Below are 121896 nucleotides of genomic sequence, written 5' to 3'. Positions count from 1 at the left end.
TTTATTGACAAAACCTTTCACCTCTATGTATGATTACTGAACATAAAGTCATGGCCGTTAATGTGCCGCTATAGTGGCCTTCACTCTTCTGGTGTAAAGCTTTTCATTACATTTTCAAACTTGCTTGCAGGTTTTTGCTCGCATTCAGCTACAAGAACATTTATTATTGTAAGTCCAAGGTTAGATGTGCTGTATTGAATCAGAGAAACCACACAACACCACAGGGCATGTCAGGCAGAGAGGGGTGCTGGGCTGTGAAAGGTCCTGAAAGACGTGTGAATATGTGCAGATGTAGATTACTTCAAAACTTTTGTGCACAGTTGTGCACAACGTACTGAATGTGGTCACTTGTGGCAGAATTGGTGGGTGAGAGGGAGCCATATTCTTTTCCCCATGGGGCCACCTGGTGGGTTGATCTGGCAATAGCTGCAAAAACACAAATAATTTCAGGCAATTATGTATATATCAAGAGTGGAATAATAAATCAATAACAGGTGTAATAATTATATTTAAAATAACTTTAAATCACTAATATAAAGATGTGCCTGGGTTAACATTGTTAAAAAAAACAAGTTTGCAAGTGGATGTGAAAAGTGGATGTTAAATGCTTCTTAATGATTTTGACAGTGTCCATTGCCCTTCTACCAACAAAGCATATGACTTAAAAAGACTACTTCTTTTCATTGAGAAGACTTAAATCTGGGCTAACTGGACTTGTAGATCCACGAAGATGTCTCATCTCTCATCCAGCTTCACTTCTGACTGACCGGTGGGGAAACCCAGGTATCCCACCAAATATCTGGGTTTCCACGGTAGTCAGTCAGAACTGAACAAGCCTCTTGAATGAGAGTCCAGTTACTTCTCAAAGAAACATTACATGTGTCTTATCCAGTATGGTACTAAATTCACAAATTCAGATAGAAAATTAAATTTTCCATTGTTGAAAAAAGTCTTTACAAGTTTTATATGAAACACCTTCAAGTCAAGTCAGTAATTTCCCTCCATCAAGTATAAGCAGTCAAGTCATACGTGTGCTGGTCTGTGTAAAACAGCTCTGATGGTGGTTCTGGAGCCTCCTGCATAGCATTTTCTGTAACCATGACTATAACTTTTATTATTTTCAGTGCTTGTTATGAATAGATCACTTGTTTTACTTCATTTCTGCCTAATTAAATGTATCCATGTTGACGCCTGTTTGCAGAGCAGCATGTTGGTGCAGTGATGGCCTCCTGCCTGACGGGGGCGCTGCTCCACGTCATTACAAGCGGCCCCGCACGCGGAAGGAAACCCGCCATTGAAGCAGAGCGAGCTCACAACGTGAGTGTTTCGTTAGCGCACTGTTCAAAAGGTGCAATTTTTTTCATCTTATACCTACCGCTGGTATTTTAGTTGGAGTCATGGCGTACAGAGGACAAGGACAGAAGGTCCAGAAGGTTATGGTGCAGCCCATTGTATCCTTTTTTATCGCGATGAGCGACAGCGCGGGTGAATGGTGTGCTACGAAAACTTAGCAGCCAGGCTAACCTTTTCTCGTCATTCATTTCCCGTGAGTGAGGACGAGGCCGGGCTTCTGACTGAGTTCTAGTGTGTTTATATGAACTGTTTATACAACCAGGGTGTTACGTGTTGGTTTGAAGTGGCTTTGCAAACACTTGTGCTTGTTTGAAATGTATCCAAAGGGCCGGCGCGTAGACTTAGCAGCTGAAGCGCGCTAAACTGCAAACAACCAATCCGGTACCGTGTGCTGGAGCGGCCCTGAACGTTACAGCGACATGAAATACGCGCTTTAAGTTCAGTATCCCAAAGAACATGTGTAAACATTTAGTTTTACGTAATTGGGATTACACATTTACGTTGTTCGTTGTAATCATTATCTGCACTGTGTGTGTGTGTCTTTTGAACATTGAATTTCCTTGACTCCATGTATCAGAACCTTATTTTCAGGTATCTACAAAATGTAAGTATTCAGTTCAGTCTTTCCCGTGTTTCCTCTCATTGGTTTTGTGAGATGGACAAACAGATCATTTATTTATCATCTATTGTCTCTGATTCACAGCGCTCACGGATCCAGGTCTGGTTGTATGAACAGGTGAACATGCGGATAGAGGGCTGCATCATTGTGAGTTATCCCTTTGCTCCTTTTTTTTTAGTTAACTCATTTTTTAAAAATGTATATTATTTGTTACATTTGCTGCTGAACAAAGTAGAACAGTGGTTCTTAACCTTGTTGGAGGTACCGAACCCCACCAGTTTCATATGCTCATTCACCGAACCCTTCTCTGGTTTAAAAAAAAAATAATAATAATAATTTTTTTTTACTGGTGCACAAAATGAACCGTGCATTAACATCACCTTGTTCAAATAACAAAACCAACACAGTGCATGAACTCACAACAACTTACCTCAGTGTGACTTCTGCTGTTGCCTTTGAGAGACCAGTTCAGATATGCGTGGCTTCACCTTGGCAAGTGCCAGCCTCATGTCATTTTCACAGCAAAGTCTGTTTCTTTTCTTAGTTTTTATGTCCAGCATCCTCAAACGATTGCTCACAAAGATATGTTGTAACAAATGGTATAAAAAATTCCAGGGCGGAGGCTCCACCGAAACTCCTGAGACCGACTCACCGAACCCCTAGGGTTCAGTCGAACCCAGGTTAAGAACCACTGATGTAGAATAATCGTTGACTAAATGTAGTCAGTAGACGAAATTAAATCTGTAAATACTGTTCATGTTTGGTAAACATGCATCCAGAGACACAGTGCATGTTGATACATACTGAGACAAAAAACACAAGAAAACTGAAGTCCTACTTTTTTATACTTATTATTATTGCACTAAGATTTAGATTAAAATCTGCACTCTATACTTTATATACTTGTGATATATATATCACCTTTAAAATTGGATGTTATAGAGAAACATCAGGAAGTTCATTGCCATAGCATCATGGCAGCAATACACTACTCACAAAAGATTTGGTATATTAGGGTGAAATTTCAGAATGCACCTAAAGTGCTCTCTAATCTTTACAGGTCAACTTAATTTGACGACATTTAAACTTTTGAATGCATATGTCCAACTGTTCATTGTTTCAGCTGCTGTTTACGGTGATTAACCACAAAAATCACAAGTGTCTGATCCATGAATCGACCACTAAATGTTCTGCTTCAATGACAGTTTGACGGTCTCGTTGTCGAGCAAGGGCACATGACAAGTTACTGAGACATTGACATTTTTTGTTGTGGTATTCCCATCACTCTTGTTGGCGTTTGTTTCAATAAATAGTTTGAGATGAAGAAATGACCATTGCATGCTTCTAGTTAAATGCCTCAGAATCAGAAATACTTTGATAATTTAATTTATTTAAAAAACAACACGAGGAAAAAAGCACAAAAACTCTAAGACTCCAGAGAGTTACAGTGAAGAAAACAAAAACGAACAAAAGAGAAAAGTCAGAAAGCGACCTCAAAGACTGAAGGAGCGCAACAGGCAGCGTGCAGCTCTCGCGCATGTGCCAAAAAACAAAAATTCAACAACAAAAATATCACTGTAGCGTGAACTTTTTACATTTTCCATCAAATTCACCCAAATATCCCAAATTTTTTGTGAGTCGTGTAGACATTTTATGAGACTTCTGTTTTTCCTGTTCATGATGAAAACACAGTCCCAACACTCAAACTATGCATCCACACACACCCCTCTGTACAGAAGTAGCAGCCATTGCTTCACAAAAAGCCATGCTTGCTGTGTGACTGACTGTCTCCTCATTGTGAGGGCGGATTTGCTGGCTTCCACTGAACATCAACGTACAAATGAAGTCATAAACACTTCAGTGGTCTCCATGTTTACTTCTGTACGACTGCGTGCTGCATGTGAAGTCGTATGACGTGTTATTGTTCTTTTGTTTACGTGGGTCAGTTCAGTACCATGACCAGTTCACACTGGACTCTGACATTCGGCATATGTTATTCAGCAACTGCACACCCGTTCTTGCATTGTGAAAGTAGTCTTAGTGAATTCATTTAAGTTAGTTCTCAACTTTTGAAGAAACCAACGTTGTAAATGCCTGCATCTCAAAGGATTCAGCTGAATCTGTAGGATGAGATGACAATAACAGTTTTGAATGGCAGCCTATTTAATGTTTCCAACCTGTAGCTAGCACAAAGACTGAATCTGTTTTATCATCAAAGACAGTTTTGTGTTAAAGATTGTGGTATACACTGTGCAATAAATGCCCCAGCAGCTGCACATTGGCTAAAAGTGGGGCCGCATACAACTATATGAGCTCAAGGGGGCCGGAGCACAAAAATTTGAAAATGTATAGATTAAAAAATGTGCTAAAAACAAGTGCAATACAAAATCTTTTTTATTTAAAGAAAAGAAGAAAAAAAAAAAAAGTAACAAGCCGAAGCTCAATGTTTGTCATATCTCACAGCAGAGCTCATAGCAGAGCAAGCAGATGACATGGAAGGCATGAGCTTTGATTATTTTAACAATATAGCTTTGAACAATAAACATATATGTAAGAAATGTTCCAGGTTACATCAGTGACAGAAATCAAAGCCAAGTTAGACCTCCACTCTCCCCAAAATAATAAAGTATATTTTTCCAAAACAGCTGTTGTAGTATGACCATGAGGAGACTGTTGATGTGTGGAGTGATTCTGGAGTCATAACACTGTATAACAGTGGAGTTATTGATTTTTGTTTGCAGCGTCTCTCTTGGAACTGAAATTTGCAGGCGTTCCCTGCGTACTCGTTGGGCCGCTGGCTGCTCGTAGAGATAAATGTTATGGGTCCAGCTCGGAGGACGGCCTGTTTTACAAAACGGGTTTCTGGTTCTTGTAGCTCGTAGTATATGCTATTACGATGTGAAAGAGGCATTATTTGTGTTTAAACAACGTTTCGCCTCTTACTTATTGATCCCGGAAGTCCGAATCTGTGAATATCTTTCCAACTTTACTGAACTTGCCGACTCTCGTAGTGGCGTTTTAGATTTTAATCCTTTAGCACAGCCACTTGCTGCATGAACACCGAACACATAGGTTTCCCATTCATCTCTGTGAAAAAATACAAATTAGTCCATTTTTCCTGTCCACCTTTCTCTTTTTCGACAGTGACATTTTTCCAACGAGGGTGTCAAGATTGAAAAAAAAGTGTCCGCTACCTGCTCTCAAAGAACCAAGCCTTCATTAGCGCCTGCTCTAAGTGAGCCGCGGCTACACATGTGGTGTTAAGCTAACCGGCGCGCACAGAAGCGCGTCACGGTATTATAAAATTATATTATTAAAAATGGGCCGCGGGCCAGATAAAAAAGCTAGGCGGGCCAGATGTGACCCGCGGGCTGCATCTTTGACACCCCTGGTATACACGGTTCCTACTATACTAGAAATTCTACACAATGGTACTACTGTTGATTACTATTCTACCGATGCAATTTTCTGCTACATAGCGGCCGCATCTACGCTTCTCCTGTCTTCTCACTGCATCCACTCCCTTGTAAACAAACCAACATGGAACCGCAACCGAACTACACAGCTGCTGAATGATTGGCGGTTTGCCTGTTACTGTTAATGTCCAGAGATATGATGGGTTGGGTCCACCCGTCTGTTAGCTGATTGGCTGTTTGTGTCTTTCTGTCGGCAAGTACAAACTCCATGAAGACAGCTCCGCTTCGATAGAAATTCACCTCAGACAAACAACAAGCTAAAGTTCTGTTTCGCCCAGACGTGCGCTCAGCTTATAGTCACAAACACGAGACAACACACTCACCATGGCAGAAGCACCGGGCCCGAGCGGCGAGTCTGCCACTCGTTGTCAGTGGCTCCACTAATTTTGCTCAAAAAACCAAACTCGTTGTTTTAAACTTGTTTCAGTCTGATTCTTACTTCACCAGTATTATGTTTATCATGCACCGAACAACATTCTGAGTAATTAATAAGTATTCATAACTTGTACAAATACATTGCAGGTCATAAAAATAATAATAAAAAAAGGCTGCAGTATCACGATAATACCCTTAACTGTGATACTTTGTCTGGTATAGTATCGTGGTTACTCACTTTGTTCACCGCTCTTTGTTAATGAGAGAGAAAATAATTGAGAACAGATTTGTTGGTGCTGAAAGTCTGTGAGTCTGTCTATTCTGCCCATCCGGTGTCATCAGAAACCAGAGTCAATCACACTGCTTCTCAAGTAATTCACACTAATTTTCACTTGTGTATGCAAGTGAAATTCTCGCACTTAGAACCATTGGGTTGTGACAAATGTAGGCTTAGTGTGAATGCTTACTGACTTCAGGGTTTGATAGAATATCACTGACATCTTTGAGCTCAGCATTTTTTCTTATCCTTGTAGGTTTCAATAAAGCTTTCTTATCTTTTTGTTTTCATGTCATGTACTGTGCATCTGAAAAATGGAGCTGTCGACAGTCGCCCAGGCTTTTCTTTTGGTAACCCACATGTCAAAGTGTTAAGGTTGTTTTATTATGTGCAGACTAAACCAAAGCCACATGGCTCAGGTTGCTAGGTGATGGGCTACGATAGCGTGCAGTGTTCCTGTGGAGAGTGAATGCACTCGCTCAGAGGCATCAAATGAATGTGGTGTAATGTCCCTAAACGCTCACGAAACATGCACAAGCATAAAAGATGGGCCCAGCTTTGTGTTACAGGCAATAAATCAACACATCAACCCAGTGACTCGTGACATGGTGTGTGTATATTGGACGCATAGAGAACGTGAACTGTGTTCCAGTTATCTGGGCAAACCAGCCTGCAGTGACTAAAAAGACGTTCTTTAGAATCTGAATCTGACTCCATAAATGGCAGCTTAATGTTTTATTCATGTGGACCATTATGAGCAGAGTTCCTCAGTGCCATCTTTTGAATTTCCTGTGACTGGAACAAGAAAAACAAGTCAAAGAATTTTAATTATAAATCGTGCCCGAGAAGCACTTGAATAAATTGAAGTTGCACATACAAGAATCTTCACTTTGATCACTTTACTTGTTTCCTGCCTTTCTTACTCACAAATAAAGACAAATCTTTAAAAGCTCTCCGTTTCACTGAACAGTGTAACATGACTAACCTCTAAGTCATGGACTGCGGACTGTGCTTTGGCACCTTTTGGCGTCCTGTGGCGCTGATAACATGCCGGCAGACACATCAACATTTTCTAATAGTTAGTTTTCAGTGCGACGCGTTTGTTATTTGGTGCTGTTTTCGGGTATGTGTGGTGTGAAGTTTTTACTCCGGGGTGACAGGTGGCCTTTGTGTAGCAATTTCTGGGCATTGGTTTAAGCTAATGATCAGATCTCACAAACACGCACGCCCCTTGTGAACAGGTGGCCTTCATCTAGTTGAAACAAGCAATTTATGACAAGTTTGCGCAGTTGGTGAATCCAATAAGAGCCAGTCCCACATTAGAGTATGAGGGCTTTAGGATCAGAATATGAAAATGTTCCTGCACGAGGCTCACTGAAGATAATTATTTGGCACACTGCTCTCTCCCTGTCTAGGGTTTCGATGAGTACATGAACCTGGTTCTAGATGATGCTGAAGAAGTCCACATGAAGACGAAGAACAGAAAGCCTCTGGGTAAGAGTGCCCTACATTTTGACACTTGTTGTTTTTCCCCACCCATGTCTGTGTTTAGCTTTTCGCACACTTACTGACCTCAGTTAACGATGCTGCAAATAGAGCTTCTTCACAGCAGACGCAACATACTCGAGCTGTGGCAAGCAGAGAGAGAACATGATCCTATATTGATCCTACATGTACTGTAGCACTAGATTCTCATCTGTAGTCGACTTGATGGGCAACCTGTTTTGTGAACTGACACTGTATCTCTTCCCATCCATCGTCTTGCTCTTCTGATCCACCTCCCCCTCTGTCTTCCTCTGTCTCTGTCTCCCAGGGAGGATCATGTTGAAAGGAGACAACATTACCTTGCTGCAGAGTGTGTCTAACTAGGACGATGGAGACTTCCTTCAAAGCCTACATTTCCTAGAAAGGAATATTTCCCCTTTTTGTTTTTTTGCAAGTGCTGTTGAGTATGTTTGTGTTTCTATAACATGAATATTGTAATTTTTCTTTCTACAACGTTTCCATTTTGAGAATAAAGTTTTTTTTCTTTCTTACAGTTGGTGTCTGTTAACTTATTGCACTAAATGTTTTTACCCTTCAGTAGTTTGCACGAGTATTTGGGTCATTGGGCTGCAGTGCCACCCAGTGGCAGACAACAATACTGCAGTGTACTTATGTAGGTCAAACTTATAACGGGACAAAGTGCTTTTACTTGAAAGAGAAGATACTTTGTTTTTGATGTGAAACATGGAAGTGGCATTGTACTTTTTGCTGTAGTGTAATTAAAGTAAAAGGCTCAAGATAATCACTGCCTGAAGCATAAAAGCAGACAAACGCAGCAAAACATGTGTGGCGCATGTCCATACAACTATTTCAATGCCTGGTCTATTTTTAGTGCGTATAGATACAGGGATGAATTCCTTTCGTGTCATTTCTCCCACATAATGCGCACATCAGCTACTGTACTTACAAACCGCTATCAAACTGGAGTTAAGATTAATTTAAAGTACAGTTTTGAATCTAGCTGCCATAAATCAGCCGCGTTGACACCACAGACTAGCTGTTACACTCTGTTTTGTTTTTGCTCTTAGTTTGGTGCTTGTAGTTAAAAGTGATTAACGTAATTACGTAGTAGTTCACTACGCACGTAACGTGTCCCTGTTCTATTGACTGGGAAGCCCCTAGCGCGGAGCTGCCAACGCCCGGCGTAAAGACACAAACAGAGGATACGGTACGGAGAAAATCTATTTTTTTCTATTCTGGGGATATAACTGTGTTTGGTTTGAGTATAAATGTTATTAACATGACATATGCTGTTCGCCCGTGGTACATGGGTTGTAATTGTCGAATTAAATATCTCATTCAGCTACAGCATCCGCTAAGGTTAGCCACTTAGCTCGCTTGCTAGACTGGCAGTCTAACATTGTACCGGCACGTAAATAAAGCTCTCGGGGCTGTGCAGCGACATATTTTACATCTAATGTGTTTGTTATTTTAGTGTTTGGATAATTCCACAACGCCTTGCCTTAAGGTAAAGCCAGTGAATAGCAAAAATATGTCATTAGTTAGTAGCTAGCGGTTAGCTTGTTGAGGATCTGAATAATAAGGCGTAACAAACGCTGGGTTTGTACTTTTTTTTTTTTTAATAATGTAAAATGGCTCTCGGATTATAACGATAGTTGTACACCCTGGTGTTTATGTGCTTGAATATAGGTCCACAATGCTAGGTTGGGTTTAAAGGGGGGCAGCTAAATGAGTATATTTATCTTTAGTTTAGACAGCCGGCAGGAAATTAGGCCAGCTTGAGGCCGGGGGATGTGGCCGAGATACCGAGGCTAAGGCTAATGCAGCCAGGCTAACAGCAGCTTGCAGTCGTAGTCGTCTCTCAGGTGTAATCCTGAAATGTTCGTGTTTTCACCTCAGGCTGGTTCATGGTAACGATTCCTCACACTGCGCGTTGTCGCATATTTAGACATGATGTAATACTAAGTCGGTATTTGGTCGTAGTCGTCATAGATTTAGCGTCGGTGTAAAAAATGCTTGCGATTTCTTGGCATTGAGGTCTTTCTGTGTCAAGTTTCAAACGACTGGGATGTTTGGCTTGCTTGAGTTTTTTTGTTGTTTGTTTCTGGATGAACTCTGAGGAAAGCTTTGACCAGTCTTTGAGGAGGATGTGTGTGTGGATGCAGTGATGTTTGATGTGTTCACTAATGCACACCGCTCAGACTCAGAGTCTTGCTAAATCTCTTGCTACATGTGGCCATGATGTGCAATTAATTTCAAAATCTTTATGTTGTGTGGGAAACTGAATTTCAGCTTCTTTCACTGCTGGTCTTTAAGCTGGCCTCCCCTCTGCACACTCGCTGGCATACAAACACAAATGCGTGTATTAATCTGGCAGCATCATTGCAGCTGCAGCCGCCCTCTGTTGTCTGTTGTCCATCAGCTCACTGCAGCATTTATCTTGGAGTTTGTCGAATACTTCAGAATCACTCTTATCAGAATAAGTTCAATCAGCCCTGCGGGGCAGTGTGAAACTGTAGCGGGTATGCTGTCGTGTGGATGTAACAGTGATCATCATGCAGTCGCTCCTTTACTGGCCAAAGTGCTGAAACCATTCCTCCAGACAATGGCAGGCTTTTCTCTTGCTTGAAAATTGGTTTAGTGTGTGCCCGAGGCACAACGTTCCTTCATCTTGTTTGTTGCAAAATCCCTCAAACAGGCTGTCTAAATGATCAAAACAACACTTCATTAATTAACATAACAGAATTATCCTGCTCTAAGTTCATTATGATCAGCCACAGAGAAAAAAATGATACGTTTTGGCACCCAAAGTTAGTATCGTTGCTGGCTTACTGGTGTTCTGTTACATCAGAAGTGTTGGGTAATTCGAATGCCCTTCTACACTTGCACAAATTCAAATAGTCACACAACATTTCCAGCTTGCACTCATGCGGTCCTTGTATTCGCTTCACCTGCCAGTGAGAAGTTTATTGGGTGGTCCTCATTATCCCCTCCTCCGTTTTAGGAACTACTAACCAGTCAGAGTCACTTCTACAGGACGTGACCCCCCTCACTGCCTCCCCCCTACAAACATTTGCCTTCATTGTGACCACAGAACCAAACTAAAGGTGCCACAACTAGGAATCCCACCCTGTGTTTTTAGAATAGGACAAACACTTTATCCTTCGCTGCTCCTGAAAACTCATTATCGAGGGTCCAAGGTTCTCAGATGACACCCACAGCAGCCTCTACCTGTCCTGTAAAGGCCTTATTCTAATCATGCAGCAGCAGTCAAATCAGTCTGTCATGTTTCAAACACAGTGACCTCTCCATGACAGCACATTCAGTCAAGATGATTTTTCTGGGCGCAGTGCAGTAAGCTTGTCTTTATATCCTCGTCTGCTGTACAGTAGCTTGTTTCAGGTTTGCTCTAAGCCTCTCACATCTATGTTTTTGTGTCTCAGCTGCACAGTTCAGTCTGCCGCCCTCTCTTGAGTCTTAAGGAAACGGGCCTTTAGTCGAGGTTGTAAGCTGCTCAGTCCGATGTATTATTTAGCCACTACTAGTATCAGCCATACTCTTAAATCACATTTTAGTGACAACAACTTCTTGGACAAGAAAACTATTTTGACCAGGTGTTTCTTGATATCATTTTATTTTTTGGCTTGTGCTTAAAATGGAAAAAAAAAGTTTTTGTAGGGAGTCGGTCAGCAACATATGGTATAGGAATCTGTACTCGCAGTATCTGAGAAATGTTTGATCACATTGAAACAGGCCTCCACCTTCCTGCAGGAGGATATTGGGGCAAATCAGTTTCTCTATAGCAGGACAGGCACACTCATGTTGACCGTAACATTTCATTCATTGACAGATTTCAGCTTTGTCATTTCCACAAACTATTGAATGGAACTCTATAAAGACGTATATCTAACATAATACACATTTTGTAATGGATCTGAAGAAATGCGTCCCAGTGTGCAGTGTGTCTCTGCAGGGCATCCACCTGTGCTCGGTTCCTTTTGTTAAACCACGTTCACACTGTGCCTGCAGCTTCGTCCCTCCTGCTTTCCTCAATGACACCCCCACCCCACCCCACCCCCACACAGTGCTGCAGAGCTCTGCAGTGGCTCAGCACTGACATACTGTAACTTGTGGAGGAGAAACAGGGGAATACTGTGGTCCACATACACCGACACAGATTCAAGGCCAATGTTTGTTAATTCAATCATCCAACAGCAGTTTTCATGTCAAAACGGCCAATAAGATGATGTCAGAGTTTAGGGCTGCAGGAAATTATCATAGGTTCAATTGCAGATTATTTTCTTGATTAATTGGTTGGTCGATAAAATGCCAGAAAATAGTTTTAAAAATTTCCCATTTAATCCCCAATAACCATCTTTCAGATTGATTGCTTTGTCCGATCGGCTCCAGTTGAATTCTTTGTAGCTGCTTCGGGCTGCTTGTGCTGGCTCACTGTCACACTGCCGTGGCTTACTGGGACACTTGAACAGAACAGAGCCGTCTTTAATGTTAGTAACACATGTGCTTCTCCTACTGTAAGACAAAATGTCTGCTGTGGAAAAATGCCTCTTCAGCTTTCTTTTCAGTATTGTTCCCCATCTTCTGTTGTTTGGGAAGGATAGTCTTTGGTTGTTGGTGTTCAGCTAAACCTTTGGTTGAGTTACTTTGGTTCATGAATTCCTTTGGTGTAGTTTCTTTGTGCTTCTGGTGTAGCCATATAACTTGCAGAGGCAGTTTTGCCCAGATTCCAGTTTGAAAAGTCACATGGGTCAAAATGGTTTGTTTATTTCAGTGTCTTGGCTGTGTTCTTTGCAAATATTTCACCTTGTTTCCGTTGTTCTTCTTGTTGGTTAGTGTTGTACTTTGTGCCTGGTAGTGTGAACACTGCTCTCTCTTACAATAAAACAGAACTATCCCACTTTAGTTTAGCACTTTTTCTTATGAAACTGACTGTACTTAACATGTTATTGTCATTGTCATTCAGGGTTCTAGTACATCCTGAAAAACCTGGAAACCTTTCATCCTGAAAGAGTTCAATTGCATTGTACCCCATCCATAAGACCTCTGTGTGTATATGTTTGAAACTCGACTGTTGATTGAATAAGTTGAGTGCTCTGACATGTCAAAGCTGACAAAACATAAAAACATTTTTAGTGTTGAGTCTATAAGTTTCAGAGCGACGAGTGAAATCGTCATGCCAATGAAAATACTGTAGACAGTCGCACAACTTCATGTATACAGCCTATTAATTAATGATCACATTTACATTTGTTGTGGCCGACGTGCACTGAGATGTCACATGGAATAATTCAATAATTGTCCTACCAGTAAATTATATGACCATATGCTGTCAAGGAAAACTCCCAGGAAAGGTCCCTGAAAATGATTTCTTAAAAAGGGTGGGGACATTTATACTGTATAGTTTGGGCGTCCAGCTGTGGATCTCTGATCCCTCAATCCCTTAACTTAGGAACCCTCATTCGGACATCTGGACACCTCCGTTGACCCTGTCGTTGATCAGGGAGGTCCAGTTATTAATCACTGTCTGGACAGTTTGTCTCCCCATAAACATCCACATGTCAAGTAGATAATGACATTTTTGGTTTGGCTTGGGTCACGTCTGTTTTCACACTGAGGTCAGGTGTGTTGAAAAGTGCTTTTACCAGCAGTTTGTCATTGACAAGTAATGGAAATTCAATCTGGTGTTGAGCTTCCCCAGAGATCTGGTGTGTCCCCACCCCACACACAAGATGTCCACACTGTACAGTACAATACAGAACTCATTTAGACTTAAACTTTGATTTTGATTCAAGTAATCCCCAATAATTCAGGGCTCTAATTGGTAGTGTCTTGTGGACTAAATAATGGAATTAAATGTGTTGTTTCATGTTTGTCAAATGTGTTTTTACATTTCTTGGTGATGATTTTACAGTTTGCTCAATCCCATCAACTGATGACATTTCCTTTTCTGCTTGTTCTTCTGTTCACAGATCTTGAATGAGTAGCAAAGACTGTAAAACACAGCTATGCAGACCATCAAGTGTGTTGTAGTTGGGGACGGTGCTGTGGGTAAAACCTGCCTGCTCATCTCGTACACCACAAACAAGTTTCCATCTGAATATGTACCCACGGTAAGTGTGTCTATGACATTAGAGTCGTAGACGGGACTTTAATTCAATGTAAATGCGGTCCATCTGTTAGTACACACATGCTCACCGCTGATGTGACCTTCTATGTCGCACCTTTTAAAAGTATGTTTGTCAGTGTGATAAAGTCACTTCAGACTTCATAGTGTTTGTTCTGGCTGCCCTCTGTGTGAGATTGCTTGTCATTGACTAATATTTAGGTTTGATATTGGAGTTTGTATAACTAAACACAGTATCACAATTTAATTTCATTCTTAAAAGTTCAGAACAAGATGTTAAGTTTGAAACTGGAAGGTTTTGGTTTGATACACCCCATGACCCAAACAATTACAGTATAATTAGCCTAATTACAGGCCACGTCAGCCTACATGTAGACTACAAAACCAAAAGTCTGAGAGCCATTCAGAAAGCCTTGTTGCATCGTTGAGTTACAGTTTTGAATGCAGCTACATAAAATAGTCTGAAGCTCTATCATCTTAACAGATCCTGTATAATAAATTATCAGCAACTTAAATGCAAAATCAAATGCCTATTTTAATATCAACGCCATGTTTGTCAAACTCTACTGGTCATAATCTTTACACAGCTTCCTGTTGAGCAAGTGGATGTGTAACCATTGTTTTCTGGTGTGCGTTCCAGGTGTTTGATAACTATGCTGTAACTGTAATGATTGGAGGCGAGCCCTACACTCTGGGCTTGTTTGATACAGCAGGTATGTTTTTCCAACCTACACTTGTTCACTTCTGATCATCCTGGATATCCAGTTTATTATCGCTTACTCATTAAACTATTATCACACAGGGTGTGTTGATGGATTTTTCTTTTAGGCTGAGGTAATCTGTGGTTTTGGTGCCATGCCTCCTTCTGCTAACAGAGATATCACACTTTGTCTCATTATAATCAGTGTTGGTAACCTGATGGCCAGACTGTGCGAGTTAAACCTGTTTGTTTGTTTGTGCGTTCTCCAGGTCAGGAAGACTACGACAGGTTACGACCTCTGAGTTACCCCCAGACAGATGTCTTCCTTGTCTGTTTCTCCGTCGTGTCCCCCTCCTCCTTTGAAAACGTCAAAGAAAAGGCAAGTCAAGCCCTCACTGCTGTAGAGCTTATTGTAGCAGCTGGTCAGTGGCCAGTCAACACCTGAGTTCTTAATTAAATAGAATGTCACAGACCTTTTCTTCCCACTTCAGTACTTGTACTTGTGACACAGTGTGTTGACCGTGATGACATGTCCCTGTGTTTGTGCATGCAGTGGGTTCCAGAGATCACCCACCACTGTCCAAAGACCCCCTTCCTGCTAGTTGGGACTCAGATCGACTTGCGGGATGATCCGTCTACTATAGAGAAGCTGGCCAAGAACAAGCAAAAGCCCATCACTCCGGAGACGGCCGAGAAGCTGGCGAGAGACCTCAAGGCTGTGAAATACGTGGAGTGCTCAGCCCTCACGCAGGTAATATATCTCTGAATATATCCAGTCAATCACACAGACACACACACACACACTGGACACACATGATTCTCACCTCAACCTCAATGGCAAGAACAAAGAAAAAGGAGGAAAGAGGAACATGTTCATATCCCCCCCCGGCATGTGCACGCTGTGGTTGATGGGTTTTGCTCTGCGTGGTTTGGTTTCGGTGACTGCTCTAACTCATGAGCTCAGGGCTGTTGCTAATTGTAAATCATGCTGATGATGTTTTTCTCAATACAGCTTAAAAAGCGTGCTCCCGACCAAAGTGTAGACTGCTTACAGTACGCAGTCAGCCTCAGATATGTTAGTGCTGGTAAAGAGAGCACTTCAGGCTGTGTAGTGAAGTCTCGTAGAGTCATCTGCAAGCCTTTCCAACACAAAAGTCCAGAGAGAGTGATGCTTAGCACCATTTTTACTGAGAGTTTCCCAGCACAACATAGCCGGGCGTTGTCCTGGGATCCGCTTCCTGCACCTGCAATAAGAGATGTGCTGATGGTGTCAGTAATATCACCTTCTGTAAGGTTGTGATGTCAGAACTATGGAGTCAGCACCCTCAGCCACGCGCCCCCAGCACGGCTCAGTTGGACCCGCTGTCCGTTAGGCTTTGTTACATGTGATTGGCCTGACTGTGCATCACTCAGAAAACAATCAGCCAATCAGCAGAGCGGTTCACCCTGTTTTTACTCGAGCCCTGGAGAGAAACAGGAGAGAGGAGATGGTTTTGGTGTTTGAAACCACAGATCTATTTTCTTCTAACATTTTTTAAATAGATGACTTGTATATGGAAGAGGAGCTGTGGTTGTGACAGGTGAAACAATAGGAATTGTAGTTACCAGTGTATGATTAGATCCAACAAATGATTGGAAATGTTTCAGTTGGATACAAAGCAGAATTATTATTATCAGTTTGTTCTTTTATGAGTTGAGCTGCTCGATGAAGTCCTGAGTACTTTTGTTGGCGCTGGTGCATCACTGTTGGGAACTCGAGGAGGGAACATGACTCAGATGAGCTCGGCTTCACTCTGGCAGAGAACAATAGTGTTGATGGAGCCGAGGTGTAGCCCCCGACCTCCCCGCTCCGCTCCACTCCTTCCTTCCTCTCCCTCCGCCTCCTCTCTCCCTGGCACAACTGTTGCATAGCTGCTGGTGTCATTTCCTGTTTCCTGTCGGAGATCTTAGCCCTCGGTCCACACCTCACTTTCAGCTCACTCTTTGCAGTAGAGTCCACGTCAGCTCTGTCACACTTCACTCTTCATCTCTGCACCTTGCATGTCCTTCACACAGTCACTCTCATACCTTCTCTCCAAATGTGTCCCTCCTCCCCGTCCTGCCATGTTCCTCTTGTCCTCCTCTTCCATCTGTCTCATCTTTTCTGTGTTTGCTGTGCTAACTGTGCTGTTGTTCTCTTCCCTCTCCCGTCACTGTAGCGAGGGCTGAAGAATGTATTTGACGAAGCTATCCTAGCTGCCCTAGAGCCGCCTGAGACGCAGAGAAAGAGGAAATGCTGTATATTTTAAACTCTTTCTGCCACTGCCCTCATCTCTTCCTCCTCCGATCGCCACCATTCTCTGCATTTCTCATTCCTTTACGACACATCTCTCTCCTTTCCTCTCTTTACATGTGCTGCTTTTGAAATCTAGACCAATCTCAGCCATCTAATTAACTGATCCATTTACCAACCTAACCAGACCAAAAACTACTAGTCTGTACTGAGAGTGCTTTGCAACTAACTTTGATTTTTAGGTCTGATTCACAAAGCTCTTGTGCACTTCACTGACTTGACTTGTTGCCTTTTCTAACTTGTAACTGCTGACATCTGGTTTGGTCGGTGTGTTAATGCACTTCTTATCTTACCTCCAGTGGTTCATGTGAGCTCTGTTTAAAATCATAAATCTTTTATGATTGACATTCTAAATTTGGCACCACAACACCGTATCATTCCTCGTCTTCCTACTTTGTCCCCAGCCAGCAGCACAGCTCTGTCTTACAGAGGATGTAGGATGTCATTTGGGATGTGGCCATTGTTTTAGTTAGTCTTTCCCCTCCTGTAGTAGTAGTTAACGTGGGGAGGGGGTGTTTGGACTGAAGCGAGGGCGGTGGCCTCACATGGCTCCACACTGAGATTGATCTCGACACTAAACAAATCTTCCATTTCTAATGCTAATGTATTTTTTGTACTAATAATGTCTGATTGAACAGAACTTTGACTGTAACTATGGTTACACGTCGAGGGTTTAAGTACGTAAGTCATATATAGGGAGTGTTTGGCCATTTTAAAAACACAACGATTACATAAACTGTTTCCTGTCTGTTACCACGACGATGATCTGGTTTACAGCTAAGCTATGCTAAGGTTTTGTAAAGTTAGGGACTTGTTTGGCCCAACCTTCCCTACATATGGCACTAATGTGCTGTTGACTGTGGTTCACATCCTGCTGTCTTGGAAGTCAGATGATTAAAAAAAAAAAAAGCTATAATTGTTTGAAATGACCTGTGAAATGAATTAATAAAGGACACATGAACTTGCTCTCCTCTCTCTGGCTCCCTTCTTTTTCCAGCACTTTGTCAGAGAAGTATTTAGTGGAGTTAAGCGAGTGAGGGGCTGTGGTTTACTGCACACCACGGCACTGTGTCAGAAGAGCTCTGGCTACTTCACATGACCGAGCTTATGGTGCGAGCAGCTCTGCTCGGGGGCAAATGCAATGAGAAAAGAAACCTTCACCTCCGAGGCCGAGAGGCATCTTAGTTTGTGGTGATCATCTCTTTTCTGTGTGTGATCTGGACGTCTTCCCGTGGTGAGAAACTGATATATTTTAATTTGAAGAGCAGAGCCGATGGAGTGAAAAACACAAACGGGCGGTGAGGAATGAAAACGCTCGCACTCCGTTTTTGTTTTGTGTCGTGTCATTGGGGTTATGCTCACCTTTTCCTCCACTTTCTTGTTCGACTTGCCTTGGATTTGGAGCTGCACTCAAACACGCATCTGATTTGTGTCGACACTCTATCCCCGACCTGTCTCACACAACTAACCGACATAACACACACTTCTCAGAAAACAAAATTCTCTTGAGTTGTTCTTTGCAGACCTGGTTTGATCTTTTTTTGTCCCCTGCAGCACGCTCACATTCCACGGTTTCTCATGACACTCTACTAAATGATGTTCAATGCTGCTTTTGTTTCCACCCAGTTATTTTTTCCTGTGTTGAAGCTGTTATTGTGTTTTCCCTCTGCCTCTTTCATTTGACCTGTGTGTGTGTGTGTGTGTGTGTGCTTGCGTGGCCCCCCTCATTGAGCCTGTGTGTTTGTGTGTTTGTGTCCACAGAAAGGCCTAAAGAATGTGTTTGATGAGGCGATATTGGCTGCATTGGAGCCCCCAGAGCCCAAGAAGAAGCGCAAATGTGTGCTGCTATGAGAGGCTCCTACCTTTTCAAGCGCGCACACACACACACACACACACGACACATACATACATCTTAAATACATACACAAACACACACACATGTCCCCCCCCCCTCTGTCTCCTTCCCCCCACACCCCTTTCCCTTGCTCTGCTAAGGCTGGTTGACAGCATTGTCCTCCACAGGGAGGACTAGAAAGAAAAACAGCCTACCAAGTTTCAGATAATTGTCTGCAATAATAAGAAGCTTCACCCCCTAAATCTGAGTCTGGGACAGAAGATCAACCTAACCTGGCCAACGGGCTCTCTGTTGGTTTTGGGTGGGGCGGGGCAGCCTGGGCCGGGGATCCATTTTCCAAGCTTCCACACAAGTAGAGTTCATTCTGTCGAGCTTTTGATAGATTGATTTTTTGATTCAGTCGGTGTCGTGGCCTGATCAACCCTTAGATGCCCAGCCATTCTTAGTCGTCCTCAGCCACTGTAAAGTTTCCATGGATATAAGCCCCGACTCAGCTCCTTCCCCCAGCTGCCTGATTGGCGGCTGCTCATGCTGCTGGTCCTGTTCCCCATGCGTCGACGAGCACACTCATCGTCCGAACTCTACGTTCTTTCTCGGCACTACCAGAAGAAATGCTAACAGAGTAGTGTTGTCTTGTTTTTTGTTTGCCAACACCCCCCTTCTTCTTTCCAAACACACAACAAGTCTGAGATATTTATTCCATGTTCCAGGAAGACGCGCTCTTAACCACTAAGGAAACTGTGTAGGTTTAAAAGAACTCGTCATTCAGAGCAATACGGCTAAAACCTTCACACAGCTCTCATCGAGGAAATTCGTATATATTGCCATCTAGTATCCAGTCCTCATAGAGTGGACTTTTCACAGTGCAGAGTCTATTTGAAGTGTGGTAATCACTTGAAGAGCTAAAGGCGTCCAGTAGAAACGGGTCCGCTAGTTGACCACAGGAATTGGCCTTTTTAGATGCAGGGAACTTAAACAGTGTTAGCAGAACAAGCGGTGTGTTCTTTATGCGTTGCCAGGGACCAAGGGAGGGTAAAGCAGAATACTGTTTTTAACGCTGTCATCACCTCACACTTAGAGCGGGCACAGCAGAGGCATCCATGTAAAACTAATGTTCCTTGGCTTGCATCGGCAGCCAAATGTGGAGATCCACTTTTAGACAACCGATCAGTGAACGTTTTATTCTCCACCAGAATTCTGTGCCAGGTCAGAATTCGGTGCCTTCCTGTAGCATGTTTTCTCCAGGCTTGTACGTCTGAGGTGTGAAGGGCTGTCCGGTCTGCTGTACCCGTTCAATCTGTGTGGTGCTGCATGTAGCTGAGCCTTGGTCTCTGTTCTAAATGATAGGTTTAACAGATGTAATTATAATGTAAGCTGGCACACAATGTTGATGTAGGCTCCAGGTGTTTTTACCAAAATCTTTTTTTTTTTTCTTCATTATTTCTGTTCGTGTTTTTTTTTATTTTATATATAAATATATAAAAAAAAAGGTTACTTTCACTCCTTTTACATTTAGGGGTCGGAACTCATCTGAACTCTAACCTGCCAGTTTATAGCAAGAAGACGGTTGGTTTAATTGAATAAAAACCTCCAATGACAGAGAGACTGTTTGGTAAAGATTATTTGTGATTGGTCGGTTCTTGTTTTTCTTAACTGGTGGCTTAGAGTTGGGTTGATATCCAGTCCAAGTCAGTATAATTCTTATAACCTGTTGTTGTTTTGGTGCAAAACCAAATGCTTTGTCTAAAGTCTTTGTTCTTTGTATATGCATTCTTTTCAAAAATATTAAACTTATACCTTAATTGCCTTTACCACTTTTCTCTTGCCATTCTTTGTTATATTGTGACAGTGAACAGTATTATACCGTACATACCACCAATAGTTTGACTGTGATGACTGTAGAAAGTTCATTCTTATATTTATATGGGACAAGAATTCCTTTCTAGTTTCTCTAAATGTAAAACCTGTGGTTTACAGTGCCAAGTGACCACATACATTTCCAGGTAATAGAAGTGTGACTAACCCCATGCCATGTCTTGGTGACAGGCTTTATGAATAAGTAATACAGGACCACTACATCCAGTTCCTGTGCTGCGGAGCTGTCCTGTCCATCACAGCTGTTCATCCAGCAGGAGGTGCTGTCAGCCCAAACATTACCACCCCTGATGATGGTGCCCCTTTGTGAGCAACAGTGAGGCTGATGTTACCCACAGTCCACTGAAGTGCACTGATTCCTGCTGTATCAACTCAATTCAGTATTCATGTTGAGATCATTTGTGCTGTTTGGATTGTGTGTGCACGTGGCTGACAGTTGTGAGATGGGAAACCATAGTTGAGAGTTTAATATGAAAAATATCTTTCTGTACAGAAAGTGCTCTACATTCATTTGAACCTGTTGTCAGAGGAACAAGTCCTGAAACCCAAACTCTCCAAAGTGCAGGTTATTGATTAGTTGGTCTTAAACAGAATGTTTTAGGGTGAACCCATACATGAAGTCATTTTCAGATACAGCTCAGATTTAAAATGAATATTTGATATTTTTTTAAATTTAGATAAGAAGATGCAGGTTATTGAGATGTTATATGTTGGTATGATTCTCACAACTTGATTTACTTACTTTATATACATGTTCAAATATCAAACAAAATAACTACTCTCAAACAAAGCCAAATCCAAATGTAGTTTGAGATCCTGTAAGCAAAAAAACTGAAGTTTTACACTAAGTTATTAAATGCTTGACTGCAAACCTCAATGTGATGAACATTGTCCATGCAATTTTCAAGCTGCTGACAAGTTTGATTTCAGAAGGCGGTTATCTTGTGAAAGATACATACACATACACACACACACACACATACACGTACACACAGTGTTCTAATGTTGGTGTTGAAAGATCAGTATCACTTTCGCACAGTACGTCCAGGAATTCCTCAAATGGCAGCAAATGAGGGTGATATCCCAGGTTTGGTGACCTGGATCATCTGCCTGTTGCACTGTATAACCCCCCCACCCCCGTCCCTCCTCCACCCTCATCCACCCCTGTGAGGCGTTCACACATTCCCTGCGTTTCTGGAGTGCTGTCTGTCAGCGCCTTCTTCCACTAAAGAGACGCTGACAGCCATTAATTATCATGCAGGCTGAACGAAGGGCATTCCTCTCTGTTGAAATATTGGTGCACACACACACACATACGTGCTCCTCAGTCCTCTGCGTCCACACACACAAATGCAGAGAGACACCACCTGGCCTCTATTGGTCTTCATCATGTTTGACAAATGAGTCTAAATGTTTTGTCCTCTGGGGTTGTCCAATCACAGTCCAGCCCGGATGAGTGTCTCCTCTGGGTGGGACGAGCAGGCAGAGGTGGGGATGTAATGACCAAGCACCCCACCAGGACATTCAGGAAACTTTAAACACGCACAGTGCTGGCGGAGAGCTGCTTGTTTGTGTGCTGCACCCACTTTTATGAGACGATTTTATGATGATCTGCACAGATACTGACGTGATGAAAAACACACTGAGAATTTTATCCATTTATCAGACTGCAGCAGTAAATCAGCATTCAGACATATCAGCCATACTGTGCGGAGGCACGACTGCTATGTGTGTGCATGAAAATAAATCTACACTACTGGCTAGAGCGAGAAACAGCCTGTTTAGCCATGCCGGGACTGAACCTTTGACAGTCTGTGCTGTTCCAGTGTCCAGAGCTCCTGCCAACACATTGAACCCAATGTGGTTTTTATGTAGATGTTGGCTGTGGTATAGACGTACGGGTTTGGCCCAGTCTGCCTGGTCCGAATCTTCTCCAGCAGGTAGGATGAGGTGGGGGGAAGAGAGGGGCCATCTTTTTTTTTTTTAAAACTCATCCATATTGTAAATCATATGGGAAAACTTAACTCTCAGCAACAGTATGAGCCGAGAGGTCTTCCTCTGAGCTCTGTCTTACTTCTTAAATCACATAACAATGTCTGTTCAGGTTATAGAAAATATCTATGTGGTTGGATATATTGCTGTAGAGTTGGCTCATCCATTTTAATAAAAAAAAAAAAAAAAAAAAGCATCACTGCACTTGGTTTAAAGCATCACTGCACAGAAAATGGTATTTGTTGTGATTTAGATCCCCAGTTTTAGACTGTGGTAAATAGCAGCTGTGCACGTCTATTTGAGGTGATTACATTACTTATGATAAAATACTAGTGAGTTGTCAACTTTGCTAACAGACAAACATTAAACAAGGTCAACAACACAAGACATAGCAGCCAGCTAATATTACTTACTAGTCCAACAGCAGTCAGCCCAGCTTGGCGTCTGTCTTTCAGCCTTTTATTTCACCAATCTCTCACCAACGACTAAAAGTCAGTCCCAGATTTACTCTTGTCTGGTGGATTCTTGCTTTCTCCTTAGCTTCCTCCATCAACATCCCTTTGGTACTTTTGCCTTTGTCATTATGTTCATGGAGTCTGCTGCAGCCCAGTTACATTGCCCACTTACCCAGCTCCGGTTCTGGCACGACACTGGCTCTGCTCTGGTGCCGTAAAGCTTTATGTACTTCTTGCATGCCATTGTATCCAGAGTACAAAGGTAAATAGTCCAAGGACAGACACACGGGGGAGAGTGGAAATGTCAGCGACATCGCTTGCCTGATTACAAATCAATGTATCATCTACATGATTTAAAATCTGTTATTTTACGGTAGAAAAGTTACTTTAAATAATGTCTCACAGATTACTGCTTCCACCTCAGTACAATAACGTAAAGTGAACGATTGTCATTTGTGGTACTTAAAGCACTGTGACCTGGAATAATGTTACTTTAAACAAGAAGGGCACTTGGAGAGCACAAGGCAGACAGTCTGGTCTTTTATTATATGCAAATCTGCAGGTGCAACTAATACATAATGCATGTCTGTATTACAAATAAGCTAGTGAAAATAATTTGTGTATCTTCCTTGGCCCATGCTAAATGCTTTCTCCAAGTTTTAAGTAAATTGGGCAGGTAGTTGTTTTATAATCCTACTGGCAGACAAACAAACAGCATTGAAAATATATCAGAAGCATCATCAGGAGCAACTGGGGCGGATTATTTCTGTAACAAAAATCTGCACTTTTGTCTGCACGTTCATATATATGGAGCACTAAAGCTCTTAATATGATTATAATAAAATATATCAATGTATTTGCAGTAACACAGTTAACACAGATAGATGAAGTGGTTGAATATTTTGTGTGAGTGGCGTACATGTCTGACTACCAGATGAACATAAAGCGATGCTACCACTGGTCACTGAGAGGATTATTTTGAAACGGCAGGTTGCTGTTGTCTAATAGATACATGTAACACACACGCTTCAACCCCTTTCCACCCGCATACACATCTGCGAACACACACCAATTCAGGTGTGCGCGTGTGTTCAGTGCCCAGGTGTTAAGGGAAAGTTCTTTGCAGTTCAGCTGAAATCTTCCTGATGACAGATACGTGCCATAAGCAGAGTGTGTGTGTGTGTGTGTGTGTGTGTGTGTGTGTGTGTATGTGTGTGAACTGCTAAGCTCACAGTGATCCTCCATACCAGCATCCAGAGATGAAGCTGTGGCAGCTAAAGCTCTCATCAGAAGGGGGGTTGTGTGTCACTTTCACTCCTTCTGGACTGTTCCTGCTCCTCTATCTGATCCGTCCTTATCTGATCTGTCCGTGCTGGGATAAAATGTAACATGACTGGCTTCGAGATGAGTGCTTGGAATTCATTACAATCCAAAGCTCCCTTGCTGAGTTTGTACGGATGTGAAAAACAGGCCTGGTTAAATTTCACTGTAAATGTCTCAGAAAGTTAAAGGTCTTATGTCACCCATTAACAGAGCCGGTCCAAGACAGGTCTCAAATCTTTTTGAGCAAGTCTGAAGTCCTCATGAGTGATTGTAATTTAGCTTTACTAACCGTGCTCATGGTGGGGGCAGATTCTGCAAATTAGGCTTCGTCCCAATCTCTCATATTACATCGAATTGAGAACAATCATGTAAATATTCAAGTGACAAAGCTCTGTAGCAGTGGTAGCAATTATGATGGGAGGAAAGGTGGAAGTCCAGTGACATTGTTATAGAGTGAGGTAGATGGATGGGTGAACAAAAACAAATCATTGGACTACTGTTGTTGTAACCTTTTTACAACTAACAGTCAATGTTCTTTTTGAAAAAAGCATGACCACAGTTGTTCCATGATCTTAACCAAGTGTTTATTATTGTAACCATGATGACGAAGGACCCTAAATAACTAAGTACTTATTTTCAGCAAAACCACAATCTTTCCCCTAACCTGCCAAAAATATTTAAAGTTTGTGCATATGGTTGTGTCAGATATGAAATAGTTTTTGAATACAAATTTCATGGTGATTTTTGTTATTGGCAGTGTAATCCACTGGATTACAAAAAATCTGCCCCATGTGCAGAGACTCAGTCCTTGCTGTGGGTTTGAATCCGACCTGTGGCTCTTTCCTGCATGTCATTCTCCATCTCTCTCTCTCCACACATTTCCTGTCACTCTTCAGCTGTCTCTATCAAAATAAAGCTTGAAAAGGTCATTAAGGACATTAATATTCCTAATCAGCACTTAAATATCTAATTTTATGCAGATGATACCATTTTGAGTCCCCAGTCCAGACTCTGTATGTATCTTCAGTCTGCCTTTGATGCTTTCTAATTATCACATCCTACTCCTGAACTTGTTTTAAAATGCACATGGTATTCTTCACATCCACCACTGTCTCTGACTTTTTTGGTAAACGGATCAAGAAAAGTAGGCTTGCTGTGTAGAATTAACGGCTGTTTGTCTTTTCTTAACCATGAAACTTGATGACAGAAATGTTCTGTACTGTCACACCTATAGTTTCTGATGTTTTGTTGTAATTGTTTTGTTCTCTTCCATATATTCATGTCATCCTGAGCCTGAAAAGAACATCAGCTTTACTCTTCTTTTCTATTACATATATTCTGTGATGCCTATGTGCAGCATTCATCAGACACCAGATGATTTTCTGTTACACACATTACACATTACGAGGACAGTTGAGGTGTTCTGTGTCACGAGTAATTGCCATCTCCTCAAAAAGACACTGAAGTGAGCGAGCGTGTCTCTTTCAGTGAAAACTATTCCTCCGTACTTGTTTGTCTCTTGCGTCTAAGATGAGCTAAGATGCAAAGAAGAGGTGGGAATGAGGGAAGCGAGGAGCTTGTGAGCACCGACAGATTACACCACGGTTGGGTTAAGTAAATTAGGTGTGTGGGCTTTGTTAAACAACTACTAGTTTAGACAACAAAATCAATGTAGATGTTCAAATGTGCTCATTTCACAAAATTTCAGGATACTGATCTCTGCCTGCCTGACTGCCTGTCTGCCTGTCTGTCTGTCTGTCTGTCTGTCTGTCTGTCTGTCTACCAGTACAGAGTGGAGGAATGTACACAGTAAGCTATGGGTCACCTACATCGCTCTTCAAATTTAACAACCAGTCCTACCATAATCCACCTCTCCTGTGGTTTGTTTTATCACAACCTCCCCAATACTGACTTCAAACTAGTCAATGATCAACCATCTTTACCTCCTTTGCTAAATGATTCCTACACAACTCTTTGTCTACTTTTGCTTCATTAATGTACACGAGGAAAGTTCTAAGTATGATAAATGGTGCTGATATGTGCCTTACGGTGTTAGAAATTTACATTTGCAGCTGCAGAACTTTCAGAATCATGTCATTCATGTTGCAAAACATAAAAGAGGAAGATTAATGGCTGAAAATTTGGCGTTCATAGAGGACACTGTTGTGTACGGAGAGATGGAAAGAAGACTGAATGAAAATAAAACACAGTCTCAGTTTACCCACCTCTTGATTGACCTACTGTGCACTTGTGGGTTGAAAGGACATCAAACTTACAAGCCCAAGTGTAAATTGTAATGGTAAAATACAGTGAGTTCTTAGAAAGTCCACTGCACCATGTTAGATGCTGTGACAGACTGGTGTCCATGTCTCGATGCCCATGAGCCCGACTGTCAAACCCAACTCATGTTGCACAACGTGGCCGTTTCATGGCAAAAAACAGCAGAGACACCAGAGGAAAGCCGAGAGGGAAGAAGAGGGGAGGAGGACTGGAGGAGAAAGAATTGCAACTGTCATCACAAACAAGAACCATCTGTCTCATTTGTGTAACTTGTTTTCTTTTAATATGAGAAGTATGCTGAAGAGATCTGGGAGTTTGAGAGAGGCCTGGGAGGGCCGGGCCCTGGGCTAAAGCCAGCCTTCTTCTGGGTTCCATGAGCAAGGGGCATTATTATCCAGCCAACCTGCACTGTTAACCCTTTGCATTCACAACACACGCTGACAGAGAAGGAGAGACAGCATCAGAAAACCTTTAACCTGAGGTATGCGGAGGCACCTGAGGTGTAATTTGAACTGTTAGCTGCCTGTCTGGGAGAAGAATTGACAGAAGATTTATGTTAAATTTGAAATCACACCATTGTTACCTCATTATCTCTATACCTTCAGGAAATATGTTTTATGCTAATTAGACAACACATCAATCAAATTGTATTCATTGTCGTCATGTTTCACCATGTGGTTTTACTTTTATAGTTTGTGTGGTTAATGTACAGTGAGCAGTACATAAGTAATCAGTGCTCACACTACTGTTTCTCCATGTCACGTTTATGTTGATATACTGAATAAAAGTTAGTTGTGTACACAGAAGAAGCCTGTAAAAAAGTCCAACCTGTGCAAGTTTACAGGGCAGATGACTTTCTTTAGGCTGACATTGTGTTGAATTATTTCTGGGCCTTCAAAATGGCCAAACCAATAACTTGTCCTGGTCCAACCTTGCATCATAACTCTAACAGTGTGTTATGAGACTTGCTTCATATGTTTAGAGAAGTTAACTTATTATTTAAAAAATCAATCTAACGTTGTTTATTCAACATTTCTGTTTTTAGCAGTCTTCGACAAAACCCATTTCCCATAAGCCTTAGACAGGTTAAATGTCTCAGAAGAGGCGAGTCCGTGAGTCAGTAAAGGGGTCGTGGTTAACTCAGAAATGTCTGAAATAATAACAGGACTGTAGTTTGAAGGCAGCTTTAGATATTTTGGCTATAAAGTTGGAAAAATGGCTTCAGAAAAGAGCATTAGCGGAAAAAAAGCTACTTACAATGACTTGAGTACCCCTGCTGGGAGCTGTAGTTTTTTGTACCCCTAAAAAGTAACTGTTGAACTTTAAAAATCCATAAACATTTAAATAATTAAGTATTCAACTCATCCATGGAATTAAACCTATGACAGCTTGCTTCTATAAACTCTAAGCACCACTGCCACTGCCTGACCAATGATTTGTCTTCGATTATGGACAGTAATTACCACCATCAAAACAATTAATAAAAGAAATGCCCCATGATTACATTGAGTTACAGATGTGACATGATGACTTCAGCTATATATTCAGATATATGTCTCTTGTTAAAGCAACACTTTATCTGTGTTGTATTAGAGGAGTAATGTTATATCTGAGATTAAACTAGTATTGACTTAGTTTTGACAGATAAATCAGGTTGGTTTTAGAGGATTATTTACCAAGAGTCAGTCAATCTCAAAGATTGTCTGCCACTGTGGATAATCTGCTGTTTGTCTTGTGGTTGCAGCTCCCCTCAAAATACACAAAAAATGTCTTGTAATGATTTATAATCTCTCTTGAATTCACATATTCATGAAGCTTCTCATTTCACCTCAACTATCAAACAGCAATAGCTATCAAATAGTTGAGGTGAAATTAGAAACGTCATGAATATGTGAATATGTTATTTATTTATTTGATTCGAAGTGCTGTAACTTCTGAGCGGTGGCCACAGTGCCCACAAGTAGTGATTACAGGATAACGGTCGATGCTAAGTAACATCATCAATGTCTACTGCACTGCAATAACTGACTGCATTTAGCCAACATGAGCCACCATGAGCTACTGGTCTTCCCAGGTCATGTATAGCTATAAAAACAAAGTCCCCTGACTGTACGAATTATGAAAAGGTGTGTTTTAGTGTTACCTCTCTGTGTACAGAAGCGTGTTGTGTTCAAATACAAAATGAGGTAAATGCTTTTTTTTTTAACTGCTTGTGATGATTTGTCAAAGAAAAGCTTCAAAATGTTAACCCTAACTCACCGTTAGACATGCTTCTAAAATGATTACAAACATAAGGAAGGTATGATGAAGATGATGAAAATGATGATGATGAAGCAGATGGTTTCAGTGGACTAAAAAATGTTTCAGATCTGTACGGAGCACAGCTTTTGTTTTTTGGCCTGAAAATGGTCTGTATGCTACATATTAAATTAAAATATCAGCTGAGTAGTTTCATTCCAGAAATACTTGTATCAGCCTTCATAAACACATATTTGTTGTGTGTGTTGTTAATTTTGACACACTCGCAGACTCACAGAAGCACACACACACACACACACACACACACACACACACACACACACACACACACACACACATACACCAAGTGGTAAAACCCAACTGTCAGCCTCTTGTCTCTTGTCTCGCCACAACTGCAGCAAACCACAAAAGGCATTACAGTTCTCTGACTGACTGACTGCCTTACTGTACATCTGGCTGTCTGACAGACTGAGACACACACACACGAGCCAACAGACATTCCCAATCAGTGTGGCCACCACCACCCACCTCATCTAGGCCATCATGGTGGCTTAATGAAGGACAGATCCCCATCGTCGCAGACCAAGAGTGGTTAGGGTTACACTTTCCGCAGAGGGGGAGCGGACTGGAACCAGCGTAAGTCGAAGATATTGCAGGAGAAAGAGCAAAAAAGCTGGAGTTAGGGGGGGGCAGTATGATATTGATAGAGACAGAAGGAGGGAAAAATCTTGTGCCATGTGGTCTGCATTTCACTGTAATCCCTGTTCTAGCCCGGTGTTCCTGCCTCTGTTCCCTCTTCAGCCCAAACCCAATCAGGCGGTTGCTGAAACCCGAGTGGCCACTCTGGTTCTTCCCAAAACCAGACAACCAGGTTCCCAGCGCCGCGGGAAACACATCCATTTATCTCTGGTCGATATACTGTACGCAGTGATATATGGCGCATAAATTATGTTTATAGGTGTCAGGGGTGCAGGGAAAGACCTCAGGGTGTAATGTACCTCACACAAACAGCACACACACACACACACACATAGACAAAATGCTGCATGGTGCACACTGTGGCCACATAATAATGCAGCTGAAAGACACGGGAAATGGACGATTTTATTGAAATATGTGTATGTCTGTCAGCAGGGCTGTGTGTGTGTGTGTGTGTGTGTGTGTGCGTGTGTCAGAGCTCGGTGGTGGAATAAGATCTGCTCTTTTTCACTTTCCATCTTTCTATCTTCTCATGTTCTTTCTTTTCCTTCTGGGCAACATTGTTTTCGTGGCATTCCTTCTCTCACACACGCACACATTTACACAAACACACACAGAGTTTCTTTTGAAAGAAGCGACAACAGTCATTTTTCACACAGCATATATTCCGTATTAACATACATTCATAGGCAGTATAGTCTTCTTCAGTGTATAAGTCTTTACAGATCTACAGTATGTCTCTATAATGATAGCACGTTATTATAGGAAAGCTTGGCTTTATGGTGGTGGTACAAGACAACAATAGAGTCCTCACAGTGGCATGGGAAATGTGAATGTGTGTGTGTATGAGAGAGAGAGGAATGGGGAATTGAATATATTGTGAGATGTCTCTTGCTGTGGGGCGAGGGCTCTATGTGCGCTCGGAGAGAAAGTGCTTCAGTCATCATGCATGGTGAACATGCTCGGTGACCCTCTGGCAGACCCCTTTGTGTTCTGTGTGTGTTTACATTGTGTGTATTTGCCGGTGCATGCAAGTCTCTGTGTGTTTACTCGTGTTTGCATTAAGCCAACCAGCATTTGGCAGATGGCATCCTAACTCAAAGATCAGCATTGATCTAAATGAGCACACAAGATGTTCTGAAATGGTGACAAATCATGTTTAAATCTGATCTGGAAACTGTTTTGACATAACGCTTCTGGTTGCTAACCCCATTAGCAGCTGTGGATATACAGATGTTTGTATGTGTGTGTTTTGTGTGTCTCATGCCCATCTCCTGCCAGTGCTACGGGCCTACAGAAAAGACAGGAAGGAGCTGACAGTGGCTTTCACCTGTCCATCATCAACCTCCCTCTGACAGAAAGAGAGAGTGTGTGTGAGTGGAGCAGCATCAGGGCATTGCAGGGGGTAAAATAAATGACTCAACAGCAACTGAACCTCAGCGCAGCACAGCCATGTACACTCAGGAAGAAAATCACAGAAAGTCCGCCTGTGACACACTCCTCTTTGTTGTTCGAGTCCGTCCTCTGACAGACTCAGCGTCTCCCTTTTTTTTTGACATCCAGCACTCAAAGTGAGTCCCCGAAGCAGCAGCAGCAGCAGCAGCAGCAAGGGCAGAGGGCAAACAACCCTCCTCTTGACCCCACCCCGACCCTTTGACCCCAACCCACCCATCTGCCCACCCATGGGTCCAGTTTGTCCCTTATTATCTCCACTCATCTGTCCCCTCCTTCTAGGTCCAAACTTCCGTCAATCTCCTCAGTCTCAACAAATAAGTTAAACATTACAAAAATAAGAAGCATCAATGACAAAGCAAATATGAGAGTGAGGGAGGGAGACAGAAAGTGAAAGATGCCCTCTACTTGAGAAGAAACAAACTGCCTCTGTAGCTTTGTAGGAAATCCCATGCATAATCTAATGATATCCATTACGTTGGCATAAAATGAATAGGATGACATTTGACCTCTCAGCCACTTAGTCTGTTTCCGTTGACCAGTAGTAAGAGGGTGGGGTGGTTTCAAGCTGGAGAAGAGGGAGCTTCACAAGTCCTCCTTGCTCCCTTTGGCCTTGGAGTTGAAATGTGGGGCGTTCATTTGTTCATCAGCAGTGCCCTCTGTAACCCCCCAACTCCCATCACCGGCAAGTGTGCATCTCCACCATTTTGCGGCACTGTTTGCATTTGACATAACAGCACCAGTGGAACTTACAGCTGCACCTGTCCACCACCTCCACCTCCTGTGTCTGGAAGCCGCGGCCACAGCACATAAGCTCGCAGCCATCGATGGCCTTTGAGGTTCTGTTGCACTGGCGGCCCACTGTACCCAGCATACCCGGCGTGCGCGGGTCATAGTCGCAGAAATCTGGACTGGGGTCCAGGTAGACCAGATCTTCATCTGTGTGAGGTTTGAACTGCGAGTTTCGAGGCACCAGGACTTTGGTGGTGCCCACCTTGCGCTGCTCCACCTCAGTGGCGCCATCAAACTTTTCCTTGATGACATTGCCCACTTTGCGGAAGGGCGGCATGGCTTTCCAGCAGGTCTTCACCTCACAGGAGCCGGACACGCCATGACATTTGCACTCCACACGCATGTGGGACAGGATAGCCTGCAGAGACGCCAAAGAACCTTAGGTTAACAGACAGAACTTCAAATAATGTGGTGAGTTCAGTTACGGATCTCAAACACTGTTTGTCTGCACAGTAACAACTAGCTTTTTACTTCTCCCAGAGCTGTAGCCAAGTTTCAGAAATGATGGACTGGGATTAGATTTTGACTCGGCTGCTGTGAGATTTAACATACTCTATTTCAGATCTTAGCACCTAAAAACTTGACTTGACCCTGTGTTTAATGTCTTAAAAACTTAAATCTTGGTTTTGAATTCTTCAAAATAACTCAACATTTGACCTGGACTTGTCTTGAATAACTTGAGATTTAACTTGAACTTTAATGTCAAATCAAATCAAATCATTTGAGACAAGATTTAGACTCTAGGAAGATTTAAGACTTGACCTTTAATGACTTGATTCTTGAGTGGATGTATCTTGAATTGCGAATTGAGACTTGCGCGTATTAAAAAAACTTGACATTTGACCTGGGCTAGACATTGACTTGGACTTATCTGAAATGACTTAAGACTTGACCTTTAATGACTTGAGACTTGAGTGCACTTATCTTGAATTGCGTGAGACTTAACTTGTATTTTATGAAACTTGTGTTAAAGAACTTGACATTTGACCCGAACCTGAATTTGTTTTAAGTCTTATGCGTTGCTGCTGTTTTCATAACTTTTAATAAACTAAACTTATTTAGAAAACTTTTCTCAACTTTAGAAAACATCTTCCTCAAACACTTACAAAGGTCAATGTGGGACATTTTTCTGAAATTCTTGTGCATTCTTTCATAACAAATTTTTCATTTCATCTCAATATTTTGCATTCCCATGCAATATGTTTTGCATTCACTCTGATCCATAGAGAAATACTGAGTGCTACAAAATAATAGAATCACAGTGGGTTCCAATCCTTGTGGCTTAACAATGATTTCTTGGTTACTGTTAATAGGAGGAGAAATGCAGCGACAGTCCGAGCAACAACCATATCCACAGCCACAGCTTCAACCCACCCAGCCTGGCAGAGCAGCTTCAGCTGTGGTTAAAAACCAGTCACTGTATACTGTCGGAGCTCAGCCTTTTGAAAGAAGTGATGAGCAATAAAAGCATAATGTAAAGTGTCACATCATCTCCTCTTTCTGTAGCATCTGCACATTTTTCTAGAATGGCGACGCAGTGATTGTCCCTATGGATCAGGGGGAACGCAATGGAAAAGATATTCCAAAAGGAATCGTTCAAGGGCAGTGAGTTACCTTCCTGCCAGCCTCGTTGTTGTGCAGGTTCATGAGAGCCCGACTGGAGGACTGGCCTTTACTCCTTTCCCTCACGTCCACAAAGGACTGTGAAAATGCCACTCCATACGCAATGTTATCACTGCAGCCCGACCACTGGAACCCTACGACAAGATATGAACAGAGAGACAGAAGGTGGTCATCTGTGTGCCACTGTCATCAGCCTTTAAAACATCGTACAAACACTACACACTAAAAAATCTGGCACACACACGCGCATAATTATGATAAGTGTCTGGCCCTTTTAAAATAAAACAATGTTTAAAATGTCAGATTATTTAGTCTTTAAATTGTTAAATGTACTGGATCAGTTGGTCATTCTGTCCTCCTTCTTGTGTGTGTGTGTTTGTGTGGAAGTGAGTGTGAGAGAGAGAGAGAGAGAGAGAGAGAGAAACTTACCCTCTGGGCTGACTCCATGTACATTGTGGTCACAGCCACATTTTTCCAGCTCTCCGCTGCTGCAGGCCCTTGTGACCGCAAACGCCACACTGGCTGCTGAGATGGCATACACAAAGGCTGCCTCACGAGTGCCTAACACACACACATACACAAAGACACAGTCATATTGTTTCATTATAACTGAAAAGACCTTCTCATTCTGAATGGCAAAAAAAAAAAAAAAAAACTGTATAAAGATAAAGAGTGCATTAAAGCCCACGGGAAGAAGGCCAGACATGTAGGAGCTAGTAAAGCCAAAACAAATGGAAACAAGCTAAAAAATGGCAGAATATTTGAAGATCGCAAAAAATAAGTCAGGCCAGATGTGATATCAAACATGTTTAGGTCATGCAGGTAAAAAAAACTGTTGAATTTTAAGGCTTATTTAGTGTCAGTCAGTTGTAATGGCGCGTGTCACATCAGTGTCTTGTCTGTGTCCAGATGCATGCAGGGAGTTTGTTGACAGAAAAGTGTATGATCTTACCCTGGGTGACCACTTTGCCAAACACAGGCATGGTCTCCAGAGTGGAGCAGTTCCATCGTCGGTTACGAAACTGGAACTGACACTCGTCAATTGCTAGCTGGGCTCCACGACGCACGGCATCCATCACCTCCACACTGCGCTTACAGATCTGAACCTGGAGCAAACACACAAACACACACAGAAGCTACATCAGCCACAAACACAGCACACACACTAACAAAATACTATTTAATCCATGTAGTAGTCTGCGTGATTTCCCAGGTTACAGAAAATTGACTCCTACTGCATTGGGAAAAGTCAGAGGATCACCAAATTAGATTTCATCCTCTAGGCAACATGAATATCTGGTACCAGATGGTGATGGTAATCCATCACAACATTTATCAGGCTATTACACTAAAAGACCACCTGCGGTTGGTTGAAGAGGAAAAGTCAAGGTATCACAAAAGTAGTTAGGATTAATTGTCTGGTGAACATGAATAAGTCTATCCAACAGTTACTGAGATGTTTCAGTCTGGACCAAACTGACTGACTGATCAATAGAGTGAATTTAGCTTTGCTGTACATGACTAAAAGTACACATTAGATTCTTTCTTTATTCAGTTTTGTATTGTATAGTATGAATTTGGCTGATTGACAAGGCAACTCTGGGGATGCCTCTAACCACTGGTAGCCACCAGTGCACTGGTTAATAAAATGTTAATTGACACTCCTTGTTGGTGAACCATGAAACTGAAGGACTGTTGTGCACTGAAGCAGGCCTAACTGAAATGCCTGAACATTTTCAATGTGTTAAATCAAGCAAGAGGGACGCTTTACTGCTTGACCAGATGTGATAGGAACAAACGCAAGAGATGTCAGTATGTCATGAACCCAAAACCTCTGCTTTTTATGGGCTCTCTTCCCTCCTCATCCAATGGCACAGCAACAGCTAATCATATTTGATCGCCTGGTTGTACACACTGCCCTGCTCCACAGATGCACCAGCTGTTTCTGTCCGGCATGCTTTGCCAAGGCCTTTTTTGAAGCAAATTGTGTCTGTAGCGATTTCTGCCTTTCTGTCTGATCGATTCCTGAACACTGGAAACTCAGTAAATTCAACAATCCTCTCAAAGGGCCAAATCTTTTGGTACTTTTCTGTAAAAAATTTAAAGAATTAACCCAAGACAATGACAAAGCTGCTGCTTTCAAAAACTACGCTGCACGTATGTCTAAACCTTTAAATCTTTCACTTTGTTTCCAAAGACCACTGCCACAGTAGGACTGAACAACTGAGTGCAATCCATTGAGGTGTATCATATGTGAATAGTTAAGGAGTTGTATACAGACAGAGTTAGTAAGTCATCATTGTCAGTAGGTAGAGGTGTGTACCTGTCTCTGGATGAGGCCTCGTAACCTCTCGCAGGTCTCCTCATCCCTGATGCTTCCCACTGATGACAGCTTGGCCAGGTACCTGACAGAGAAAACACAAAAGGACCTCTTTAGTGTCGAACGTACTGAATCTGATACCTGTGAGTCCAAGTGGTCCAAGATGAGATACAGGTAAGATAGAGGCTACGTATTATCACTTTTCTACAGCACGGTCACAGTTAATGTTCCCCTACAAACCAGGGATGATTGAATTTGACATCATTATTCAGATGAAGCAGACGTTGTGTACAAAGAGAGTTGGTTCCCATGACGTTGTGGGAATGTTTGGGATAAATATCTGGTTGTGAGGACATTGAGAGGAGGGAAAGTGGCTTATCATACAGGCCACCTCCAGGCCAGACAGGTCAGGAAGATATACTGCATAAACACACACACACAATCTAAGATGTGTGAGAGAATGGCATCAGTCTGGATGCCCTGACCCTCACACATCCACCTCACCTCACTTCAGTCTCATATCTCCAGTCTCCAGCTGCACCTTACAGAAATAGGCTTTCTCATAAGCTGGCAGAGAGTCTCCCACAGAGGGAGCAGGCGTGACTCTGTATTGTCTACACTACTCAAAATGTACTCAATTAAACAGATGCTGAGTCTAAAAATCTTCTAAACAATTGAAAGTTACACAGGTGAAATGAGATAACTCCTTATTTCTAGTGAAGTTTTTACGTATTTTGAAAGAAATGTTTGTATACTGACGTCACAAAAAGACGAGTCACTCTTGAAGACACCCAATTCGAAGAAACAGTTCCAACAACTTCATTTAGACTGTAAAAAGTAGAACTTTGTTGCATGTTTTTGTTCAACAACTTCATTAAATACCACTAGATAAAATAGACTGATTGTTGAGATATATTTTTCATCCGTCATCGAACACTTGAACATTTGGAAATTGTTGTGTCTTGTTACATTCCATGCATTGTTTTTTGGAGCATGGCAGGTGTCAAGGGAAAAAGACATTTTTGCAAACAAACAAATTATTATTTGTGCTGTCAGATGGTCAGGACACAATATTTAACAACACTATTTTGACCTGCTTCCAGTCCTTACGTTTAAGGTAGACTAACCACACTTTTTCCCCATTACCATTACATGGTTCAGCCTCAACTCAACTCGTTTGGAACCGTTCTTTTTTTATTTTCCGATGGCAAAAGCTGTGGATAGAATCTGGTACCTCTGTCAAAGGTAAACACACAATACTAAAACACTAAGAATTGTCACTGACGTTGTCACTTACAGAACAAAAGAGCAGAGTCTGTTAACCAGAATTGCCTTGTTGTTTTTGCTCTGATGGAGGATTTCCAAAAACTCTTTGGTGCATTCAGCCTTTTCTGAAACAAAGTTTGAACCTTGCTGACAAACAGTCTCAATTGTTTCACCAGTGTCATCATGACAAGCAGCCAGGAATTCTGCTCACATGGACGGCATTTTGTCTGCAGTCAGACATAAAATTAAGAAAAGGACCTAGTACCAAAACTGAGATGAGCTGAGCTGTAGCATGCAAATGTTGTCAACGTTGAACTTGAACTTTAGGGAATTGTAAAGAAAAAACTGTTTAACAAAAAGTATATTCAAGAATTCACACCCAAAACAGACTGCATTAAAACAGACTGCATTCAATCCAAACTGCACATTTACATTAGAATGTAGAAATTTTCCTCACTTTACACAGTGGTACATGCTCATCTAAAATGCAAGAACTGAAGCTGGCATCCAATGCAAACTGTATCCTGTAATCCCAAAGGGACAAATCTATGAATGTGATAACTCTTTGACTATGAAGGAATGAATTCAGTATTTTTGGGGGTTCCTGCATGCAGTGGGCAGAGTTTGAATATCAAAATGACCTTTAAAAATAAAGTAAAGGCAAATTCCAACCAAATTAACTTGGTAGACATGTTTTTTCCTTAAGGTTTCTCAAGCTTGTTTTATGAGTCTTGGGTTATGAGTTCCAAAGACCACACATACCTCTGTAAAGCCCTGTTAGCCTGTCTCAATCAAGCCGTGGCACAGATCCAGATTGCAGAGAATTCCGCTGTCAGATTATTGACGAAGCTATAATGCACAACACAGAGTCCTGCTACCAAATGTTTTACAGCAGCTGATAAAACTTGTATGTACAAAAAAGGTTTATGACATCCTGATTATTTAATCAATGTGTATAAATCACCTGTAAGCTACAGATTAGCTCTTTTAACCCTCCTGAGTTTGGGAGGTAACAGGGAGAGAAGTTTAGGATTAATGCCTTATGTGTCTACCATTTGTAAATGCTGGAGTATAATTAGTACATCATCCGTCCAGAGGTCAAACAGCTCCTCCTCTCCATTCACCCTCTCATCTCGTCCTCTCAACAGTTCAGATAATCTCTCTTTCTCTCTCTGTCTCTTTGATGGCCTTCTTTTTCTCTTCCCCTCCAGACAGTGTCAGTATTTAGCACTCATCGCTGCGATAACCCGGCTCTCTACCACTCCACCACATCTCAGCCACATCCGTTCACATCCACCCTCAAGGGTGACCTCACGCTGCCTCATAAGAGTGACTCATTTTCTTCAGGAGGCCCACCAAAGCCCCCCCATCCTTCATCAGAGTGTGTGCGATGTTTTCACGTCACAAATCCTTTGTTTAAAGCTGCACTAATGGTAATAATACATAAGATTTCAGATTTCAAAGGTTAGTTCTTGGTTCCTTTACAACCTAGTTGACTTATGAAGACTTTTGGCAAATGATAATGGCACACTGAATTTCCCGTCCTTTGACCCAAAATTCTCATAGGTGAGTCACTTTAAAGCAGCGATAGTGAATATATTTCAAATCACAAAGAATCAAATGACTGTGACTATGTGAAAGGTGTCAGTCCTAGTGATGAAGCCCAAAACTTTACTGTTTTGGTTCATTTTCACTATGCTTGAAAAAAACTGTACCCCACCTGCTCAGAAGACAGATACAGTTAGCTGGGTGAACATAGTGTAGCATTTGGCAGCTATACAGCTAGATATTTCCTTCAGGAGTTGGTAGAGACCAAAAACGGAGCTGAAAGGGGTGGCCAGGAACACAACTTCAAATGAAATCTAGTTAGTATAAGCCTGTCACTGTCAATCTATTTCAGTTGGCATTCGAATTCCCTTCTGCCGTCTGCTTGTTGCTGTTTTCAAAGTACCTATTGCTACGTTAAACAGCAATAACAGCCCTCGAGCTAGCAACCTACAAACTGAAAACTGCAAATTACACTAACCCTGATGTAGTCATGTGTAAAATGACAAGATAGCAGCTGTTACCTTTTCTTTTTATGTGATTTAGCCATTTTAATGCCATTGTGATTGCTTTCTTCAGTGTTGACACAGCGCTGTAAATGTTAGACTAAATGAAAGCTAATGTTGCTATGCAGCTGCTGGATGTGTAAATAGGCAGCTGTTGTTCCTAAAATGTTCCTCTTACTTAAAAAGGTGATTCAACATCATTGATGTTGATTTCACAACTTGTTTCTGTTGCCTCCAAGTGGCCAAAAAAGTTATGGCAGGTTTAAAGCCCTCATTGGGGGGATGAGACCATTCGTATCCTTCATCCTCCATATCTTTATTTTTGTGATTAAAATATTTCCTGTGGCATGTTAGAGTCAAAAAGTCAGAAAGAAAAGACTCAGTAACGTACACAGCAAAAGTTTGCTAACAGTTGCCATCATTAATGCTCATACCAGACTGTTTTTAACTGAGCAATTAAAAGCATCATTTGTTGTGTATGAATTCAGCTTTTCATTTGTAAGGAGAGGAATGTGTTATTTCTTCTTTGAAAAGTTACAAAAGTTACACTCTGGTCACTCGGGTCCAGTGTTTCACTGAAGATATGAAAAGAATTTGAAAGTGTTTTGTCCGTGAAGGACAGCAATATAAAAATGTGGAAAGATAACAGCAGGAAGAACGAGACCTGATAATTAAAATTCCTAGATCTCTGGAACATTTTTGGTGAATTGCACTGCAGTAAATCTAAACAGTTGGGGGAATCCTGCCACTGTCTGTCCTTGAGTTCTCTGTGAGGTTTTTTTTCTCCTCTCCTCTGCCACCTCCCCCTCCTCCCGGTGTGGATCTAGTCCAACTCTGCCCTGCTCTGATTTTCTCCATTGCAGTTGCAAGGCTTTCATCAAAGCCATGTGCGGCGTTTGATCCCTCTTTGTTGGATAGCGGAGCCTTGGGCAGGGCGCTACGTTTGGGTCGAGGCATCCAGCTGGGAGACCATCAGACGGCGATAAAAACAACCCATGGAGAAAACACAAGGCGACAGAAACCTGCCTGTCTGACGGGCAGCTCGATGCTCACAAAGACAGGATGACATCCCACTGGCCTGACATTCACCCTGGAAACATTTAATAAACACTAGATAAGCTGTTATTCAGGTGATTTTCTGGATATGCGTTTGTGTGTGTGTGTATACATGCGTGGGAAAAGTTCAGGACAGGCCTTGGATGAATGTGTGTGAGTGTCCTGTCTCACTTTATCTGTTCATTCTGCTGTGTATACCTTTCGCTTCCCAGAGACGAGGTTAACAAAACACCTCAACGAAGACAGAGGAGTCAACCCGTAGAAGGACAGAGCAACACACACACACACACACACACACACACACACACACACACCATCATCCCACATCTCATCCTCATTCCTCTCTTCTCTCGGTTTCCCTGGCCTCTGGTGGTTGCGTGCTTAAATCCCAGGGGCCTAAGCCCGGTGGAGCCAGTGGTGTTGTGAAGGCTGCGATGTGTAATGCAACACAAACACGCCGCGGCCTGCGAACGCACCACGGTCCAGGTGGAATGCCCCATACCTCCCACCCAGGCCCCCCCCACGGCCTCATGGGAGGCTGAAACTGATAATAAGAGATAATTCTAAACAGAGGAGATGCAGGTTGTTATCTCGAGACAGGAAATAAAGGCTAACAGAAAAATGGTGAATGCCACACAGAAAGCACTTTGAACCATTTCTATGCATTATTCATGAATGACTGAAGTGCAGTGTGGAAAAGATTAGTGAACATGTCTGAATAGATCAACGCAAAATGAATCAACATAGTTAATTCATGTTTAACCAAATAATATAAGCTCAAGGGTTCACTTACCATCAGAGCTTCATTCTGAATACAGACTGGGGAGTGAAGTGGTTAAAAGTTCTAAAAGTTCAGTGTTTAAACTTATTTATTTTCTTACACAAATCATTATAAAAGGTCCAGAATGAAAAGACTGATACAACTCTCTTGGGTAGGGCAAGCCAACAGACTTGAAACAGGGCGAAACAGCTGGCCCAGCTCTGAAGCTCAATAATAAACATGATATATCTAATTTGTTCAAAACTGTGTGAGTGTAAAAACAACAAGTTATATTTATACAAGCTGCCTGCGTCGGACTATTTCCTGGCTGTGAGCTGTGACTTCAGTATTGATCTTCTCAACTAACTCTCAGCAGGGAGCCAATAAGCGCATTTCTCAAAATCAGCAAGCAACTTCTAGCACACCTATAGGTTCTGGCAACTTGTGAACGCCACTATTTTCTGACATTTTATAGAGTAAACAACAAATAAATGAATCCCAGGAAAACTCTGACAGGTTCATCTTTAGTTACTGAAAAAGTCTCCAGTGATCCAACAGAGGTCTGGAGCTGCATGTTCCGTAATCATAAGCAACACAAACGTTAAAACTAAACCTAAACTGCAGTTTGCAGTGTGGATAGAATCTTTTGGTAACTGTTGTTATCTTACTTTACTTTTGACTTAGTCAAATCTAAAGTCTGCTAAAATAAGGTCTAATGGAAGAGAAATTAGGAACAGTGGAGAGGACAGAAATGCAGAGGGGACAGGGAGGGGGTGTAGGAGCGGGACACATCTGTATGACAGTCTTGTGCTTCAGTAAACTTCTCAGCGTTCCTGCACTCGCAGACGCACACTCGCACACACACACATGCAAAATGACACAGATGCTCACAAACTGTAGCACACTCTCAGTGCCTCCATCATCTCTAATGTGTATTTATATGAAAATATCCTCATGTTTGCTTTTCCAGTACTGAGCACACAGCAGAGGTACACAGTGACAGGTAAATATAGCATGGATGGGAAATGCACGGAGGAGAGAGTCTAAGAAACTTTTCTACTGAGGCACCGTGCACAGGTCTAACGGACCTGCAAGCAACGCATCAACAAGTTACAGTTAAGTTTTTAACTTGACACATTGACAAAATGTTTCTTTAGTTTCAGGTCAATAAAGTAAAGAAATCTCAGAAAGCCTTACATTTAGTGTAAGTACAGAGCGGCAGGCGGCAGAGATTTAAATTGCTCTTAGAGACAAGTGTGACTGTGGTGTGACCTGAGCTAACCCTCCCTGTCCCCTCTGCAGTGGACGCATACAGTGTGTAAAACATATAGGGACCTGTAGAGGGCACTATTCTCTCAGTTTAACTTCAGCCACCACCACTGAACCACAGCACAGCAGTAAGCTTGCTCCTCCGCCCCTCTGAACCTTTTTGTGGCTCCACTGATGGCTTCAGATGATCAGACTGCCCTGAGCAGACAATGTTGTGCCGAGTGTGCTCAAATTGTTCTTGAGAAAACAACTCTGGTCGAGTGCGTGAAATACATACGAAGCCTTTAAACTTCTACATCCAGTTTGAGAAAGAAGTTTGGATCTGTAGTATTAAAGCAGTGTTTTCCGCGATGACAAAAAGGTTAAAAATAACATCTATTAAGACTGAATTTGGAATATGGATTGGCAGCATGCAGATGAAACATCAGGTCAAACATTAAATGACAAATTTCACATCAAGCATCTGAGAAAAGATCAGTGTAGATTCAGTTAAGGCGCTCTAACCTCACACTGACCCATGAACCATGTCTGAAAGTGTCTGTGAGTCATGACCTCACCACAACGTTCGACCTCCCCACAACATTTCAGAGATCTCTCCAGATATATACACAGCAAAGTGAAGTTAAGAACACACAAGTTCACCTGCACAATCCACTGTGTTTAATCTACACTGTAAAAACAACAATTTCAACACAGTTTAAATAAGGCTAATTTGATTGGCACGGCGGGTCGCTGTTTAAATTGTATCATCAAACATGTCGATCACACAAGTTGAACCATCGTTCTGAATGAATGAGCGCTGTACATTGAAGTGTAAGTGAGCGAGTAACCTTAACAGCAGTACTCTGTTTATGTTGAAACTGTTTTAGAGCTGACGATTCAACAAAAGTTTGGGCTGCTGTTGAACTTCATAGATTTTCTGTTATTTATCTTAACCTCACTGATATAAATGCCGTGGACAAAATAATAGAAACACCTGTCAGGAACTGAAAGCAGATTTATTGCAGGGCTATTGGACTGGCAATAAACTGATAAACTGTATGTAGCAAATGTCAGGATGATGAAGTTTGGGTGCATAAAACAGCTGCAGCTGCAACTTATCATCATGTAGTCACCATGACCATCAGCAACTGCTTCAGTAACTCTGACCAAATGGTTTGATTTGTCTAACCCTAACCACAGTACACGTGATAATAACTAATAATACTACAAATGTGTGCTGCTTGTTGGAATAATCAAAAAGATTGTCATTAAATAATCTGGTGATAACAGAATCATACTGTTTCTTTGCAAGCAGCCGATCGAACCAAGCTACGGTTACCCAGTTCACGTCTCTGCAGAGTATATATCCAACATGAGGTGTGTAAGACCCCCCCCCACCGCCCCAGAAATGGACTGTTCATGTGGCTGTGATCAGGCAAGTGCCACAAATCACACTGATAGACGAAACAAACTCTTGAAGGACATTCACCTTTATATTATGTCTGCACGACTTCTTTTTATACTGCTGCAACTGCTTTACTTTAACTTTTAACCATGTCTACTATTTTCTATAATTGTGTATAATTGTATAAATATGTGTGTGTGTGTCTTATATATATGAATGTTAAAATATATCTAATACACATCTGTAGAGAAATGAAGAAAACAAATAAAAATAAACCGTGCTTTGAAATAGTAAGTGCTAATCTTTTGGGACAGTCTGTGTTTGCATTCAGGAATAAACCCTAACCCTAACCCTCGAACCCATAAATAAATTAATTAATAAATAATAAGAAGAATATAATAAATCTCCTTCAATGCTCATTAAAAACAACAAATGAAAAGAGAAAGCACTGCTGACAACAGCGGCTGGGTTCAGGAGGAGGAGCAGGACGAGGAGGAGGAGGGTGGTGGTGCCGGTAATAATGAGTGGGTGTGTGGGTTACTGTATGACGGACTATGTGGATCTAATTTTGAGTCATAATACTCAAAATAGCCCTTAGCCCTAGCTCTTTTGTATTGAGTGACAAATGAAATGAACGTAGGTGGGGGACAGCGAATGAAAGAATGAAAGATAAGATGTAGGGATGTGAGGTCTGAGGAACATTGAGCCCAAAGACAGTGAAGGGGAAGAAAGTGAGTCAGAGAGAAAGTGAAGTGATAAGAGGTGAACATGGAAACTATGTGATGAGTTCAATTAACACAGTTACTGAGCAGCTAGACTGTGTGTATGTGTGTGTCTGTGTGCCCACGCGTGTGTCTGGGTGTATTTATATGCTGCTGGCTCCACTAGAGCTCATTTCCCCCTAAAAATAACATGCTCTGCCAACACCACAGCCCTCACACACACATACACACACCTACACGCACACACACACACACACACACACGCACACACACACCTACACAAAAACACACTCTCACACACGCATTTGGGAAAAGAGGCAATAAAAGCCATGAAATTAACCTCCTGCCTGGTGTTAGTGCCGTGGCCCCAAAAGGGTAGGGATCAATTAGTGTGTGTGTGTGTGTCAGTATACTGTCCAGGCATACCAGCCATAGCTTTCAGCCGTTTTAATGCCACTGCCCTCTGATTCTTTGTTGTGTTTTTGATTGTCTTGTTTCTGTCTATAAAAGTATTTCAGGTGATGTCACAAACACTCCGGCGGCCATGTTTAGAAGTCCGTTGGAAAACAATAGCTGCGAACAGCTGATTGTTTCTAAATGCAGGACTTGGCAGCAGAAGATTCCTATGCGGTGTACCTGCAGCCATTTCTGTGTTTAGGTAAAGTTAGCTTTTAGCGCACCATGTGGCTAAAACAGGCACAAAATGTATTATACTAGCAAAGTGCCAAAATGTTTTTCCCCCCGCTCAGTTGGGGTCGATCAAACAAAGATGATGAGTTTTTTAAGTATGTATTGTATGGCATGCTAACATTCCCACAAAGCCAATGCTAACGTGCTAATGTTAAGTCGTTATCATCAGCTGATTTCTACAAAACAATAAAAGTACAGCTGAGAATGATGTCTGTCTGGCAGATGTTTTAGATTAAGACTTCATGATGGCACTGATAGACAAGTTATAGGATCAGCAAAGTGTTCAGGTTTCCTCCTCTGGGAACCATGAATCCACCCAGTAGTTGTTGAGATATTTCAGTCAGGATCAAAGCAATGGACTGAGCAGCAGTCACGCTGACATTGCTATCCATAAAGCTCTACAGCAAGCATGGATAAAAAGAGAAAAATAGTTGCATTAAAGCAGCTTCCACAAGTGTTAGCCCGACAGCTTGAAAATGGTTCAGAAGCTAACTCGAGGATTGGATAGATAAGAAGATAAGCTTGCTTGTAAAATTGAAATCATTCATGTGCAGCGGGCAGGTTTGGACATGCACCATTTACAGCCCTGCTTACTATTTACACAGTTAACACGCGTGTATCAACTGTGTGTTGTACACAAGTCTGTATTTATAAAGAGCGCTCTGTGTATGGGGTTAGACATTTCAGCATGGTTCTCACCAGTCTGGTACTTCACCTCTGAACAGAATCCCTTTTACAGTTTTTAAAATGCTTTAAATGTTTCATTTTAAGATTAAGATGAAGTACTGGGAAGTAGGCAAAAACATGGATTTATTTCTCTATAGACCAATAAATCACTGAATGTTACATTCAATATACTTTTTAAGACTTTTCAATAAACGTTTTCATTTTGCTTTGCTCCGCAGTGTGCTCTGCCATTCATAACTAAAAGGTTTTACCTCTAGACAGGGGCTTGATTTATGGGAATCCCCACAACTTGTGCCTAATTAGTTTAGCCTATATTTGTTTACTTTAACAAATTGGCACAATTAAACTACAGCTATCATTGGATCGCTTTTGATACTGAAGAAAACTTGATGATTCTCAGGCAAGTTCTAGAGTAATAATCTTTTTCCGAAGATTCCTAAACAGATTTCTGAGAGTTTATTTCATATTCATGATGGACATCTGAGATATTCTTGGAAAGTAAGTCACACTGAATCTAAAAATATGTGTATCAAGTCTGTGTGTTCAGATTTGACTAAGTTAAGACTTCAAGACTCCAAGATTTCAATGCAAATTACAGCAATTGAGCACTACGGGTTTTAAAATACTTTAATTGCCTCCATGAGTTGTGTGTCACAACCACTACTTCTGTTGGAACTGCTGACTGTTGAGCGAGCCAAGCTACAATAACTTTCAATTGTTTCAGAACACTGGCATGCACTGCACATCACATCTGTCCTTCTCATCACCTCCTTCAAGTCTCACACTACAGAACAGTTCTGTGCCGCTTTGTTTAATTTGCTCTATAACCAATGCATCTAACAGAAGCTGCAGTATACATTCAAAAATGCAGTCAGCTGTTCACAGCCATTTCTGCCCAAGAGCACTAGCCAACCAACATGGCCGCCACAGGGTATGTTATGTCTCCTAAAAGCCCCGCACACCTCGTGTGGATCTGCCAGGACTGCCTCTCGTCTTTCAGCAACCCAGGTGTTTCCTCGTCAGCCACAAGCTCTCCTGGCGGTAATCTGGTCATCCTGAGCGATTCCCCGTGGCTCCAAAGTGTGTCACGATAATTGTACACACTCTGGTGACAAGAGGGCTCGAAATAACATGCCACAGCTTTACCACATTCATGTGTGCGTGTGTGAGTGTGTTTGAAAGAAGTGTGAGGCGCCAGCGTGTACCGCAATGCCAAGGTCTCTGCTTTCTCTGGTTACCCATCAGCTGCCCTCTCTTTAGCACCTCACCATGGTTGTCCAGGACATATACATGTATATTCACACACGTACACCTACACACACACACAAAGAATCTCAAAGACAATGAAAGAGCGGTGTGAGTGCTTTTTATCCTACAGTATATAAACAGATATCCATGATGTGCTGCTTGTGAGTTTTCTAACATATGCGTACCACCATGATGCTACTGACAAGCTGTGGAGTCGTAATGTAAGTTTCTAGAAAATCATAAGTAATCTGCCTAAACCAGAACATTTAATGATCTTCCAGTCATATTCATTTCCATATTCTGGTTGCTTTGCCGTTGTATCTTTTGCCTCATGTTGATCCAAACCTGAACCCACTGTTCCTACTGAACTGAAGTGTTTAAAAAAGCAAACACTCAACTCTTACTAGGTTTTAAAGGGCATGGGCTTTACTGAGCAAATAAATGAGGATTATAATCCTTTCTCCAGAGCAGATTCATGACCGTTTAGCTAAACAAATAAATGAAACGAAGGCTACTCTCGTTTTTTGTCTTTTCTTTAGACAGATGCCAGAAGTAATCTTTCTTTAGCCACAGCGGCGGTGAGAGAGATTATTCATAACCACTAGGGTTCTTCTTTTTCTAAGGTCAGTGTCAAAGGTTTTCATTTTTACCCTGTAAGTAACCTTTGAATACATTTTGAAACAAGGGCACAGTTGAATGAATATTACAAAAATATTGCTTTTATTTAATTTTTTGGTGAAAACAGGACAGAGTGCTTTATTTTCATGTCTGCTCTGTGGATCACCAAAGTCATTAGGATTCATCTCAAACCAGCAATGTTTGTAACAGATCTAATATCCATGTTTCACAGGATATTAGAGAAGTGTGTATCGAAAAGACAAATGATGCAATACTTGTTGAGTTATTTCAGTCTGGATAAAAGTGATGGACCAACCAGGTCATGCCTCTAGTATTTGCTGAAGATAACAGATAACTGTACTAACTTGTACCCAAACCATGATCTTTCCCTAAACCTAACCAAGTGTTTTTGTGTTTAATCAAACCTTAACCACACTGTTGTTATGGTTGGCTTCTTACAACGACATCACGGTGTGGCCAAAATTTTTATAGCGGCTAACATAGCTGTAGACTGAAAAATAACTAAAATATTCTAAATATCACTTTGTGTAAGGAAATGTGCATTCACCTATTAATTATTATTGTCCAATAATATGAATTTTCAGGATTATTATTATTATTAGTAGTAGTAGTAGTATTGCTACTTTTAGCTTTAGCTTTCATTTTAGTTGATTCTGGCGACCCCTGTGGACAAAAACGGTAGTATGCCTACCACCTTGTTTCATTTATCCAACCTAATCTGACCCGGTGACAGGAGGCATTAAGAATAACAAAATAAAACAGCCAATCTTCTGACGCAGATCCTTTAGATTCATCAGTATGTACTGTTGACTGTATGACTGTTTCAGTTAAAAACGCCTTGTAGTATGTTTACATAATTATTAGTACTTCTTCCTCCACTGTGAGCTTAATGACTCCTGTTGGTAATTCATTTGATTTCTCACAAGTCAGTACATTCCTAAGTTATTTTATTTGATTTCAAAACACACACACACACACACACAGACACATACACACTACTTTCCTGCTTCCTCTTTAACACCGTCATCTGTGCATAACTGTATGTGAGCTGGTGCTACCATTCTTGTGTGGTCAGTGTGGTAATTACAGAGTGTGTGGCACCGTTGGGGAAGATGCCAGCTTACATGCTTAATCAAAAAACAAATCACACACAGAGAAACACAGAAACACACACACACGGCAGACCTGGAGCGACGTGCAGGTGCAGCAGAACCAGTCGGAGCAGGGCAAAGAGGAGGAAGAGGAGGAGGAGGAGGAGGGCGATGACGGACAAACTAATGAAAAGTAGCATTGAAATCCCCATTCGGCAGCGGGACACTCGACACATGACTCAGCAGCCACAGGGATTTTGGCAAAGTGATCACATCCTGGCTCAAGGGGCTAAAGGTGACAGGCACAGACAGAGCCACAGGTGAGGTAAACAAACAGTCCGGTTCAGGCTGCGGTTTGACATGACGTAAGAACAGCTGAGAGTAAAAACATTTTAGCTATTCTGAATCATAGTCAGCAAATGCAAATTGTAAGAAATGTTTTCATGTGTGAAACCACAAGAATCTGTCACATTTCTCCAACACAGTTTATGAACAGAACTAGAGTTGACACTGACCTTAACCGACAACCATGTCCACTATTTTCATGATGAATAAGTTCATAATTTCACCTCTAAAATGTCAGAAAATAGAAAATTCTCAGAGACCAGGGTGACATATTGAAATTACTTTTGTTATCTAACAGTCCAAAACCTCTGAATGTATTCTTATTACACACGAAGAATAAACTAAATATTCAACCAGAGCTGAGCTACTCAGACTGAAAACAGTCGTATGACAGTCGCTTTGTCAAGTCTCAGAAAAACAACTATGCAAGCAAGTGTGTAAAAGAGTCAAATGTCTGTACTGATCGATCCATCGATTGCCTGCTGTATGTTTCTCAAAGTTTAGAACACACTTCCACCTTCATGACGAGGTCGCATGGCCTGACAGCACCACATCAACCACAGATATCAGATTAAATAAGACCGTTCCAGGTAAAAAAAGTTATGTTCAGCTTACAGCTACAGAATTAGCTTGACTGGCTCACTTTGTAGTCGCAGGAGGAGCTTGATGTTTCTGTGGTGAAAAAGCTCTGACGCAAACATTTCAGTACAATGATGCAGGTTATAAAGTTTGTGGTCTGGAATCTGATTAATCAACATGAATATAATCTAATACAGGATATATTTTATTATCATAACACACTTGTTACACAATAAGCTGCATCATTAAAAAAACTGGACCGTGGCTACACTGAGAATCTGTGTTTTAGTTGAAGAAATCCTATTAATACATGCTTCGAATGACCAGACAACTTCTCTTATGGTATCACATTGTTACAAAGACATCATCAAACACAAAACCAACACAGCTGATCCCAGAGCTGTACAGGAGAGCTGATCTAATTAGTGCCGCTGTGTAAATATCATTGTCAGTCCTTCACACTGTGATTATGAAACTGCTCCGACATTTGATCACAAGCAGCAGATCCACAACGTGACACATCCTCACTTCCATAGGAAGTTAGAAAGCTATTTTTTGATGAATCTCATAGTGTCAGTTCATTATTATCGTTATGTAATACTTTTAGAAAGGGATTGCTCACAGCTGTAGCCATGCAGATGGAACATCTTCCTGACTCATTTCATTGAAATATTTGAAAGAAAGAAAGTAAGTGGCAGTGAACATCTGGCTGACATGAGGTGAAGTGATATAGAGAGACGTTAATTAACAATTGTAATGAACAGTCCTGTCCAGTCAAGTACTGTTATGGGAAGTTACACAGTCCTCCATGTTTCCAACATGTTTGATGGTTCCAGCTAACAGCAATAATCTCTCTCCTAATTGCTTCCCATCCTTTGGCCCTCAGTGTAACCCGCTGCCGTGTGCGTGGAAGTGAAACTGAAGCTTGAGGTGATTGTTGACGTGTTGAGGACTGACACACAGACCCACACAGATTTTCCTCAACAGTGCGATCCCGTCAAGCAGACTGGCAGCTCGGCAGCCTGCCTGTACATGCCTGCTCTGCGCTGCTGTCACCACGCCTTCAGCCCCAAACAGCACAATTACCCTGCACTCAGTGACAAGAGTTCAAGGTAGGCAGTGCTGTTTGGCAAGGCTGTAATTTGATTTATTCTGATGAATCTGTCAGCGATATCAGTTAGGCTGTCTGCAGCACTCTCCTCATGTAAACATATGAGGTTTCAGTGAGTCTTACAAAGGTGTTAATGCAGAGAACAACAAGTGCAAATGTGAAGGTCAACATACAGTTACTATGTGGCACAGCAGCCACAATTTAAGACCCTATATGCAGATTACAAGGTAACTATGTCATGTAATAATAACAGGTAGAATTCATACCACCGGAGGCTCTATTCTCTGGAGGGGAACAGGAAGGTCCTCACTAAATGATGAGCACCGCTTGTGAATTTGCTGAAGTTAAGAGGAATGAATGGCAGCAGAAAATGGAGCGGAGCCTGCGGAGGAATGCAGAAACCCACCTAACCACCTCCCACAGGCTGCCGGGAGAGCAGGCACACACATGCGACCCAACCGACCGGGCCCCAGGAAAGAAGTGGCACTGCACAGTTCAGCTACAGAGTCACACTGTGTGTTATCCTCAGCGGGGGTTTACAGTCCCTCTAACATCCCCCAAGATTACATAAAGACATGAGTAATAAAGTATTCTGATATATGTCTCTGAGACTGTTGTTGAACTTTTAATCTTTCCTTATCTCCTGAGATATTTGTCACTGTAATGTTCATACACACACTTGGTGTCCGCCTGCAGAATTTAATTTAATTTTTTTATTTAGTAAATTAATAATAATCCTTTTCTGCTTTATTTATTTATGTATTTAAAACATTTAAGCATCACTGTAATAGATGTTTGGTATGTGGGACTGGTGATTTGTTGGGATATTTATGCTTTTTATGACAAACACGTTTTGAGGGATGCAGACCAGATGTTTCATTTGTTGGTTTCTTGAAGACTTTTTTACAATTTTTCTTTCCATTTACAAGAAAATTATCACATTAGGTTTTACAAGCCACACTAAAATAAATTCTTAATTCTCTCTGCGAGGTCTCCACTGCATCATTTCCAAAATCTCTCAAAAATGTTGACAGTTATTAAAGCAAATAAAAGTGAGGCAGAGGGGACCCGATGAAAAAAAAAGTCATTTGACATCAACTTTATGAAGTTCTGCCCAGCTTCGACATGTGTGTTACTGCACACTTCCACCTGCTATTAAAGATATTACTTTCATGCATAAAGCTTCTTTTTCACATGCAAAATATATTCCAATAGTCATATTCAATTAAGAATATGAAATTTCACCTATATGCAAGCCTGCAGCTCTCCAAAAAGAACATGTGCTTTTTCACTTCTGGGTAACTTTTTTTGTGAGGGTCTTTGCAGGAGGATGTAGCGGTGTTGGTGAGTTATTAAGTCTGGGAGAGAAAGTGTGTGCCTGTGTGTGATGGTTAACAATTAACCTGAGCGGCCACTGAGCTGGAGGGAAAGAGGACAGAAGAAGATGATATGTGAGGATGAGGAGGATTAATAAGGAGGAGGAGGTCAGGTGAATGATAACAGTGGAGGTGGGAAAAAAAGAGTGAGGGACGTGGTCCACTTTCTAAAATCAGGATTAGAGACTTTGAGTCCAACTTACAGCCAGTTACTCGCGTTGGCCGAGAGGAGCGCACAGCAGAGCATCAGGACGCACCGCAAAACATATTCCTCGGTCATCTCGAGAGGGAGGTCGGGGAGGTCGGTGAGAGCTGAAATAATCCCGAGGTGGACAGGGGGTCGGCGGTGAAAAAGAAGCAGCGGCAGGGCAGGCTGTTAATCCATCGTCCCGCATCCAAGTGGATCATCCACCGGAGAGGCGCGCAGCTTCACGGTCCGTCCGCCCGGTTCTCCCGTCCCCTCCTTCAGACACTCCGCGCTCTGAAGGGACGGGGAGAAGGGGGGGAAAGAGGGATGCTAAAAATACGATCAAAACTCTGGAGCCGCTCGGGCTGAATCGGACCCTTCTTCTTAATCAACTTGTTTGCTTTCCTTCTCAGCTGCGCGTTAACGGCAGCCGAGAGAGCGCGTGGAGAGGCAGTCAAATAAAAAAACAAAATGAAAGAGCTCTCGGCCGGTTCTTCCTTCTCTCTGGAGGCTTTATCACCCGCCTGGCCGGGTCCCGCTCTTAAGACAAGCAGGGCTCTCCTGTCAGTGCGCCGCGGTGCTCTCCAACTCTCCCCCGACACATGCACACACACTCTGAGCGTAAATACGCACGGGCCCTCCTCGCACACCACCGTCTCTCGGTGAGTCTGGCAGAGGAGAGAGTGTGTGCTGACTTTAGTTGAGGGGCGGTGCGAGGAGGATATAGAGGTATGGCAGCGAGATGGGAGTTTTTTGGGGATGAAGGAGGCGGGTTCAGTGCGCTGCTAAGGTAGTGTGTGTGTGTGTGTGTAGACGGGACAATGTGTGTGTTTTAGAGGTCTCCTGGGAGGATGCAATAGCACAGCCATTCACTAATGCCCTCCCCAGCCGCCCTCCACTCCTCTCCAACACACACATAAACACACTCTCTTACACACACACACTCACACACTCCTTAAACCGCACACACTTCTTGGCAGCGGCTCGCTCTCCCTGTCACACACTCAACTCAACCAAATATTCTGCGGTCAACAGGCTATTTAAAGCTTGGCTGCAAAACGTCTGCATTTGAAACCAGCAAATCCCAATAATATGACAAATGTCAGCTACAGGCTATTGATTGATGAAAACGTTGTAGGAGGATAATAAGGTGAAGCAGCCATGCTGGGCTCGTGTAATACCACTGAGGACTCTATATGACTCACCTGATCCTGGCGGAGGAGAAGAGCGAGGTGGAGGACTGAGGAGTGAAAGATGATATTTTATTTACATAACAAAAAATGTACAGGAGAAAATAACACACACCCACATGCACACACACACACACACACACACACACACACAGCTTATTTATTGTGCAGGAATCAAAGCTGCCCGAGCCCATCACTACAATTGACCTGTTCAAACCCACAGCATTTTATTTTTAACTCAAAGTTTCCAAATATACCAAATATGTCTGAGTGAATTATGGGCAAAGGTGTATATAGAGATGCACAAACATGTGGAGTATTCCTATTTAACATGTCACTGCCATGAGAATCTTTGCGCTGGGTTATGTTTGAATGTCCATTCAGTGTCAGCAGCTGTGGTTTGAATGAAATGAATGAGAGGTGTGCTCGGATTAAAGTCATTTACAGTCTGAGAGTTTCATTTAAGACAAGACAGAACTTTATTCAACCTGAAGGAACGGTTTGTGTGCTCAAGAGAATACAGAGTGAGTAACATACAGCACATACATACATAAATACATATAAATATAATATATATAAGGTAATATATAAGATAAGACAATATCATTATTGATCCCAGGAGGGAAATTAAATATAGAAAGTGCGCAAAAAGACAGCAAGAGGATAAGTAAAATAAGTATATGTAAAAATACCAGACAGCTAAACCAGTGCATTTAAATGTGTATGAATAAAATACATGAATTCATATTTTACATACATAAGGTAAGAAAAGACTTTTATTGATCTCCAGATGGGAAATGAAGAAGAAAAGAGAGAAGAAGGTACAGATAAAAAGAGAAAAGGTATAAAATAAATGAGGAAAATAAACCAATAATTAAGTGAATAAGTAAGATGATTAATAATTAAGAATAAAGCATCAGAAATGGCATAAAAATGAAATAAAATAACAGCAAATGATTTACACATGTATAAAAGTAACTAACAGCATGTTACCACTGAGATATAATGCTGTGGTAGGAGCAAGGTAAGGCTTACCAGAGAGCATTTGTAGTGATAGTGGATCACATATTATGTTTAGTGAAATCAGCTAAACAATTGTTTGTATAATATAATGTAATATTGTATTTAATACATAACAAATAAATACAATGAAATATTAACAACACATTTAGAAAAGTTTGTTTTCACTGATGCGATTATGACTTCAATCCTCAAAATAACAGGTATGCATGATTGAAACAAACTATTTAATAAATAAGGTGCAAAAATAACAAAACAGAACTAAGCTGACAGTTGTTAACACCCCTCATGGTGATGGATGAGTCAGTACAAACTCCAAACTTTGTTCAAACCCGCAGGACTTTACATTCTAGTGAAGAAACTGAACTATGCCAGGCTGAAAATGTGCATAAAATGATGCTCAGCCATAAAAAAATGGGTTAGAATATTTGGTACAAAGTGATATAAAATATGAAGTATGTTACAGTGTCGGACCGAGTGAAGCACAATGAGTTTTCCACCCTTAAAGCGAGCTGAGGGGCAAATAAAAAGGCACATTTCACATGAAGCGGCCGAGGACAATGAACATGTTAACGCGTGACATCAGAGCTGCTTTCAGTCACAACCTGCAGATGTGGAAAGACTTCAGCAGGAGCCTCTCGTCTCATACAACACACACACAGACACAGGCTCAGTCTTGTGTGTGTGTTCATGTGTGGGAGGTGGTGGTGGTGGTTGAGGTTTGGGTTATGTGTGTGTGTGTGTGTGTGTGTGTGTGTGTGTGTGTGTGTGTGTGTGTGTGTGTGTGTGTGTGTGTCTCTGTATGTGTGCGTGTCTGTGTGTAGTCTAATCTCATTTCACTTATTTGGTTTTAGGGAGCTAAGAATACACCCTGCTGGGACGAGACACTGCAGCCGCGCCACCAGCTGTGTGCAGTGTGGCTCCTGGCTGCCAGACACACACACACACACACACACACACACACACACACACACACACACTGTAGCATTGAGTAACACAAGTCATCGTCTGATTTTGGATACTTAAAGATAAGATAAATGTGCATTGATCCCTGTGGAGAGATTCTGCTGCAGCAACCAAACTAAATGAATTCAGCGGTGAAAGAAAAGTTGAACATAAGCCCAAAAACAGGAGTATCAACTAAACACTGAAAACACTAACTGACAGGGGGCTCTAAAGTTTTCTCCTCATCTGAGCGGAAAGTCTGCAGGTTCCTCAGAAAAAGCCACAGAGTCGAAGCTTCTGGACAGCAGAGCAGAGCTGGTGTGGGAACCTGCTGACCTACATTCTGGGTTGACAGTTTCTTCCAAACTTCTGCTCCCACTGAACCCGTTCCTGCTTCACAATGAGACAGATGGCACCTGCACCGAGCTCAGGGGAGTGTGTAAAACTCACGGCGTATTACAGAGCGAATATGAGAGCTGCCGCCGGGCAGTCTGCCGCTGTGAAGGCTTTAGCGTCCAGCAGTGACATGAAATGAAGCGAACAACATCTCTTGAGTGCATCCAGGTAGCTTCTCAGAGGTCACCTGCATCAGCTCTGCTGCTGATTGGCCAACAGAGGGGGGAAGTGAGTAAAAGGAGCACAAATTCAACACTTCATAGAATGCTCTTACATAATTGAAATGTAGCTCATCATCATATCACTGTCTTACTGTAGACAGCTGAGAGATCTTTGTTTGCGAGAAGAGTGTTATATAAGGCAGATTCTTTCTGTTCAGAACGTGAATGAAATAAAAATGTAGCATATGCAAATATTTAACCCTTTAATGCCACTAATGATGAAACTGATATAGGACCCCAGAGCGTTAAACTGACCACACAAGTTTGAATTATGAACATCTACCAAAACACGTTCACTTTCAACGGTCTGCATGAACTTTCATCTATTAAAGTGAAATAAAAGTCACATGTCTGTTTTTACAGTGTAAAACTTAAAAAATAGAACATTTTACATTTAACAAACATTTTAAAGACATAAAATAAAAAAAAATAATCATAAAAACAAATGCTGCCAATTTTTTTTAGCACCAATATGCTTCAAGTGTCATAGAAATGGCTCACTTTGAACTACACTGCTGCAAATAAAGTTGGAATAATTTATTTTTCAGACACATTCCCCTTTTTATTCCTATTTATACACATCTGGTTAATGCACTGTAATATGTTTGGAGGAGATTGATCAATAAAGTTCTGAGAAGATACACTTTACCTATCATCACATCTCGAGTGAGATATGCTGTACCAAACGGTTGGTAAGTCTGTTGAAGGGTTAATGTTGTAAGTTGTTTCAGTGTTGTCCACATTCAAACTTTTCTAGAGCAGAAAAAATATCTTTTAAAAAACGGATCAAAGGAAATCCCTACAATAAACTGAGATGCACAGAGACACGTACAGCCTGCAAAGTCAAAACCAAACTGAATGCCTTGTTAATGGATGCAACATGCGCACAACATAAAACAGCCGCAGCCAAACCAAAGTGGAATGAGGTGCAAAAGAGAGAGTGCCCGCTGTGTAAAGTGTTTTCAAATATTTGCCCGCATGAAATTTTAACTCACAATTGATTATCGACAGTAGTGAAAGAATATTTAAATAATTAACTTTAGGAGAAGTAGCAAAACAACACAAATGCACCATTACCAGTAAAGCAAGCAATATACCCCAATAAAATATATCTCATAAAAAAACAGTCCTTCCCTCAAACAATAGAACATCAACAAATAATGTGATAAGTTGCAGCAACTTTCTGACAAACGCTAAAAGATATACCACCGTTAAGCTCTTGCTCTCCACATAAGTTCATATGTGCAGAGTCACACATAAATGAACCCTCAAGTGTCTTGCTTACAGTTCAGTAAAGTGAAGTGTGGACAGTAAAGTGTGTGAGTTTAAATCATCCATGGACATATGGGTCATATTAGCTATTTATTTGATTGTTATGGGAAAATAAAGTCCTGGTACTCGTCTCTAATGTGGTACTGCTGTTATATAACTTTTATGTCTAAAATAATATGTTGCACTGGAGGCAACAAATAATCACTGGCAGATTTTTTATGTTGCTACAGGATTCTTTGGTAAATAAACATTTTTACTGTTGCATCTTTTCAAATAAACATGTTAAATGTTTAAGTTGTCATCCTTTAAATTAAAATCAAAATTTTAATACTTTTTCCGGTTGAAATGTATTCTGCTATGGCCGTACATATTCATTCAAAAAACAGCAGTAACTACAGGTGCACCCAAATTCACATCTTCTAAACATGTTTTTTTCTCTCTCTCGCAGAATTGAAGTGAGTCTTTCTGTATTTCAGAGTGTGTAAATGTCAGAGGACATACAGAGCTTTGACTGAATGGTCCGTTTGCAGCTGTGAACTGAACTCCTGCTGTGTCCTGAAGTATCCTCTGCTGCTCACAATCAGGATCAAATCTAATTTGCACAAAACACACAAGCATGCGAGCACTCGCGCCAACACTCAGCAGTTTCAGCCCACTGCTTCCTCTCCAGGCTGTGTGTGTGTGTGTGTGTGTGTGTGTGTTGTAACTAACTCCCATTCAGTTTGTTGAAGTGAGAGCTGCGAGCATGTGCCACCGCTGAGGGAGTCACAAGCTCACACACTCATACTCATTCGGAATCTCTCTCTCTCTGTCTCTCTCTCTCTCTCTCTCACACACACACACACACACACACACACACACACACACACACCATTGCTTGTGAAAGAAACCATTATCCCCCATGGAGCCCCAGACATCTGGGCTCGCTACACACACAGTGTGCAGGCAGCCCACACACACACACACACACACACACACACACACACACACACACACTCACACACGCACACACACATCTGCGCACGACTGTGTGTGACAGATAAAGACAGTGAGAGAGACGGACAGGCATGGAGGGTGTGTGTTCTTGCTGGACACATGAAACACAGTGAAAGGGGGGTCATGAAAGAAAAGGTCTGAGTCAGGACGTGTTACCCCGACGACCCCCCAAATCACCATGGCAACAGGAGCTGGCACACACGCCCGGCACAAAGGCATTCTGGGAAAGCACAGGTTTTATATTGCCCCTGGCTTTACACTCCTGTGCCATCACCCCGGTAACACTAATGCTGCTCGGCCCTCTAACATTTACTCTCAGGCGCACAAATGAACTGTTCACACACACACACACACACACACACACACACACACACACACACACACACACACACACACACACACACACACACACCCACAGTGTGTGACCCCTGGAAAGAGTTATGACAATTCTGACAAGTCTCTTCCACTCTCTGTTTCTTAAGATGGAGCTCGTACATCACGCTGCCTGAGAGTGAGAGAGGAGATGTTTGAAGAAGAAGGTGAAGGGGAAAAGGAAAACTGGTGTGTGATGGCTTTAGAGGCAAACCAGTGTGTGTCTGTGTGTGCAGTAGTATTCCAGTTAACATCAGGTATTTCTAGGAATGTGTTTTTGTCTTTGCACATCATGTCAGGCTAGACATAAGCTCTTCAGTTTTCAAAAACCTGAAAATTGTAGTACTCTAGATTTTGTGTAAAGTTGTTGTGGAGGATAAACTATGTGATGGTCCTATTATTGATGATGTTATGGAAAAGTCAAACTCAACAGATCAGTACAGACATTTAGAAACCAAACACATCTTCAACTGTTAATGTACTTCTGCTGAAACACAAAAGATTCTCTGGATTTAGTCACTTACAGTATAGCCTGGAGCTTCACATAACCTGTAAGAACCCTTATGGTCCAGGCCTAACTTGTCATTTTGTCATGTTTTTTTATTTATTTATTTTTTGCTGAGTATCTGATTAAGATGCCTCCTGTGCGTCTGATTGGCAGGAGACCTCGAGCAGACAGACAACTTGCTTGAGGGACTACATAGCCAATCTGGTTGAGGAATGCCTTCCCACAGGACAGGAGTTGGAATGAGTTGCTGGGAAGAGGATGTATTGAACGCCCTGCTAAACCTGCTGCCACTGCGATCCAACCATGGATAAACAGAAGCAAAATTAGATGGATGGATGGATGAATGGATGGATAGATAGATAGATAGATAGATAGATAGATAGATAGATAGATCTGATAGAGCTGGGTGCAGTATAGATCAGCTGTCCTAAAGGAGGGACCAACAGCTGACAGCCCTGTTCTCATCGTTTGATTCTTTCCTGAAATCAAAGTCCATTAGCAGCCACAGTTTCTTATGATAGTAGATGGCTTCCAACAGCTGAACTACCAATAAACTTATGTGCTGATTATGGTGTGTGAAGGAAGTGATCTGTATATCAGTATATGTAAGATTGTCTGGTAACCATGGTAACTCGTATGCACGTCAGCACATTTGTGCTGGGATTTTCCCTGATCAATCAGAAGAAAAGTGTTGTACTTGTGTCCCAGTCAGTGTATTTTGGACGCTCCTTCAATAAAACTGAATGAAAAGCAGTGATCACACCCATAATGATGCTCATCATAACGCTGATAAAAATCATTTCTTTGTGACACATCAGGTGCAGCATTCAGTGCTGTCAGACCTGCTCTCAGTCCAGAAACTCACTGTCTCCATGTAGTACTGATCATGTAGGATGACATCACCAAAACTGTCCAATCAATGAGTAACTTGTCTTCATGTTAACTCCTCTTGGTAAGTTGGTGAGAACATGAAGTGGACCAGAACGGCAAAAGGCAACAGTGTTTTTTTTTGTTTGTTTTTTTACTTTGGTTCTGATAAAAAGAATCAAATTACATATAATCAGAAAACTTCAAATGTTCGAATGATGTTTACAGGGTGATGAGTGAGCAGGTCTCTGTGCTCTATGTGAAGGGTTGTCCTCAAAAGTTGTGTGCATTTCCTGTCTTCAAACACAGGTTGGATCAATGCTGTTCAATATTGACTGTAGATATCAACGATGACATCATTTGTTCTGATGAATCTCGCTCTTCAAACAAGCGAAAATGATCAATGGGAATTCATCTTCTGATCACTGTGAGTGCCGCAGCTTTATAAACAGACTAAACTGCATTTTTGTTTCACTTGTTAAATAGTTTTTGGTTGCTAAGCTGAGGCGGTGATAAAAATGACTTCTAATTTGTTGATTCTATTATCTTTGTGTGATTTATTGCTTTATTGTGGCTTCATTGTGTTTTTGAAACAATTCCTCTGCTTTAATGATGCTTTTCTTCCTGATGAGCCCAGAACATGGCCTCAGAGGGAATGTTTGCTGACAGAGGTTCATTCACAGATAAATCAGATTTGAATGCGACTGAATTTTGTTGTGCTTCTCTTCTCTCTGTTTGTGTGTCGTATCTAGCCTGAAGTTACTGATTACCCCGGCTTGTTGCGTCCTCTGACCCCCCAGTGCCCCAGCCACAACACAAAGGTCAGAGGTCAAACGGCCTTTGGCCTGCCCCTCTCCCCTCCCTCGCTTTGTTACCCTTCCTCCTCATCCTCCTTTTCGTTTCATCTTTTTTCTTTCTACTTGGAGGAAAGTGTAGAGATCTTCACAGGGTGGACATGGACACGTTTTTTGGTAAAATAAGGAGATGGATGCAGTGAAGTAAAAGAGGACGATGTTGGAGGTGTGTGTGGTGTGTGTGTGTGTGTGAGTGTGTGTGTGTGTTAGGTGTCACAGGGGCTGTCTGGGGTTAGGCCAGTAAATGAACAGCTGAGGGCGGTGATTTAGTCTGTATAAAAGCAGCCCAACTGTCATAACAAAGACACTCTGACAGCAGGCCAACCGGAGACAAAGAGGAGTCACCGGCCCCCAGGAGGCCTCCAAAGACCCCTTTGGACACACACACATACATACACACTGCACACACACACACTTACACAGACAATGGGGACTCAACAGAGGGCTCCCAGAGGCCTTGCTAGGGTCCAGGGGCCAGACTGAGCTTGGTTGAGAGGACCCCAGAGGCGTCCATTGCAAAGCCTGGCAGGCGTCACAGGACCACAGCAGTCAACGGGTCACCCATGGGCCCCATCACTGGCACCTACAGTCAGTCTCACAGGGTGATGCTTTATCAGCAAATATGTGTGTGCAAAAGTGTGTGTATGACTACTGAACAATTACTAAACAATGATGTTTTAACAATTTTAAACAAAAAGGCAGCAGAACCATCAATATCGTCTATGGACCAGAGAGAAGCCATCTTTTTTTATTCCAGGTGTTCTTATTACCTGTCAAAACCTGACATTTACCTTACCCACAATGCAACTCAACAGTTTAGTTGGAGAGTGACGTGTCATACCACTCTTTGTAGCAGTGGTGGCCTCGAGATATTAGCCTCAAGCAGACATGAGGAGCACGCTACACAGATCTGGTAAGGTCACTTCTTTACACAGCCCCTCCAGATTTTTTCCTCTTTCTCAAACTTCCATTTCATCTGTGAGGGTCTGCAAAACATTTTATCACCAGTCTACAAGAGTCCAATCTCTGTCATATGTTTCTGGGCTTCCAGTGTAGCCAGCGGGAATCCGAAAAAACCAAAACGCTTGACGGAATCTTGATTCCTCACCTACAGATTGTGCATTCATATGCAGATATCTGTTTGTAGACAAGGATCAAAATTGATTTGTTTTTATCTCTGAAGCTGCACTATGTTTACAGGCTTGCATTTAAAATTCCAGTTCCATCAAACCATGTAAGGCTCTATTATACTTCAAAAGACTGAAAAAGAAATGAGACAAATGTATAATTCTTGTTCTTTACCACCTTTTCTTTGGTTTTTAGTGATGCAGAGCTGAGTGAAATTTGAAAGGTGCGGGTAAAAATCTTGGGGCTATGGAAGATAACTGCCTCCCTCAGCCGTTTTAGCATCTTTCAGCATTTTAGTTTGGCATTTAGGTATGTGGTATGTTTCCTCTTCCCTCCTTTTAGGCAACCAAACTGTGTTTTTCTTCTACTTCATCAAATCATGGAATATCTCCAGCCAGAAACATTTTTTAACCTCATACTGTATCAGCAAAACAGTAACTGCTTCAATAATAATACTTGAAATGAATTGATAGGGATTAGACTGTCCGGCATCAATAAAAGGATGAGTGTGGCCCCTCCATCCTATTAGGCTGCGATTAATCAGCCTTTTCTTCAGAGTCGAGGAGCGTGATGAGGAGAGGCATTGAGCCCTCTCTAACCCCCTGCCTCCCCTCCCTCCTCTCCTCCACCCTCCTACCCATCCACCTGCTGTGGCTTTGTCTGTGGCTTTGGAAGAGCTTTGGCTTTCAGCAAAAAGCCAACACTGACCACACACTTCAACCGACATGCACACACTCAAGCTGGCATAAAGACTGGAAAAATCAGCTGCCATAGAGTGCTCCTCTTGTCCGAGTGGAAATGCCACCGGAACAGAGTTTTGACCATGAAGGGACACTTAAACTCTCCCCCAAAAGTCATACTGGTGAAATTTTATAAGTTATGATTGCAGACAGGGCGAGGCGACTTTCACTGCAGGTTTTATAGACGTTAGAGAAAAATTCTCCCACACCACAGTGGAATGATGTCGCTGCTCAGACATCTGATACAAAAATAATCAAAACACAGTCCTGCATAGTTGGGTGGAATCGGATCAAATTATAATTAGACCTTTAAAATGGCTTTGTCTCCACGAGATTAACAAGCATGAAGGAGGTCTGGAGACAATTGTCAGAAATTGTTATATAATGAGAACTTTAGCCTTTTTACTGGCTCTGGTACTGAAACTGGACTCTCCCACACGCCCTCTTGGCTTTCCAACATTAGCTTAGCTGCAACGCTAACTTGTATTTACAGTTTTGCTAAATCAAAGCTCCAATCTTCTCCCTAATGCTGTAACTATCTCTTTGACAGTCCACAGCCATGCTAGCAGCCCTACTAGGCTGTACTGAGGTTCTGTGCTGCCGGAGCTAATTTGCATGCAAGCATGCTCATAACTGCAATGCTAACATCTGGATATTTAGCAGGTGTGATGTTTACCATGTTCACCATCATATTTTGGCATGTAAACATTCTAATATTTGCAGCTATTTGGTCAAATCGAAAGATGGATCAAACCATGGTGGGAGATAAAAATTAGAGCATCGCCAAAGATATGACAAATCATCCCGATGAGCATATGAATGTTTGTACCAAATTTCATGGTGATCTGTCCAATAGCTGTTAAGAAGTTTCACTCCAAACCACACACGTCAACCTCTTGATGCACAGCAGACCATCCAAGTCATGAACTGTGAATATCTCAAATTATTTTGCAAATTAATCAAGTCGGTGTTTAGATATTAATACGCGAAGCCATTGATTTGCTGTTGACACTAGAGGAAAAGGCAGTGGATCATTAAAATCATGAGGATTCATCATCGCTTTCATCATCTGCTTTAAATTTCATCACTATCCCTCAAATAGTTGCTGAGGTATTTCAGCAAGGACCAGAGCGGTACACTGAACAAATGACCAGCTTACACTGTCTGACACCCTAAAAATCGGTGCTGCTTGCATGCTCATTAGAGTAAACTATCTTGCCTGGGTCACACACATTGACTATTCAGCAATGAAGAAAAAGAGAGTTGAGAAAGAGAACTGATCTGCAGTGGGGGGACCCTCAAGGCGTTGACTATAGGTGCTGGCTCTAGGGTTGGTTGGCCCTCTCTTTCCCCACATTTACTGGCTGTGACTTCCTCCATTTTTAGTGACAGAAGCCACAGCTATGTATGTGTTTATTCCTCAGCGTCACTCAGCAGTGAACAGTTTCCTCACTAGAGGGAAGAAAGTGAGAAAAACTATGTTTGTTTGTGTGGGAGGCCTCCTTGTCAGCGCTGAAAGTTCCAATTTCCCACGTGCGTGTCGACAGAAGTGCCCTATATAATAGGCTGAGGCAATAGGGAGCATATTGCATTGTAAGTGTGTGTGTCAACGTGTTGAGAGGTGCGGGGTTTTGGGGTATGTTCTCATACCTTATCGCAGCCATTTCTGCAGCGACAGGAAATCAGATAGTTGCCTTCAGCTGCAAAGGTTTGTCCAAGTATTCCAGGCATTAACCACAGCGCTGGTGTGAAAACAACAACAGCCGATAGCTCCAGCCTGCTGGGCCTTGCTCTCACCGCGGGTTTCCCTTCCCGGTCCAGCCCAGTGTCATTTTGGCCCACACATAAACACACACACACTCACAGCTGAATTTAATTTGGTTCATTCCTCTGTTTTCTGAGGGTGCTGAACCGCGTCACCTCTCGCTGTCACCACGACTCTGCCGTCAGGGATTAACCACAAGTGTGCTCCTCTTTGGCTGCCCAGGCGACAACGTGCACGCACATACATACTCACTCACACACACTCGCCTACTAAGCTATGTGTGTATATGTAACAGGCAGGATCTAAGCTATGCTCGTTGATGTTGCAAAGATGTTTAGACATATTTAAGAACTTCAAGATTTCAGACAGATTTTACAGGGACAAAGACAAAAAGAGCATACTACAGGTTATTAAACAGTATACAATATGAACACACAGCACCACAAATCTGAAGCCAGAGGCAGATGGTGTATAAGAACATGTTTGCTTCATAATGCATTTCAAGAATAAAAGATGAAAAAGAAAGTTGGAAATGAGGCTCCAACACACCAGACTGATGAATGTCTCAGTGTGATGTGTGTGTGCGGTTCTTCTGGAGCAGCCTGTTGTCATTTGTATGTGATTTAAAGGAGGAAAAGATGGTGATTGCACTGTGCTCTGATGAAACCAACATGTCCAACATGTCCTGCTGCCTTCAGACGTCTGCAGAGATTTAATGAACTCTTCATAAATCAGCTGTGAAGAACAGACACTGTCAGAATCACCGAAAGACTGAAACAAAATAAACTTTATTTTTTTGATGCCAATTTAATCACATCCACTGGCTGAGTGTTTAATTAAATCAGTTTTATTTATGTTTGAAGCATCACTCTGTTATCTTCGTTTAGTTCCGTTTCTCTTCTTAATTAAATCACCAAAGTGAGGTGGTGTTGTATCAGAAACAGATGTGCTTCTGAGATGCCTATTCTTGGCTCCCAATTTTCACCAACCTACCAACAACTACCATCGCGCTGCCCCATTTAAGAGAACGTCCCACATGTTTGTACCTCTTCTCCAACCTGCGCACCGTGCGCTCTGAGCCAGGCACCAAACTACAGCGAAAGGCAAAAACTATTTCAAGGTCAGTGAAATATCAAACTGTCTAAGTGCTGATTGTGTCAGTTGTTTTTTTTCTTTTCCTTTTTGACTTATTTTTTTCATTTACAGAACATAAACATACATTTGTTCTATAAACATTTAAAATGCACAAGATCTATTAACTTTAATACATACTTTATTGATCCCTTGAGGGGAAATGATTTTATTTTCACTGAAGTTTTTACATGCATTTTACCTGTAATACAACCACATACACACACAAAAAGGGAGATGGTGAAGCGATGGGGAGCCACACAGAATAGCACATTGAGAACAGTTAGGGGTTCAGTACCTTGCTCAAGAGCACCTTGGCAGTGCCCAGGAGGTGAACTGGCACCTCTCCAGTCCAGCTAGCAGTCCACCTTCCATACTTTGGTCCATACTGGACTTGAGCTGGCCACCCTCCAGTTCCCAAGCCAAATGCAGACTGATTTTTTTATTTTTATTTTTATTTTGCAACATGCTTCAGATTCTTGAAGATACATGCGTATAACAAAGCATTGTGTCATCTCAAAGTATGGTGAACATTTATGCAACACTGACACTAATCATCAGCCCCTCATCAGCTGTGCCCTCACATCCCCAACTGACCGCTGTTCTCTGTGGTTTTCCTCTGTACACCTCAGCGTGTCTCTGTGTTGGACTATCAGATGGCAGACAGGGATTTAGGGTCGGGGATCTTTTCTGTGTGAGGTCAAAGCTCTGGTATTTCCAGTCGGAATCACAGTTCCACGGAAAAACCGCAGCGCAAACCCTACAAGCCCCAATTACTAGCACACACACATGGTCACGCACAAAGCACTGTCACTAAGGGACAGCAAGGTTATCACTCAGCTCCAGCCCTGTGGACAGTGTGAGAGTTACACAGTTTTGACATCTATGTATGTATATCTATGTTTGAAGTATATCTCAGTATAGAAAGTCTGGGACTCTCCTGGGGGGATGAAGCTGTGCAAAATGTGATTGCCTCAGATCACATGAGTCATCATCAGTTGGGGTAGAAGACCTCAAGTTAAAAACTGAAAAAAATCTGGTGGTGTGACATCAAATAGAAAAAAGTTTTCCAGACCTCTGTGGCCCATTTCTCATCTCTGCTTGGGGCTTGGAGCTTGTAGTCACATTGTGGGTAATGTAGAAGAAGATTGCGTTGCATAATCAAGATGATACCTCTGCATCATGAAATGATGTTTCAGGAGCAGGACTACACATCAACTGTGACAATATTCCTTTTCCTAACTGTATCATCACTCGTATCCTGCACCCCTCCTGCCCACTCCATTTCTTTCTCCTATTTTTCTTCTTCTCCTTCGTACTCTCCTTAAGGAGGTCCAGGTTCTATGGCAGATTCCCTATCACGTGTGTGTCTCTGTGTAACAGGCCGGCTCTACTGTAGGTAGCATTCCCTGACTTTGCAAAGATGTTTGGACATTCAAGAAGAAGAAACCAATAAGAATAGAGCATATAGATTATTAAACAGGATGCTATCAGAAAAACTAAAATGTAGCAAATGTTATCTAAGATAAACCATGAGTCCATCAGCACAGGACGCAGCGAAGTCTGAGATGCTTCAACCAGGCCAAAAGATTCTCAAATCACTGTAGGTGATTATTTATACATTTAAATGAACCTGAAAATAAAACATTATGGACTCTATTTGCAATGCGTCTCCAAGCACATCTGATGTTCATGTATGTGCCGCAGTGCAAAGTGCAAAAGAGCTGCTCACATCACTCATGTCAGTGTGTGTGAACACACAGCACCACAAATCTGCAGCCCGGGGCAGATGGTGATTTAATTTGAAATAAAGACAGGTAGAGAGAGTTTCTATGTTTATGTAACATTGCTTTCAGTAAGCATGTTTGTCCAGCAAACATGGGGTAGACTGGAGTTGAAAACAAAGTCACCTTTGTACGCTACCGCTGGCCTGGAAGCCTGGAGCAGAGGTTGACATGTTGATTAATATGAGGAACTGATTAGCCTAAGGGGTGCAGGAAATTTGCTTATGAACTTCATGATGAACTGTACATGATAACTTCATCTGCCCCAAGTAGAATCATCACCTCATCATTCAGGTATGAGCTTTAACACACACACACACGGTGACCTGAGGTCGACCGAGTGACACAGCAGCTTCCTCCAGCCTGTGGAGCTGCGATCCTCGGTGGGTCAGGACACCTCTTAACGACACACACAAACACACACAACACACACATGCCTGCCCTCAAACCAAAAGCCGCTTCATCTTCACCCTACAATTAAGAAATAAAGGCTGGGAAATAAAGACAACAAATAACTTTTCTGGTACATGCCTTCAAATATACTCACACATAGCTTTGCGGATACACACACACACACACACACATGCACACATAACACACACACAAGAGCGTGCTCAGCCATAAAACCACTGGGCACCAGAGACAAAAGCCTTGTCATGCTCTGATGGGGTCCTGTCACTAATCCACACAGCTTTAGGGGTTGCAGACAGCAGACACACACACACGCACGCACACATACACACACACAGTGTAGATCTATGTGAAAGAGAAATTCGACACACACACACTGCCTGGATTTGTGGATACATACTTACACACACGGACACAGACAGTGGTGTTGTATAGCCGGCTGGCTGGGTGTTAAGGCCAAGCAGAGCTACTGGCGACAGGTTGGAGAGAGGAGATGGCTCACTAAGCCTAATCACACAGGGGAATGCTGTCTGGGGCACCTGACCATCAGACCCCTCACTGTGTGTGTGTGTGTGTTTGTGTATATGCTTGCTTACTTACATGTAGTTTTGTATGTGTGTGTGTGAACTCCGGACGAGTGCAGTCATAATTGGGGCTTAGCACCCTGAACGGGGCAGAAGGAGAGGTGCCAGGGCCGTATTGGGGGCGTCTGACCAGAGCTGGAGTTGAATGGGGGGGCGGTGGAGGGATGTAATGAGTCATCCAGATTCTTACGGGCAAAGCCACACACAGCCGGAGAACATATTCCATACACTGAACTTAGTCCATCCCATAAAACTCAGCATCAATTACTTTAATCCACAGATCAAAGATAGCACAAAATGTTTGATGTTCATCTGCTGATATTCTCTGGAACCTGCTCAGGGTAGAGACAGGCTCTGACTGACATGTCCAGCTTGCTCTTAGTATATCCAACTGCCAACACGTTGGAATGATTTTTCAATAAACCAAATACCAGCCGAGCCCTGAAAGTGAAAAAATGACCAAATGTCCAAAGTCAAGACAGTGAAGTGACTGATCAACCCTTATGTGAATTTGTTGTCACATAGTGATATATAGAAGTAGTCATACAAATAAGGATATAACAATATTTTTTCGATTTTGATTTTTTTTGAATACTGTAACGGCCTCCTGACGGGCCTCCCAGCCTGCACGGTGAAACTCTTTCAGATGGTCAAGAAAGTGGCAGCACGTCTGCTCTACAATCAACCCAAAAGGTCACATGTTACCCCGCTGCTCATTGAGCCCAGTTGGCTAATGGTAGCTGCCTGCATTGAATTCAAATCAATAATGCTTGCCTACATAGTAGTCTCTACACAGTTGTGCTCCTCCATTGAACACTGCTTCCCAATCCCAGAAGTCACAGAGTTTGATGATTTAAATTGTTCTACTGGATTTATTAAGCTACTACAAACAACCCTGTTTTCTGTTCATTATGTATGGATAAGTCCTCATGTCTGCCACCTTTTCTTTTTCTTGGTGTATTGTTTTGCAACAATAAACAACCCTGCTGTGCTGCACACTCTTCAGATCATCTCTCGTCTCCCCATTTTACAACAACAGCTACCATCATGCACGCCTCTTGCTAGATCGGTACTACGTCCAGTTGTTGCCACAATGAGAAAATGTCTTACTTCCTCCCACTGTTTGATTTTTTTATATCACTCTCTTACAAATGCAACTATTATCTGAGTGAAAAGCTGATCGATGCCTTATTTCCCTCTTATTCTGCAATGGTTTAATGACACCTGATTGAAGAATTAGCACCACCAAATGCTGATAGCAATAATAATCTTCATAAACAGGAGTTGGTGACACAACATTAAATATACATTAAACTTGACTGTTCTCTTGTTCCAGCTTTTCAGTTGTGATGGTTTGCAGCTTTTCTGTTTTCACATGAAGTGAAAAACTTTGTGTTATGAGCTGCTGGGCATTAAAACAAAACATTTAATCACATTCAATCACAAGACACATTACACATTAATCATTGCTTGACACAATAAAGTATAAAAAACAACAACCCCAAAAAACAAAACAAAAAAACAAGACATTTGAGGACTTACAGTTCAAGGACTGCACAAACTCCTGAAATATCTGGGTCTTCCAAGTTCTTTCACCTCTTAGTCAACGTAGTTAACTGATAAATCACCAGTTCACAACATGGCACCTAGAGACAAACAACCAATTACATTCTCACCTACAGTACGGGCAACTTAGTGTCACCAGTTAACCATGCAGACACGGGGATAACATGCAAACTCCACAGCCGACTTTGGGGTTCAAACCAGCTTTGAGGTGACAGTGTTAATCATTGCACCACAGTGCCACTCTTCCTTGATTCTTGAACTGTGAAAAACTGAAAGATTGCTTTAATTTGAAGTTCTGTTGGCAGCTGGTAACAATATACCAAGGTGTCCATATGTAGTTACATTCTTAGGTAGGTACAAGTAAGTTAAGTTAGTCCTTTTTGATTTACTGAAGGTCCCAGATGGATAGAGGGCAAGAGATTTTCGATGAACAGTTGCAACTCATTCACCCGTTCAGTGAATTCCTTTGGACATGGACTGCTATTGTTGTGAGCAAAGAAGAAGTAGATAGAGTTTTGTCTGGTGTCCAGCATCTGGACAGTCTCACTCAAATCACAAGAGACTTTTATTGATTTTCTGTTTTAAACATTTTGCCTTTCAACAGCTCTTCTCCGTCTCTGCCACGTTCAGAGAGGACTGTCACGGAGTGAACTTGAGAGGAATTTGGAGATTAAAGCCCAAAAGACATTTTGGTGAGGGTGATAAGAGTATGGTTGGAGTTGTCTCTGTAGGGAGGTGAGTTAGAGAGGTGAACCGGCTGCACTTTCAGTTCATTATGAAGGAAAAACAGGGAATAGAGGCTTACTGCATGTAAGCCTCTATTCCCAAGTCTTTCCTGATGTGATTGTGACTGTGGGTGAATTCGGATAAAAACACTATCATTATTCATCATTCTTCCCCTCCATCAGCAAATGGATTTTAGCATGTAGATGATAGAATATGGCTCCATGTTACAGTACACAGAGAATACTACTTCTTGGCTACCTTCATTTCCCCACACCAAGCCATCCCTCCTTTTAGTCTCAACTCCCTCAACAACTTCTGTCAAAAAACAGAAACTCAGCCCACTAAGAGAGACTTTACACCTCTCTCTCATTTCCTCTTGTCCTATTTAATGTCTCATATGCTTATCTTCATGTTTCCTCACATCAGCAGTCCTGTTTCCTATGTTTACTTCTTCTTTGTGTAATGTAAGAGAATTTTCTCGCTTTGCATACCTGCAGGCATGAGTTATCTAAATCTATTTTAGTTTTTAGATCTTTATGTTTTAACAGTCTATGGTTGCAATTATTTATATCGTGAATGTTATTCTACACAAACTAAAATACTAAAAGGTAGATGTTGGATACATTTCAAACCTTTTATCATACAGTAATGGTTCACAGAAATGGCTGGATGCCACATATTTTGGAAAATAGGCAGCTGTAGGCAGAGGCAGACAAGCGGCCATTACTGGCACCTCATGAACGCACTCATAAAACTTAATCTTTGTAAATGATTTCACTTTTTAAGCACCCCTGCTAAGATATCTGTCCAGAAGAACTGGATAGTGTCTTCATATGCCATAAAAATAAAGGTCATAACTGAATCCAGTCCAGTTTGAACACAACAACGACAATTAGAATGAGATGTTATCGTCTACTCCAACAATAAACTTCAACTGTGAAAAAAAAACATGGAAAGCAAAAGCCACAAGTCTCTAAGATTTAGTCAATTTTACTTTTAATAATCTCTATTCAGTTTTATGTTTCAATCTCACTCTGATGTCAGTTGGATGGACACATCAGCTCAGTTTCCCTTGTCTCCTGTACAGACTGCAGTAGTTGATTAGACTTCTCTTGATGGTTTACTGCTAATTAATTTCAATCTCACGCCTGTGGACAACAACACAATGGAAAAGGAAGAAAGAGTCTGGCATTAAGTCTAAAGAGCAAAATTCTGACACAGCCCCACATCAGGCCTGAAACCTCAGGCTCAGGTGATCTGCATTGTTCTTATAGAGCGGTAAATTGCTCATGCTAACGTAAAACAGAGCTATGCATGAATTCACCTTAACTTCTCGGTTACGGTCCAGGTCTTACTCTTTAACCTTTTATCCAGACTTTACGTCCACCTTTTGGCTCCAGGCCCTTGATCATATAGTATTATCGACACTCCAGACCACAAAGGAGCAGCCATTACCATTCTGCCCTGTGGTCCAACTCTGTCGTTGCTTCATCCTACTTCCAATATGGTTATGATTAATCACTCTACCAGTAATCGGAGTGCCCTTCTTCCCCTCCATTCCCTCCCTTTTCCTCCATGGGATCCAGATGACTGTCTGATGTCGGGACATGAGACAATGGGATCCAGATGCGTGATCGATGGAGGACGGACAATGTTCATAAGCGGCAAGGCATTGTGGTTTAGAGTTACAGACATACGGTCCCATCCGCCAGCTTGGCCTGCCTTATGGCTGCAAGGGTGATTAATGGGACTTTACTGGCAGCAAGAGGGACCTGTTTCCGCTCTGACATAGATATAGAACAACATGTTGCATACAGCACATGCACACTTTGATTTGTTATTACATGAATTCATTTGTGCACATATGCAGGCATAGACCTGGGCAGCAAAAACCCCATGTGTGTCAAAATGATGTGTTCCTAGACGTTGTGGGGTGTGAGATTGGATGTAAGGGGATATATGAGGGGAAGAAAACGCAGCCAGGGCATAAGAACGATGAGGATGCAGGGTGGGTATTTAGTTCTGGTTAGAACACCACGAAGTGTCTTGTAAGTGACGTGATCGGCAGGCAGTGAGGTATCCTCATGAAACCATCATCTGGAAGAGATCTCCAAAGCACACATTCATGCTTAAACAATGCACTTGCAAGACAAATTCACCACAAATCAATAACTGATAACCACCTCGGTGCTGTCATTTCTCGACTTCATCTCCGTATACCATGGCTTCAGCCTCATCCTACATGTCTTGTGTTTCTCCCTCAGCCTGACTCATTTTTTTCCATAAAAGCACAGAGCCCTGCTGTTTATGGCCTGGCTGCCGTACGGTACTGTATGGCATGGCTGCAGGATCATATGTTGAGCAGATGTGGTCTGTGTGGAATCTCTGGGTGGCTCCGCATGCTATCTGATGATAAGCGGTGGATCAGATCGTATCACAGCTGACTCCGGACTTTTGTTTCCATTTGCAATGAATCTGTCTGATTTGTCTTGTAACTGGTGTTTTTCATAAAAGTACACACACACAAACACAGCCCATCTGAAAAACATGTACTGTAATAAGCAGCACGTTGTGGATTACCCATCAGAGAGACTGGAGATATACATCTAGCGTGATAGCTGCTCCAAAACTGTGCAATGCTTTGATGTAAAAGTTTATTTCGTCTCTCTGCAGCAAAGCACAAAGGTTACATTTTTCTGCGCAATTTCACATTGTGTTCACACCCTTGAAGTGACACGCTTTATTTATGCCTGTCCCTGGGATTAAGACTTGCATTAGAATCCCACACTTCCAGTGAAAACATAAATGCAGTTAGAGACAGTTAGAGACTATAATTATGAAATACGATTAGTCAATTCATTGATTAACTGTTAAATATTAAATTAAAGTCACTATTTTAATAAGTGATTAATTGTTTTGAGTCATTTTCTAATGAAACTGTTCTGATTACACTTCCTCAAATATGAAAATTTTCTGGTTGGTTCTCTTGGACTTTGGAAATTAACTAAAGTTTCATCAAAAAATAATCGATTCATCAAAAATCAATAAACACATCAATCGATAATTGACAGTTGATGACTAATTGTTATTTTATCCCCTTAGTCTTCCCCTGAGGCTGCAATGATTCAGTCACCTGAATAGGATCATCGTTGTATCACATCTTTTCTCCTGTAGTAGCTCATAGCATGTTCAGCAGTTCAGATGGTGTTAACATGGATTTTGCTCCATCTCTCCTTCACTAAGTCAACTGCAGTGCCAGGAAAAACAGTTCTCATCAGCGCACACTCAGACACTGCACTGCGGCTTACCAAAGGTATCATCCTGAGTGTCTGGGATTAAAAACACAATCGCTTGAATCAACAAAGACTGATTAAAATCTGTGGTGGAGGCAGCCTGGTGCAGAGGTTCAACACTATAACCACAGACACTCCCCAACCGCACCACCAAGGTCTGTCTGTCTCTATTACGTGGCGACCAAACGGTCTTTATTATTGAGCAGGATTTTGCAAGAATACAGTGGCAGCCTCATACATTATGGTAAAAAATATGTATATCATGCTGTTTTTGATGCAGATGTTGCCAAGGGCCTGTTCCATAAAGCTGGCTTACAAACTAACTTAACCTCATCCAGGAGTAAATTCAGAGTTTCAGAAGAGCTCAAATTAAATTAATGGAGCTCAGATAATATGAATGGATGAGTTAGAAACATTAATGTGTGTTTAAAGGACTATGATGTATACTGTATCTTCATAAGCCACATCAGCAGCATCCTGGTCAATGAATTAACGCTACAATACAAGTTGGATTGAGCATAAGCCACTTTTGTTTTATTATACTTATACTTATCTCATGACACTTTGGGTGGCCATCTGCCATAGATAGACAACAAAAAATATATTCCACAAATAATCTGGCTGTGTCAGTAAGTCAAAGCCACATTTGACTAATTATAATGTGTAATGTGTTCATTCTGGTGTTTTTCCATCTGCTGAAGAACAACATGTGGCTTTCCAGCTCAAAAAATGAAACAACATTTGTGTTGAACAAATGTGAAAGTGTGGTAATTATGGAAGCAGAGGATTATATGACTGATTGATTATCCTATTTTAAAACCGAACCATGATTAAATCTTATTTTGAAATTTAAATAGACAGCACTGAATTATTTGATATATTATTTCAGAAAACAATCCAGTAACCTTTTTCAGATCAGACCTCTGTTCTATTAAGATCTGTCACATGATTCACTGATGACAGGCTCGGATGAGTGACTGGAAACTTTATGTCAGTGTTGTCAACTGATCAACATGAATTATTCAGAAGAGGTTCAGGTATTCCGCTGCTTGACAAAATGTTCAAAGTTAAATTTTAACATGAGAATTTCACTAATTGAATTAAATTGAATTAACTGAATTAATTCAATTGGATTAGTTTTGGAATACTGGAAATCATATGACATTAAAATCAGGTTTTTGAAATGCAAATGTGACAGAGGGGTTCAAACCACATGACACAGGACAGACAGATTTCAAAATAAAACTAAATTCACAGGTTTATCATTTTCAGTTTTTCCCCCCGGTATTCAGCAGAGATTCAATTTCACATTTAATTAAATAAATGAATTAAACTGTTGTCACAACATCACAACAAGTTATCTTATGACACGTTCCATATAGAGCAGGTCTAGACCATACTCTTTATAAAATTATTTACAGATCACATAAATGATGAAAACAAAAGTAATATTTCATGTTTAATCATGTCGTGTAGATGTAGTGTGGAAAATACGTCTGGCCTCTACATCATTACTTTCCTTGCTGAGATGTCAGGTGTCATCTTCACACTGAGCTAAGGGAAGCAGAAATAGGCTGATGACCCAGACAGCTCCACTGTGAGGCGTAACCTGACATGGCTCCGTTGCCAAAGAAATATTAGACACATGTACAGGTGTGTGTCTGTGTGTGTACCCATCAACACTCTGAAGTTAGTGGTAAAATGCAGCTGATCATAAATCTTCTGGGGAACTCTCAGTTTCTTTGTAAATAAACTTCATTTGCTAATGCTCACAGGCCAGATGACCCTGTGTTACTGAACCCTGCAATCAATAATTAACCTGACAAAATCCCCCCCTCTTTGAGCATTGTCGGCCTGTGTGTAGGTGTGTATGTGTGTGTGTTGAGGTGGTGAGCTGGGTCTGACTGTGTGTGGCTTGGCTGAGTGTGTGTTTTGGCTTGTGTGCGGCCTCAGGCACGGGGGGGTCAGTATGTGTTTTGGGGTCACTCTGAGGGTCTCGGGTGGAATTACCACCGGTCTACACGCACACACACACACACACACACACACACACACACACACACACACTCACGAACCTACACGTCCAACAACACACACGGACTGGGTTTTTACTGGTTCCAGTTGAGTGTGATTACCACTCCACTGCTTCTGCTATGAGTTTAATCTATCACTCCATTCTGACACTTCCATCACCAGCCCGATGGGGAGTGTGTGTGTGTGTGTGTGTGTGTGTGTGTGTGTGTGTGTGTGTGTGTGTGTGTGTGTGTGTGTGCGTGTGTGTGAATCTTACCACCCAGGACGGAGATGGTCTAAAGAATCTGCCTCAGGCATACTGTGCGTATGTGTGTGTGTGTGTGTGTTTATGTCCTGGTCACAGCACCCTATCTCTCTTTGTTAACACCCCCCACCCTCCTCTCCCTCATCTCCCACTATCCAGATGTGGAATTGCACTCCTGAAGGTGTGTGTGTAGGTCAGTGTTGTGATGTTTCTACGGTGTCTGTGTTGTGATGTTTCTACGGTGTCTCTGTGTTAAGATGTGCGATTTTATCTGTGCAGTTGTGTATGACTGGTGGTGGTGGTGTGAGTGTGTGTTTGTGTGTGTGTGTTTTGGGGCTGCAGGGCAGCTTTAGAATGACTGATGTGTTGTGAGCGGTGCTGAGGGACACCTGAGACAGCAGGCGGATCAGATGGACATCACTCCATCAGTAAAATGTCAGTTAGTCACACACACACGGACACACAAACACACGCACACAAACACCAATCAGGGAAAAGAACTGGAAGCAATGAGATGGGACAAGACAGCGAGCAAGAGAGAGAGAGAGAGAGAGAGAGAGAGAGAGAGAGAGAGAGAGAGAGAAAGGATTGGATGTGTGTGTCAAGTCGGTATGTGTGTGTTCGGCAGGTGAAAAATGAGGAAGCTGTTTTGTAGACAGAACGAGTGTAATTAGTACCACACACACACACTGACTCACTCACAGCCACACACACACACCCACACACCTTCCAAGGCGGTTGTGCATATATTTGACTGTCTGCTGTGTTCATGAGTTTGAGCGTTAAGTTTTACTGAGTCTTTCATGCAGTACTTTGCAGTCTGGGACAATGTGTTAGTACAGTTACATAGTTTGAGGAACTTGTGCTTTACCATTCTGCCTTTAATATTTTATATTTCTGTGTCTCTACACTTCAGAGGAAATATATTATTATGATATAAAATTTACTATTTTTATTTTTTACTATTTTTTAAGATTAAGATATTAAATCCAAAACTTGTGAGTAACTTATAAAATATAATATAAATAGAAACAAATATGATAATATGCAAAACATCCGCTTACCACTGCGTTGATCACCTCTTATTTTAACAACACTCTAAACTGTGGACAGTGTGCTGTGATATATTCTAGTCTCCTTTGTCATATTTGAAGTTTCATAATGTGCTTAATGTTTTCAGTCAGTGAAATGTTGAAGCTGCAGGCTAGTTTATCACGCAGCTTATTTTACCAAGGAGCCTATGGTGCTGTAGGAATATGCGCAGAATGTGGTTTGGAGGTAAGCAAGGCCCGTCCTTGAAATACATGTCATCTAATTATATCTATCAAATTATCTAAGTATATGTCCAAAACCTGTACGTATTGTTCAGCATTGATGGAGCCTTCACAAATGCAGGTTACCTATCATGTCATGTGCATCACTGCACCCCATACCTAACCCTAATCCTAACCCACCCCATACTGTATCACTGTAAACACTGAAATCCACAGATTCTTTGCAATTTTACAAAACATTATTATTAAATTGTTGTACTATTTTCCAGCACAGTCATTTACAGAGTGGTGAACCCCTCTCGTCATCTTTACTTCCCAAAGACTCATCCTCTGTGGGATGCCCAATCATGTTACTAACCTGTTGCTAGTTAACTTCTTCTTTGTGAGACGTTCCGCCAGATATTTTCTTTCAGCATATCACAACTTTTCTAGGCTTTTGTTTCCACTGTCCAACTTTTTAAAATAATGTTGCTGGCGTCATATTGAAATAGGAAACATTTTCTAAAAAGCTTAAATTCATTTTTTAATTTTTTAATTTCAACATTTGATAAGTTGTCTTTGTGCAATTTTATCATATTTTAAAATGTTTTGCACATCACATTTAGTTTGTATTTACATTTTGCACAGCATGCTTTTGGAAGATAGACCTATTATGACCATACAACTGTAAAGAGGTATGGTGAACATGTTAGCAAACATTTAATTTTCCACATATCTAGATATGGTTTCAACTCCTGAGCCCCCTGCTAGTCGCTAACTTAGCTTGTCATTTGCTCTGCAGGTGGTGTACATTGGGTTTATCAGTGCATTTATTTTTTGCCTGTTGCTGCTGTTACAAACACGACTGATGAAGACTTATAGTAAAGTTTACAGGCCAGAAAACTAAAACAATGAGCTGAAAGACACTAAAATAGTCAGTATACCTGAGGGGAACTGCAAAGTCAGGTAACAATTCTTGGTTGGTTCATCGCTACAAGTCCGAGCTTTTACAATTTGATCCATTGTTCATTCAAAATGCTGTTTATTCCTGACAGTATGAGTTTGTGTGCAGTGTGTGTGTGTGTGTGTGTGTGTGTGTGTGTGTGTGTGTTTGGTGTATGTTGGTGTGGTAGTGTGACAACAATACCCAGGCATAAAAATGTCAGACAGATGGAATCAGAGCAGCAGAAAGAGGAGGATGAAGGGTTACAAATTCTCTACATATTGGCTCCCGTTCAGGACACAGAAGCCTGCTGATGACAGACATTCAGTCTCACAGGCCAACAGGTAGAGAGGCTGACATTTAATGCCATCTTTTCCACACCTCCTTGTTCTTCTCGGTTTTCAGTGTTTCTCGCTTTTGTTTGCTTGCTGCTGCTCCGTCATACTCATAAACACATTCCTGTTGTCAGGTTGTGCTGCAGATCTCCCTCTCCCACCTCCCTGCGTCCCAGCCCGGTTGCGGTGATACCGCAGTGACACAGGCTCATTCACAGGCGGACACCTGACACTGAGCCGCTGCTCTCACACACGGATTAACACTGGCATTCCTCCATCCATCCCTCCATCCCTCACATACGATTCCTCCTTTCTTTTTCACCCCGTTTCCCTACCTTTCCTTGCTTCCTTTTCTTGCCAAATTGTCATCTTTTCTTCCTATTTCTTCCAGTCGTTTTTTTCTTCCTTGTCATGTCCTGTTCCCTTTCCTTTCTTCCTCCTTCCTTATTGTTTCTCCCTTACCTCCTCACTCTAATTCTCTTCCCAGTCCCACTCCCCTTTCCTGCCTACTTCTCCTTCACCCTCTCTTCACTTTATAAGTTCCCCTTGTCTCTTCCTTTTCTTATTCCCTGGCTTTCTTTCTACTTCATTCTCCCTTAATGGTGTCTCCTTTCTTCCATTCCTTGTGTCCTTTCCCATGGCTGGATTAACCTCCTAGGGGGCCCCAGGGCAAAAAAAATTGTTGTTGGGCCTCTATTGACCATTACTGGGCTTATAGCTTTTTTGTCCATAATAAACAAAAAGATAATTCTTTATGACTTTTGTCTCTTATTAATCCCTATTACATATTTAAGTTTCATTATTTCACTCCCCACCCAGAAACCAACTACTTCAACCCCACAGCTGAAATAATGAACCGATGAATTGATTAGTTGATTGACAGAAAATGAATTGGCAACAAGTCTAATTATTTATGAATCATTTTTGAAGCACAAATGCCAATTTACGAGTAACAGATTCTCCAATGTAAACATTTGCTACTCACTTTTTCCATGTTTGTCTGTGTTGAGCCCTGCAGTCTCACCCTTAAACCCCACCGGACACATCTCTGTCACATTGCGGCTATAACCCTGTTTTGGTCTGTCCTGCACGCAACTTCAAACCCCACCAAGTGTTTCAGCGGAGCGTTTACATGCATAACATGTGTTACGCAAAGAAAGAAAGAAAGCCAAATTAAATATATGCTACATAGTTAATTTGTTTTGGAAGCGCCCGGTGGAATTTAAGGAGTCAGACATTCATTAGTATGTTTTCATTAGTTTATAATCACCTGAGAATAAGAATCATGGTGTTTTCATTCTCTTAAAATGAGTCCCCTTCCATGGAGTCTGCCGTTTTGATCCGCCATTTTTCTACAGTAGCCCAGAAACACTGATGTAGATATTGCCAATAGCCAGTTTTCCCTACATACTTGGAAGGACAGGGTACAGTATTTGGTTGCAATCTGCAGCTTCACTGCTACTAAATCATACACACCCAACCTTTAACAATCAATCAGATATTAAAGAAAATAATCGATTGCCGCCTGAGTCTACTCCTATAATGGGTTTTCTCTTTGTTACGCACAGCAAAAATGAAAGCAGTATACTCACTTTCAAACAAACAACGAATAATGTCACTTTAGATTTCATAAAGTCACTTTTCATTTCTCCTGGAGCAAGAAAATGTTAAATTATATGACAAATTTTATACTGCAACTTTATAATGACAATTCTGAGCTACCAGTCTTCACACACCAGGAAAATAATAAAACCTACTTTAGAATGATTTATGATGATTTCAATTTAAAGTATCCCTTGAAACTGATTGGATTGTGGGTTTGAGTCCCCACTCTGTAACTGGATATGGGGCTTTTGACAGTTTGGCAGCTGGCAGTCACACCTCCTCCACTCTAATGAGAATCAGTGGAACCCCCCAGGGCTGTGTTCTGAGCCCTCTCTTGTTCACGCTGTACACCCACGAGTTTGTGGATGACATCACCACCATCGGTGGGATTATAGACAGCACTGAGAATAAATATTTATTTATGATTTGAATATTTATTCAACAATATTGCAGAATCCAGTGAGCTTATCACTGCTTTTAATAAAAAAAAAAAGAGAAGACACAGACCCCTTAGGGGTGAAGTGAAGTAGAGCAGGTGAACAATTTTGGGTTCCTGGGAATCAGCATCACAGAAGACCTGTCATGGACATTGCACACCATGTAAAAAAGAAGCTAAGAAACAGAACTGCAATTCTGCAAGGCAATGAGGCAACATTTCTTTGTCAAGTTTTACAGAGGAAAAGCATTGTGACAGAAACATTACAAAGTTCCCAGTGTTTGATTAAAACCCACAAAGAACATGACTGATATCAGCGATTGAGCATCAGTGAGATGAGGTGATCCCAACCCCAGCAACTGCCTGTTCACACTGCTGCCATCTTTTATTTTAAATGAGAGAGATCAGAGATCATTCACTATCTTTCCTTGATCGTCCCTCTTTTCATTCCTTCATTAAACATTATCCCTCCTTTCTTACTCCCTCACTTCTTTGCTTTATATTTTCCTAATTTTATTCCCCTTTCTTACTCTCTCTTTAACTACCTGTCCCCTTCCTCCATTCTTACTCTCCCACCATATTCACTTGCTTTGTGTGCTCTACGTGTTATGGTGGAAATGAGTCGGTTTATGAGGAGAGTTAAGTTTCATAACCCACCATCTCCCTGACCCTGGTCATATAAACTACAACAGTCCCCGCTGGACAGTAATGCACACACACATGCACACACACAAACATACACACATGCAAGCATGCTCACACACTCTAGCGGGTCTAGTAAGAGTGGGAAGTGTGCTTGGATGTAGTTCAACAGCAAACCCACCTTAAGCCTCCCCCCCTGTATCCTGTAACATGTTATATCTCACATCTATTCCAGCCATTTAGAAAATCATTACACCAAGTCACACATCCGTTTTTCCCATCTGCACACAAATGTTGGCTGTAGTAATGTGGGAGTAAAATGAGATCTTGTGAACAAAAGTGAAGCTCTAGTGAAAGTTCAGTCAGGAAGACTATTTTTCTGCATATAAAGCTGTGGTTCGTTTTTCTTTCCATCCTGCCCATCCACTCCTATCCAAGCAGCAACCTCCAAGTCTGGCAAATGGAGTCTACATGGAGGTTCCAAAAACTGCAGTTCCTCAAAAGACCACTTGAAGCTGGCACCAGAAGGGAGTCAATCTCCATCAGACCTATATTCAGAGTCTTTGCCCCAGTGTGTCTTCTCAATGGGTCTTCATAAATCTGTGGGTACGTTGTACGTTGATGCCGTTGCCATGTGCACCCCTCTACCTCACTATCTTCCCCCAAGTCTTTGCAGATTCATTATCATCATTTTATCAGGCTATCAGCCTCAGTAGAGCCATCGCCCACCCGCACTAGTGTCTGGGATTTTATGCCATACTAAAAGCATGGTTCTAGGGAAGGTAGACTGAAAAATCCACATCTCTTACTACTGGATGGATTGCCAAGATATTCATCACACATATCCATGGTGGACTGACACAAATAAATATGCATTGCGTGGTGAGGCATAGAGGAGGATTCTCCTGAAACAGGAGAGTGATAGTCAGCAGGTAGTATTTGATATAATGCTACACTGTTAGGGTTAGGAGATACAAACTAAACTTTATTTTTTTTATTTTACAAAGTCTGAAAAAAATCTGAATTTGTAATTAACTAATAATAAAGCTGTCAGATACAGTGAAGTAAAAAGTACAGTACAGTACCTCTGAGATGTAGTGAAAAGTAGAATGTACAGAAAGAGAAAGAAAAAGACTGAAGTAAAGAACAAATGTAGGAGAGGAAAGGAGAGGAGAGGAGAATGCACTAACAGTAGTCTTTTATCATTTGTATGATAGATAGAAAGTTTATTATTTATTTATTCAGAGAACAGCTTTCGATCATGTGTAAAGATTTGTTGCTTTAAATTGTTGTTTATTTTACAAACCACTAAAACATTCACCATGTGGCACGTTTTCTTTATTTATTGTTTTGATAAATGTAGAAATTGCAACTGCTGAAGATCACTGTGTCTGTGTCATCTGATAATGTTGTAGAAATCCATCTTAAACATCTTCATGAGTTTCTGGATATTAAAATGAATAACCACGTAACAAAGAAAAAAAAGAAGTACTATATGAAAATTTTGTGTAGTGCATTAGTGTAATGTAAAGTTGACAAATGTACAAAATGCAGAATATTCAAAATTTCATTTAAACAAATCTTAAAGTATATGGCTGACATTAGTTTTTTTTTTAACTCTCTCTTAGTCTTTTAGTTTTATCAGTGTCTATTACTCTATACTTTACATAGTTCCTATTGAAGATAATGAAGAAGAAGAAGTTTAAAAGAGATTAATTTAACTGAAATAAACTGTTGATAACTGTTTTCAGCTATTTTCCAGCAAAGTGTGGTGTTGATCTAAAATAAAAAGTGTCCATGTTCATGTTAATCAATAAACATGATGTGGCTCACCGATATTTTTAGTTTTTAAAACGTTTTTAGGAATATCACCAGACTTATCCTTAAAGTCAGATGAAGTTAGACACATACCCTTTTATGAGTGATGTGCAGTCACAGTGGGACAAACCAGTATTACGGAAACGTAATAACTTAGAAAGCTGTCGGGAACTGGAAGTAGGTAAGTGGGAGCACACCTGACAGATGCAGCTACTGCAAATGAAGGAATATGAGGATTGTCTCTCCTGTCTGCATCTGTCAGCACCCGAGCTTTCTACTGCGATCCTATCACTCAATTACTGCACCCAGCACATTCCTCTTAACCACACACATGCATGCATGCACACACGCACCTGCACGTTAAACGCAAAACATCTCAATATGAATCGCTGCTATGCGAGCCGGCTCTCATAACTACCCCATACATTATTCTCAGTCATGACTTAATGGCTCACATTTTTCTTATTGAAAGCGCATATAAGAGTAAAAACACAAAGCCAGAGCGACTCTGTCAGATAATGAGGAATTGCTTTTGCTGTCTTCCATATTTCATACATTTCATTTAAATCATTATGACACACACCCGTCACATTCACACACTTGTTTCTCACACTCACTGAACACAGCGGGCTCTCATTCGCTGAGCCCTCAAGAACAAATGAATCTCACTCATAAAGAGTTTTGAAATTCTTACTCGCTGACTCATGTTAGTCTAAGAAATGTCACAGAGCATGAGGTCCACGCACACACACACATACACACACGCACACACACACACACACACACACACACACACACACACACACACATACACACACCTCAAAAACACATGTGCGCACCCAGGGGCCATTTTGACGAGTGAGAGCCCTCCAAACTGTAATAACACTCAGCTACTCCCAATGAATCATTAGAATATCCAGAAACAGACAGCGTGTGTGTGAATGTGTGTGTGTGCGTGCCTGCAATGTGTGCTGTTAGCCCTGCGCATGCCACACACTGTGTATCAATCATAAAAGGGCCTGACAAGAATTTCGTGGGAACTGAAAAAAATAGGGTGGACACCTTTTTCTGAAGTGGAACCAACCAACAAGATTTAACAAAATAAAGTTTCAGGCACACACACTGATCTGATCTAAGATCTGATCTGAGTAATGGGGATAGGTTCTTCACATTGCTACTTGTGACAGATTTGTCCCACACTGCATTTACAAGGAAATACCCCGAGGTTAAAGCATAAACCCACACCTCGACACCTCAAACAAGCACAGAGAGAGGATGAATTTTGTTTTTTAACTCTGTGATGCTGCAATTTTTTTGATCAGAAAAAACGCCATCCTGCCAGCAGCCCCAGGCACCATTGCTGTACAAACTTTATGATTGACATTTCCATTCAGTTGACTTGCTTGATAGACGTATTTGCGAGCATGCAGTGTTAGTTTCTTTTAAGCAGATGCTTTTGCAGTTCAGAGGGCTGCTGTACAAACATCAGCTTGCTGTAGGCGCCCATGTTTTTCTAAGCAGATGCACTGAGAAGCGTTTAGATCAGAAGTCGGGAATACCAACTCAGAATGATCATCTTCGATCTTCTGGTGTTTTTGTCAGTTACATCACCACTGGCACATGTGATCTGGCAATTTGAAATGTAAATAAAACTTAAAATGCTCAATGTAAATGGACAATTAGTCTTTGCTCCTACCTACCTAGCCCCTTGCAGAGCCATTTCAGTCATTGTTGTTCAGTTGAAAATGACATAGTATCAAAATTGTAATACTAATACTGCTATTTAATGCACCTAAATAAACTAATGAGTGTAAATGCAGAAGGTTAATGACATTCAGTTTAAGTGCTGAGGCGCAACTGTGACCATCACAGTCAAAAGTCGTCCCAAAGTTTGTTACAGTGCTCCACATTTATTAAAACACTGAAATGTATTTGTTCAATCCATTGGAGACTGGAGACGGAAGTTCAGGTTTCCTCAGCTGTTTTGTCAGAACAGGACAAATGTAGACACACACACATACACGCACATACGCATGCCTATATACTCCCTGCTTGCCATCTATATTTGCATTGCTGTGTTTTATTGCACTTCCTCCCAGCCTGAGTTTCCCTTAATAGGTGATCCCCCTCACATCTGTTAGCACACACATACACACATGCACACATAGGGAATGAGACTGGACAGGACCTTGGAGCTCACACAGTCTCATTGCAATGCATGGAAAAACATACACGCTACAATTTGCACATTTACAAAAACACAGTCAGATTGTACTGACACGTATTCACACACTCATCTCTGATCATTTACCTCTATGAGCCTCTATCTTGACAAGTTTGTCTGTTGTTGATGTAAAAATGTGAACACTGAAGAGTTCTCCTGTGCCATACACACCTCCATTGTTATCATTAAAGCACAACAACATCTCTACTTCCTGAGCAACCTGAAGAGAGCAAGATTGCTCGAGAACCTTATGAACTTCACCTGATGCACAGCAGAACAAACATCGCTGGGACACAGGGGCCAGCAGTTGAGGAGCAAGGTCAACGTTGGACCATGGGCCTCTAACATCATCTGCAACCCAACTCACCCTGCTCACCTCCTCTTCAAACTACTTCCCTCTGGCAGACGACACACCTATGCAGCCTGAGCTGGAAAATTCAATCAGCGCCTGTTGAGGTTTAGCGGCTCAATGGACTTAACATGTTCCACTCAGACAAGCCTGCAAAAATATGAAAATGTCAGCGCAGCCAGCTGAATACATTGTTCAAGGACAGGCAACATAATTGACAAGAGCACAACGACATCCAACCGAACCTGCCTCATTGTTTACATCCATGTTCCATTGCAAAATCAGGCCATCAGTAATTTGTTTTCCAGATTACAGAGATGATATTCATCGTGCTCAGCTGCTCAGATTTCCTACAGATGGGGCGGCTGTCATGATGGGACGATACAAAGGCAGCAGCTACACTGATGCGAGAAAACAACACTGATCTGATGATGATACATTGCATGCACCACAACCTGGAACTTGCTGTTCACGACGCAGTGAAGAAAATCACTCATTTACAGTAAGTGACTTCCAGATGTTCATTGACTCATTGTATTGCATTCTTTTCTCGGAGACCCAAACACATATGAGAACTAGACGCGGTGGCTACAGAGTGCAGTGTCCGTGCGAGAAGAGTTTGGAAAGAGTTCAATATCTGACTGAGTCAAGCAAGTCAGTGAGGGCGCTGACCCACCCAAATGTTTCAGAACCTGAAAACAACCTGCCTGAAAACAACACTCAATCAGCCAAGGAGAAAGCAACATGTGCCACGTGATCCACATGACTGAATGGCTGTTTGTATCACAGATGTCTTGTGTGATGCAAGAAACCCTGAACGCCTTGTCTCTTGTTTCTACAGAGAAAGGTAGTTGAGAAGTGATTCGAAAGGATGCAGTGAATGCAAGATTTCTAAAAGAGGTTAGGATTCAAACTTTGACGGTAGTGAAACTGTCTGAGAAACACAAGAAATCTGAAGAGTTTTGGTCAAACTTACTACTACTAACCAAAAACATCATGACTGTAGGATGTGAATGCGCTGTCCACTGGTGCGGTGCTGAATCCTAACATCTGGACATCTGGTGAAGACAACACCCTGTTTGGTGACGTCAAGGTACCCTTCAGGTGGATACAAGCTAATGAAGAGTACAAACACTAAGGCCATAGACGAGAACCTTCAAAACTGACGTGTACAGTTGCCATGCTTCCTTCGTCAGCGGCACGGAGAAAGAGTTTTAAGCACAATGAACATTATTCTGACAGAAGAGAGGAACAGAATGATGGTAGAGACAGTGAACACAGCTTTCTTCATCTCTACGCCCAACCCAGAAGTGAGTTCCTACAGGCTGACATGCTGCTGATGTTGCTGGCATGGAGAAGATGCCAAAAAAGGCAGATATCCCACCCCAAACCAGAATGTTCTGGAAAACCTCAGTAAGGGAATGTTTTTTTTATTTTAATAGCCTACAATTATCATGATTGATAAGCAGATAACTGTCGGCATGGGTCTATGCCATTATTTTGCTGTTTTCCTTGATGATGTTTTGTTATTCTCGTCCTTAAACCATATGATAGTTAAGGCTATAAAACCTGCGAGAGATAGCCTGGAGCTTGCACTATTAAACTAATTAATTTAATTCCTGTGCACCTTCTGATAACAAAGGCAATGATGGACATTTTGCTGTTCTGTGCAGACACGGTGGATGTTGTGAATGAATATAATTACTTTTGTCTTGTCTTGATGTCAGAATGTAGATCTAATTACCGTATGAGATGAGTGGTTAAAAAAAAAAAAAGTACTAGATGTACAAGCATACCAGAAATGTCAAATAACTTTTCAATCTGTTCTCTGCTATGTTTTTACCTTGCTATTCTCCTTGACTTTCCTCTCTCCATGCCAATAGACACACACATATACATACACACATTGACCGGCCTCATGGTTTTACATGAGAAAATGTCTCTCTCTCCATTTCTGACCCTGTGCCCCAAACAAATCCTGAATTAATTAAAAAGGGAAATCCCAATGGTCCTCAGGCAGACACACACACACGCTCTCTTTCTCTGTCTCACACACACACAGATTGAGTGTCTCTAACTCTCATGCAGTGGTTAGGGATTAGTGGAGCTTGTTCAATGATGGGAGTGTTTCCAGGTTGACAGAGAGTGACGGAGCTCAAGCAGCCTTGGTTCAAACATTACCAAGCACTTTGCGTTTCTCTGGGGGACATTCACAAACTTTGTCCAGTGTGCACTCTTTGATTTGTTTGGATTTGTGTGTCAATCAAACTCAGTGTAACCACTAGAGTACAATAGTAACTATAGTAACTGGTATGGTTGTATTCAGTATAAAATGTATAAAGAATGGACAGCGTATATGTGATGTAACCTACAGGTTTCTGAAGTCCTGCCTCTTCTGCCTCACAAAAATTATGCCTGGGTGCTCAAACGAGCCATTTGTACCAATACCCACCCGTCAGTCAGAGCAGCCAAGCTGTTATTTATGCATAACTTTAAGCCTTGATATAATTTGAACGGGTAAGTTCTATAAAAAATTCACCCTCGGTACAGTTGCTGCAAACGGAGAAATAGCTATAGAGACCAAAAACAGGCTATAAACTTCTGCTGTAAAGAAGAAGTTTGGAGACTGACTAGTTCTGTAGCCAGCCTCAAGCAGCCACTCAATGGACTGCAACTTCGACATTGGCTTCACTTCATAGCCTTCACAGTGGACCAAACAACAAGTTTTGAAAGTTTTGGCTCTTGATGTTGCTCTCAACCTAAATGACACCTAACATTGTGTTTCTGGTTCGTGGTCCTCCTTGATCTGATTTGTTTGGCTGTATCTGTAACATTTTACGTCTGCTCATCTCTCCACAAACCTTCATAGAAATTACTGCACAATGTCAGAGCTGAATTAGGGAAATGTATGATTGTGTCTGCACTGTTTTCAGGGAACTCATTATGAAATGATTTAGAGCTGAAAGAGCACAGCGAGTTGAACCTCATGATGAAGGATGTTGTGGCAGACTGAGTAAGGGTCTGCCTCAGCTTTGTTTAGTCAAGACTAAAATAGGCTCGGCCTGTGATCCTGTTGCTTTGAGATTGAACTAGTTCCTTCAAGAGTAATCATGTGGATAAATGTATTCTGTCTATAATGGGATTGCGGCTCTGTTTTGATTACATTAATACATTTATCTTTCTTTCACACAGATTTGACTCTATTTTTCTTTTGTTTGTTGCGCAGATTGACGTGCAACTTTAGTCTTTGATCAACAGTAAATACAAACACCAAAATAAAGCTCAGCGATTAGCCTGGCTGCTCCCCAAGCAGAATGCACAATGCACAATGTTGAGATGTTGTTGAGATGTTTGTTTCTGTAGTGGTTCAGTTAGAGAAAGGCCGAAATCAACTTCTCATCTTGTCTCACATGTTTCAAAGTTGCCAGTCTGGAGTTATGTTCAGTAAACAAATTCACATCTGTAGGAAATCAGGCAAGTGTAGAAATACAATTGGTTGTTGATGACCAGTGATTAGGAAAACTTTCCTCATCTGACTGACCACACTCTCTTTTCCACTCTGTTCTAAATGGACCTCTGGTGGTGGCATGTTGGTGATGCTGCTCAGAGCAGGAACACAGGGTTAATCTATGTGGAAATGGTCTGGTAAGTAAAACACACCACCAACTTAAGCTCAAACTTTAGGCAGTCCTCACACATGCTGAGTAAGCTGCATAAACTCTGTAACCATGAAATCAATTTTTTAAGTTGAATTTATTGAACACAAATGTGTCTGCTCTCATGAATGCATCTAAAGTTGGACATCCACTCAAAGTGAAATGGCAGTTTTTGGCAAAAAAGAGAAACGTGGCTTTACTGTACTTGTGTATTTTATTTTGTAATTTCCATTTTTTTTAATTTGAAAAGGTTTCTCCCATCAGAAAGTCTTTTACTCGTTTACCTCAGAAGAACTTTCCACTATTACTCAACAAGATTTTAGATCAGCACTTTCTACTCTGGTTAAATTTAAAACAGCACTCTGTGGAGAATCTCATTTTCATTTTGCTTTGCTTTACATTCAAAACACAGTATGAGCTTACAGTGCTCTCATTGTTAGAGTCCAAACTACCATGCAGTATTTTGGAGTTAGAAATTTGCTAAACTTCAACCAGTCTATACAATAAAAATACTTCCCACATATTAATAAATAACTACAATCCAATAATATACACAATTATACTGTATATGTGTCATTTCGTAACATTCAAACGATGATTTCCTTTTACTTTTGATACTTAAATTATCAGTGTGTAGGATTTAGTGGCATCTAGTGGTGCAGGTGCTGATTACAAGCCCCTCGCATCACTCTTTCCTTCCTGAAGAAGAGGAAACAAGGAGAAATACAGTCTAATTATTATTTAGAATTGTGAGAAAATGAACTTTTCTAAAGCAAATGTTTAGTATGTCCTTTCAGGGCTACTATAGAAACATGGTGGTAGAAACATCTTGACTCTGTGGAAGAGGACCCACAGCATCTGTAGATATCAGAGTCGTATTGTAAGGTAACAAAAACATAACATTGCTTATTTTCAGGTGATTGATAAAAACATAGTTATGTATATTATATTACATTTCTGCCATATTCTGTAAACAGAACCTCCTAAATCTGACACACTGGACCTTTAAATATATTTGTCATATAACACTTATGTACTTTAACATAAGTAAGTTAAGTTAAGTTTGAAGTGCAGGGCTTTAACTTGAGTATTCTCACTCTGTGATTTTATCATTTTACTTCAGGATCAGATGACTTTCTTACTTCTGACCTCACCGCTCTTTCTACAACTGTTTAAAAGATGTGTGAAGAGTGTGTTATTTCAGAAATCGTGTATCCAATACTGTGTATTTTGGCAGCCACAGAACTGCTGTTATTTTCAATTTCTTTTATCATGTTGGACATATTAGAATTTCAACTATTCATCCCAAACCTTAATGGTTATGACAAAGAAATTAGCTGACAACAGATCAGGTAAATTTGCGTGACTGTATGTAACCAGTATGTGAAAGGCCCGGGCTGGCTAGCTGCAGTGCATTATACAGAGATCCTCGTCCAGACTGATGCTGGACTGATACTGGACTGTGTGTGTGTGAGGAAAAGCGACAGAGGTAAAAAAAAAGGAAAAAAAAGGAGAAAATAGGACAGGGAGAGTATAAACGCAGGCTTGTAATCCATCATCTATGACTGTTCAGCTTCCATTACAGAGTAAAGAGGCTGCTTCTGCAGAAAACCTGCTCACGGGTGGCCATGTCCCCGCACTGATCCAACCAGTTAACTTCTGAGTATGTGTGGACGTGAAAGTGTGTGTATGTGCCGGTAAGTACGCCACAGTATCTGTGTGAAAGTGTGTGCATCTGAGTGTGTAAGTGCTTCCCTTTCAACCAGTCCAGGAGGTGATTTACTCTAATAACAGACCAGACGACGCTCCAAAACCGTGATTAAGAACCAGAAAGTTGATCACCAGCAAGCAGAGGTCCTAGTCTTAGTCAGCCTCCCACCGTAGGACAGCTGTGTATGCTTGTGGCTTGTGTGTGTGCCCCACCGGTCACACTATTACTGCTTTTCCTCATCTAAAAACGGTTAGGTGGTTGGAAGCTTGTCATTGCGACCCTTAACCAAGCAATTCCCCTCCACTCATTCGAGATCATTGAGACGAATCATGGTGTTGATGTTGGACCGCAGTCTACAAGTGTGTGTGTGTGTGTTTGTCGAGTCTAGTGTGTGTATTTATGGCTATTTTGAGAGAACCATGGCAGCAGGCCCATATGCTTTGTCTCCACTCAAGATACCAAGTGGCTAAAAACTCTAGAAAATGAATTATGAAAGATTGCGCTCTGCTCCAAAAAAAAAGATAATTGTCTTTCATCATTCAGTGGTCGCATTGTGTAAACTGTAATGACTTCAGCTTAATGAGATCTAGTTTCCATAATTTAGTCTAGTTAGAGTTGAGCCTGAGACCGCAGCTGAACACCATCATTTTAAGGTGATGATACACAGGGGGAAGCTTGACACGCTGGTGGTTGGAGCGTTAAGAATACGATGATAATTGGTCTTTTCTTATGTTCTTAAAATGCCTGAAGTGCTCTTCACCTAACGCCAAGGTATCACAGCTTATTTAACAATGTCATACTGACATTTGAGAGTTTTTACATGTTGAATGGAAAAGCAAACTAAGACCAAAAAGAATAAAGTGTTTCTGTGAAACATAAAGCTGTTCCGCCTGAGATATAAATCATTAGAGTTAATGTCTGAGTGGCTGTTAAACCAACGGCTTCAGGGCGGCAAAATGACTCAGTGATAAAACAAACAAGTGTCAGGCGAGCCTGGCAAGCACTATCTCTGCAATCACACGCACGTGTCCCGTTTAGACATTAAGCCATGCACACAAAAATACGAGTTCAAACCGCAGACAAACATCTAATCAAACACACAGCTACACATCCCAACCATACATATGATACACAATCATAATTACAAACACAGACCATGCACTTGTGAACACCCACTTTCAGCCACAAACCGCTCAAATACAGTATATGCACACACACACACACACCACACCTAAACGTGCACAAATGCACGAGTGCAGACAGTGAAGGGATCCAGCTGCACAGTGAAGGACAGAACAAGGGAGGAGACACGACACAGCTGGAGCTCAGCACTTAGCATAAGGTCTGACCCAAGTAATGTGTTATCACAATGCAAGGCTAGGGAGAAAGGGTGTGTGTGTCTGTGTCACGCCTCTTGTGTTAATCACTTTTTCCCGGACATAAATATACTCTCACAGTCACACTGAGGGGACTCACAGCCCATTGTTGGAGAAGACAAACAAAACTTAAATTAAACACCAAATGAAACCAGTCAATTTTAAGGTTAAAGTGAGGGTTTGTTTCGAGGCACTCACAATTCTATTGGCTTCCGATTTGTGTTGTCTCAACTGAAAAGCGACTGAATAACCACAAAGAGGGGACGATTCTCAGACTCTTGACTCACTCACCGAAATGAAATATGACGCAAGCAGGCTAACTGGTCTTGATGAAGGTCACTGTCTGACTGTACAGGAAAGATACAAGGTACTAAAGTTCTGGATCCAACATGCTGTGCAGACTCTGCAGTTCTTTTGCAAAGAAACAGACTCTGCACAGATAAACAGTCTGTCTTCATCTGACAAGATTTGAGATTTGTTAAGTGTTGATATGTGTATTGGTTAGTCAGCTCATTTGGTAGTGCTAATGTTAGCTTAGTCTCTAAGTCAGGGGTGTCCAAACTTCCTGCCAGATTTGACGATGCTCAGGGGCCAATACTAACTTTTTAAAAATGGAGAAATGAACAATAAGAGTTACATACAAATGCAATGTTCTGTAGCAATTTTGTTTTCACTGTCACAATTATCTTTTCTTTTTAAAAAAAAATAGCAATGTAACCAAATATAAGCCAATCAGGCGTGAACAAATCTAAAAACCAAACATCTGAAGTCAGATAACAAAGAATAAATATTATGGAACACGTTAAACTTTAAACATGACTTATTATGAGTAATGCAAAGTCTGTTAACATTTAAGTTTAAAAAGTGTCACTCTTGCTCTTGTCTTTCACCAGATCATTCAGAAAGTAATATTTTGTGTCACATCTACAGATATATAACACCAGCAGTTATGTCCTTAGAGGTTAATGTTTATCACATTCAAATGCTTTATTATGTAAACCAAAAAAGCCAAATCTGACAATCCTAGCAGGCCATAAATAATAGATTATAAAAATAAAGCTTTGGGATGCATGAAATCTGACCATGATTGGCCCCCGAGCCGCACTGTGGACAAGTGATGATAATGAAAGAATACATAAAATCACCTTCATCTTACAAAGATAATTATTAAGTCATTAAAATTTGGGTTGAATTCTGCCTCTTTTGCCCTGTCAACATACATTTAAAATTTAAATTTATTTGATTGATTATTTAATCAATTTCTGAAAGTTATAGATTAATACGCTGTTATAAAAGATAACAATTGCAATTCTTATGTGATTTTTTTTCCCTCCATCCCAGATTAGATTAAGCATCTATTGGTTAGGGTTAAGGTAAGGTTAAAGCTGTATTCGCACAGAATTTTAGATGCAGTGTGATCAAATGCAAAGTTATTGAAAAGACATAAGTGAAAAATGCGGTTAAAATTTGAGTGGAAGGAGACTGGAGGGAACAACAGAACTCCATTGGTGAGCTCTGAGATCAGTTAGAGGCTGAGCAGTCACTACACACACACACACACACACACACACAAGTGTACACACTGCTATCTGGTCAGTGGTCAAGTTCACGCGAGTAGTGTGAACATTTACTTTTTGCTCTATGTTATCACTTCACGTCTCCAGGGAATCAGCCCAAACGCTTTGACCTATCATAGTAAAAAAAAACACAGGTGTTACTGTTAATGATGGCTTATTCAATTCAAGTATCCCAGGAAGACAGTGAGCCAGCATAAACACTACCAGGACCCTGACAATGAAGCATCTAAATAGAATTCAGCCATCATTAGTTGTGTTATTTCCCACAGTGACATGTCAAATTGTCTACTTGTGGAGCTGTAGAACTGAATGTCCAGTTTCAGATTTGTTTGCTTGTTTTATAGATTTACAGGACAGTTGAAATTTTCATTTATTTATTTATTTCCTGTACCTCAGAGAGTGTGAGAGTAAATAAAATCTAAATGAATGTCACCTACATTTCACCCCACCACTCTGTGTGCCACCCCTGGAGAGTGGTACAAATACAAATACAGAGGACAGCATGCTCGGGCTATGCTACACTGAGCTTTCTCTGAGCAGCCAACCCTGACAGACAGGAAAACACCCCCTGAGATCAGTTACAGAGCTAATATGTACCTGTCAAGGGCCCTAATTACACACACACACACACACACACACACACACACACACACACACACACAAACACACATTTCAGCTGTCAGTGCTTCCAGTTATCCCAACAAATCCTCAGCTGTAAGGCTAGCATTGCCCAGGGACTGTTGCTAACTGGTAGCAGCCTTGGCCTGCAGCGATGCAGATATGAGACCAGTGTTGGGTTGATCTCTGGCCCTGTGAGTGACCAGGCTGTGATGGAAGCCGGCTGGGTCAAGCCTATAGTGTCTTTACTCCTTTAGCCTCCAAACACTGGTGATTAAATCTGACTCAGAGTTGCATTTATATTGCAGCTCCGCTAGGGCCAGCACTATGAAACACACACATTCTTTAGTTACAGTAGGAATATTTTATCCTCCGGCATCAGAGTAAACTTGTGACCATTTGGAATTTAATTTACAATAAATGCCAGGTACAATTATCTTTGGTAGGAGTATCAGTTATTATATTTTGAATGTCTGTTATTTATAGTGTCTGGTCAATGTCCCTGATAAAAAGCAATGTGATACATTTCTAGAAACAATAATGATTTTGGCTGAGAAAAAATGACTCTTGGCAACTTTTTTTTCTTATTTTAGCAGCCCAAGCTTGGTGGGTGAGACAGCTTGAAAAGTAACAATATTACATAAATGTGCACTGGGAATTATTAGCACTGCAGGTCAGTGACTACAGGATGTCCACTGTCGCCACACAGTAAGAGGGACCCTTAAAAACACCTGCTTGAAGGTGCATGTTGTTCATATATCTTGAAATTTGAGGACTCAGAATCAATGTGCCAAACAATCTGATAAATAACCACGTTCACTCAAAAACAAAAACTTTCAGAAACTCTCATATTTAAACTTGTGTTGGCAAAAAAAGAATGAGCAAATCTTTTGTGCTGAGGCTTTTCAGAGTACAGTATGTACCGTCTGCACTGGTTTGTACTGATTTCAGGAAATAGCCGCAGCCTCACACTCCACACACACTGATTTCCACCGTTGACAAAGTCTCTTGCCTTCTCCGGCTTACTCAGCTGTTACTAAAGTCACTGCCAGCAAATGAAATGGAAGCATTTCAGCCATGACTAGTATTTCAAACGGTCAAGTCTAGCCTGATTTAATTTACTCTAAGCAGTGACTGACTGATGTTTTCCCCTCTGGGCTTACAATAGCTGCATGCCCTTGCTGCTGCTGAGAACGTTCACTACTACAAGCCTGCATACTCAACTCAACCTGACTCGACACGGCTGCTGCTGATACCAGCTCTTGTACGTTCGCTGCCCTCAACACGTCCTGTACATGCTGAACTGAAGCCCGTATGTCAAATAATGCCAAAGAGACGCCTTGGACGCTCCGGGGCTCAGGTATACACTCAGTGCCTGTTCGCCTACTTTTCCTGTTCGCCTACTTTTCCTGACTTCCTGTCAAATGTAATTAGATTTTCTAAAATACTTACGTCTCCATTAATTTCTTATTTCTTATATTTTTCTTTTTGGGGGAAAGCAAGAGAAAATACATTTTACAGTAATAGATGAAACAAAACAAAAATGAAACAATGAACTTTGAAAGATCCTGCCCTGCACTCTTAGGACCCAAACACATTCCTAATGCTACTTGAAAACCTGAAAACTTCAAGATGTTTTTATGCTTGATGTAACATCAAAATGCAGCATACTGTCCACTGTAGAGATATTTGCCTTTCTAAAGTCAGAAAATCATGCAGAACTGTTCTCAGAAGCCAAAATAAAAGTAAGATCACCATCATAGACGTTTGAACGTCCTACTGGGGTTTACACATTTTTCTTTAGAGAGTCAAAATGTCAGAGACACAGCAGTACCATATGGGGAGTTTTCTGATCTGTCAAGTCTTGTTCATGGGGGGTGAACTGCTGATGTTGTGCAACACAGTACCAGCATGTGGAACCATTGAGAAAGATGATTAAATTCACTCCTACACACTGAACAGTTTCACTTCAAACCGAGGAATCCACCGACTGAAACTTGTTTCTCAAAAAAAAAGAGAAAAGAATTGATATAGATCATGTTAAATTAAATTAAATGAATAAAAATAAAAATAATTAAATTTATACATATATTATACACTACAGAGACATTTGTCTTTTATTACTGGTACATACTGTGGAAAAAAAAAACAAGAGACAAAATGTCTCATCAAAAAGATAATGCATGCTTAATCAGCATGAACTGGACTGTGTCAGATGCAGGGTTGTCATGAGATTGTTTTTAAAAAACAAATCACATTTCTGCAATGTGAATGTTGTTGTCATCTTGACACATTTGCCAGATTTTCCTGTCGCTGAATATTCACCTGTCTCAGAGTCTACAGCATGCTGTTAGGCTGTACTGTGCCTTGAGAAAAATGGTAATGTGTGAATGCTTAGAGGAACATAAATGTGTGGAGCAAATTCCATAGCAGTCCATACAAAATGGATAGATATTTTGTTTTAAAGCACAAATGTCAACGTCAAAGTCAGGGGATCACCAAAGTCATGAGGGTTCATCATCATGAACATGAAAAAATTTGCAGTTTTGTGCCACTCCATCATGTTAAGATATTTGACAGAATAAATTAAAAAATGTACCTTCGAGCTACAAGTCAGAAGGATTTATCCTCTGTGGAACTTAAGTGTATGAACAAATCTATCCAATAGTTGACTAGCCAGTAAACAGACACTGGCATCCATAGATCATGCAGGCTAGAAAATTAGCTCTCCTTCCATTTGACACATTTCAATCCAAGCTACTCATCACTTTATTATCAGTATGTTACATGTGGCTTTTGTCCAGTGAACTAAAATTTGATTTAATACACTCACAAGCAAGAGAGAAAGAAAGGTAGTGAGAGGAAAAAGTTGAGGAGAAACAACTCAAACCTCAAACTCAATTTAGTCTCCACGGGCCAACTGTTGTGACCACAACAGCTATTGTTTCAGCTTTTCCCTGAAACTAAATTTTCACACTGGTTTACAAGACTACTTTTTCATACCATGTTGCAGACGTTGCTATAGCGTTAGTTTAATTTTTATAGCAGTAATAACCTTGGCAGTTGTTTGAAGGCAGGTGCTGGGTGGAGGCTGCACGTGTGCAGCGGTTAGCAGCTGAATAAGAAGCAGCTGGGACCACTGACAGCCAGCCCTCCCTTCTTTGTCTCCTGCACACTCTATCTTATGTTCAGGAGTTTGCCACACACCCCAGCCCCTTTACCTGATGTCATTACAGTTAATGAGGCTGAACCTTGTGTGTGAGTGTGTGTTGGTTTTACCCACAGCATCGAAGCTCCAGTATTGTGTAACACACACTGACATGCATACATACTGTACAGCAAACATGAGGCCACCTGGTAGACACGGCAAGGAATCATTTTTGTAAAGTTAGGACAGGCTTTCTCAACCATGGGCTTTGAAAACACATTGAATATCTGTTCTTTACTTTATTATGATGCTTGACAGTGATGTCTGGGCAACTAAAAAACAAGCAAGTGTGAATGCTGCACTGCTTGGCTGTGAACGAAATAATATCCAGCCTGATACATTTGAATGTGTGAAGAGAATTTGTAATGTGATACATTACAAAAATGCTTTGAAAGCTAAAATGCTGAACTTTGCACAAGTTCAAACTCCAGCAAAGATGATGGAACATCTGGTGTTGCTTTAGTAAAGTTTGACTTTGTTGGAAAATGCATCAACATGGCGTTGGCATCGTCAAGTAGACAGTGATAACAATATTTACCTATCCTAACAGTGTAAATCTAAAAATCCTTTTTGTATCCTCCCCTTGTACACAACCTACAGGAAATGACTGAATAGATTGTTTGTTATTGTCCACATGTGTGTCTTCCAATCTGGCGTCCATATTGGCATGGCAACTTTATTTGTTGGTTTGCTCAGTAACAGTAACACTGTTAGTGTTACCAAAAAGTGATTCATTTGACTGAACCTGATCTGTGTGTGTTTGGTTTTAAGAGAAAGTAGAGGAAAGTGGAATTGTGAGATGCTTACTTATCACAATTTATCTCACAATTTCAACATCAGTCTGATTATTCTGGATGGTCGCAACTCTTAAAAGTTAAAAACCTCAACAATTAAAACAAGTCTGAGCTGAGTTTTGATAAGACCATTTATTTTTATTACATACAGTCCCCTCCAAAAGTATTGGAACAGTGAGGTGAATTTTTAGACTAGCCAAGTCAATCTCCAGACTTAAACCATACAGGGCATTTTTATTCAGGAAATAACTTTTTATTTCTCTGATGAACAGCTTTACTGAGGCTGCCGCTGTCTCTCTGTTATTGTTACTCTATGTCTCTCAAACAAAGCTCTCTCTCTCTCTCTCTCTCTCTCTCTCTCTCTCTCTCTCTCTCTTTCAAATCAAATGTAAATTGCGAGTTGGACTCAGATACAGAAGCTGGGTAAATGGAATAAGCAAAGTGAGAACACACACAGGTAGATTATCAGTCTGTCTATCAGTCTATTAGTCTGTGAATCCACCATAGTCAGACATTTCAGGCTGTCTGTGGAGGTTTGACCGATCTGAGTGTCTGATTGGCTTGCAGAGTGTGATGCAGGGCTTTGTTTTCTCAAAAGTTGAATCTGGATCAACTTCTCTTCTGTGGAGGTTGTGCGGAAACGCACAACCTCCACAGAAATGAACTGAAAGACCTCCATTTTTCCCGGAGCGCCTGATCCTATGTGAATCCGCATTTAGTATTTTTAGTACTTTTCCCGTGTTTTTTCATCACCTATACCCATCCAAACATCAAACATGGACATTGAATTATAGATTAGATTAGTGAGTTGTCTTTTTCTGTACAGACTACTTCATACATATAGGGTGACCCATTCAAAAAAAGCCACAGCTCAACTCAAGAACAGCTGTTAGTGCTAGGCAGTGCTAGCATACTGTCTGTGGAGTGAAAAATATGGTAAAAAACATGCGTGCCCTCTGTTATCAAGGGGCATGTAAGATCTCTCCTCAATGAGATGGAGGAGCTAACGGCATTAAAGAGGCTACAGAGGGAGTATGTATAACAGAGACATGGCTGAGTGAAGTCACTTCAGAATTGCTGCTAACTTTGGATGGAATCAGTAAAGTTCATTCTATCTTATACATACTGTGCATACACACCTAGGGTCACCAATTAACCTACGAGTGCATGTTTTTGGACTGCAGGAGGAAGCCGGATTATCCAAAGAAAACATGCAAACTCCACAGAAAGGCCCCAGCTGAAGTTCGTACCAGGAACCTTTGTGCTGTGAGACAACGGTGCTAACCACTACACCACCGTTCCACTCATAAAGAAACAGTAAAGCAATAATAATTCAGTACACAATAGGTAATTAAACCTGGGAGGACTGTCTTTTAAGCAAATCCAAAGTATGTGACAAAAAGCAGATGTTTCTACATTTTTGGCACTAGCAGGGTGAACCATGTCTGTGAGCAATCCAGTTTGTCTGTTTTAACTTTGATTGGGAAGCTTTGCCAGAGACAGGGGCTGCTGTGCCCCTTTAACAATTCATCCGTATGAACCAGTCTTTAGCCGTTAAATAAAGTAAAATAAATGAATAAAAAGCACTACAAACCGTTATTAACTGTCACATTTGTATGAGGCTTTTTAAACGTTATGACAGTTGCTGCACAGCATTATGTTGAAGCTGCATCATTGAGTTTTTTCTGCTTTTTGCAGCAAAAGTACACCACAAGCTCTGACAAGTCCTGACACATTACACCTTATAAAGTGTCTATGACTTAAAGTGAAAGCAAACAGTTGATAATAACAAATCCAAAGAAAATGAAACATGTCAAGTTTCTAACCTCCTGACGAGTGTATGCCCAACATTCACTTTCTTTTTAGTTTGTGTTTCCACCTTAGACACTAAATGATTTTTCACTGTAGCTAGTCACTAACGTTAGTGTGGTAGTGTACAGTGGGCTTACAGTATCACAGCTTGTTTGCTGCAAACAGTAACCTTTGGATCAATTATGTTGCCTATAATTTGCAAGTGAATTTAGTAAATTATTATTTTGATTCGTTGTTAATATTACAGCAACATAAACAAACAGATCATGTCCCAAAGGAAGATACACACTTTTTAAAGTGACGTCTTTGTTGTGTACTGTATGTCTCTCCCTCCAGTTCGGTGAGTTTCTTAAACCTTGTGTTCATCATCTCTTTTAGCATCCCTGCTTCTCTCTCTTTTCCTCGTTCACTAATTTTCTTCTTCTCATTCTCTCCCTATTTTCCACCCCCATGTCCTCCTCCTCCCCCCTCATCCTCCTCTCCTCCCTCCTTTTCTCCCAGTGAGACTGTGTCCCCTACATGTCTAAGCCTGTGCTCACCGGTGTTTGATGTCAGTTAATTTGCTGCAGTGTTGACAGGCGGATGGCTGCTCAGAACAGCATGCGTGTATATGTGTGTGTGTTTGTGTGTGTGTGTGTGTGTGTGTGTGTGTGTGTGTATGTATGTATTTTCATGTGTGTGCTTGTATGCACGTTTAAGCACAAATGTGGACGAGAAAACGTAGAGACAGACAGGAGTGCAAAAATAAATTGAACTTAGGCATGTGTCAATGCTCTGTACTCAGGTGCAACTCTAATGAATCTATGCATACAGTATGATATAACAATAGTGTGTGTGTGTGTGTGTGTGTGTGTGTGTGTGTGTGTGTAGGTTCCCAAGCTGTTCACTGTGGTGTAATTGCTGCGTCTGAATTCGCTGCCCTGGATTACTGCAATTTACTCCCCCGGGAGTGCCGAGCACTGTGGGAAAACCGTAAGCAAGAGTGTGTCTGTGTGCACGTGTGTGTATTTGTGTGTGTTTTAGCTCTGTGGGAAAAGTGTGCTTGTTCAGGACGAGGGGCACAATACAGCCTTTTCTCTACCATGCACGTCCATGGAGTCATATTAAACTCGCTGACCATAAGCCTATAGTGTGCTATAGCATGCAGAACCCTCTACCTGTTTATGCAGAACTCATGTACTTATGGACAGCAAATGAGAACATCCTTATCATTTCCACTGTGTTCACTCTGTGATCGGGAAAACACCACGATGCACCTGCTCCTGTAAACATACGCCAGTGAGAGAAACAGAAAGCTGTGCTCAAAGAACAGCGCCCTCTTGTTGCAACAGTCTTTTTTCTAGTTACTCATTTATTCATGTTAACATGACTGTAATAGTTGCACGTTTAAAACTTGTGAACTGCTGTAAGCAACACGTTGACTGCACCACTTTTCGCACTTTCTTATCTTACAAAAAAAGGAGAAGAAATTCTACATATGGGCGCTTTAACATTGACATGACATTTGAACCCTCAGGCTGGCCCAACTTTATATTTCTGAATTCCTGTGTCCCCTGACCTCTGTTAGATCTACTGACCTTCTGACCATTCTAAAATATCTCAAAACCAAAGGTGAGCGAGTATTTCCAGTTGTGGTTATCACCAATATGACATATGTCATGTCAATATGTCAACTGATAAAACGTGTCAAAATGTCTTTTTGCTTTTTGTGTAGTTTTTATTGTTATGTCCTTGTTCTCGTGTTTGCATTGTACAGCACATTACAAATCTTAGAAGTTTAATTGCTTACTGTCTGAATATATCTCCCCATTCTTCTTTCTCTCTCTCTCACTCAGAATAAATCAATGTAACTTCCTGCAGCCTGTGTCAGTTGTGTTAGGTGGAACTGAGGGTTGTGACATGTTTTCTACATCTCCTCCTTGATCTACGGTAGCTTAGATCATACTTCTTTGTATGTTGTACAGGAGCATCTACCAAATTAATGGGATGTTACACAACCCGAAGACTGAAGGCTCTTTTTTTACTGTCACAAGTTCTAGTTGCAGTATGACTAAAAGTACTGAATTGATAGTGTATTAAACTGACTGTAGATGTAATTTACTTTTTATTGTGTGTGTCTTTACTTACTGACAATATTCAAATATGAATATGTAGAACTAAGATCAAGATTGTGCTGATTTGCTTAAGTCAGAATGCTTTAAATCTGTTGGATATTGGTTGGCTGTTGGTTGGGTCATGTTCTCCCAGTTCAGATAGCGAAATCCTGAATGGAATTTTTGTGAATGGGTCGTCTTTTTGGCCGTGTGTGACCGCAGTGTCAATTTGTATTGGAGCTATAAATTTTATGTGGATATAAAGGACAGCAGTGCTGAACCCCACACGACAAAGTCATAAAAGTCTGGTGTAGAGTGGACACTAAAGACCATTGAGAAATGCCTTGCCCTCACTAAACCGACCCTCACTCTCACACACAGCAGTGGTATACTGCCATTGTCCCGTAGAATTCCCGCTGCTGTAGCCAGGTAACCTGCTTTAGAAGCCATTAGGACAGATGTGTTTTATGAGATATGAGTAAAGCTTTCTTTAGGCTGGTCTCCCTTTTTAAACAGCATATTGTCCTCTGGGATAGACGTAACCGATGGTGACAACTGCTTTGCACAATTTGGAGGTAAAAAAAATATTTATTAGCTGTGACCAGCAGCTCTACAGTTTGTCAGTTAGATTGGGTTGCACTTACAAACTGTTTATTTCTAAGTTCCTGTGTCATAAATTTTCTGTGTTAAGTAATGAAGCAACTTGCTGGAAAACAGACAAAATACTGTTTTAGCTTGTCAGTTCAAGCTAGTTAACCTGACACATAAAGTCAAGTGAGAAATAGCAGCAATTATAAGGCTAACCAAGATGATACACAAAGTTTGAGTTATAGGGAATCCATGGATAGCTTCTGGTGAAAGTACAGATCCCCCATTTACAGGTTAATTTGTTATCATGTTGTTTTTGACACATTTTACGTCAAAACAGGCATCTTATCTCTCACCAGGTTCTGTATAAAACTACTGACCACCTTCCAGCACTTTGCACTACATCAAATCCAGAGCTCTGACCAGATTACAGTTAATTCTGCACACTCTGAATGAGTGAAATGAAATCACTTTTTGTTTCATGTTCATCTGCTCATAAGCTCTGGGTCACTCATCTCACAGAGGATGTTGAGCCAAAATATGGTCATTTACATAATTATTAAACATTTAGAGCGTCTGGTCAAATGGGCGTCTTGTTGACATGCTGCTTATTAATCAACCAAATCCTTTCAGATTTATCCTGTAGCTTTTAACACTGGAAACACATGAAAGACACTGAGCACATGAAAGAAAAATCTTTCTTTGACATCTTTCTTTAACATTAAGTTCGAGTTGTTTGAGGTAGAGAAGGACCTACAGTGTTTTTATGCCCACAGCTTTAATCAAATCCAACTGCTCTACATCAAGTCAATGATGTTATATGATGTTATGTCTTATTCATTTTTACCAAATTGTATGTATTTATGCTGAGATCAGGCACTTTTATGAAAAGAGCATTACATAGAAGCTGGCCTTCATTTCCCTGACATGGTGGTATTTTTGGATTTCTGTTGGTTAAATGAGTCAGTCTGTCTTGTGGTGTTTCTCTCCCCATGAGAAAGTCTCCTCTCCCTGGCAGTTCCTCTCCATTGATCTTCCCCATCTGACCTACTCAGTCCACTCTGAGCGGTCATCCTGTCCAAACAGCCCAGAGACTCATGCTGGGTCTGGATCATCAGTACCTGTATAAGCCAATCATAATGTGTGTGTGTTTGTCTGAAAACCAAGCCAAGCCATCTGTGTGCCCATGCTGGGCAGTCAAACCCTGTGGCGCCTGATCCTAATGGATTTGTTTAAAAGGACCTTGACAAACACTGGAGGATAAAGGCGGCCGTTGCCTTGTGAACAAAACTCTCGGAATGGTTCCCAAATCTCCCTGGACTCCCAGAACTAAGCATTTGTGTACTGTAAGAAATGTACGTGAGCTCGTGTTTGTGTATGTGTTTCCCAAGCCATACGTCTCTGTCATACGTTACTGTGTTGTGGTACGCAGACCTCCTGTGGTGGCCAGTAAACACACACATTATTCACATGCTACAGTCAGCTGCTGCCGCCCGTAAATATGAGTGTTGTTGATGAATGATGACTGTTTGACTTCCTCATTTATTGTTGCTATGAATCAACAAAGTCCCCAGACGTAGAATTGAGTCAATTCTTCAGCATTTGTTCCTAAAACGGTGGCTCTCTGGATAAACCTGCTGAAAAAACAAGCTTCAGCTCGGCTACATAGTGAAGAAGCTTGGACAGACTTAAAGATCTGCAGGCCTGAAGCAAAGCTCCCCAAATCCTCACATCACATCAATTAGCATTAGTGTAGCAAAGATGAATTTGTATGAAAAATTGCAGCCTGTCTCTGATGCACAGTAATGAGTGAATGTCTCCCTGTCTTCTTCAGCTTCCCTCTCTCCCCGTCACCTTTGCTTCCCCCAGGTTGTGTTCTCTGTAACCTCTCAGTTCATTAGTGCTATTTATCATAGCTGGATTCTGCAATCAGTCTGTCTACACACCGGCACTCGCCAAGCAATACATTGACAGACAGGTCGAGGCTTGAGAGTGTGAGCGTGAGCAAGAGAGACGGGGCACTAAAATATAATGACACGTCTGTCTCAGTGACAAGTACAAATAGTCGTCTATACCTATTATCTCATTGCTTCCAAGGGACTCGCGTCATACTCCCTGATCCGGACAAATTGCACATCCTCCTCACATCCCTAACATCTGCAGATCTACAGGTCATTCCTGCAGGATGCGAGTTAGCGTGTGTGCATCTGTGTTTGCACAATGTGTACCTAATATGAAGTGCCTGTATCTGATTGCATCTGACAGGCAACAAATAATAAGTTATTTGCAGAAACATTCCACTCACCGTCAACACATCCTCCTGTTACAGTGCACCGTTTGTTCAGAGACCTGCACGTGGAGGGCAAGAGTGTAATGTTATACAATATGATGGCAAACCATAACTCATTAGAGTTCATATTTAGTCATGCTTAAAAGTATAGTAAGTATTGCCCAACCTTTATGGAACATTAAATAAAAACAATTGCAACAAATTAGTTGGAACTTGCTCACTCAGTGCAGACTGAAATTAAATGTGACTGACACAAGTCATTAGAGCATATTATTTGTTCCTTTAAAGATTATTTTTGTATGTTTTTATATCATAGATGGCACTGAATATCACCATAGCGGCTGTGATCCAGTCGAAGTTAACTGAAGGTAACCACAGCGTGTGGATAATCAGTGTGTGAAATCATTTTTTCAGCAGTTCTACAAGCACCATTTATTAGTGAACACTAATAAGTGACAAATTATGATTTGTTTGTTTATTAAAATCAGTTATTGGCTCCACCTATACAAATATTTCTGCACCTGGACCATACCACACGGTTGCCAAGCAACACATACACATTTCCTGAACACTAGCTTTTCTTGTCTTACCAAACAGGAAGCAGGAAACCAGGTAGTTACTTTGGTAATGGCCAAAAAAATTGTGAAATACCATCACACACACGACAGATTGTGAATTAACAGCAACAGTCGTTTTTTAATTCTACATGTCTCTGATCCACCAGCCAGCTCTTATTTTAGTGAGTAATCTTAATTTTTTCAACATTCCTACGGTTGTCTCTACAGTAGCGAGTTGCTCTGTTGAGGTGGCAAAATCCAAAATGTTTGTTTACAGTTCTTTATGTATTTTTTATGGATTACATTGATGCCAAATTTACAAGAATCATGGTCATGTAGAAAATTGTTAACTTGTCATATTTCCTAAAGGGAATTTGGTGCATTATTTTACCCGGACAGCACATGGAGCTTTAGTTGAATTTATACTGCTAATACTTTTGCTTTATATCATGTTTTGTCAACACTAGAGAAACACTAGGTAATGTATGATGTACGTAAAAGGTATGGTATAGGTATGGTATGGTACTTTAGTCATTCATGGATCCCAGATGCATTACGGGATTTCAATCTTAGTGTCTTTTTCCAAGCACATTTAAGGGAAGTGGTGAATCAGAAAATTCCAGTAAATTTCAGCCGTATTTCCCATAAATGGAAACTGTGGCACTGTGGCTCTATGGCTCAGGCAACTGGTTATACATTTTTCTTTGCTCGTGATGATGATCCAGCATTACTTTGGTAACTTAGCAATTTGCCCTGGACATAGATCCCTATGCAGGCTAACATGTGGGTACTTTCTGTACTTTTGGTTACTTTTGGTTGGACTCAGAGAGAAGTGTGTGAAAGAACAGTGTTTATTTGGAAAGGTGTAGGTGTTATCATTTGTTTTGTCAAAGTCCAAGGGTATCTGAATCTCTACAGGTGTAAAGTTAGCATGACCTATAGAGACACAGTTGCATGATGTATGGGAAATACAGGTTACAGTACAGAGGAACGTCCTTTTAAAACTGAAAGTTAATTGACATCTTTGCTTACTGAAACTGAATTAAATCACAAAAAGGATCAACATTCATGAGCGATCTGCAGGCACTGGATAACAAATGAAAATATTAGGGGGGAAAAAAAGAAACTTTCTCTTGACTGAGCTCTGAATATCTAGTCTACAAGTGTGCATATATTCCAAAAATGACAGAACAAGTATACTACTCTAGTCCTGACACAGATTAAATGAAAATGACTACTAGTGAATGTGATATCATGTGTAAATTCTCTGTGCTCATTTTTCATAACTGCATTTCAGTGTAGCATCTCCTGGTGATGTCATCAGTCATGACAATGGGAACTAATCGTTGGTTGAAAGACAGCAGGATACTCCCTACTTCCTGTTTCCTGTCAGACAGGGCAGGGGAAAGCAAAGGGGAAAAAAGCTTCCCCAAACTTATTTGATAGAGGATGCTTTTACAACCATCTATTAATGCTTTTTGTCTCTCACAAGAGGTTGCAACATAGCCAGCTAATTTAAAAAGAAGCAAATTAAGACTCTACCAGATATGAATGTTTGAAACATAGTGAGCATACAGACAGTGTAACCTTTATCTTGTCTTGTGCTTGTTGTAGCTCTTTAGTCACTCTGATCGACTGCGGTGTAACAGTTTCTGGAATCTTGAACGATTCAGGAATCAGATGAAAAAACATAAACATGTTGGAGCTTAAAAATCTGTTCTTCTGAATCAACCATGAAATAGACCAATGTCCAATCAGTACAGAATAATCTTGTTTTCAAAACTGAATTGCCACAAATATGCTTGTATGTTCTCAGGATCCTCTGACTTGATACACACACATAGACACACAGACACACACACACACACATACACACACACACACACACACACACACACATACACAGTATATCATAATAGCTATGAGAACCTTTTCTGACAGCATCAGTCCTAACCCTATAACCTTCAATGCTTTGCTGGTCGTGTGTTTAGAGTTTCTGTGTTGGACATGTTGACAGCTGGAAAAGATGCAGTCAGATGGCTTTGGATGGAAAATCATGATATTATGCTTATAATTCTTTTAGAGAGAAAACTGTGCTCACTCTCCTCTAGTGATCCTGCGTTGCTGATAAATGTTGACACAGTTTGTTAAGAGTTCTGCCTGTTTACACTGCTGTAATCTAATGTGAGTTTTTCCATTAATATAACACATCTGGTATATCTCTGATGTCTGGTATATTTTGAGGAAACCGCAAGATTTTTATGCATACTGACATCTTTAATATAAAATTATGTGTTCTGTGTTTTTAACCTGCGCAGCAGCCAGACAGCAGGAACTTTATCCAATACATCCCAATGTTTTTGGGGGGAAGGGGTGTTTATCTGTGATGATCGTAACCATCACAAAACAGAAAATAACTTTATTTTATTATTTCTCTGATCAGCTTTCTTGATACTCCCTCTCTCTCATTTACTGTCTAGGCCTCTCTCTCTCTTCTCTCTCTCATCCAGAACACAGCAGGTGGAGTATCAGAGTTTAGTCCATGAATCCTGGACAGCCTCATTTTCAGAGCCCTATCAGGCTGACTCTGGAGGTCTGACTCGGCCAATCATATGGTTGGCCGCTGCAGCGTGACATTGGGTTGCATGTTTCCCAAAAGTTAAATTTTGGTCAACTTCTCCATCACAGGTCACTGGGGTTTTTTTGGGTTTTTTTTGGCCTACACTGCAGCTCACACCGCTGCAGCTAAACCCATAAATTAAAGTTACGTCCCAGATGTGTAAGAAGATCCGGATGTGTGTGTGTGTGTGTGTAGTTGTAGTGTGAGGATGATGAAGATGGAGTTTGAGCTCTGGGTGTTTGTCAGTGAGGTCTGTCAGCCTCGTGTGTTTCAGACTGCAGACAACATGGACGTGGGTGCTGAGTGTGTCTTCAGTCGCATTGAGTGTTACAGAGTGAAAACAGGAACCGAGACGTCCCGCTGACTAGGCACACTTGGCACTGTCACTGTGCTTTCAAACCGTAATTGTCTCAATATGTGTGTACGTAGTTGTGTGTGCTCGTTTTTCTGCATATTAACATGTTTATGTACATGTGGTGTGAGTGTGGCGGGTGTTCTGTCTGCAAGTTTTGTTTGTTTGGGTCTCCCTAGGGTGTGTGTGACTGTGTATCTATGATTTTATGTGCGTTTAAATGAGTGTGAGTTTGCAATTGTGCATATTTATGCACACGTAATATGTGTGGAGATGTTAGTGTGTATGAGAAACCTCCTACAGATTTTTTTGTGTATATTATGTGTTGTTTTTTGTGAGTGTTTATGTGTCTCTGTGTGACAACAAACACACAGCTAAAGCCTCACATATACTGTGTGGATCCTCTGACTGGAGCTCTGGTCAGGACCTGATGCTTTCTCTCTGCATTTACGAGCGAGTGTGTGTGCATTAGTGTGTGTGTGTGACTTGGCTAGTTGTCCCTCTTTTTAACTAGCTCTATTAGCATGTGAGAGGCTAATTGAAGCCATTTGCAGGCCGTGCTGCCTCTTTAGTGATGTTCCAAAGCGTTTTACAACCTCACAGCTGGATCCTATTGTCTCAGAAAGTCAGTGGGGAGAAGAAAGGCGGTCGGACAGAGACAGAGGAGGTGAGAGCAGAGGAAGGAAGAGTGAAAGCACTTAAAGCTCCTCAGTATCCTCCTTAACCCCCGCCAGAACACACTGACTCCCAACAGCACCAGAACGACACACATACCAGTCTGCTTCACGCTGATCCAGCGCTGATGCTGAATTATGTGCGGAATTTCACACATATGTTGACCCGTGATAAACAACAGATATTTTATTCGTTAAATCGAGCAAAACCATCTGTTTGTCCTCAGTTTGATTTTCCTGTTTAAAGCTGCACGTGGCAACTTTGGATGTTTGTGGCTCTAAAGCTGCTTGACGTTTTATGACTTCAATACACAGAAATCCTGCAACATGATGTCAGTAAATTGCAGACAGGACAATCATGGGATCCTGTGTGATCCTCGAAGCCAAATAAATGGTTGGACGAAGTCTCCTTACATCTTGGTGGCACGTGTGAAAAGGAGTTAGAAAGTCGAAAAGTCAAAAGTAGAAAACTGAATCGGCATTACTTATACCTAACTCATGAATATTTACCCTCATTCGCACCTGAGGTGTGAATTACACAGTTATAGAACATAGGATGTGGCCATATTGTTACATTATTGTAACATTGTTACATGAGAGCAGACTTGACATGAGATTGTTCCATGTTGGAGACCGACCAAAACCCACTCCCTAACATGCCTGGTGATGCCAACAATGATGAATGTTCCATGCGTGAAAAACATTGAAGGGCTTTGCTGCTATTTTGGAGACAGTTTGAACTTTGATTACATGGTCAGGTTTATCACTTTCTTGCATGTTTCTGACTCCTGGGAGTAGATTTTCTGCCACACTAGTGTTGTAGCCCTCAAGATGGTCATGTCCAGAGAGAATATACATTGGTCCAGACTGAAATTGTTCAACCACTATGAAATTTGCCATGTGTTCCCCTAAATATGAAAAAAGCTTGGCTGAGTCATACTGATGATTGTTGAGTATCATTTCCAGCATGAATACTACTAAAATAAGGGTAGCTTTGGTACTTTTCAACCTTTAGCTCTTTTGTAATATATATTTTTGTTTCAAAGTGACTACAAGGGGACAACAAATTTTGACTTTGGTTTGCACACCTTCTAAATGCATCCATTAAAGTGTCTATTTTGCTCCCATTTGGCACACATTTTCAGTGTCATGGCTCGACATTGTGGATGAGTACTTTTGAATTCCATGGCCACCTGTAGTCTTTTGAGCCATTTTGAGTGAAGAATAGCAGATGTTGACAAAGAGAGAGAGAGGCAATGTGTAGGGAAGGCTGAACAGCTGCTGCAAGGCTGAGAAAGCTCAGGAGGCCAGCAGTGTTCCTCTCAACCTATGCTGTGATCCCATGCCCACAGAGATTTGGCAGACTGGATCAAGCGAAAGGTATAAAAAACCTAAAATTTTTCCACAGGGTCCTTTCAGTAATGTTTTTGACAAATTGGATTCATCCAGTGGCTAAAACAATGGACAATAACAACATATTTTGGAGGTGTGCAATTGCCTACAAGGATTATATTGTAGCCCATTTTGTCGTTGTGGTGCTCTTGCTCAGTGCTGGATTGAATTCACTTTTATTAGTCACTTTGACAAAAAGAACATGGCGAAATAAGTTCCAGGTTGAGAAATACAGATGTTACCCTTTAATCAGGTCCTAGCTGAACTGAATTTAGTTTATTTGAGCTCTGCTAAAAGTGCATGATAATCCATGAGCACAAAAATTTGTCCTGTTGGCACAAAGGTCAAGCCTCATTTGTTTGTACAGAAACATGTCACAATTCATAAATTACACAGCGGAAAAAATACCTTTACCTGACGGCGTGGTTGTCCACGGTGATGGAATCCAGTGTGTGTGTGTGTGTGTGTGTGTGTGTGTGTGTGTGTGTGTGTGTGTGTGTGTATGCGTGTGTGTGTGTGTTACCCAATATAGTTTACCTTCTCATGGCTGAGGACAAGCAGTCATTTAGGGTTTAATGTGTCAATATAAAATCCCGCCTGACTCTTTCACCTACAGCCATGTTCATCTGACACTGTTAAAGTATCTCTGTTTGTCTCCTCATGAATTTCTCCATAACTATTATAATCTGTGATGGAATGGAGTCTTGCCTCAGTCTTCTAGTTTCTACATGCTCCAAACTATTGACAGCATTTAAGGAATTTTGGACTGAGTTCCTTCTACCTGCATTTTTCCATTGCTTACCAATTCTCTGTCTTCTTTAACTCCTTCACTCCTTGCTTTGCTTTATGATGAACCGATGATATGATAAGAGCCATATGCGTGTCACTTTTATATTTTTTGCCACTTTGTCTCTCATTTCCAACCCCATAACAGATTACTCTTATCTAAAAGGAACACACAGTATTTCACCAACATGTGCCTTGCTCCAAAATTCACAGTTTCTGATGCAGATTTCAATGCACAGAGGATGGAAGTTTTGCTGACTAATGGGTGTGTAATCTCTCCCTTGTTGTCGGTGACAATGACCTGTTCTGTTTGTTCTGCAGTGCTAACTTTCACACTGATTTTCAGATAGCACAGGTTTGGTTCTCAGTAACTGACACCCTGCAGAAGAAAATCATGCACTAACACACACTGAACACAGGGATGGAAATCCCTCTGAGGTCACACACTTTCCGTCCAGCACGTCACTTCCTTCCAGCAGGTACTCCACCATAAAACACACACACACACATGCGACCTGTCGATGCAATGATTAATATCCTGGGCAAACACAAGGAAACGAGCAGGCAGAACTTCCCTCATAGCAGAGATAACAGCAGTGTGTGTCTGAGTGTGTAAGTAATGGGCTTACACTGTATGCTTGCAATTCATTGCTCAAACACACACACACACACACACAGAAACACAGTTTCCAAAAACTGTCGGAACTCCAGACACATGCAGACTGATTTCCACCCTGATAGTGTTGACTGTTTTACAGTATGCACTAAACTGTAATAGTTTCCCATAGGAGCCGGTGTGTATGTGTGCATGTTATCATTGCATTGGGTGGCTCTGGGTGTTGCCTCCGAGCCACTCTGAGCTATTTATACAGCCTTTCTGTCAGTCTTGTTCCCAGGCTCTGAGCACAGGCTGCTTGGATTGTTATGGACTTGTGTGTCAATGAGGACAGAGCATGTTTCTGAGAATCCATCTCATAAAAAAGGAAATACAGGAAATTTGAAAAAAAAAGAAATATTGCTAGAACACTTCATTTTTACAATATGCAGAACTTTTCCATCTTAGAAAACAGCAACTGAAATAGAATTAAAGAATAAATCACGATGCACAAGAAACGTGACTTAACATCCACTGAAGCATCTGCTCCGCTCAAGAGATGAAAAATGACGGCAGTTATGTGTCAAACCATGAGGATATAATAACATTCCTTAAATTTATACATGACACATCATTCTGTACTGACATCATGTTTTCCAGACCATCATCATTGTTTGATGTGTTTAATTACATCACATTGTTCTGTCCTGCTCTGCAGTGATTTAATTGCACCTTACTGTAGAAATAGCGCCTCCAACAGTTTATCTCAATGTCTGTCCCCCTTTCATGTAACAGTCGGGGATGGAAACATGCATTCATTTGTTTCATTTTGCTGGTTTAAATTTTGCACTAAATTGGAATGGAAACACGTTTACTGGATTTGGATGGAGAGAAGAAATAAATCCTTGTGCTGTAACCAAAGAATGTTTAACATTTCTGCTTGAAAAATGACTTCAGCTGCTTTCAAGTGAGTTTACTGTTAGAGGCCTCTGTAGCTTAGAGGTTCAGATGGTCTGGTTTGAATCTGCAATGGATCTTGTGTTGCATCTCTCTATATCTCCATCAATTAATTGACTAGGATCGAGTAATCCTTTCAGGTCTAGCCAGGATGTTACTCTAATATTATTTTGTAAGTCAAAACAATAAATTTGATAATAATTTAATGGTTGAACAATTTGAAACTTCAGATTTAAGTTGAGCCATACATATTTATATCCAGATATCCAGATATTACAGCTAAAAATGTTATCTTGGTGGACGTGTGTGTACTAGTTTGTTCTGATATAATGAAACTTTGTCACACACTTTGAATATTATATATCCACAGGAATGTAGTTAAATCAACTGATTCTGATTTTAGAGAGAAAAGAGCACTACATACTCTAGACATTATCGAGGTAATGAAAACACATTGTTACATACAGGATTAGGAGTTTTGCGTGTGTGTGTGCCAACGTATATTTGTGTGTGTGGTTGTTGTATACCTTGCAATGTGTAAAAGTTCTCAGATGAGGGCTTGTCTGTTCTTGGGAAAGTTCATGGAAAGTCTTCAGGCCGACCTATGACCTCAATGATGTCAAGATTCAAAAGTAATGCCAGCGTATCCATGGCAACTGGGGACCAACAACGGCGGGTGATAAAGAAAAGGAAACAGGATGATACAACTGTCAATTTAACTGTCACTGGGTTGTACAGTAGCAGTGATCACACACTAACAGCAATAGCATGCTACACACAAATACATGTTCACACACTCAGTGCCAACATGTTACACACACATATTTAATATCTGAGAACGTGAGTGTAAAAACAGCTCTGGTTCCAATTCATACTGTATGTGTCCATTAAGTGGGCTCAGCACTAATCACACCTCTATGTATTTTATAGTAGGTTGTTTGTCTGCAACTTTATGTTTGTTTTAATGCGTCTGCTTTGCCTAGAACTCTCTTGAGAAAAGGATTTTTAATAGCAGTGGCCTCACCTACTTAGAAAAAGGTCACTGACATAATTAAGTCGAAATTTAACAGTGAGGCTTTTGTTCCTGAAAAGATTATGGGCTGGAAAGTTGGTTTTGAAAGCCATAAAATCACAGAATTTGGCAAAGGAAGATAGTTGGTGGTATCGATCCTGAACCTAATCAGTCTGCTACAGATACATGATGGTCGTTTAATGATCTAAAAAAAAATAAAAAAAATCATACTTGTTTGAGTTGTTGTTTTTTTTGTCTTCATTTCATGGTGGAAAGTGGCGAGAAATATGGAGAGGAAGAAAGAGGAGTGACAAGCAGGAGAGGTTCCTGACCAGTATAAACAAAGGAGACTGCAGTGATACAGACTTTCATCAGACCGATGTTTTATGTTGTTCTACAGTATATCTACATATTTTGACTCACAGGTATGTGTTGACCCGCATATACCTGAAAAGACCACCACACAAGCACAAAATCTGTATTAATCTGCAGCAAATAGTCCTTGACAAAAGCATTATTTACACCCGTTGGAGTAACATTTGCTAAACTACAATGCCTAGCTGAAATTACTCAGCAAGTTTTGAAAAATTACAAATGAATGTATATGTTACAGAGAGGTTGAGGAAGGCACAAACCTTTTGGCTTTGACTTTGATGATGGTAGTTTAACTATCTGACAAGCTACTGTATCTACTGTACTGTATCTTTGGTTCAAACTTAGTTGTTGAATCTAATTAGATTTTAAATGGTAAAAATAAATAAATAAACCAAACATAATTACATTTACAAAGATTTGCATATTAGGTTTAATATGTGGCAAAGCCTCCTAAAACTGTTCATGATGTTGACTTCCTGTTTACATTGTTGATTGTCGTTGACTGAATAGATGGTGCTACTATGTTTATCAGCCTATTTACACAGACATTACTATGATTTAACCATAGACTGTATAAAACATAGATGTGGTCTCCATGACGTCACAGGTTTTCTTAAGAGCCGTTATGAAGCTCAGAATATGTCAGTCCTGGCTCTGCTGGCTCCTGGCTAAGCTGAAAATTGGCAAAGACATGGAACGTTGGTGAAGGTGAGGCGCGTTTAATGAAGATCGGTTGCTCAGATAAGCCAACTGTAACAGCACCCACCTGTCAATCAAAGTGGCGATGGTCTTAATGCTTATGCATAACTTTAAACAGGGGCGTATTTAGTCATTTGGGAGCCAAAGGCAAACCCAGTCACTGGGGCCCTCCACAGTGAATAATATTTATCACAAAACAAAGAATTTGAATAAACTAAAAAGTGTGAATTTAAGAAAATATTTCCTGAACTAGATAAAGTCCTTGAAATCTTTCTTGAGGATTATTATCTAACAAGTGAATCATCTCAACGCTTTTACTGTAATTGATAAGAACATTAATCAGCATTTAATATAGTTTACCATTTCGACCACTTTAATACTCACATCTTCATGATGAAAAGCGCCACTTGTGTCACTCTTCACTTCATCTCCTCCTCGGCTGACACTGACAGCAGGGGCTACTGGCCCTTGCTGTTGTCGAGTACCTAGATTTGCTGTTACTGTGAAAAAGGTTGACGCCTTTTGTAGTTTTGATCAAAACTGTTTACTTTCCTCTCGCCTTCTCCTCTTCTCCCCTCCACTGGGATAACTCTGCTTCATTTTTCTCAACTCAAAACCGCAACAAAAGCTTGTTTTGGTACCGTCTTCCTGAATCAAGACTGCACATGCACTGTAACATGGAATAGTCTATTGCATAAGAATGGTGGGTGGAGCAGTCAAAACGATCATGATAGCATTTTTATGTATTTTTAATTGCGCAAATTAAGACTAAAACAATAATAAAAACCTTTATTAATCAGTATTTATAAGACATTTGGGGGCCCCTGGAGCTGTATATAAGATATTACCTCCAACACAGCTGCCATGAATTAGTTAACAAAATCAGTTTTTTGTACCAAACATGTTTGTTTCTGCTGTAAAGTTGGATATTTGAATATGGGGGCTTATGGAGATTGACTTCTGTAGCCAGCCTCAAGTGGCCATTCGAGGACAGCTTTGACAGTACAAGCTCATCTGGAAATCACTAGATTGCAATAAGATAGCACTTCCTTTAAACATAACACACAAACTCAGTAACTGATTTACAAATGTGGTGTACCATGACATTTTGGTCATTTCAGCACATTCCCATATTACCACAGTAGGTGCAAAATGCAAATATAAACGAGCAGTTAGTAGGGTAGTTATCCTGTGTATGAGACTCGCCTCCCGTGAACTCAACGTCTCTTGGGGTACATCTCTTGCCCTGGTACCTCTGGCAACCAAAATGTAATCTTTGTGATTATCTCCAGCGAAGAGGCTAATATCTCCAGTCTGGGTGAGAGCTGGACTCCTGCTAATAAGGCAGAGTGAGAGCAGTGTTTAGACAGTGGGAGAGTGATCGCTCTCTGGCACTGCTCCCTGTGATTTATGACCTCCTTAATGAGTCTCTCTCCCCTGTGTGTGTGTGTGCGTGTGTGCGTGTGTGCGTGTGTGTGTGTGTGTCTTAGCTTATCACCAGCATATATGTGATTTTGCTCAAGCACCTCCTTGAGTTTCACCTCTCTCCTTTGGCTGACACTTGCAGTAACACTTAAGAGACCAATTCACTTTAAGCTCCACAGCATCTAAATACTACAGTAGGTGGCATTTTTCAGACAAACACACACTTTATATACTTTCAACTATCGTCTTTCATTGCACAGTGCAAGAAAAAGGCATTTCTTATAGTGGTGGGGCAAAAGTTCAGGCAGTAAGGATACAGCACACAAAAAAAGTGCAACAACAATCTGATAGGGCAGATGATACACTTGCATTGACAGAAAAACGGTATCCGGCTGGTGGAGAATTTGGGAACCAAGACACGCCGACAGACGGTCAGATCGACAAGCAGGGTAATGAGACAGAACAAGGTGAAGGGAACAGCTGAGCTGGGCTGCGTCAAAGAGCTGAAGTAGAATCCAACACCCACAGATTGAGGAGAAATCAAAATAAAGTCTAAATTAAGACTGGGAGCAATGTGTGTGTTTGTGTGTGTGTGATGGAGTATAGGCCTGTTTGGCTTGGCTGTAGCCCCTCTGTGCAGCATGGCAGCCAAGCAAGACGGCAAGGCCGACCTCTCAACCACACAGGCTGAATGTGCAGCGGCTGACTCTTTATGCCCGGCTGCTGAGTGGCCCTAAAAACCTCCTAGAGCCTAAACAGTGACCTGGCTTACCCCGCGCTCAGGCCCCTTCTCTTGCATAATCTTTTCCCTCTTGTCGGAAAGACATACTGTAGAGCCGGCTTTGTCAGTCCACTGTATCTCTTCATTTCACCATAATTACATGGCAGTGAGGGAATTAGATGATCCACTGTGACAAACGTTTTCCATGTGCTAGTCTATCTGGTGGTCTATCTTGTGATGATGTTTTGGAAATACAGATTTCTCCAAAAATGATGCTGTGATATGCTTTTTCTCAGACTGACGCTGTCCCCTGTGCAGTGGGAATAAAAACAGCTTGTGTTGCTACCTGAAGGGCCTCAGTGCTGTTATCAGTAGCTTGGCACAAAGCCCTCTTGTGTTCAGATTAGCTTTTAAATGCACTACGCCATCTAGCCTCATACACCGGGGCTGCAGCTTAGGGTCAATGTGTGGTAGCTGGGCGTTGTATGTATATGTGTGTGTGTGTGTGTGTGTGTGTGTGTGTGTGTGTATGCAAGACTACCTTGGCAACTGAAGTCCTTGGTTTTCTCAGTTAGACACCAGTCCGGCAGTATTTCTATCTCTTTTTTGATTTTTTCAACCTCTCATCAGGTTGATTTATAGAGCGCCTGTACTCACGTAGAGATGGATCTGTTTGAAGAGAAATCTAAGGTATGCAGCTCAAGTCCTCTGTCATAAATTCTCCATGTGGCTTGGTGAGCTTTAGGACCTCACACTGAGGAGGGTGTAAGAGCAGTGAGAGAGAGAGTGAGAGACCTGGATATCCCTGAAATAGATGGCATGTATTTTGCCAAACCATAATCTAGAGATAAATTATTTGAACAAAATGGAAACACAGCTTTTGGTTGCTCTGGGGAACTAGAAATGTCTCTTGGTGCTCTGTAATTATTGACATTAACCTCACACACTTTCCACAATGAACTCCAGCGAATCTGCACCCACAAATCAAAATAAGTCATAACCAATTTTGAAGATATACATGTTTATATGAGAAATAGAATAACAAAAGTGATCTAGTCATTCATCTCTCATTTGTTCCAAGGAAGAACAAAGCAGCGATAGATTAATACAGCCATGTAATCACTGCCATATTCTTTCACATGTGTAGTTCTATCTACCTTTATAAGCAATTTTGAGATACGAAATCTCCATCCCACATGTTGAGCGCACTATAGTTTTTTTAAAAAACGTTAATAAGTAAAACATGAAAGTTGAGTTTAGTTTTAAATAAGCGGTAGTCTGCATGATGCATTTGTGAATACACTGTATCTCTTAATTTCACTACAATTACATGGCAATGAGAGAATTAGATATTCAGCAACTCATTGTCATTTCCTTCTCCTCTCGTCTGTAAAATTAAAAATGTACATTTCACGTCATCAGTAGTTAAATTAGCAGCTAAATTAGCAGCTACACGTGTCATTGGTGTTCCACAAGGCTCGTCTCTAGGTCCTTTATTCCTCTTCATGCTACTCTTATTAACTAGTGTGGTACTGTCTAATACCTAAAAGTTTGTACTAAAATTTGTACCAATAAAACTGCAAATATCTGAAAATATCTTAATTTCGTACCATATTTACACATGTAGAAGCTTATTTACACATGTAGAAGCATATTTAGAAGCACATAAACCAGGAAAATAACCAAATATGACCAAGTAAACATAGTCTGGCGGGCTAAATGTTCCACTTCTGAAATGCTTGTGATGCAGTTTGAAGTTGTGTGCTGGACAGACCAAAACAGCGTCACGTGTCCGGTGGGGTAAGTGTCTCATCACTATGTTTCTGAACAGCATGAAGTATACATATACATACACAGTCGTGAGGTGACAGCCAACAGTTCACTGAATGATTCTGACTTGATTTTGTTTGGGTGTGTCACAATCCTGCAAACTATGGTGTGGAGATAATATTTGTATCTACAGTATGAATCAACTTGAATGGATCACAGTGTTAGCTTTGGGTGCAAAAACTTGAATCTTTTTGTGTGACACAGACAGACATTACAAAGCAGTTGGAGTGTTTTCCCAGCATCACATCACTTATTCCCAACATCGGCTCTGACCCTGACCCAGTGGGAGCCTTGGACCGCCTAAACAAACTGTTACTACGCACTTTGACTTAAACTCTGCCTGACTCCCTATCTCTCTTTTTTCTCTCTGTAACTCTGTGTTCTTCTCAATTTTCACCTCCTGCTTACATCTCTCTTAACAGTTTTTCTTCTCATTTCATCAGCCTCAACCTTCGTTGCCTTGTTCTAAAATAAACTAACTAACCCCCCTTGTGAAACTCAATCCTCCACAGCACAATACAAAGAGAAGTACACCTCATAAAAGGACTCAGGGGGTTTATACACTTCAAACAGAGGCAGGGATTAAAAGGCCACGTCTGTTTACTTACAACCCTCTCTGCAGCTCTTTAGATTCCCACCACTTCCTAATTCAATTACAGAGAGCAAGCTGCAGACAAGGCTGAATCTTCAAGAAGCACTCTGACGTGGAATTTCCCTCCAACAAACTGACTCACGTTACAGGGTCTTTGGTGGTTGGAGTCATGAAGGTCTATGATGGGAAGGTTTGTAGGTGTGTTTGAGAACTCAATTTTGGATGTTGTACCTCCATAACTTTAGCAAATAACTAGAATAACAGTGATTAAATCTTTATCTGATTCATGGAGGGCTGTGTGTTGCTCTTTCAAGCACCTGGTGTCTGGTGCTTCATTCCAAGGAATGATCATCTGGTAGATAGTACGTGATTTGTACGACATTTCTTGTTTATCTTGGAAAGAGCGAGAAAGAACTGGACAGTTCGTGAGCACTGACAGCCACAGTAAATGAAGACAGGAAAAAGACTGCCACCTGCAGAGGCATTTGGAAACAGAAAAAACACAGGAAAGGACATTGTGTAACAGGCCGGAATAGTCGAAAACAGACGAGACAATTGATGTACATGCACTTTGTACTACATTGGGTGTATACGACGATGAATGTTTGTACAGCTTTAAAATACAGACAATACAATACTCTTATAGGACATGAACATGAGAAAGAGGGGCACACTGAATGATGAGAGGACTCTGGGATGCTGAGTAAGTGCTCAACAACAAAGATGGGGACATATATTGCAAAAAAATAAAATAAATATGGATCTGCAGGTTACGACTTACTGAAATGATGATGCACATACTGTGTCTTGAATATTTTTAGTCAAAGATTTGCTCAATAACTACAGAGAAGTGAGTCTGCATTCAACAGGCCCACATTCAGTGGCGGCATTGTGGGTAACATTCAAAACCGCGACAGCCCACAGCAGCTGAGAAAACACTGCTCATATGTAGCTCGGTAGGATGCTCGTATGGATGATATTAGCATAGCTGCTGTTTACTCTGCACTGCTATGGAGCCAACCACATGTACACACACATTACGCAGCAACTCTGCTGCATATCCTCTGTTTAACAATGTTAGAGCCAAACCCAAAAGATTTGGCCCTGCATGCAAGTGAGACCACAGGCTGTTAACCTCTGGACACACATGCATCAACACACACACACTCACACACACACACACACACACACACACACACACACACACACACACACACACACACAAATGCACACAGCTGTATCGTTCAGGTCGATCAACAGTACAGTAAAGTGGAGTTCATGTCAGCAGTAAATCCTGTGATGAGTGACTAAACTAATGACTGGTGCATGGCTAATTGAAGACTATTGGTTAACGGAGGATGATTTAGCCTGCAGTTAAAGGGATGCACCCGCAAACAGTTTTTAAACTGTTATCCCATCCTGCTACGTGAAACATCAAATGTTTGGGTGGCTTTCAGAAGGCACCATTTTTATCCAGAGTTTCATGAAAGAAGAGGAAGAGACTCAAGTTCTTCCTCATCGTATCAATAACCAAAATAGATTGTAGCCACTATACGTTCTGCATTTGAGCTTGAGAGACTGCAGCCGCTAATTAGCTCCAAGCTAAATCTGATACAGCACAAACACCAACATGTGTGGAGTGTATGGTCCCCTAAACTGGCTGATCAAGGTATTTATTATTTTTTTTAAAAAGGAACACATGACTTGCATGTGAAAGTGATGAACCCACAAGAACTATCACCCGACTCAGCGATTCCCCCCG

The 121896-nt window shown here is 41.2% G+C and overlaps 3 protein-coding genes across 5 annotated transcripts; 2 read left to right on the top strand and 1 right to left on the bottom strand.

Moving 5' to 3' along the window:
• Positions 1 to 1249: 1249 nt before the first annotated feature.
• Positions 1250 to 8132, top strand: snrpe (small nuclear ribonucleoprotein polypeptide E). Its single transcript, XM_027286278.1, has 5 exons — positions 1250 to 1451; positions 1931 to 1957; positions 2057 to 2119; positions 7516 to 7594; positions 7914 to 8132. The coding sequence occupies exons 1-5, from the start codon at positions 1398 to 1400 to the stop codon at positions 7967 to 7969; spliced, it is 279 nt and encodes a 92-aa protein (XP_027142079.1). The 5' UTR covers positions 1250 to 1397; the 3' UTR covers positions 7970 to 8132.
• A 540-nt stretch (positions 8133 to 8672) lies between these two features.
• On the top strand, positions 8673 to 20449 carry cdc42 (cell division cycle 42). Of its 3 annotated transcripts, none has more exons than XM_010736773.3 (6): positions 8673 to 8813; positions 13597 to 13737; positions 14392 to 14464; positions 14721 to 14830; positions 15005 to 15202; positions 18545 to 20449. In XM_010736773.3, exons 2-6 carry the CDS (start codon positions 13633 to 13635, stop codon positions 18632 to 18634), a joined length of 576 nt encoding a protein of 191 aa, XP_010735075.1. In that variant the 5' UTR covers positions 8673 to 8813; positions 13597 to 13632; the 3' UTR covers positions 18635 to 20449. The 3 variants fall into 3 exon arrangements, with proteins under 3 accessions (XP_010735075.1, XP_010735076.1, XP_027136171.1); XM_010736774.3 differs by lacking the exon at positions 18545 to 20449 and adding an exon at positions 16650 to 17749; XM_027280370.1 differs by lacking the exon at positions 8673 to 8813 and adding an exon at positions 9405 to 9516.
• Positions 20450 to 30165: 9716 nt separating this feature from the next.
• Positions 30166 to 52854, bottom strand: wnt4 (wingless-type MMTV integration site family, member 4). Its single transcript, XM_019267244.2, has 6 exons — positions 52189 to 52854; positions 35712 to 35793; positions 34341 to 34494; positions 33818 to 33949; positions 33380 to 33522; positions 30166 to 32123 (listed from the first exon to the last, which is right to left on the bottom strand). Exons 1-6 carry the CDS (start codon positions 52263 to 52265, stop codon positions 31653 to 31655), a joined length of 1059 nt encoding a protein of 352 aa, XP_019122789.1. The 5' UTR covers positions 52266 to 52854; the 3' UTR covers positions 30166 to 31652.
• Between the last annotated feature and the right edge of the window lie 69042 nt (positions 52855 to 121896).

The sequence above is a fragment of the Larimichthys crocea genome, chromosome I (assembly GCF_000972845.2).
Source record: "Larimichthys crocea isolate SSNF chromosome I, L_crocea_2.0, whole genome shotgun sequence".
Lineage (NCBI taxonomy): Eukaryota > Metazoa > Chordata > Actinopteri > Sciaenidae > Larimichthys > Larimichthys crocea.
The sequence above is the reverse complement of the archived record's forward strand: the minus strand, read 5'-3'. Positions and strand labels throughout refer to the sequence as shown.

What these genes read in the sequence shown, in the direction of transcription:
- snrpe (XM_027286278.1), top strand. Translation starts at nt 1,398, where the DNA reads ATGGCGTACAGAGGACAAGGACAGAAGGTCCAGAAGGTTATGGTGCAG. An exon ending in AGGTTATGGTGCAGCCCATT is followed by an intron (nt 1,452 to 1,930) that starts GTATCCTTTTTT and finishes TCCATGTATCAG; the next exon opens with AACCTTATTTTCAGGTATCT. An exon ending in TTTTCAGGTATCTACAAAAT is followed by an intron (nt 1,958 to 2,056) that starts GTAAGTATTCAG and finishes TCTGATTCACAG; the next exon opens with CGCTCACGGATCCAGGTCTG.
- cdc42 (XM_010736773.3), top strand. Translation starts at nt 13,633, where the DNA reads ATGCAGACCATCAAGTGTGTTGTAGTTGGGGACGGTGCTGTGGGTAAA. An exon ending in CATCTGAATATGTACCCACG is followed by an intron (nt 13,738 to 14,391) that starts GTAAGTGTGTCT and finishes TGTGCGTTCCAG; the next exon opens with GTGTTTGATAACTATGCTGT. An exon ending in GGGCTTGTTTGATACAGCAG is followed by an intron (nt 14,465 to 14,720) that starts GTATGTTTTTCC and finishes TGCGTTCTCCAG; the next exon opens with GTCAGGAAGACTACGACAGG.
- wnt4 (XM_019267244.2), bottom strand. Translation starts at nt 52,265, where the DNA reads ATGACCGAGGAATATGTTTTGCGGTGCGTCCTGATGCTCTGCTGTGCG. An exon ending in GCCAACGCGAGTAACTGGCT is followed by an intron (nt 35,794 to 52,188) that starts GTAAGTTGGACT and finishes TTTCTCTGTCAG; the next exon opens with GTACCTGGCCAAGCTGTCAT. An exon ending in ACATGGAGTCAGCCCAGAGG is followed by an intron (nt 33,523 to 33,817) that starts GTAAGTTTCTCT and finishes ATCTTGTCGTAG; the next exon opens with GGTTCCAGTGGTCGGGCTGC.